General features: G+C 51.3%; 6 protein-coding genes across 6 annotated transcripts; 2 read left to right on the forward strand and 4 right to left on the reverse strand.

Annotated features, from left to right (window-relative positions):
* The first annotated feature begins 13384 nt into the window (after positions 1-13384).
* Positions 13385-21645, forward strand: AGMAT (agmatinase (putative)). The gene is made up of 7 exons (XM_054579632.1): positions 13385-13656; positions 14641-14843; positions 17061-17109; positions 18117-18312; positions 19030-19209; positions 20411-20495; positions 21235-21645. The coding sequence occupies exons 1-7, from the start codon at positions 13385-13387 to the stop codon at positions 21306-21308; spliced, it is 1059 nt and encodes a 352-aa protein (XP_054435607.1). The 3' UTR covers positions 21309-21645.
* A 458-nt stretch (positions 21646-22103) lies between these two features.
* On the reverse strand, positions 22104-45355 carry DNAJC16 (DnaJ heat shock protein family (Hsp40) member C16). The gene is made up of 15 exons (XM_054579705.1): positions 45242-45355; positions 43169-43353; positions 38679-38745; positions 36995-37334; positions 34796-34980; positions 32879-32983; positions 32015-32173; positions 30299-30429; positions 29284-29467; positions 28150-28332; positions 27924-28000; positions 26870-26950; positions 26684-26782; positions 25975-26145; positions 22104-25488 (listed from the first exon to the last, which is right to left on the reverse strand). The coding sequence occupies exons 2-15, from the start codon at positions 43333-43335 to the stop codon at positions 25089-25091; spliced, it is 2349 nt and encodes a 782-aa protein (XP_054435680.1). The 5' UTR covers positions 43336-43353; positions 45242-45355; the 3' UTR covers positions 22104-25088.
* Positions 45356-47139: 1784 nt separating this feature from the next.
* On the forward strand, positions 47140-62390 carry CASP9 (caspase 9). The gene is made up of 9 exons (XM_054579633.1): positions 47140-47304; positions 50140-50536; positions 52404-52438; positions 53373-53549; positions 53981-54070; positions 55261-55408; positions 59479-59658; positions 60257-60366; positions 61668-62390. Exons 1-9 carry the CDS (start codon positions 47173-47175, stop codon positions 61755-61757), a joined length of 1359 nt encoding a protein of 452 aa, XP_054435608.1. The 5' UTR covers positions 47140-47172; the 3' UTR covers positions 61758-62390.
* A 500-nt stretch (positions 62391-62890) lies between these two features.
* On the reverse strand, positions 62891-74896 carry LOC129075587 (chymotrypsin-like elastase family member 2A). The gene is made up of 8 exons (XM_054579634.1): positions 74831-74896; positions 74000-74088; positions 72501-72598; positions 71286-71414; positions 68895-69031; positions 66834-66979; positions 65737-65889; positions 62891-62933 (listed from the first exon to the last, which is right to left on the reverse strand). Exons 1-8 carry the CDS (start codon positions 74868-74870, stop codon positions 62916-62918), a joined length of 810 nt encoding a protein of 269 aa, XP_054435609.1. The 5' UTR covers positions 74871-74896; the 3' UTR covers positions 62891-62915.
* Positions 74897-82318: 7422 nt separating this feature from the next.
* CTRC (chymotrypsin C) lies at positions 82319-87891 on the reverse strand. Its single transcript, XM_054579706.1, has 8 exons — positions 87842-87891; positions 86629-86720; positions 86446-86543; positions 85546-85671; positions 84571-84707; positions 83658-83803; positions 83032-83184; positions 82319-82391 (listed from the first exon to the last, which is right to left on the reverse strand). Exons 1-8 carry the CDS (start codon positions 87879-87881, stop codon positions 82377-82379), a joined length of 807 nt encoding a protein of 268 aa, XP_054435681.1. The 5' UTR covers positions 87882-87891; the 3' UTR covers positions 82319-82376.
* A 5054-nt stretch (positions 87892-92945) lies between these two features.
* On the reverse strand, positions 92946-108478 carry EFHD2 (EF-hand domain family member D2). The gene is made up of 4 exons (XM_054579708.1): positions 108107-108478; positions 96565-96712; positions 95496-95630; positions 92946-94571 (listed from the first exon to the last, which is right to left on the reverse strand). The coding sequence occupies exons 1-4, from the start codon at positions 108415-108417 to the stop codon at positions 94440-94442; spliced, it is 726 nt and encodes a 241-aa protein (XP_054435683.1). The 5' UTR covers positions 108418-108478; the 3' UTR covers positions 92946-94439.
* Between the last annotated feature and the right edge of the window lie 278 nt (positions 108479-108756).

The following is a 108756-nucleotide window of genomic DNA, read 5'->3' on the forward strand; positions in this document are numbered from 1 at the left end:
TAACCTCTTTTCTCTTAGATTGTCAAAAAAAACCAAAACAAAAAACAAATTACAACAGCCAACACAACAATAGCTGCCCAGTGTGAATGACCTGTCTTGAAACATATATAGGTCATGCAATAGAGTTTCATCTTTCTGGTCAAGTTGCATAAGAAGGTTGCATCTGATTCACTAATTCTTGGTACCAGAAATCCTTATATACAAGTATAGTCACCTGATTTTTAAAAAGTCACTTTGGAGCAAAAAGCGTAGGTAATTCCTACTATTATTTTTTTTGTAAATCAGTTAGAATTATATCAATTTTTGTGAGATCAGCAAAAAATATATTTTTGCGCGTGCCACAGAACTTTAGTAGTTAATGTGTGCCACAAGATGAAAAGGTTGAAAATCGCTGCTCTATGACATAGACTTTGCACCTCTATTACTTGTGATCACAAATGGCTTGAGACATTTCCGGTACTTCATTCTAAGTCAGGGAACCTTGAGAGGACGCCTAGACAAGCAGGGATACCGAGATGAGTCCCATGTATTGATCATTGCTGTGTGTCAAGAACCTGTTGGAAATGATGGCCAACATTTACTGAGTGCTCACTTTGTGCCAGACACTCTCCTAAGCATTTTATGTGGCAATCATTTAATCCTCACAAAAATCCTATGAGGTATTATCTCTACTGTACAGATGAAGAAACTGAGGCATAGAGAGGGGTCAGTTACCTGCCGGAGGACACACAAGTAATTAATGGCAGTTCCAGGATTCAAACCAGGCAATCTGACCCGACTCTACAGTCTTAATCACTATGTTACACTGCTACATGTAAGGCCTCATTTTATCCTTCTAAAATACCTCAGTGAGAATAAAAAATAATAGTAATAATAAAAAAAAGACCTCAGCGATAGGAGCTATTAGTATACATCCCCATTTCACAGATAAGGGAACTGCATGTGGGGGTTTTAAACTTGCCCAAGTTCATAGAGCTAGTGAGTGGCAGATTCTCCAAACTGGAAGAAAGTTTGCGGATGAAAACATCTATTTCCAACCTTTAACTAGAGCACAAATGCACCGCTTGCACATAGCGTGTGGAAACACATTGCTGTGCTTCAGACTCTGCCTTCCATCACCATATGGTCACTACCAGCAGAGTTTCTGTTTACCTCTAGGTTCTTGTCTAACTCTTTTCTACCAGAAATAACAAATCAGTAAAGACATCTACCCTGATTCTAAAAACTCTTACAATGAGAAAGAACCAAGTTTCCCAAACACTGAGGTAATTATTGATATTTGTGGGAATCTTTTTTTGTGAGTTACTTTTTAAAAAAGTAAATTTAAAAGTAAAAAAAAAAATTTTGTGGGGATATTTGTGGGTTACTTTATTTAAAAAAGCATGAATATTCTTTAATATTTTTCCCCATCAGCCCTGGCTGGTGCGGTTCAGTGGGTTGAGCGCTGGCCTGTGAACCAAAAGGTCGCTGGTTCAATTCCCAGTCAGGGCACATGCCTGGGGTATGGGCCAGGTCCCCAGTAAGGGCGCATGAGAGGCAACCACACATTGATGTCTCTTTCTCTCTCTTTCTCCTTCCCTTCCCCTCTAAAAATAAATAAATAAAATCTTAAAAACAATATTTTCCCTCATCATCATCCATTGCTGGTTCCTCAGAGAAGCTTATCTCAGCTTATTGTTTCTGGCTTGACAACGGAGAGCAGATAGTGCTCCATTTTACTCATTTTACCTTAACACAAAAGCTCTTTTCATTCAGTTTCCTATTTCTTAGGCCGGGATCATGTGCATATGTATAATGCAATGCCTCCTCCCTTTCCTGCTTATCTTTCCCCAAACTGGATAGCCTTTCAGTCGCACTATATTCTAGGTCAACCCTTCCTCTTCATTTCCAATGTACCTTGTACTCACTGGGTTATCGAAACATTTCAGGTAATTATGCAGGGACTCAATTTTTTTTCCCTCATCATAATGAAACATTATTTGAGGACCTGCTGTACTTTGATTACCAGAGACAGCCCTGTGCAAAACTACAAAATAGGCCAAAGTTTACCCTTGGCAAGCTCAACTTTATACTCCTTTCTTGGCTCTGGAACTTTCTATTTGTTCTTTTTAGTTCTCATATGCTCCTACTTTCTTTCCTTGCCTTTTCAAAACCTGCTCTCAAGAAAGGATTTGGAGTAATTCACACTAAGGAACTAATGACTGCCGAAACTCAATATTATCTCTCTTAGGGTATTTGCATTTTAATAAGGGATAAAGGATTAGTCATCAGCTTTAGATTTCTAGGCTTATGGGAACTTGGTGGGGAAGTTAAGTTTTCCCAAGAACCTTCTGGATTGACACAAACCTAGTTCACCTACTCTGTTTGACATCTGAGCAGCAACTTTATGGATCTACCCTTGATATACAGCTGGCTCAGTACCCACCTTGGTAGTTAAATTGCTCTTTTCTATTCTTTCTCTTCAAGAAACTCCTGTTTTTTAATGAAAAACTGGAATGTCTTTCTTTTTGAACACCAGATCACAGTGGGTGGAATCTCAGTCCTGTCTGAGTACAGAGGCAGCTTTTAAGATGCAAAGTAGATAGAAAGCATTCTGAGAGCAGGCACCGCCAATGTCAAAATCATGACAGTATTGTGGGTGTGTTCAATATTAGCCACTTGGAACAACTTTGATCTACCCATCGTAATCAGCAAGAGAGCCCTTGCGGGCATAGACCATTTATTAATTTCTTCAACAATTAACACATACTGCACGCCAGACACTGTTCTAGGAACTAGTGGTGCAGCAGGGAGCAAGACCAAGTGCCATCCACATGGAGCTCATTACATTCTAACAGGGGTAGTAGACAAAGAACATACAAAATATGACATGTGTTGATAAGCGTCAAAGACCTCACTGTGGGGCGAGCAGGGGTGGGGCAGGGTGGGGCAGGGTGGGGTGGAGGGGTGGGGTTGGGGGAGGGCGGAGCAAGCAGCAGGTAGGGAGTGCTGGGAGGAGGCCAGGAAATTGGTGCCTGCAGTGGTCGCTGCTTTGCACAGGGTGGTCTGGGAAAATCGGTCTTATAAGGTGACATCTAAGCAGGTGAATGAAGTGATGGAGTGAGTCCTGTAGGCATCAAGAGAGAATACTCCGCACAGGTAACAATAGCAAGGGTGAAGACCTAAACGCGGAAGCATGCTTACCCTGTTCAAGAAACAACGTGAAAAATAGCGCTTCTGGAGATCAGCGAATGAGGAGAGTGGGTAAGAGCCCACAGCGCTAGGTTATGTATAAGGACCTTGGCTTTTCCTGACGGAAAAAGCCACAGGAGGGTGTTAGGCAGAAAAATGACATGATGTGACGTGCGTGTTAACAGATCGCTTTGGCTGACTTGCGGAGGGCGGCAAGAGTGCACTAGTTAGAAGATGATTGCAATAACGCAGTTGGAAGATGGGGGTGGGGGTGTGTGGCCTGGGAGGTGGTTGTGCCGTAGGGAGGAGCGGTCAGATTCTGAACTCATTTGAAGGGAGAGCCAATAGGACTTGCTGATGATGTATCGAACATGCGGCATGAAAGAAAGGAATCAAGGACGGCAACGAGGTAGAGGCGCTACTTTATACTCCTCTGTTTGCTGGAGGGAGATTGATGAGAATGAAAGATGGTCGCGCCGACGACCTCCTGGGAAGTTTTAGGAAAGGAGAGGCAGGCCATGCCAAGCCTCTCCTCGAATCCCATTCATACTCGCCGTTTCCTGGGCCCGGCCTGCCAGGCCTGTGCACAGCGGGGTCCTCACGCATCCTGGGGTGCACGCTGCCACCTAGATTTCATGCTGATTGACAGGCGGATGACTGGCTCTGGCCCTCGCTCACGAGAAGCTGAACTGGTTTTCTAAATTCACAATGGAAGTCCGACTCTAATAACTACTTCAGCAAGACAGTCTCCGGGCCTCCCCGGGAAAACTCCTCTTGCCCCAGATGTTGTTTCTCTTGAAGCCTGCGCTCAATACACCGCCCACCTCAATATCCTTAACATCCCCAATTTCCACCCCCTGTTTGTCACGACTCTTGCTGAACCAGTTGGTCAGAACTCCGTTCTGGATGGCAGATTGCAGCACGTCCTGAGTCTTATTCTCAGGAAATGCTCCGCACGACCAGACTAGCCTCACGAGCGCAATTAAGTGTATCGCCGGCGCAGAAAGGTCTCAACTACCCGTTTCGTCCCTCTCTGGTCACGCCTGCCAGACCAGGATTCCGTGCAATGCCTGGGCGGATTCTCCAAAAAACTACCCTCTCTGCCTGTCAGCGCCACAGCCGAGAAGCCTGTGGAAACGCGCCTGCGCCGCATCACGGGCCTGCAGCGTAATCTCCCAGAGGGCGTGGCGCCTGCTCACGTGACGCACGCTGGCCAAAGCCTGGGCTCCTGGTTGCTAGGCGACTCCAGCTTCTGTGGGGCTTCAGCTGTTCCTCTTCATCCCGGGAGGTAGCAGCGGGAACTTCAGACCCGGCTGGCACTACTTGACGTGCTAGTGCCCGCGAGGCCTTTTAGCGGCTGCGGTCTTCACACTGGCGGCCATCCCGATGGCGTCCCCTGTCCCCGCACTGTTGAACCTTCGAGGCTGGGGCCCGGGCGTCCTGGCATCCGCGGGCTCTTGTTCCTCCAGGACCAACTGGGCGACTGGGGTGCCTCAGGGCCACGCTGATTAGGCCGGGTCCACTCAATGAGCTTCCTGCCGTGGCCAGCGCATCTCGAGAGAACCGGCTCAGACCGTAGTTTGGCCAAAGGTGTGACTGAGGCAGTGGCTGGCTGAGAAACTGGTGCCTGGTGGAAATCCCAGGCGTGGCTTCCTGCAGCTTCCTTGCGACTTGCGTCAAGGTTTATTTAGGCTTGTCGCTTTGATCACAGAAGGGAAATGGTCAATAGGGGCTCTGTGCTCTATGTTTCTTTCCTGAATTGATTGTCTTGAATAATTGTAGGCTGAAGAACAGATTTAGATTTAAAAAAAAAAAAAAAGTAGCTATTCCCAGAAGTGAGGAGAGTCACATTTAAAAAAAAGAAGTTTATGTACTTGGCCCTGGCTGGTATGGCTCAGTGGATTGAGTGCTGGCCTGCGAGCCAAAGTGTCATTGGTTCGATTCCCAGTCAGAGCACATGCCTGAGTTGCGGGCCAGGTCCCCAGTAGGGGGTGTGCGAGAGGCAACCACACATTGCTGTTTCCCTCTCTTTCTCCCTCCCTTCCCCTCTCTTTAAATAAATAAAATTTTTTTAAAAAGTTTATGTACTTGACATTTTAAAAATAAAAAGGCCTTTGGGATTTCTAATAACGATGGCAATCTGTTTGCTGTTCAGTATTTTCAATCCAGAAATACTTGTGGTGTGCCTGAGACTTGTATGTAACTTAGAGAGCTTGATATTTCATGTGTACCTAATTTATATTTGGATTGGGTTTCTCATTTCATTCTAATCATGAATTTGTGAATAAGGCTGACAGATTTCACTACCCTTTTTGTCATGCATAAGGAAACATGATCAGAGAAATTACTTCCCAGACATCAGTGCTTCTCCATCTTGAATGTGTAAAGCAATCACTTGGGATCTTGTTAAAATGTGTGTTTTGAACCTTCAGGTCTGAGGACCTGAGAGTTTCTGCATGTCTAACAGCTGTTGGCCTCTGCATACATTGAATTGTTAGCAGTAGCCTATGTAATTGTTATTCCTAGTTAATGGCACAACTGCCTCCTTTCTGTATCTAGTTTTATTCCAAAACATCAATTTTTATTTATTGATTGATTGATTTTAGAGAGAGAAAGGAAAGGAGAGAGAGGGAAACATCAATTTGTTGTTTCACTTATTTATGCGTTCATCGGTTGATTCTGGTATATGCCCTGACCAGGCACATAAACCTAATTTCAAACCTAAAATCTTAGTGTATCCTGAGGATTCTCTAACCAACTGAGCTACCTGATCAGGGCACCAAGTAGCAATTTCTTAACATCTGCGAACTTTTAGTTATATGTGGAGGGAGAGCCATTGGGTGGAAATGATCAAAATTATATAGTCCACATACAATTTTCTATTCAGGACTCATTTTGGTTATTTTGTTAGTTTGATCATGTAAGAATTCACAATAGTTTAAATAACATACTTAAAAGTATCAAACTTTTTGTTGTTGAAAGGCTTTAACCAAGTAAAGAAGGTGAAATTTCCTCTGCATTGAAGGACATACTTAACTCAGAGGATCCATAGATCCAAAGTTGACTCCCGCTGACTCACCAAGCCTCTCCAATCATTTGACTCTTTTAAAAGTTTCCTCAGTGAGAACGCACCTCAAGCTCTGAACACAGAGAATAAGGCAGGGAAGACGCTCCAATTTATGCTATATTTACAGGAGAAGAAATGTTAAATGATGCAGGAAAAATTAGATACCTAAGAAGCCAGTAAGAGGATTTATAAAATTTATGGGCTTATCCGAATACTAGAAGAGGACCCTTTAATAGGTCTCCGCAGTTCTCTCTCTCTCCCTGTACAACTCTCCCCTCTCCGGTACCCTGTCTTATGAACTCTAGCGGCCTTTGTCTCCCTGGACTCTCAGCTCTGTCTCCTTCAATCAGGGACTCTACTGGGGTCTGCCTCTGTTTCCTTCCCTACACTGTAGCCTGGAACCTCAAGGCAGTAAACTGGGGCAATGCTAGGGTTCCCCTCCTTTGCTTTCCTTTCCTCAGGGATTACTGCCCTTGGTAGCTCGATGTCCACTGTATTGAAAACCCATTGTTTCATACTTTTTGTCCCTCTTTTGTCTGGTTTAAGTAGGAAAGTAAATCTGGTCCCTGTATTCCTGTCTTGACTTCTAGAAGTCAAAGTCTAAATATCATATCCACTTGGAACACTTACCGCTCAAAACGATTGAATTTTAAAACTCGTTAGGTTGCATGCTATCGAACTCAGGATTGAGATTCAATTTATTACAGAAGATAGCTATTATCTTGTCTTTATATTAATGCAGACTTCACCAATAGCCTGGCATTTGGCTGACGCTCAGCAAGGCTGGAGAGGATGAATAAACTATTTTGAGCAAACAGCTGTCGATCAGCTTATGGTGTCTTCTTCCAACATTTGTTGATGGGCTTTTGTAATTTTCTTCTTGTCTGCCAGCAGGAAATGAAAGCTAGGCAAAATGGAAATTTCTAAGACTTGTTATTCATGATTATAATTATCCACAAAAATGCACCCTTTAAAAACAGCTTATTTACAAGCACAAGGGAACTTTCGGGGATAATGGAAATGTTCTAAAACTGGGTTGTGGTGATACTTGCATCATCTTACAAAAATTATTGAATTGTACACCTAAAGGTAGGTAAATTTTGTGGTATTGAATATATAAATCACACCTAAGTAGAGCAGATTTTTAAAAAAAGCTTATTTTGAAGATTCCCAAGATATTTTAAGGTAAGAAAGGAAGTTGCCAACCACTTCATAGAAGCCAAACCCAGCTTTGATTTTTTTCAAAAAATGCATTGAAATATAAACCTGATTCGGTAGGTGTAGAGTCTATGGTGAACTTTCACTTTGTCCAACACATGTGTATTGCTTTTGTAATCAGAAAAAAGAAAGACCTTAAAAGGAAGATTAAACATGTTAAATTAAAAGAGAGAAAATAAAGGGTGATACCAAGAGAAAAAAAGGGTCTATTTGACCCATCCCCAAGGTAGTGGACAGAATGTTAGGTTAGACATCAGAAAGCCTGAATTCTAGCTCTGTTTGAACTCTGAACTCAGACAAATTATTTAGCTGCTGGCCACGGTTCCAGAAACCAGTTTTAAGTAATGAAGTGAACATTTGGAGCCTGGATCTGAAACTTAAGTGAAGCTCTGAAATAACTTTGCCAGCAACTATGGGGATGATGTCAATATGGGGGAACACTTTTCTCCTCCTGGCTACCCAATAAGTGGGGGACACTCCCTCTTTTGCAACCAGTCTGATGAAACCTTTGACAGGAAAACTATTTTTAATTCTGGATCCTGGAGAGGAAGTTGCTGTACAACGTACAGTGACATCACTGGCTTGGCACGTCAGCTTCCTTATCAGATAAAAATAATACGTATGTATTTATAATTGGAAGGACAAACGAGATATATTTTGTTGAACTCAGAAGGAAATTGGGATATAAAAGCAAGTCATAGTCAAACAACAAGTACTTTATTGTATCACTGATTTTGTTATACTACCTTGTAGCAGACCTGCTTTATTGATATGAGAAATCTGTCTACTTCAAACATTCATCCTTACCTTTCCAAACCTGTGGAAGGATGTTGAACTGCCGAGCATGAGTTGGCTCATAGATGGATTTGTCTCAACAGCATTTTCCCATGTGTCCCATGGCTTTGTGTCACTTTAGAACCTCAGTTTTAAGCTATGGTCCCTTTAGTCATCAATTATTGAATGTTCAGTTCTACTAATGACTTGAGTCAGATCTATTTACCCAGAGTATATAGTTTATAATTAATAATCAGCCCTTGCATTGCCCTAATGCCTCTGTCTCTAAGGACCAGGTTGAGGGTGTGCTTCCAGCTGTACATCATTAGCAGGAAGTCGGGAAAGGTTAGCCTGGACAGCCTCCACCCTGCCGATGAAGAGGAGCTGTTCAGAGGCTGCTGACTTCCTTAGAGAGGCAAAGAGGGTGCCGTCGAAAAGAAAGGCAGAGGGAATGGGCTGGGGCTTGCAAAAATTGGAAGATTTCTTCAAGGAAAAATTAAATGGTGCCAAGACTACATTAAGAGAGCCTACCTTATAATAAAATTGTTGAGGTCTCAGGGTGAAATCTGACTGACGAACCAGCCTACTCTGCACGTCTCCTGCTGGGTAATTGTGGGAGAGCCCTTGCATACTCCTGAATTCTTCTGTATTAGCTGATCAAGCAGACGTTTTCTGTGCCCTCTCCTGGCTTGACTTTGAAACTGCAGAACGTGACAGTCTTTAAACTTCACTGGGTGGGTCTTCTCTTAGGTCAATTCGAGTTCTGCCCTCCCTTTCTCATTTTGAACTTGAGAGAGACCAAGAGGGTCAATGATCTTGGTGTCTGAATAAAAGTGGTCAGATTTATCAGGCTTCAGGTGTCCGTGCGATAAGCCGAATAGAGAGTCTAAACCAACCAATCTCATGTTCAAATCGTGCATGTTCTTACCTTCTGTTATTGGGGATAACTCCGTGGGAGCGTGTAAAGTATTCCCTGAGGCGTTGCTGGGTGTGTAAGTTTATAGGTAAAAGAAGTGGGAGAGTGAAGATTTAGACAAGCTTTGATCAACTGCGGGGACAATTTTGTGGGGATCCTGCTGTGCACACACTCGTGATAAAAGTATTCTGAACACACTAAAAAATACCTGTATTCTTCTTTAGGGCCAAGGAACAAGGAAGGTAAAGGTACATGTCAGGTCTGGGGGCGGCTGGCGTTGCTGCACGATCATTCCTGAGCCTGTGCAAGCACGGACACGTTCAAAGTGCTGACTCCTCCTCTGGAACCCTTGCATCATGCACTAGGCCAGAGGGAATCCAGCAGACAGCAGAAACGTCGCGGTATTTTCCTCACACTCTTTGGCTCTCACAGTTTTTTGGCTGAAATAGTAATCTCCGCAGAGCTACTCTCCGCAGCTTCCAGAAGATCTGTTCAATCATTCACTTGCTCACCAAACATTTATTATTATTATTATTTTTTTAACAAGGCACTGCACTGAAAAGTCTGGCTCAAAGGATGAAGCAACTATTGGAACTTACAGTTAATTAGAATGGTGCTTTAGAGTCTTTATTCTGTTAGGGTACACAGAGAAAATGATACAGTTTGTATGTCCTACTGAGGTAAACCTGGGGGTGGGAATTTAGGGGCATTTGTATGTGTTTTGGTAAAAAATGGTTAATTCTATTTTCTACATATTGTATAATTATGATTTGAAACATAAAATGAAAGTATTAGAGACAGCATTAAATATTGAGCTTACACAAAATTTCTAAATAAAATATTTTCAAAATTTTAGCTTTCTTCAGTGAATGTAACTTCTTAATATGAGGTTTTATGCTTGAAATGGCTATATGTAGTAATGACCAGGACTTTTGAAGGAGGGTCGCTTCAAGCTCTTGACAGCCGTGAATGACTGGAAACTCAACTGGGTAATAACAATGTCAAAATTTTTAACATTAAGAAAATCACAGAAGTTAACATATTTGAAGAAATACCTTATTTTTTTTTCAGTAGCAATTGTACAATTGAAATAGCTTACGATAATTTATTCGATTTTGAATCCAATCCAAATCATGTCGAGTATTTGAAAATAACATCACTCTGATTTCAAACATGTTCCTTCAGCTTTGACATCCCCTTGGTACGTACTGCTTGTTCACTGTTTATGGCCAGCTGCACTCTGTTCTGATTGGCCAATGTCTGTGCCAGCTCAGGTGTTGAGTATTTTTAATATCCCCCTGCCCAGAAGTATTGTTAGAACAATCGCCCTGAAGTTAGCTTGGACGCCCCTTGGGCACCAGAAAAAAATGGGTGGGAACACCTGATAATTCGTGAAGGCAGAGTCGAGTCAGCCATCTGGGGCTGCCCCGGCCGGACCCCCCGCCCGCCTCCTCGCCCCTTCACTCTGCACCTTGAGAGGCCACTCTTCCTCCCTGGGCTCCTGGGACCCAACTCCTCCAGCAGGGCCCCAGGCCCTTGTCCGTGATGTGCAGTAGTGCGCTCGTTAGCTGGCCTCTGAGGTGGAGGTGCAGGTGGGGACACACGGCAAACAGAAAATGACACTGACCCTGCTGTGTACTCGTGGGGATCGCAGGGCAGGATGTCAGACTCTGCTGCACTGGGATCGCCCAGAGGCGACTGGCCCAGCTCGTGGCCCCCTCGGGCCACGGGATCTGTAAGCTGTGTCCCCCTTGTAACCCAGTTTGCACTACGCCAGTGTGCTATGACCACTGGTCAGGGCCCTCTGCAGTGGAGGAAATAAAACATACAGTGACAACCAAGAGCTACCTGCTATTTAACAATGTGTGCCTTACGGTGCTCTCCCACAGCAGCCCTCATTTAATCTTCCTAAGAACAACCAGGAAGCACTATTATCCCGTTTTACAGAATAGGCAGTAGGTTCGAAAGGGTGAGTCCACACTTTCCGGACAGGGTGCCTCAGGGACGTACGCGTTGGTGGGCTGAGTTCAACGATTAGGTATTGGAGTGACAGCTTGACTTGAAAGTTTTGGGGGACAATTTAAGTGGTAAATAATATAAAATATTTGTATGCTAAAATAGGTATGTGTTATGAAATTGATTGAAAACTTTCCACAAATTTGCAAGATCAAACATGAAACTTCGAAGAAACATTGTACTTTAACAGCAGGCATCTTTGAACCATGCAACACCCACCTCCCGTTCTAGATCTGTGCGAATGGGGAGGACTTCTCTCTTCTGCTATCAATGACTGAGATACACTGATTTAACCTTTCCTCCCTGATTTCAGATCCCATACTTATCCTAAGTAGGAAACTGTTAAGGGTTCAAGAGAGTTTCAGAGCGGTTCAGGGCTCAGCTGAACATTGGGCATGCGGTGCTGGGAGCTGAGGAGAGAGCCTTCCAGGCAGAGGGTGTGGCATGAGCAAAGTCAGGGGACAAGAGAGTGGGGCTGTGGAAGGTGAACAATGGCCGGAAGGACAAGAACCTGAAGATGCGTAATGGGAAATACGATTAGGAAGGCGGACTGGCTCCAGGAAATGGGATCTGGCAGAGAAGTCTATGTGATACTGGCAGTGGAGAGACCGAGCTAGAAAGCTGGAGGTGGGAAGGCCTGAACCGTGCGCAGCAGCAGAGGAGAGGAGGGGAGGGTTTGCACGCAGGGAGCCGTCAGGACTTACCGGAGGATGGGGCAGCGAGCAGGCGCCAAGACGGAAGTGGGCAGTCACTGGCGGAAGTTGACAGCCCACCTGAGGTGCTGTCAAAACATCCAGGTGGGGAGTGAGCAAATGGGCGACTGGAGTCCAGGGCTGAAGCTTGGGTTGTGAGTTATTTGCCTATAGGTGAAAACTGTCACCTTGAGGTCACATAGGTGTAAGGAGAGCAGGGGCACGCAGGGTCAGAGATGCCACCTGAGGAGTTTCACAGACAGGAGTGTTCAACAGTAGCAAATCATGGAGAGAAGTTGGAGTCATTGTCACTTAGTGCCTGGCACATGCATTAGGGCTAAATATTTATGAGAAGAATAAAAGAAAAACCAAGAGTAAGAAAATGATACATTCAGGACAAGCAACATGAAAGAAACAGTAGTAGAATCGGGGCACGGGGTGTTAAGAGAATAACCAAGAGATCATTGCATTTGTTCCAGTAAATCATTGCATTTGTTCCCGTAAATGTGGGGACCTACTTCCGACACAACCTCTTCCAACCCTGAATATCTGTTACTGACCATTAGGAAACTTTGCTCTGCCCTGCAGATTGGAGGCTGGGTGGGGTAGGATTTAGTGTGTAACTTTCCTGTAAAGGTTATGATTTAATGCACATTAGCGCTTTTCACATTCAATCTCAATCTCTAGAGATTAAAAAATATATAATATCACCAAGTGGCTCACATAACTTCATTACAAATCACTTCCTTTTCCCCATGAATCACTTCCTTTTTCCCATGTGGCTTTCCTCTCCTTAGAAATAAAGAGGACTGCAGACTAGTGGGCTTGCCTGTAATCCTTTTTTGTATTAAAAAACATATTTTATTTATACTTAGAGAGAAGGGAAAAGAGGGAGGAGGGAGAAGGGAAGAGAGGGAGGAGAAAGAGAAGGAGAGAAACATTGACGTGTGAGAGATACAGTGATCAGTTGCTACTTACAAGCCCCCAAATGGGGACCTGGCCCACAACCCAGGCATGGTCCCTGACTGGGATTTGAACCAGTGACCTGGTTTACAGGCCAGCACTAGCCCACTAAGTCACACCAGCCAGGGCCTAATTCCTTTTTAAAAAAGTTTATTTAGAAAGACTTGCAGCTTCCTGAGAATCCTACCTAGACATTTCTTGATGCATTATTTTTTTAAAAAATGCATTTCTAATTTCTCTCTTTTAGAGAAAGTTCTTTTCAAGTCTTTTGGGTTAAAAAAAATATGTCTCTGAATAGGAAAAGAAGCTGCCAAGGGCCTTGGGAGGTGCAGACACACCTGGACAGTTCGGGTAGGTGAGCAGGGAGCCCCTGGCCTGGCTTTTTACTGATCAAAGAAGCCAGAGGCCGAAGTCCAGACAGGGGTGTCGGGAGAGAACGGCCGGGTCCCTGGGCCCCTCCCCCGCCCCTGATCCACTGGGCGCCCCTGCCCTTTGAGCCCGGCGGCTCCGCTGGCAGCAGCAACCTGGCTGCTGTCGGGGACGAGCCAGGTCAGGCGGGTGGGCAGCATGCTGCGGCTGCTGGCGACCCGCTGCGCCCGGGGCCCGGGGGCCGGCGGGGCCGCGCGCCCTGCCGCGGGGCTCTCTGACCGCTGCCGCAGCCCCAGCCGCCAGGCCTCCGACACCCCCGGTAACCTGCCCCCCAACTCCGATGCCGTGGCCCGGCCGGTGGGCGTCTGTTCCATGATGCGGCTGCCGGTGCAGACCTCCCCTGAGGGGCTGGATGCCGCCTTCATCGGGGTGCCCCTGGACATTGGGACCTCCAACCGGCCCGGGGCCAGGTAAGGGCCCAAGGACTCAGGGACACGTGGCTGGAGAGCCTGAGGGCCACCGGGTACGGACGCCGCACAGGCGCCTCTGCTCACCCCGAGTCAGGTTGGAAGCTGGTTCCTGGCTCCAAAGTGCCCCTAATCCTTTGAGAACTGACTTCCCTTTTTTTTCACCAAGCAACGTGGAGGGCTCAACACGTGTGGCATCCACCGGTAAAGAAAGGGTTCGACGAGGGGAGCCTTTCCACTCCTGCTCCCTGGGGCCTTGCTGCTGGGGTGGAGGCTGGGGGGGGGGGGTCTCCCTAGCGTCCAGGGGCGGGGCACATTTGAGGACAGAAGAAGCTGGCTGCCCCTTCCCAAAGCTCCTAGATGTCACCTGCTTCAAGAATTGCTCAAATTAAGGCAATTTTCCTAAATTCAAGTCAGGGGAGTAAAACCCACTTTCCTAATTATTGAGCTTTCAGCTATTTCTGATGAAACTCAGCAACAATACATCTGACTACTGGTCTCAATGATAAATGGCATGATTTATTAAATGTCTACTAAGTGCAAGGCACTGTGTATAGAGAATCTTATTTCATTCTTACAACAATGGGGTAAGGTCAATATTAGTATCATTTTACAGATTAGGAAAGGGAGGCTCAGGGAGATTGAATTATCCAATACCATTTAGTAATTTCGTGATGGGTAGGCTCCTACATCTGTGCCTTGCGTCTCCAACATGTAACCCAGCACGGTGGTTCTGGACCAGGGTTATTTTGCCCCCAAGGGACATGTGGCAGTGTCTGGAGGCATTTTTGGTTGTTAGAATTTGGGGGGAGGGGGGCTGCTGGCATCTAGTGGGGAGAGGTCCGGATGCTGCTAGACATCCCACAATGCTCTAGTGGCCCCTATAACATCCAGCTCCCAGTGTCATCATTGCAGAGGCTGAGAAACCCCTACCCAGGCAAGGCCTCTAAGCCTTTAGGGATGCGCACAGGATGTATCTTCTTCCAGATTCGGACCCCGACGGATCCGGGAAGAATCAGTGATGCTTCGGACGGTCAACCCTAGCACAGGGGCGCTCCCCTTCCAGTCCCTCACGGTTGCAGACCTAGGCGACGTGAACATCAATCTTTACAACCTTCAGGACAGCTGCCGCCTAATTCAAGAGGCCTATCAGAAAATTGTAGCCGCGGGCTGTGTTCCTCTGACCTTGGGTAATGGCATCTGCAGGGGCAACCGCAGGTCGCTGAGCTCAGGGATTATTTACCATCGGTTGGCGTACAGCTACTTCTCCAGAGCAAGCCACTGTGAATGTGGAGACAGCAGGATAGAGAACATTATTTTTTTTTTCCTAATAGTTAATTTATTTTTTTAGAGAGAGGGTAAGGGAAGGAGAAAGAGAGGGAAAGAGACATCGATGTGCTGTGAGAGAAATATTGACCAGCTGCCCCTTGCACGTCCCCAACTGGGGACCTGGCCTACAACCCAGGCACGTGCCCTGACCAGGAATCAAATCAGTGACCTTTCGGTTTGCAGGCTGGCGCTCCATGCACTGAGTCATACCAGCCAGGACGAGAACATTATTAATTCATGTATTCTCACCCCTCAGGAGAAGATACTTAAATGCTCGGCTAGTATGACAGGCAGGGTTGGACTAGGAAGAGGCAAGTAAGGCATTCGCCTCTATGCAAAATTTAAGGGGTGCCATAAAGTGAACGGTAGGTATTACTGATCTCCCCCTTTTGCCTTGGGCTCCACTATGGCTCAGAACAACACAGTTACTGGTCCCATGTTTCTTTAAAATTTATCTTTAAAAATTTTTTTTACTTTGAGGGTATGTTTGCTAAAGCTGGGGACAGTGAACCAAGGAAGGGCTTAGCACAGAAAAAAAACAGCATGGGAGTGCCTAGGCGGGGCTGCTTTGGCTCACTGGGAAGTCAGAGGAACGGGCCTAGGTTCCGCTAGTTAGCTCCAGACGAGATGCCCCGCTGCCGGCTGCTCCGCTGGCTCCTTAGGGATTAGGAGACGCACCTCTGAGAGGCAAGGAGGATGTGGGCCTGCTTCCGAGAGGGAGGGCACGCCTGTCGTGGATTTTTTGCGTGACTTTTTTAAAAAGAGTATTTATCTTGATGGCTGATTTTTTTTGACATCCCTTACATTTTGCGTCCCCCACCTCACGCACTTCACCTTTGTCCCAGCCCTGGGCCCCTCGCCCGGAGAAGGCTGCCAACAGGGGCTCAGCGTGACTTTTGAACTCTTTCAAGGGCACTGTGTTAGTGACTTTGAGGGAACCACGTAGGGTGGTTTCCTCCTTTTCAGGGTCCGTGTCAGTGCTGCTTTCCCCTCCCCCTCCCCCACCCCACCCACTCTGACTGGGTCACAAATAGTTAAAATGGTAGAGACCTTTTTTCTAAATAGCACATTTATTTTTGCCAAAATAGAGAGCCTGGCTTGCAAAGCATAGCGGTTTCTGGATGGCCTGGTTTGAAATCTCAGCTCCACCTCCCACCTATTCATGCCTCATTTCCTCATCTGTAAAATGGGAATAATAGTAACAGCACCTACCACATTTGATTGTGTGAGGGACCTATAATGAAAATGCATACAGAAGGCCCAGCATTGCGCTTGGCTTATTTTGAGCGTCAATAAATGTTAGCTATTATTATAATAGTTAGGCATAGCAATACTTTGCTAGGTCTGTGCTGCTAAATACAGTAGCCACTAGCTGCACGTGGCTGTTTAAATTAAAATTAATAAAAAAAAATTTTTTTTAGATTTTATTTGTTTTCAGAGAGAGGGGAAGGGAAGGAGAAAGCGAGGGAGAGAAACACTGATGTGTAAAAGAAACATCAATCAGTTGCCTCTCGCATGCCCCTCAACTGGGAATCCAGCTCGCAACCCAGGCATATGCCTAACAGCGAACTGAGCCAGAGACATTTCGGTTTGCAGGTTGGCGCTCCACCTATGAAGCCACAACAGCCAGGGCTAAAATTAGTTTTAAATTAATTTAAATTATTATTTAAGTCATTATTAAGTTATGAATTTTATTGGTTTAAATAAAAGAAAAATTTCAGCTCCTCAGTTGCATGAGCCCCGTTTTAATAGCCACATATGATGAGAGGCCACCATGCTGGCCAGAGCATTTGTAGAATTATGTGCATCGCTGCAGAAAATTCTATCGGACAGAGCTGTTTTGGGCATTTTACCTGGAAGCCCTCATTTGTTTAATTTCTTCTTTTAAATGACAGTGTAATTCCAAACACCTAGTGTCCCTTTCCCCATTGAACAAAATCTTATTTTAGCTGGGGTTGTAGTTCTTTAGCCTCACAGAAAGCGGGGCAAATGGGTCAAATTGAAGACTGTTCTACGTCACACACAGCTGTCTCGTCTTATCCGTATTCCAGAGGTTTTCTTCTTATTTCTTTTTGCAGGTGGAGATCACACAATCACCTATCCTATATTGCAAGCCATGGCGAAGAAGTAAGTCCCAAATGTCTGGGCCCAAGCAAGGTTTCAAAACTTGGGAGCTTGGGAATAAGTTGTTTGTTGCTAGATGGCATCAGATGACCTCTGCTGGCTCAGACTACTGGGGGTGACAGGAACTTCCCAATCGAGTTGCTTCTGTGGACCAAAATTAAGGTCGGGCTCCAGGTGTCTCTGTCAGTCACCGGCTAGAAGACAAGACTATTATTAACACCCCAGGGCAGCCTCCCTTGCCCTAGGTCGGCTCCGGTATGCACGCTCAGCACTGGCCTCTGGGGGAAGATGAACCCCTGTGAAATACACAACCCCTGTTAACTTGTTTCTGTGTCGCTCAAAGGCAAAACCCAAAAACACACAGAGGCCCTGGCTTTCTGCTGCAAGGGCCCCTTTCCCAGAAAAGCTGGGAGCCGCTGGCTTTTACAGTAGCAGAAGTCTACCAGGGATAACTAACTTTGGCGAATTAGTTTGGGAGGGAGACAGATGGGCCAAGTTGGTGGCAGCTCCAGCATTTATAGATGAGAAGGATGTGTAGGTAGAATTCCAATCTGGGGCCGGTTGGTACAAAGCTGTGTTTGCCTCGCGTTGTTTTGGATTGTAGGTTTCTTTTGGTTGGCTAGCAGGGTTGATGGAGATTATGGCGAGAGAGCGCTAGGTGTCCAAGCTGCTTCTGGGTGCCACGGCTGGAGAAAGGGTGGCTTTGATTAGTTCAGCTGAGCTCACCCTTCGTTGTCACCCACCCAGCTCTCTCCATCTGGAAGAAGAAAATTCTGGGTGGTAGGTAGTGGGTGGCAGCTAAAGCACAGGCCTATTTTCAGCCTGACTTCTCTGAGTGTATTGCTCTGAGATGCTAAGTCTTTTGAAGACAGAGACCAGCAGGGCCTGTGACTGATGCCAGGTCTCCCCTCGTTGGCTATGAACTGTCATAAAGTTTCGGGGGCTTGGAGGGCGGCTGTGCTCAGCCCTTGTAAAGAGGCCCGGCCTCTGAGCCGCCCCGCTGTCCTCAGGCACGGCCCAGTGGGGCTGCTGCACGTGGATGCTCACATGGACACGGCTGACAAGGCCCTGGGAGAGAAGATCTATCACGGGTCGCCCTTCCGCCGGTGTGTGGACGAGGGACTTCTGGACTGTAAGCGCGTAGTACAGATTGGCATCAGGGGCTCTTCCATGACATTGGATCCCTGCAGATACAGCCGGAGCCAGGTAATAGACCGAACGCCCCTCCCTCTGTTTCCTGCCTGCAAAGTGCCTTCCTCTCCTTTGCTCACTCAGTGGCGGCTACGGATTCAACAGGGGCTTTAATAATCATGTTCAGGAATCGGGGGTGGGGGGGAGAAAGGCTGAGTTTGCACCCAGGGGGTCATGCGGAGCAGAGAGGAGCAAGGATGCTGGTTCATGAGGCCAGGAGGCCTCTCACTGCTGCGGTGGGGAGGCGAGCAGGAGCGAGCCAGCCCCTGGGTTGTCGCTGGCCAGGAAAAGAGCTGCGGGTCCACCCCCAAGGCAGGTGGCCGCCTTAGTTCTCACCTTCGCAACTGCTGAGCAGAGTGGCTCCCAGGTGAACACAGAAGGCAAGACCCAGCAGGGATGGCTCAAGGTCCCCTGCAAAGGCCAATCTTCTGGACAGGGCTGTTCACGAAGCGCTAGCACAAGCCGTCCTGAGCGTCTCTCTTGCTTGAACCACGCTTCTCTCTGATCCCGTCTCCAGAGGTCGGCTTTGACTTTCCCCTGCTTTACCCATCGTGGTCACTGTCCCTCCCTTCCTCACCTGTAAAATGGGGATGATAGTTCCCTCCTCATGAAGGTTTGGGGTCCAATGGGATGTGCGCAGAGCCTAGCATGGGGTCGGCACGTAGGAAATGCCCGGTAAATGCTGCCATGCAGGCGTCTTGACGGCCCGCTCTTGGACGGCTCCCTCCTCAGGGCTTCCGGGTGGTGCTGGCTGAAGACTGCTGGATGAAGTCGCTGGTTCCTCTGATGGCCGAGGTGAGGCAGCAGATGGGAGGCAAACCCATTTACATCACCTTTGATATTGATGGCTTGGATCCTGCCTATGCCCCAGGGACGGGGACACCTGAAATTGCTGGTCTCACCCCAAGTCAGGTAAGGAGGCTCCACCAGTGACCATACCTGGAGGGAGGGGGGAGGATTTTTAACTCCCTGTCTTCCTGGGCCTTGTGGCGAGTCTTCAGGAACCAGGATAGGATTCTACAGGCAGAGCATGTAGGCCTTTCCTGTTCTCATGGCCGCCGTCGGTGTGAATACTTACTGAGGACTGGGTGCTTTAGCCTTATCTGGGACATCATCGTCCTCCATCTGATCTTCCTGCTGCTGCTCCATCCACAGTTGGTTCATGGGGACAATACTGTAGTACCCCCTCTTAAGGACACTGATCTTTTGGGGGTTAAATTTGAAAAGTACGCACACTGGGATTAACCCGCTACCAAGGGAGTTTGCATTTTAGAAATACCCAAATAACCTCCTATTGGCTGTGCTGAGTGTAACATGGGGAGGCAGAATTGGAGTGTGGCTATGACGAGAAGGTAAGCGCCAGGAGGCTAGCGCCTCTGGTTCACTACCCAATGCTTGGAGCCCAGAATAGTGCCTGACCTAGAAACTGCAGGTGCTCGAAGATTGTTCATTGTGAAGAAATGAAGACTGCTTAAACGGCATGAATGATCTCATATCCTCTATGAAAGGATGGTCATAACTACTGCTTCCAAGCCATTTTCAGTTCCCATCAGAGGGCTTTCTAGAACACAATCCTCATCCCTCAGTTTGTCATCCTTCTGGGTGTTTCATCTGCCCAATGGAAACTCCTTGGGACAAAGCAGTTCTTACTCCCAGCCCCTCGCTTATCCTGTCCGCCGGCCACGCCCAGCTACGGGTGCCTCGATCATGGTGCCTTTTCCCTCTACCTGGGCTGTCCTTTCCCTGCTCATCTGCTTGGGCAATTTCTGGAGCTCAGTGTGTCCACCTTGGGGAGGACTTCCCCCGCCTCTGGGGGCCGTCACATGCTCCTATCCTGTTCTCCGCTTGCTTTTCTTGAAGTCCTCCATACACGACTTGGAAATGATTGGCTTGCTTTATCCCGTCACTGCACTGTGGAGCCCTTAGGAGCAGGGACTGTGCCTTGGTCATTTGTGATGCCTGCCAGTATGCCTGGCAGTCAGTGAATATTTACTGAGGGAAAGCCAAACAGTTCCAAGTCAAAAGGTGGGCACGTGTTGGGAGAAATCCACCGAGGCCGCTACCGGTTGCTTCTCACCGTTAATGATTACCGCTGTGGCTTGATTGCGGACAGGCTCTGGAGATCATTCGGGGTTGTCAAGGCCTGAACGTGGTGGGTTGTGACCTTGTGGAAGTTTCACCGCCATACGATCCTTTTGGTGAGTAAACAAGAAGCCTGTGACCCGCAGGCAGTGGCTAGTTTAAACTATATTAACCTAGTTAATAGGTAGCGGGTGGATGGGTCCTTCTGGGTAACTCGGAAACCTGAAGATGTCCTACAGTGAAGAAAATAAGCCTATTATCGCACGCCTTACAACCACAAGCTAATGAGCACTAACAAAACCCCGGGGAGGTCGCCAAGCACTGTTAGCCTGCCCACCAGTCAGCAAAAGAAACCAACCTGCAGTTTAGTGACAGCGTGGCTCTCTGCCATCGTCCTGCTATCTCGTGGAAAAGGGAATTCTCAAAGGATAAATAATATTTATTAACATTAATAAAATGGGGACTTAGATGACTTAGGAGAGATAAAGCAGATGCCACTCCAATAAACTTAATTTAGAAAACCTTACGGAGTTAGGCCTATTGGTCTCCCATCCTCTCTCAGAGGGTAGATAATAAATACAATACACACCATTATTCCAAGTTTCCTTGTGGGGGAAGTCTGTTTGCAGAGCAAACCAAGAAACTTCTGAGTCTTAACACGCTATTTCCAAACGAGTGATGGAGGAGAATACCAGGGAAAGCTTGTTCATAGGGGGCTGGCCGGCGCCAACAGGCGGGTGGGAGGGGCCCTGAGCAGGAAGACAAAGGGGAGGAGGCTGAGCGGTCCCAAGAGGCATGGCCAGGGCCGGGGGGTGGGGGTGTGCGGTCTTCACCTTGGGTTTTAATTCTTCGTAGGAAACACGGCCCTCCTGGCTGCTAACCTGCTGTTTGAGATGCTGTGTGTTCTCCCCAAAGTGACAGTTGTCTGAACCTTGTCCTCTTCAAGACATCATCACATCGCATCAGGGACAAATTCTCAAGAACTTATGAGCAAGCAGTCAGTTCTGAAGAGTTTATGCCAATAAAACTTTCTACTAAGGGTGTCATTGGTGGCTGTAAAATCAGGGTATAAAGTAAGAACTCTAATCTAAACAGCCAGTATTAAGGAGGAGTTTGAATTAACTTAAAAAACAGAGGCCACTTGTTCTGTGCTGATTTTTTCCTTTAACACAAGATGATGGAGGACAAAGGGGGAAGGGATGGAGAATTTAGTTCCAAGTTATCTTAAAATTGGAGGAATGAAATAAAATAAAGACTACGAAACAATACGGTATAAACCTTCCATATTTCTGTAGTATCTTCCTTTTAAATACAGCTCCTCCTCTGAGGAGCTTGGGGCCTGCAACTTGGTTTTAGGACCATCATGATCATAAACAAGAAATTGGAAAGAAACTAACATGCAGATCCTAATAAATTTCCCATTCGAAAGTCCAGGGCAGGCGGGGTGTGGGGGGTGGGGTGGGGGTTCTGATGGTTTTGGTGGTGCATGAAATGTCTTGTAAACCAGACACCACCAGCTGGTCTCCAAACAGCCCTTCGTGATACTTCCTTAAGCCTGTGTTGCATTATCTGCTCTTTTAGCAGATACAGCCTCTTGGGCAGTAGTTCCCAAAATCTGTAGTTAGGATGAGCTCATAAGCATGTGCTCAGTTACATGCAAATTCCGTTTTGCTGCTAATGTGTCCATGATCAAATCATCATCTCGTAATGCAGGAGCTACCCGTAATCATCACACATTAAAATAGTTTATTTCTGTTTCCAGTCAGTAATATTCTTAAAACAAAAATAACATCAGCTTTAGTACCTGGTCACAATACAAAACAAAGACAACATAAAAAAGACACCATTTGCCAAATAAGTTATTTGTTCCTAAGAGTATCAAAAGTGCAAAATATTCACTTTCTTTTCAGATCTGTCTCGAAAGTAGAATTATTCTCCTTGACAAACTGAACAGAGAGTCAGCAGCTGCCACGCTGCGTTTGTTTTCAAGGGACAATGGCAGGTATTTGGATGTGAGCAACATTTCATTTGACAACAAGTTTTGCATCACCTTTTAAAGAATTTTCCTTAAAAAAAAAAAGTTTGAGTGTTTGCTTCTAATCCCATTTCCCAAACAAAGCAAATCACTCAAAACATTCAGATCCCATTTCTCTTTATATCAGGAAAATATTTATGTACCAAATGAGGAGGAAATCAACCTGTTACTTGAAAAGCACAACCAAGTTTTCATGGTCAAGTGGTAGCAGCGAGACCATGGCACCCAGTGGAAGCCGGGGTGGCCTTGCTCACGGAAACGGCTTCATCAGGCGCCGTCCTCACGTCAGACTGTGCCACTGACAGCTTGGCAGTGAGAACGTCGTCTTTAAATGGGCACGTGTTCTACAAAGACTTTTAAGGCCATTTTTCAACCTCCTCTGCTAAACATGATGCATAGTCTCTATCAGCCAGAAAAACCTACCTCTAAAATCATCCATGTTGTCTTTTGAAGATACGTATTTGAAGACTAGGAAGTTAAAACCAAAACTGGGTCTGTGTGGTCACATACATCAGAAAGAGAAAGGGTGGCATTGGCTGAGCATGACAATGGCGCGTACATCTGACACAAAAGTAAACGAGTCCATGGAAACGACATTCAGGGGAAAAGGCCTGGGTGGTCAAGGGTAAAGTTCATTTTACAACGAGAGCTCCCCCGTCCTCTTGGCGGACCCTTTGCCCCCGAAGGGACCTGTAGAATGTTTGGGCTGAAGTATTTGCCAGGAAGGCTTTCAATCCTGCCATCGCTTCCCCTTCTTAGTACAAATGGAAGGTGCAGCTGTCTGCAGGTGCTTTTTATTTTAATGATAAAGTGTTTTTATATGAACAAATCTGGGGAGGCTTTGGTTTTCAGAAATTATGGTCAGGAATCCCATTAGTACCAGACATTAAAAATAAAAACCTACCATCAAACCAAAACATACTCATTTAAGCTACGTGGCCATGAAAAGATCCAGAAAATAATTTTGAGGACAGGTGCACCATGGAGCCAAATGAATTCCGTGATCATCTCTAACTGGGTCAGGTGCCATGAGATATGGCAATCAAGAGTGTCCACTTTAGAGGGTCATGGGGGAAAATGAAGCATGGCAGTGATTTATTTATTTATTTTTCCATAAAGCTATCGATTTCATGAAAACTACAGTAGTTCCTGGGCTCAAATAATTTACTACTTGTCACTGTAGCTCAGTAGTTAAGCTATTCAGGATCCAAATGGCTTAATTTAAAGCAGTTATGATTAAAGAAAATACTAACTTATTTTGTCCCATCAGTGATTTTGGCCCTTCACTTTACAAACTGCCTCTAAAAGGGCAACTTGTTTTGACATTTGAACAGACCACTCTTTGAGGCTGCCCAGACTCCACTGGTAGTTTTGCCCTGAATAGAAAAGGTAAGCTCTCTAACCGGCGGGAACGATCCAGCCGAGAGTCCTTGGTACCTTGCAGCTTGGCAAGCGGAGGCCAGGTCCGACCTTGTTACTGGGGAAGCAGCTCTAAGTCAAGGGTGAAACGATTAAGATGAGACATCAAAATATAGGCCAGAAGTTCAAAGTAAGCCTTCTGCAAAACAGGAGCCTAGAACACTCTTGGTTCACCTGTCACAAAAGAAGACTTGACGATACAGCATTTGGGGGGCAACAGTGTTCAAAATACAACCGAGAAACGTTAGGTTCCGTGATGCAAAGACACGTCTGGTATTTTACTAAAGGGACTCCACTCATGGGGGGTGTGGGCATAATGTGTCTTCAGTTTAACATCTACTGGCTTATAGCAGCTTATCTCTACGTCCAGAGAACAAGGTTAAAGTTATGGCTCCTAATATCCACACCCTAAAACTGACACAGGCAGAAAGGCATCTGAAAACATACACGTAAATGGCTCGAGTCATTACAGTACTTCTTGCCGTGCGGATCCCTCTGGGCTACATTTAGTGCTGGGGAGGTGGCTGATGGGGGGCTCACAGAGGGGTCGCTTCAGTCACTGCCCCGCCCTCCCTTCTCCTGCCTTGGGAAGAAAACCAAACTCGCATGCAGAACCCCCGCTCATCCCTATACTTTTAAAACCATGGCTGACAAGCTGCTGTAGGGGGATACCCCCAAAATATACTTTAGCCACTTACTACCGGGAAAACCGTTAAACGTAAGACTGCTCGGATCTAGGCCTCTTTCAAGACACAGGGCCTAGAAGCTGCTGCGGGCTGCCCCACTGTTCCAGCATGCACTCTGGCGGAAGCACAGCGGGGCCAGGAGGGGCGGGGAGGCGGGCAAACGGCCCGGCTGGCAACCAGCGCACCAGGCTCCTGAGGTTCCATCCCAGTACGGCTGCGGGGCGAGCGCCTGTGCTTCTCCCAGGGCACAGAGACACGACGGGGCAGGGTGCTGGGAGCGCGTGGCAGGGACCGTAAGGAAGAGGGAGTGAGCAGTCTGTTTTAAATAGTGCGGCATTCAGATGAAGAAAAAAAACCCAAAGGAAAATATTTTGATCTAGAGAATTCAACTTGTGGTGTTTTTCACTCCTAGGTTAGAACAGGACAAAAGGAAGATTCTCCTAGCCTTTGTTCTAGAAGAATAATCTAAAATCTATACTCTGTCCGTTGTGATAGTTTTGAGTCCTGAAAATACCTGTTCACAGGGACCTGTAAAAAGTCTGAAGAGTTCAAGTCTCTCTGAAATCCTCTCAGTCTAGCTCAGGCCAAGACGGGATATAGAACCTCTGCAAGGAGCCTTCCAACAGGCGTTCCATCCATAAGGACAGCTTGCTCAACTTCCCTTTGATGGGCCTGGACCCAAGGCCACTGGAAGATTTCCCTCGAGGTTCCCCCAGATGGAGGGAAGAGTCAAGGTCACCACACGCCCCCATGGCTTCCTCCTCTTCAACTGTTTTTTGGGGCTTGAAGAGGCAGAAGTATTTCTTGTGGCCATTCAGAGCCAGTACGTAACCAGTGTAGTCACGCTCCATGAAGTGCTTGTCGTACTGGTTTGGGATGGGGGATGCATCTTGAGCAAACTCTAACAAGTATTCGAGCCACTCTCTGTGTTTATCTAGACTCAGGAAGGAGAAGTGCAGGCAGCTGCTCCTGTGGAAGGAGGAGAAGGGGACTTAAGGTATCGCCCGACACACTTAGCCGCAGGGAGCAGTTCAGGGAACAGGCGGCCTTTGCGCCAGGTGGGGCCACAGCACAGAACCATGAAGGAGTTCTGTGGCAGCTGAGGGCTTCTACAGCAGCTATGACACTACACTCATCTGCTTTCCCGTCCCTTGCTGGGTGTCACTTCTGTCACTCTCAGTGCCTGGCTTCAGGAAAACACGCAAGAGTGAGAGAACAGTCAGGTTCCTGAAAGGGCTCAGGGAAGAACCAAAAGGACGTGCAATCAAGGGGACACACGGTCCCCCGGTGAGGGCTGAGATTTCTGGGTCGGCAAGGTCCCGGCCAGCGTCTCGCTGCCTGGATAAAGCTCCTCACAGCCGAACAGGAGAGGTGGCAAGCTTCCGCCAGTCCCCCCCTTCCCCGGTGTGCATGCTGCCTCCCCACCGTCCCCATCTCTCACACGCTCGCGCTCACCCCGTGAACGTGTAGACCTCCAAAGCGAATTTCTGGAGTAGGCTGGTCTTGGTGGCGTTGGACAGGATGAGGACCACGTTCATGTGGCCCGGCCTCAGGCGCACCAAGTTACTGGTATACGTCACATCTGTGAGTTCAGTGACCTCCACAAAGCCTTTTTTAGGGATCTTGCTGTGGAGAAATGCAGAGGATTTAAGATGTTATCAGGGTAGGGGATACCGCTACACTTTTAAAAGGGTCAAGTGGAAGAAAATGCTACGTTTTAACCAGATTAGTTATGTTACTGAATATTCTTGAGCCTGACACACTACTTGGAAATCCCAGGCCTATAAAAAGCCTCTCAGATGCTGCCACTCAGTTGGCATAGAAGAAACTCGAGGACAGGTAAGCCCCCGGCAGTCACTGCGGTGCACCACTTTCTGCTTCGGGCTTCTCGGGTACCCCTCTGACGTGCTTCTTTGTCTCCTGCCCTGAGTACTGAACCCGAGGCTCAGAAGCTGCTGATCCTGAGGAGGAGGCGGCTCGGGTCTGAATGCGGAGAGGGTCTCAGTAAACAGGAGGCAGCAGCGACTTGCCCTATTCCCGGCTCACACGGCGCGCGGGGACCTGGAGCTGTGTGTACCCCTTCTACGTGAGCGCTGCCCTGTGAGACCCCACGGGCTGAGGCCTGCCGCTCGGGGGAGGTGGGCTGGTGTTTTGTTAGAGAAACCTGCTGTTTTCTTTGGCGAAGCTGGGCTCCGTCTTCCCGGCCTTCTCCTGGGCTTCCTCTTTGCCTGGAGGGTTGGACTCTCGCTCATCATTTGAGTCACTGAAGTGGGAGAAAAGGAGTTTTACAAGAGAAGAGGATAAACAACCACGAGGCTTGGGGCTCTCTGGGAAGCCACGGAGGGTTTACCTGAAAGCCTGAACGATGACGGTGCCAAAGAGGATGAAGAGGGCGGAGAAGACCAGGGACAGGAGGGGCATCATTTCCCGCCTAAAACCAAGTTAACAAACTTACAAACTGCTCAGCTCTTTGTGGGTTGCTCTGACATATCAATGAATGATTTCTGGTTTCCTCTCTCTGACTCAAAAGAACAAAACCCAAACCAAAAAGCTTTCATAGCAATAAACACGTTCTAATTTCCTACAAACAGAGGTTTTTGTGGGGTGGGGTGGGGAAGCAGAGGTTTCCCCTTCACTGTTATCATTCACAGTGAAATTTTAAAAGTTTGACTTTGTGCCTCAGTGTCAGAGGTAAGAGATGAGCCTGGAAGAACATTCTGATGTTAAGGGTCGTCAGATGTTCTCAGGACAGGGGAATGCCATTACAAAGTCATGGAATGATTTCCTTTATTTTGACTTTTTCCCCCCCTGGAATAATCCAGACGTGGCTCAGAGGGGTGGAGTAGGGAGAAAACGTTGACCTTCTACAACCTTCTCTAGGACTGTTCTAAAACTGCATTCTCCCACGAACACTCGTCAGAGGCCTGCCATTTTGCAGGAGCTGTGCTGGGTGCTGGGAATCATGAACACGAAAGGGACGTGCTCCTGTCCTTCAGGAGCCCACAGCCTTACTGGGGTGGGAGGGGGCACCCCAGCCTTCTCGGGCCCATCCACTGATCGGTTTGTGCGCCGATACACTGGACCCCCCGTGTGTCAGGCACTGGGCTGGGCACCAGGGGGCGCCCTGGGGAAGAGCACAGTCCCAGGCTCTGTCGTCCAGCAGGGCAGCCGGGGTGATCCTTTCTTTCCCACCCAGTGGGAAGCAGTCGGCAAAAAAAAAAAAAAAAAAAAAAAAGGCACCGAAAGAAAGAAAAAGGGGAACAGTGTTGAAAATATGTAAACATCCTTCCACCTGCCTGGCTGAAGATACACTCATATCAAAGGACAGACTCTATTCAAAAGAAAAACAGTGGTCCTGCTATTAATGGAGCAAAAGAAATTCAATCTAGTAACAATATTCCTACCAGTTGCTGTGAAATACGCTATCCCAGCAGTCTGAGATGTAGTCAGCAGCAGAGTAAAGCCACCGAAGCAGAAAAATCTATTGAGAGAAAACGGATGGTGGTCAGACCCTGGGCCCTGGTCGGGGAAGTCCTCGCCTCCAACGCAGCACCATTGCTGAACCTCTGCTTGGGCCCGGGGAGCTCACCAGCCCTGCCCGGCGCCCACTCTCCTGGGCCCTGTGCTTACAGGGGCAAGTTCATCGGTCAAGTCGGGGAGCACAGCTTCTGAGGACAAGAGAGCCGGGTCTTTCCGCAGCTGGTCGAGATATCCCAGAAGGATGAACTTATCATTCTCGCTCCCTGTCCAGGGTTCCTCCAGGGTCTTATACACCACCCTGCCTGCTGTGTTGCGTCTTTCTAAGATGGACACCTGGGGGGAAAAAAAGAGAAAAACCATCAGAATTCTCTAAAGAATGCTAAGTTACTGTTTAGTTTTTTTTTTCAGAGAGGACAGAAAAAAGGGTCTAGTGAAGTCAGCAATAAATTCAAACACAAATACGGATGACCATAAAACATCTGCAGATTTAAATTTTTCTGACCAAAGAAACAATCGTGGACCTGGCTGGCATGGCTCAGTGGATTGAGTGCTGGCCTGAGAACTGAAAGGCTACCGGTTTGATTCCCAGTCAGGGCACACGCCTGGGTTGCAGGCCAGGTCCCTAATTGGGTGCGTGGGAGAGGCAACCAATCAATGTATCTCTCATACATCGACGTTTCTCTCCTTCTCTTTCTCTCTCCCTTCCCCTCTCTCTAAAAATAAATAAATAAAATCTTAAAAAAATAAACTATGGTGACGTTTCTGTTGATTTTCCGAAGGTTCTGTTAAAAATTAAAGCTTTTTCTTCTCAATAAACTTTGTTTGACAACCTCTGACTTAATTTTATAATAAAGGAACCCTTTGTTTTTTAGATTAGAAAGGACAGTGAAGAATCGAATGCTTCTGTAGAGAGTGATGACAAAGGAGGGGAAGGAAGGAGATCAATTAGATGCCCTACAAGTGGGGAAGGAGAATTTTGAAAGCATGCTGCTGGCAGCGTGATGAAGATTTTGGGGATTAGCTACTGCAAGACTAGACCTGTCGCGGGAAAAACTAGAGAAAAGGACTGACGGCCTTCAATCTTTACTCACAGGAAAAGTGCTTGCTGAAAATCAAAGAGGTGAAATCACCAGACCAAAGGACTATTTTAATAAGAGTAGGCCTTTGTAACAGGCTCAGAGTGTTCTGGACTTCTGGAATCTGTATTCAGAAGTCCTGAGGAAGGAGGAAACAGAACCGAGTGCCCTCGCTTGTGGAGAGGACAGGATGGAAACCGGGACTCACCGCCGACTTTCCCCGGAATGCCTCACCGTCCGGAAGGAGGGTGTCGGCAAACTCTGGCTGTCGGTTGCTGTAGATGTGCACAAACCGCACTGTGTCCTGTGTGTTTGCCAGGGCAAAGGACAGGAAGGCCTCAAAGGGTTTACTCGATTTGGTGGTCTCAGCAGTCAATAGAACCACACAGTACCTGCGCCACAACAGAAGACATTATAACCAATCCCCGAGGCCATGGCGAGAGCCTGTGATGGCAAGCATAGGTGAAGGGGCGGATGTGCTCCAGCGAACACGTTTGACCAGTGAAAACTGTATCTTCAAAATCTCCAGTGAGAGAGGACTTCCAAGTCACTCATGACCTGCTGCTTTTCCAGTCTGGTGACGTCTTCCCCAAACCAAGCGCTACCACACTTAGGAATTCCTTTTATGGCAGTGGCCACTGAATCCTTGACACAGAAGGGCCTTTCGGAAGCCATCTGGTCTAGTTCTTCCCCCACAGGTGGGGCTGGTCACACCTCCCTCGGCCCACAGGCCATTCTGCAGGGCTTCCTTGCAATGATTCCAAAGGAAAGTTTAGCTTGTCACTCATTCCGCCACTTTCCTGAGTGTTTCCTAAGCACCTCCTCGATGCCAGGTAAGACAGACTATGTGTGTGCCCTATTCAAGACCTGCAAAGACTCACCCAGAGTGGAATCCTCTAGAAGGAGCAGTAACTCTCTCATACTCCCTGCTTCTTTAAGGTAACCATTTCTCCCTGACACCTGGCTGAAGCCTTCTCATTCTTCAGGTCTCAGCTAAAGTGTTAGACCTGAGGGAGAGCCTCTTTGACCCTCAGGCCAGGCTGGCACAGCTGGTAATCTGGTTCTCAGGGACCCTGACCGAATATACTCCACGACTACAAGAGTCGTCAGTCAACACTGGTTACATAAAGAATAAATTCTGTCATAGGGTAGATGTTTAACTGCCTTGTGGTAAAGTGCGACATGGCCCCTCTATGGCAATGACAAGCAGAGCAAAGCCTTACTTCCTCTGGCGGTGGGACCGCTTCACGGGGCAGAGTTCATGGAAGAGCTTCTGGCTGGTGAGCCGGGCTGCTAACAGATACTTGTTTTGGGTGATGAAGTCATCAATGACCTGCTTCTTCATACCTCTGGCCTAAAAGAAAACCAAGAAACAGTTGATTTTTATTCTGCTTTCTTACTGCAAATGAGCTTTACTTTTCAGCTCTAAAAAATGTGGCTGCCTTGGCTGGTGTGGCTCAGTGGATTGAGCACCAGCCTGTGAACTGAAGGGTCGCCGGTTCGATTCCCAATCAGGGCACATGCCTGGGTTGCGGGCCAGGTCCTCAGTGAGGGGTATGTGAGAGGCAATTGCTCAATGTTGCTCTCCCTCTTTCTCCTTCCCTCCCTCTCTCTAAAAAATAAATAAAATCTTTAAAAAAACGTGGCTGACCCTGGCTATAGTAGTATAACAAAATAAGAAAGATCTGTCTGAGCAAGTAAACATGTGACCTACTTCAGGAATGCAGGGCTGAAAGCAATGCTGTGATCTTCTCAGGGCAAAGGGAAGGCAAGTGCTCTTTCCACTGGAGAACTTTGTATATTGTTTTATGCTGGCAGACTTCAAAAGCCAATCATTTTACATTTTTGGCAAATTTACTTCCATTTAAGATTTGTAGCAAACTGAACAATTAAACTCCAAAGTAACAAAGCTACTAAGTATAAAAGGCGGACCACAAAACTGTATGATGACCACTGTTATTAGTAGCTTCCACATTTTGAAGGACAGAAATTATACAGAGTGGGCAAAATTAGGTTTACAGTTGTGAGTACATGAAACACAGAGTTTGTTTGTATTATGTATTTTTCCGTAACAACTGTGAATCTTTTTCCCACTCTGTATACTGTAGGCTCTCTGACCACAACCTAGAAATCCATAAAAATGTAAACCAGAAAATCCCTGCATGCTGAGAAACACACTCTGAGTAATCTACTGAACCAAGAAAGTAGGTCAGATATTAGAAAATATTTTGAACTTGAATGATTAATGGAAATACTATTTATTAAAACTTTGAGATGCAGGTAAAATAGTCGTATTTAATTTTTGTGGTAAAATATATGTAACAGAAAACCTACCATTTTAAAAAAGATTTTATTTATTTTTACAGAGAGGGGAAGGGAGGGAAAAAGAGGAAGAGAAACACCAATGTGTGAGAAAAATATCAATCAGTTGCCTCTTGCATGCCCCCAACTGGGAATGTGGCCCCCAACCCAGGCACATGCCCCGACCGGGAATTGAACCAACAGCCTTTTGGCTCACGGGACAACACCCAACCCACTGAGCCACACAAGTCAGGGCTGACCCTTTTCAGGAGCGCAGCTCTGGGGCGGCGGCGCATTCGCATTGTCCTCCCGCCCCCGCCGCCGCCGCCGCGCCGCCGCCCACCTTCTGAGCCCTCTCACCTTCCCCAGCTGGCGCTGTGCTCTCCCCACACCAAGTCCCCTTTCCTTCCTCCCCAGCCCCTGGCAACCACCATTCTGCTTTCTGCCAAGATTACTTTTTACGCAAAAGAGTACCCAATGGGAAACAAGCTTGCTTTTAAATTTGTGCCTCTGAAGGAAGAAATGAAAAGCTAGTTTCTCCTCCTCACCTGCTTTGTTCAGTTTTGCTGTTTAGTATCTACATGAGGGCTCAAGATAAAATGTGAGGGCGATCTTGAAACCGACCGCCTCTGCCGTACCTGGATGACATCTGCAGGCTTGTTTACGTGCTCTTTAAAGACCAAGATGGTGGGAGTGTAGGTGTTGACGTTGTATTGTCGCGTCATCTCTTCTGTCCCTCTCAGACCGACATACACATATCCAAATGACAAATAGTCTTTGTATGCAAAAGCGGTCAACTGCGAGGGGGTAACAGAGAGGAAGGGATGAAATGAACAACACAGCATGTACACCGCAAGTCAGATGTGACTTGCTCGCATCCGAGGACAGAGACGAACACCAGCTTACTATATGGCCTCACGTGGGCTGTCGCACACTTGAGCCCTTGCAGCAGTTCTGTGGTGCTCCAGGCATGAAAACTGCACCAACAAAGCTAAACACAACTGATTCTTTTTTTCAGACAGAGCAAAACATTTGCCTTACTGAGATCTGCAGTGGGTGGGAGGCGTGGCGTGTTTGAGGAGCTACCCGCAACCCAATTCCGCGAGATGGCACCGACCATCTCATCTCACAGCGATAACCAGAGGTGCTGGACGTGCAGTGTCGTTCAGCGGGCAGGTCTGGAGTCAGACAGGCTCCAAGGGAATCGGTACTCCCCGCGCTGGAGGGAGACCTTGGTTTCGTTCATCACACAGCCACTCTACGCTTCAGTGTCTCGGGATGACGTCCGTATCACTGCTCTCTTCTGAACAGTTAATGCTATTGCGTGCGTGGGCAGCACTGGCGGACAAGCGTCAGCATCAGCAGTGCTCAGTGCGTGGGGCTTACAGAAGTGGCCTTTCAGCACTTCTCATGGGATAAGCTTTCATTCACAAAAAGGACAATCAGGCTACGAGTTCTTTCTGCCAAAACAGGAGAAAACGTTACCCCAGCAGATACAGTACCTTGTACAGCAGTGGTACAACAGGCATTTGGTCAAACAGGAGGACGTGCGGTTTATTCTCTTGCTGCCAGCCAGAGAGAAATCTTACATAATTTTTATTTGTAACCTTCAATTGAAAAGAAAATGTTAGTTTCAATATTTAATTTTCAACCATTGTATTATCATCCAGTCAGTAGATATTTAAATAAAATCAAATATGCATAAAATATTACTTTGTAAAAACTAAACAATGCCAACTAATCTTTTGTCTTCATTTGACTAAAACTTTTAAAAAGAACAGATTGTTAATTTCATATTTTCATGTGTTCCAACTCTTACAGACTTAAGTCATAATTTTTTCTAAAACAATTATGGACCGTATTATTAAAAAAAAATTGAGCTTTCAAAGTTGGCCTTGCTTACAGGCTGTACTTGTAAGTCTATTAATCTTAACCTATTAACTTTAATCTAATATGGAACATAATGCAACAATTGCTCTTTTAAAAAAGCTTAAATAAAAATAAGTGGGCCTACCTCACCTATACATTACATAATTTCATTTGCCATCTGAATTGCTACTTTTGTGTTTCCTGGTTTATGCCTTAAAATTATTCTACTGAGAGAGCAAACTAAAAGCATGTACAATTCAATTTTTATCTAGAAATTTTTTATTAATAGTTCAAAAAAGTATCTTCCCACTCTGCTTCCAGAATGAACTATATAAAACCTCAATCGGATCATTTCTCTCCGTTGCTCAATGGCTCCGCCACCTGCAGGCTGAGGCCCGAACTCCTTAAAGGGGCAGGAGGCCCTCTGAGGCCCTCAAGGTGAGATTCCTATGAATGGTCTAATCTCCCCCTCTCCCACCCACGAACGGTTACTTCATACAAAGCAGGCTGTTCCTGTCCACACCTCTGCCCGTCTGGGACTCATTCCCTACTTCTCCTCACCTGGTAAACTCAGTACAGGGATCACTTCTGCCAGGAAGCCTTTCCCAACTCTCCAGGATGGGCTCTTAACCTACCAGATGGAAGTAACCACCTGCTAGACTGCGAGCTCCTTGAAAATTGTCCTCAACACTTATCACAGTGCTAGAGGCCGAACAGATATTATATAAAGGTTTGAGGACCTACCAGGACAGCCTACCATGGTTTTAGGAGCCTACAATGCTCTCTGACAATTTCCTTTCACTGTAACTCCAACAAGCATTTCTTCCGGGGCTCACAGTCCTGGCAGGGCAGCCTATGGACAGCGCATGTGGAAACACGATGGAAATGCCTGCATGTTCCCTTTCCCTGGTGTTGTCAAAGGAATGGATCATTTAAAGCAAAACAAGAATCCTGTTCTAGTTCTTTTGATCCCTAACTTAAGAGACTGGGGGAAAAATGCTTCTTAAATATAAAAACCATAAACTAGTATGAACTCTGTGTGCCTGGCTTCTTGAAGCTCAGTCTTTTGTTTGTGAAATTTAACCATGCTGTTGCATCACTGTACATTGTGAAAGTTCCAAAAATAATATTTGTTTTCATGATCTGGTGTTTATCATAGATATGATCATTAAAGCCATAATCAAATATAGCTTAATTTGAATATTCTCATAAGAAAAGTACCTTCAAGTGAACAAGGTCAGGGGTCAGAAAGAAATCCTTTATCTTACGTTGTGGTCTAATTTTCTGCTTAGAAAGTAAGAGTCACTGTCATTTGAGGCTCAGATTCCTATGGCAGCGTAAATCTGCACAGTGATTATTAACAGGGAGCAACTCTTTCAGTCTCTCTGCCTGTTCAATTTTCAGTCTCTGCTGACAGACTTCGCTGAAATGCTTTGGTTTGAGTGATTACTTAATATGTGCCTTGCCCTGCTCGAAATGAGCACAGGTCGAGCGCCGGGCAGTCGGCAGCACCAGGCACCTCGCCAACCTCCTCTCAGCAAGGTACTTACTTTCTCCACCAAGTTCCCTGGAAGAAGACTCTCCACAAACTGTCGTAGGTTCTCACGGACAACTGCGTTGTGAAAGAAGGAGATTTTCCCGTTTATGATTCCTAGGATAGAGGGTGTGCTGTGTGCTCCGAGGTGATGGGCCAGGCGCCTCTCGTACCCAGCATGGACCACGCCGATTCCTACACCTGAAAAGTATGGAAGACCTACATGAAGACTTTTTAAAAAAATTTTTTAAAATTTTATTTATTTATTTTTAGAGAGAGGGGAAGTGAGGGAGAAAGAAAGGGAGAGAAACATCATGTGAGAGAGATACATGGATTGGTTGCCTCTCGCATGTCCCCAACTGGGGACCTGATCCACAATCCAGGCATGTGCTCTGACCGGGAATGAAACTGGCAACTTTTTGGTTTGCAGGTCAGCACTCAATCCACTGAGACACAAAAGCCAGGGCCTTTTTATGCCTCCTGAAGAAATGCCACTTAAGTGATTTTTTGGTGTGAAACTGAAATTCCGACCCACCGGGAGGGGCACCTGACGCTTGCCCATCTCCCTATTCCTACGGTCCCAGCTGAGGCCAGTGGTTGCTGCCTGGCCAGGGCTGGTAACCTCCTTGCCTCTATTCTCACCTGCCTTAGCCTGTCTTTCACGTAGCTTTAAGAGTTAGCTTTCTACAGTGTAGGCCTGATTAGGTCACTCCTCTGTGTAAAAGCTTTTCTTGGCTTTATTACATACGGTAACACAGAGGCCAGCTTCCTCAGCCTGGACTTAAGGCTGCTTACTACCTGGCCCCTGCTTCCTCCTCTCACCGTGGCTGCCGGCGCTTCTGAGAAGGCCGTCCCTGCCGGCACGGCTCCCTCCGCCTGTCGTCACTCACCCGTCTCCTGCCCGGCCAACCTCTAATCACCTGTCAAGACTTAGCTGGTAAGTAAAAAGTTAGTGCTTGATTGTCAGTGAGTTGGAGAAAGTAGACTGATACATTTAAGAAAGAAAGTTTAAAGGGGTTTATAAAATAGGCACGTTCAAAAATTTTACTTTGGTAAACCAGGAAACCTAGTAATCAGAAATTTTCTAAGGTTCATTTAGCAAGTGCCTTATAGCAGGCACTTAATGAAAATCTTCTCATTTAATATTCAATCTCTGGAAAGCATTTTGACAAATCTGAGTATCTGAGTGCTTCTGAACAACAGGTTGACGATTCCTGTTTCAGAACAAATGAACCAATGCTCGTCAGTGGTATGCTCTCTCCAGAGAAATACAGGCTGCTCAGACCCTGTGAGTTTGTTCCTTTTTAGTTATTCAAAAGCAGGTCTGCTAATGCCCAGAACACAAACACAAGCACACACATATTTCATTCAGTAGTTCCAACTTTCAGGAATTATTATAATAAATATCCTCTCTGGATCACCAAAATCCTCCTGGCACCAAGCGGTAGCTACAAACAAAGGAAAGGCTAAGCTGGGATTCAGAATGGTAACTCAGGATGGTAACGTTGTGGGCTGACTTGTGTCCTGCCAAGTCCTAACCCCCAGTGCCTCAGAATGTGGCTGTATTTGGAAATAGGGCCTTAAAGAAGTACTTAAGTTAACATGAAGTCATAAGGGTGGGCCCTAATCCCATAGGATTGGTGCCCTTGTAAGAAGAGTTTAGGACACAGAAAGAGACAGACACCAAACACATGCACACACAGAGCGATAACCACGTGAACACACAGGGAGAAGGCAGCCATCTGCAGGCCGAGGAGAGAACCCTGCAGGTACCTTGACCTTGGACTTCTAATCTCGAGAACTGTGAGAAAGTGCATTGCCGTTGTTGAGGTGTTTTTTGTTAGCACAGCCCTAGCAAACTAATACAGAGTGAAATCACAAACACCATGTGAATCATCTGGAACTACTACCAGCCCTGACATTAACTCTGGACGGCTGCTTTGCTCACCAATCATCTTAAGCTTCTCCACGTATTAAGATCCCAACTAGTTGTTAGGGGACCATAGAGATAAAGCTTCAAGTTAGTAATTCAAAATGGAAGTAGCTGATACACTTCCCCTCTCTGAAAATGTGTCCTGGGAAAACGCCAGACACCATGAACTTGTGAAGAGAAATCGCACTGTTCCTTCTCCCCAACATCCCACAAAATTCAAGATTTAAAAGTTACCTTTTAAGTTACCATTTAAACATCTTCCAGTGAATAAAATGATCTTACCCAGTCCTTCTAGTTCTTGAACTACTTCTTTCCAAACAGGTTCGATATGGATACAGCTAAAACACCAATCTGAGGTGATCTTAATGAGGTAAGGTCTCTTGAAGCTATCTGGAACCACTTCATTCACGTAATGTGAAAACTGCAATAAATATTTTTCATCAATAGAGTCCCGCCGCTCAGAATTAAATGGGAAGTGAAAAAAAGACTCATCAAAATAAAAATTTTCATGGAAATGGCGGAAGCGGTATTCTCGCTGCTGCTGCTGCTTCTGGTAGCCCTGGTTCTCTCCAGCATCTCCATAGTGATCGTAATTTGATCTCTTTTCTTCATTGGAAAGAATCTGAAAAGGAAGAAAAAACCAGAAATCTATAGAACAAAAAAAACCTTTACCTGAAGAACTTTTCCGTAAGCAGCTTAGAAGATATAGAAAGGAAATAAATGTAAAGGCGATATGATTGGATATTCTAATTAACATATCAGAAGATTCTTCTCTCAATAGAATCATTAAGTGTTTCAAGGCCAAAGTAGTTCAGTCACTTAAGTGCTCAGCTTGGATTTAAGGATTTTGAACTATCCTAATACTAATCATACCAGTAAAATGATAAAACCTAACACGGTGTTGCTCACCAGGGCTCGAGCACGAGAAAATTTACTGGGCCATGTCATTTAAGGTGGAATGATTCAAACCAAAATATGAAAAGCTGTGAATACCAAAAAGACCACAGAATTGAGTTCAGTGTCTTGCATGTTAGCTGACTTTGTTTTACTTAGAAGTAACTTTGAAGTCTAAAATTTGAGAACCTGTTTTAGGATGATGTGCCATTCAGCTAAGCACTGTCTGTTGAAGAGCATCACCCTGCCCACAGCAGGAAGTCAGGTACTTATCTTTTGTGTGTCTTCCAGACAAAACCACTTAAGCTGACATGTTAGAAAACTATCGAAAATCTTGTGGTTAAAAGTAGTTGGCCAAAAAGTTCATTTATTTTTTTCCCTTAATGATGGCTCTAGTAGTGTTTAGTTGTCTTTTACTTCATTCGAAACACTTTTGTTAGACTGTATTGTGACAGCCGTCATATCAGCGTGCATTGAAAAAAACTTAATCAAAATTGGTGAATTTTTGTGCAGCTATTTTAATACTGAAGATGGAAAAACATATACAATATTTTCAGCACATTATGCTTTATTATTTCAAAAAAGGTAAAAACGTAACTGAAAGACAAAATAAAAAAGGTTTGTGCAGTGTATGGCAAAGATGCTGTGACTGATCAAACATGTCAAAAGTGGTTTGCAAAGTTTCTTGGTCCTGTTGACATTTTGGCCAAATAATTGTTTGCTGTGAGTCTGTTTTAGGCACTGGAAGATGTTTAGCAGCACTCCTGGCCTCTACCCACTAGAAGCCAATAGTTGAAGTGAGCACATAATACAAGTTCTAAAAAGGAAATAAAGACATACCTTCAGGGTAATCTACAATTCCAATTAAAGTCTCTAAATAGGCCACTCTTTTAAAGAGCTGAAGTAGTCAGGCACTAGTTTCAACATACTGCTATGACCAAATATGGTCTCTACCATCATTTAGAAGCTGGGTCAAGGGCAAAGGGAACATGCCCTGCCCGAGAGGATTTTACGGAAATTTAGACACGTTTTATAAGTACTAACGGATGCATCCCGAATTCTGACACAATACCTCGTAAGCCTTGCTAATCTGAATGAACCTGTCTTCTGCTCCGGGATCTTTGTTTTTGTCAGGATGCCTGAAACACAAAAGGGCAGAAGTGAGAATGGATTTCATGTTTTACACCTGGTCAGTTAACATCCTTGCCCACACAGTTCACTACATCAGAGGCAAATGGAAGGCTATTTCGCTAGGACAGTTTCTTAAAAATAAATGGTAGAAGCGATTGGTTGCTTCACCTAACTATAAAAAACACACGCAACTTTAAAGCAGGTACTCTTTTCCAAAAGTATTTCAGCTGAGCACGTGTTCAAAGCCCAGCAGCAGACAGAGCGGCAGCATTTCACGAGGAAGGTGGGACATGAGAGCGCCCCGCACCGCTCCCAAACGTTGCCAAAGCGGGCTCCCAGCGGAAGGCACTTCTCCGTGGGAACCAACCTGTCTTCCCAGGAGGGAAGTGCTTCGCCCCAGGGTTAGAACAATGATATAAATTTCTTCTGTCGCACAGGACATAGCTTGAAGGATGCAACATGAATTTGTTTAGTAGCAACCATGTTTCAAATGGCGTCCTGCTGCTGCTGCTCAAATTAGAATGTTTTACTTTTCATTACTATGGTGATCCCATTCTACCTGTGATTGCTTTTTATCTATAAATGGATGATGATTTCAAGGCCATGTTTTAAGATGTGAGCAAAGTCCCCAATTTAAGCAAAGTGATTTCAACTAATAGAACAAGTATTTTCTATTGTACACAGCTGGCGCTTACTCATCCCACAGCCGCATATTATTCTGTCATCTGCTTGCGCTTATGCCAATTTCAGCTCTGGAGATTTTAAAGTCCTGGGAAGTGGGGGCTGGGTTTTACGTTCTCAGAACCCTCTAAGATCTAGATCAGTGATTGATTTTTCAGTGTTCATTTTATTGAGACTCTATTACAGACCTTATTCTTTATGTAATCAGTTCTGCTTACTTCTAGTAAACTTCCTCTAGCAAAGTCTCTGGAAAGAGAAAATTCACTAGGAAGCAAAGGACCACTAAAAACAGCACCAAGTACACCGAAATAAAAAAAAATTGACAACGTGATGAACATATTCTAGTAGGAGCATATTTGAATGAATTATACCACATATTCTGATTTCTGTAAAAAATAAAGAAACTTCAAGTTGTTGGTTATTGAATTTGGATATCATGGCTTAATATTTAATCCTTGTTATGAATATTAGTGGGAAAAAAACTCAGCTGGGTATAATGAAAACAGTATGACTTAAGGAAACAAGACGGTGGTTTCAAAGCATGTTTCTGGATGACAAGAAAAGCGCTTTAAATATTCAAACTCAGGCTGAAGGCTTGAGAAGATAAAAATTATGCCATCTCACCAACGAAGATTAACACACAGAACTCTGGGGTAGGGGGGAAGAGCCTGTAAAGAGAGTGAACCGAAGAGCGAGCTGAGAGGGCAGCTGGGTTACAACCACAGACCCTGCAACGGAGGAAACAGGCTCAAGAACTGGGGGGGACCACAGGGCAGTTTCAACTTATGAGGAATATTTTTCTAATCACAAGAAAACAACACAAAGTTGAAAACAGCTCAAAAGGGATAACTTCAGCTCTAAGTACTGTCTAATGCTGTTTTCAGTGCATATGCAACATTTTACAAACTGCAATAAATACACATCCTTTAAATTTGAGAGTGAAAAATATAGTGTACTGGGTATCTACTGGTGGTCTAGCTACCTCTAAGGGAATAAAAACAAAGGTAGAAAAAGTAACATAGGCCCTGGCTGGTTAGGTCAGTTGTTTAGAACATCATCCTGATACACAAAGGTTGCGGGTTTGATCCCTGGTCAGGGCACATACAAGAAGCAATCAATGAATGCATAAAAAAATGGAACAACAATTCAATGTTTCTCTTTCTCTCTCCCTTCCTCTCTCCTAAAATCAATAAATAAAATTTAAAAAGTAACTTATGTTGAATGTCGACTGTAATTAAAAAATTAAAAAACACAGAAAATAGTGAAAATAAACATAAGAAATTGTACTAGACAAATCAATTTACAGTTTTGGTGACTGACCATGTTATACCCATTTACTTCAAATCAAATTTTATGACACTTTTTTCTTGGAGCAGGAATTGTTAATTTTGCCAATGTAGATGACAAAAAAAAAGTATGTATGCTATAACTTAATTGTTGGGAGATGATGAACAGTTTTCCTGAGAGAGCAAGTAATTTTAAATGATTTCATCAAACAAGGGGCAAGGTCCTGAGAAGTCTAAGCAACACTATTAAGCAGTAAAACACGGTAGGGGAAGGCTGCAAATCCAGTTCGACAGTTAACTACTTCCCCGTTATAGTTCATTGTGAAAAGTCAAACTGGGAAACACTACTATTTTCAGTGCATATGAAACCATTACAAACGGAAACAAACTATTTCAGTGATAAAACACTGCCATTGCCGGAACAGCAGAAAATAACAGTACAGCGAAAATACAAAAGTAAAGTAAAATTGTAGACTTCACTAGATGATAGTCTATATATGGTGATGAAGTACTCCTGGAGAGAATCTAATCAAGGAAGAGACGCATAAGGCTTGTTTAATTAATATAACATCCTTTTCAGCTCTGGAAGACAGCAAAAGCAAAGCTGTACATTTTAATGGGTTCTACATACTGAAGCTATCATTTTTGCTTTTAAAATGTTGTCAAAGACTATATCCTGTCCAAAAGAATGTTACAACCATATTAGTTCATTGCAGATTTATAAATTTTGCTTTAAACATAAGCAGCAGGGGTCTGAAATGATGTAGAAAGCAACTTTGTGGTTAAGAGAGTCCCTGGAAACAGGCCACACATAACTAAAGACTGTGTTTTTAGTGACCAGTTCTGCATTCTTCATGATATCAGTCTGGTCTAAAACAGGGGTCCCAAGCCCTGGCTGGTGTCGCTCAGTGGACTGAGTGCCGGCCTGCGAACCAAAGAGTTGCTGGCTCAATTCCCAGTAGGCACATGCCTGGGTTGCAGGCCAGGTCCCCAGTAGGGGGCATGTAAGAGGCAACCACATATTGATGTTTCTCTTTCTCTTTCCCTTCCCCTCCCTCTAAAAATAAATAAATAAAAATCTCAAAACAGGGGCCCCAAACCTCCAATCCGAAGACCAGTACCGGTCCGGACCTGTTAGGAACGGGGCTGCACAGCAGGAGGTGAGCTTGAAGGTACTGAGCTTGAATCATCCCCAAACCAGCCCCACCAACCCCAGCCCATGGGAAAATGTCTTCCACAAAACCCGTCCCCGGTGCCAAAAAGGCTGGGAACCGCTCGTCTAAACTATCTACTCAGAACGTTGCATTTTAAACCTTTTACCTGTACTGCAACAAGTTTAAAACCAGGATACACGTGTCACAGAAGAATAATGGTGCCAGGCAGTCACACAGCCTGCAATGTCATCTGCATCAGCGATTTTCTAACTTCCTGCCCTAAACCCCAACCCACCCTTACTTCTGCCCAGATGGGCAAGCGATCAAAACACAAGGAAACAATAAACTACTGTAGGTGCAGAAGGTCAAACTATGGAAGCCAGAGGTAATACAGACTTAACAATCCATAAAACAGGGACAGCAATACCCACCCTCATAGTGTAATTGCATGGTTTAAATGAGATTTAAAAAAAAACAGAACCTGGCGCCCAGCGGGCAGGTGCTCAGTGATGGGTCCCATCCCGAAGCTTCCTTCCCTACTCATGACTGGTTCACACAGCTCACAGTCCTGGGTTCCTTCTCTCTTTTCCTCCTCCCACTGTTTCCCTCCAGCCATAAAATCCAACACTTCTACTGTGGCAAGTGCATAGCATTAGCGGAAGAAACTGACGCTGTCTGTCCAAAACAAGTGTTAAGTTTATTGCTATCCTGCTAAGTCATAAACACTTGTATATTCTCTAGCATATTACATATGCCAGATATATATGCATATGTATAATATGTGCTAGAGAATATACAAGCAAATAGCTGCAGGTATAATTCTGATTTTTCTGTAAAGTAATATACTCGATTCCTGAATATTCATTTAAAATTGACGGCAAAAAGCTCTTATTCTAAAATTTTTTTGATAGCTTAAAATTAATCTAGAAGATAGGACTGGGTAGTGCTTCCTTTGGCAATGAAACCCATAGAGAGCTACTTTATGAAAAACATCATGGGAAGGGTAGCTTATCCATTTTTGAGTACATATATATCTAAAAAATTAAAGTCTCCTCCTACTTTAACATTAAATATGCTAATGGTATCTCGGCAATTAAGGGGGTTTCAAAGTAACACAGGCTTCGGGTCACATCAGTAGAAATTACAGAATAACATAAACATTAGTTCTCCCAAATAAATATTTAAGACAGATGTATTATATATTTACTGAACACAGAAACAGAGACAAATAAAAGCTAATCATAACTTAGGCTTCATTTCCCTGCCAAAACTGCTTAGCTTATATTAAACTATTTCTTTGTTTCACCTACCATTCCCGGGCGAGCTTCTTATAAGCCTTTTTAATATCAGCCTGACTGGCTGTTCGGCTGACCCCTAGGACTCTGTATGGGTCAAAATCCAACGCAGACAGAATTTGCAGGATCAAAACCAGAACTATCAAGAACTGCCAGGAAATGCTCAACTTTTTCACTTCCATTTCTCTTCCTTTCCAGAGCTGAAATGATTGAAGAGGCAACAGGTTTCAGTGGTAGAACCCTGGACAGTCTTGCTTTTTAGGTAAAGGTATAAGATATAAAGATGAAAACCAAAACAAACAAAAGATACTTTGCAGAAAAAGTGTCAAGGTGTTTGACTATATTTTAAAAAATCAACAATCTCATTACTATTTATATCACAAATAAGAACTATGATAGATGAAAAGTGAGCAATAAGAATTAATAGCAATTCTCCAGAATCCTTGGATTAGAAAAGCTTTAGAAGCTGAATGACTGAAAATGAATGAGACGAAGAAATAATAAGTAAATGTGAAAAGACATACATAGGAAAATCAAAGTGACTACATCTCAAGTACACTGTTTCACTTATTCTGACAATCAACAGCAGTGTAAACTTAAAACACAAGGTTTAAGAATACCTCACTGAGTATAGGCTAAACAAGTTCATGAAACCATAAGATTTATCATGTCCAAAGTGTCACAAAATGAGACAGTTGTGAGGTTCTTGGGAGTTAAATAAGTACAAATACAAAAGTGAAATACTCTTAAAACTGCAATTATGACTTAATACGCCCCAATTCTATTTTCTCACCAAATCCTTTAGAACAGTGAAGCTGCTCTTTAGTTTGATCCTTAGCAATAGGGTCATTATAAATGAAGATCTTAGGAAATGCTCAACTTTTTCACTTCCATTTGAGAAAAAGTGTTCAGAAATAATTGGGTTTTCCACATGCAGTGGAATTAGTGACAAAGACAGTAGACCAGACATGGTCTTTAAATATTAAAGCTCCGTCTCTGGTTAAGTGTAGTGATTGAATTCATAGTGGGTTTTGGAAATAATACCGACTGGTTACTGAACAAGGTGGTGCTGTATCGCACAGAAATGTACACTCCAGGATTGTGCTCTTGGTGATATCATACAAAGTTTTTCCCAAAGGCTGTATTTATCTTGACTTCTCATAAAGTACTCAAATTGTAAGGTTCAAGGGTCTACTGTGACACCTTACTTAAGACGGTGGGCAAAAGCTGTACAACGGCCGTGAATTCTGACAGATGTCTAAATGCCGCCTGGGAGTCCTCACAAAATGGACCAACCCGACGGCCAACATTTAGGACTGCATGCACGCTCCATAAAATCCTCAAACCAGTTTCTTCCTTGTTCGGGTAACCTATAACCTATCCTGTCCTACAAAACACGCACAGCACTAAAAATCCGGGTGGGGAGATAGTTACTGGTTAAGCACGCGGACTCTGGAGTCAGACTGAGATGGGGATCCACCTTCCACCACTTTTAAATCCTCGGGCAAATTACTTAAACTTGTTAAGCCTCAGTGTCCTTATTAAAAAAAAATGGGGGTGAATAATACTATCTTGAAACGATCAACATAAGAGTTAAATGCTTGTAAAGTATTTACTGGGCACAGGATCAAGTTAGTAAGTGATACTTGTTATAATGATTTTCCTATCATGCTGTACAAACACTGAGTATTCAACTGTGTCAGTCGCTTTCCGTTAGAGGGTCCAAGTGGCGAGGCGCTGGGAAGTTCTTTTGCAGACCGCCTGACAGTGCCGGCCTCAGGGCAGAAAACCACCTGCCCAACAGGTAGGCTACCGCCCTTGGGTAACATCCCCTAAACCAGGCAGACGCTCCGAGAGACACATTCTAAGTCTGAGCACCGCCTCGAGCTCCCGTCGGAGGTCGCAACCCTCCAGGAGACGGTCGCCTCCACCGCTGCCCTCTGAGGGCCCTGGGGCGGGCCCTACCGGCTCCCGCTTCCCCCCAGGCCCAGCAGGGACCGGGAGCCAGAAGGAACCGAAGGGAGAGTCCCGAGGCTGCCCGGTCCCGCCGCGTCCGCGGCTCCGCGCGTCACGCGGGGAAGGAGTTACCGGGAAAGGGCACCGGCCTAAGCGGCTGCAGCGTCCGAGATCCAGTTAGTCCGCCGGCCGGGAGCCTCAGGTCCACACCAGCGCTCGCCGGGGCCTGGGGAGGGGAAGAAGGAGGGACTGCCTGAAGGGAGTCACGTGATACTTAAAGGCCCAGCGCAGAGGCGGCAAAGACTGAGCAGGTGGAGGACTTCTCGTTTGAGAGTGTGTTTTGACCCTTGCTACACACCGTCTGCGCGTGGACCTAACGCGGTTACCACGGGAACGAGGCGCGCTCTATGGCTGGATCAAAAAAGATAATCATTACCAAAGAGGTCAAGACGTGCCTCCTAGCGAGGCTAAGTCGCGGTGCAGGATGGGATGCCAAAAAGACCTCCCCGATCCAGGGAGGAGTTCCCAGTCCTACCAAGAGATGGCCCTGGTCTAGCAACAGTTGCTAGGGTGGGGAAGCAATCATTGGTCTCGGCTCTCTTTAAGCCTATTCATAGAATCCTAGAGCGTTAGAGTTGGAAGAGACCTCAGGGATCCTTTCTAGTCGAACTCTTCCATAGGCTGATGGGGAGACTGAAGCCCAGAGAGGAGCAGGGACTTTCCCAAGGCCTGGAACTCAGGACTCCTAAACCCATTTATTAAAAAGCGAACTCCACCTTACAATGTGCCAGTCCCTGCCCTTAGCACAGGAAAGGGATGTGCGTGTATGTGGTGATGGTTGTTGGGGAGGAGGAGAGGCACAGGTAAAGGAGGGAAACTTTCGCTGAGCCAACGCAATAGGTTCCTTAGAGATACAAAGATTTCATATCTCCCTGCTCCGTTTTTATTTATTTTTATCTCCTTTTATCACTATCTAACCTAGTACATCTTTTGCTTTATCATTTGTCTCCTTCTACTGGAATGTAAGCTCCCAACGGCAGGCTTTTGTCTGTTTTGTTTTTTTTTTCTTTCCACCTCTGTATTTTCGGTGCCAGCGCAGACCTTGGCACAAACAGGATCGCAATAAATATTTGTGAAGTAAATGAATGAATGGGGCTGAGGTTTTGCTGCTTAAGAATATGCTTTCTAAGGTGGACTCCCGGTTAAGAGTGTGGACTTTGAGTCAGATTCAAGTTTAAATCTTGCACGCCTGCCACTTACTACCTTTCATTTCCTTGAGCCCCAGCGTCCGCATATGTAAAGTAGGGGAAAGTACTTTCTTGGCACTACTGTAGTCAAGGATAAATGAAGTAATTGAATGTAAAGTGGATAGCTCAATGGCTAGGACTTAGCAAATGCTCAATAAACGGGAGCAATTACTTTTCAAATGTGGAAATAAGTCATACGAACGGGGGGTTCAGAAGGCTAGATTTCGGCCGTTTTTTTCCTTTGTGGTGGGAGGTTCTAGGGTGGGATAGAGGGAAGAGAGTAATGAAACACCATGTAAGGTGGGCTTGGTTGGAGGAGACCAAGTTTGGAACACTGCATGAAGGGCGGGTGGCAGATTTACGGTTTTAATGGGAGCAGGGGAGGGGGCTCAATGGGAGCCTTACGGGGAAGGGGCTTGAATGGGGTGGGGCAGACTGTGGCTCCAAGCTCGGTTGTCTCTTACTAGCAGTGAGACCCCGGCCCCCGGCCCCCCCGCCGCCCCCCGCGCCCGCTCCGTAAAAGCGAACTGTCCTGAATTTTGGGAGGGGGCAAGCAGCAGTTAACGCGGGACGTGTCTGGGGCGCGGCAGAACTGCGGGCGGGGTGTTGACGCGCTCTGTGCCCTGGGGGCGGTGCTTAGCGCAGAGGCTGAGTCTTCTGAACTGGAGGTGGCCTGGCCTAGGGGGCGAGGGAGATACCGGGGCGTGGTGCAACGCTGTGGCCCGCCCTTGGGCGGGTCCTGGGGAGCTGATAGGGCGTGGTAGCCGAGGCCCGGAAGTGGACGGGGACGGCCCGGGTCCCCGCCGCCTACCTGCCATGGATGAGGCTGACCGAAAGCTCTTGCGGCGGTGCCGGGTGCAGCTCGTCGGCGAGCTGCAGGTGGCCGATCTCTGGGACGCTCTGTTGAACCGCGAGCTCTTCACGCCGGACATGATCGAGGATATCCAGGTGCACCCCCGCCTCCTCCCAGCCTGCGCCCCGCTTCCCTTTCCGTGCGCAGACTTCTCTCACAGTTGGGGATGGCGAGGCCGCGCAGAGAGGGATGCTGGAGCCATAAAGTAACTTAATGGCCGAGCTCCCCCGGCCTTTAGGAAACCATTGTGTAGGAACCCCGTTTTTCCTCAAGGTGCCGAGCCCTCTAAATTGCCCAGCCGAACCAAGCAATCCTAGACACCGACTTGCTAAAGCGATTCCGTGCCCTGCACCATCAGCGTGCACTGTTAGCAGCTGCAGCGCTGTGCTTTTGCCAGGAAGCAGGCATGTTTGTTTTCTCCTTCTCTAGCATGAAGGTCCACGGCACCCACTTGGGTGACAGACTGCCTGGCACCCTGTCCTTGGGCGATCCACACCCTCTTTGAGCCAGTTTCCTGGGCTGTGAAATGGGGACAGCGGTAGCATTGCCCTGAGGGCTAACCGAGATACAGGATATGAAACAGTGGAGTGCCAGGCACAGAGGAAGGGCTCCTCTTTGGCCAGCCCTTCACGTGTTAAGTTTATGTTTTGTAAGGGGTTTTTGGAGATGAACCGCCTTATGCAGGTAACGGAGGGAAGAGTAGAATGAAACATTGACAATCCTCTTTAAAAGCACTTTGATGTCTTGGTCTTATTTGACCCTCGCCACAGGCCTGCATGATGGGTACAGGAGGGATTTGGGACCGTGAGGTGCAGCGGGTGTGCGTGGCTTCCTGAAGGCCCCCGGGCCAGGACCCTGTGGGCTACTTTCAGGCTGAGTGTGCAGTTCCTGCCTCATCCAGGAGCCTGGCCTGACCCAGTGGGAAGTCTTTAATAGAACAAGTGCCATTTGGAAAATTAGCAATGAATGATAATATTAAAAGAAGTCTTAGGAACACCAGCTATGTGGCCTGTACTGAGGAGTGGGAAGCCATATCCTTGCCTTTAGGTACATTCACAGGGGTCACCAACAGGAATGCCTGCGGAGCCCAGTGGGTGGGCACTGCAGTGGGTGGCCTCGGTCCTGCCCTCCAGCTCAGGCTGGGTGTGGTCACAGCCCGATGCTGGTCCAGTATTGCCAGATCTTCCATGCTGTTAAAAAGAAGCTGGGGATCTTGATTTTGATATCAAATGACCTGACTTTAAATATGAGCACAAATGCAGAATTTTTAAAGAATGCAGTGTGTATGGTGGGTGCCATTTCACCACACCTAGCCTGAGAAACACACAGGCTTTGGGGCCACGGGGAGGTGGGCCCTCGTCCTGGCTTTGTTATATATTTACAAGTTCCAGCACTTTTTGATGACTGTCTTTCCCTCTTCGGGGATAATTGTAACTTAAAGTTGTTGAGGGAGACTATGTGAAAGATGCATTTAACAAGTGTCTATCTTATTGTGAGTGTACAGTAACTCTTGAGAGAAATCGAAATACCACAGTTTACTTGCAGAAGTAAGCAGAGAGCAGTTTTGCTACTAAGAATTATCTTTTCAGTGATACTGTAGGTCCCTGCTGTTCAATATAGGAGCCATTAGCCACGTGTCACTATTTAACTGTAAATATGAAGTAATTAAAATTAAACAAAATAAAAAATTCAGCTCCCCAGTCGTAGGACCTAAGTGCACAGTAGCTGCATGTGGCTGACAGCTGCCGTATTGGACAGCTCAGAGAAAGGACAGTTCCATCTTCGTGGAAAGTTCCCTTGGACAATGCTGCTGCAGAACATTTGGGGACAGGGTGGTATCTTAACCCCTCCCTGAGGAACTTTCATAGTGCTGGGTCTTGAAGGACAACCAGCAGGTAACCAGTATCTTCTTCTTGCTCCCACCCTGCCTCCTATCTCAGTACCTGGCCTCCCCGTCCCCACATCTGCTGCTCTTGACCATTTTTCCATCTTCACAGTCCACCCAATCAGTCGCCAGGCCCTGTTGAGGCTCCCTCCTTATTTCTCTAGTCTGTCCTCTGGCTTCTCTCTCTTCCAGCGGCCCCATCTTTGCCGCCAACTGACCGGGCTGTGGCTCACTCCCTGCCTGGTCCACCCTGCCCCCCAGAGTGGTTTTTCTAAATGGCAGATTTGACTCTGTCATCCTCTTCTTAAAACTCCTCATTGGCTTCTCACAGCTTTCTTGGCATGACCACACAGATGCCTCGTTCCTCACTGCTATTCCCCACCCCAACTTACATTTCCCATTTCTCTGAATTCACTTTTTTTTTTAAGACAACACATCTTTATTCTCTTACATTCTAGAGGTCAAGAGCTGAAAGCGAGTCCTAAGAGATGAATACCATGGTGTCAGCGGGGCTGCTTCCGTCTGGAGGCTCAGCGGGGAACCCATTCCTTGCCTGCTGCAGCTTCTAGAGGCTGCCAGCATTCCTTGGCATGTGGCCACATCACTTCAGCCTCTGCTTTCCTCTTCACGCCTTGCTGTTCCCTTCTTAATGTTCCCTCGTGCCTCAGATATGACCCCTTGCTGGAAGTCTCTTTTACTGTACAGGACTGAGTTGTGCACCCCGTACCCTCCCAGTCCCATGTCCTTTACCTGCAATACATTTCTCCTTGCTGTGTCCTTGCTGACTTGTCTGTTTGCATTCCCCATGTGCCGTTTACTCCTTGAGGATTGAGATTGTTTGCTGCTGTATTTTTAGCACTTAGCACAGCACTGGGCACAGAGTAGATGCCTCCAAAGTACTGAATGAATAGATACGCAAAGGCAGGACCAGTTTTTACTCACATGCCTCATTGTTTAGATTTATGCTATCAGGGAAATAGGGGGACAAAGTGAGAGTCACAGGAAAGTGTGGGAGTAATAGTGCCATGTCTTTCTTTCCAAACAGAGGGCAGGCTCCGGGTCTCGGCGCGATCAGGCCAGGCAGCTGATCATAGATCTGGAGACCCGAGGAAGTCAGGCCCTTCCTTTGTTCATCTCCTGCTTAGAGGACACAGGCCAGAATAGCCTGGCTTCATTGCTGAGAACAAGTAGCCAAGCAGCAAAGCGGGGTCCGGAGGCCATCAAACCCCGGGACCTCATGCCTGTGGTGGTTGGACCAGTGGGCCTCAAAGCAGAGGAGCTGAGAGTGGTGAAGCAGGATCCACCAAAGCTGACCCCAAGCAAACTCACACCAGTCGTGCTGGGGCCAGAAGAGCTCTGTCCTGCCAAGCTCAGACCAGAGGTTCTCAGACCAGACATGCCCAGGCCAGTGGATGTTCCTTCTGGGGGATTCGGTGACGTCCGTGAGTACTGAGCGAGTGGCTGGGAGGTGGGTGTGACCATTGGTACAGCCAGGCAGGCTGAAATTCAGAATTTAATTTTGGTGCTGTTCTTCTGAGAACTCAGAGGGTATGGGTGGAATATTCTGGTAAGTCTTCAGAAGACTTAATCTTGGCAGCCCCTCCTCTGAAAAGCATGTATTCTTTTCTGAATGGATAATTTCAAATGACTTGTCTTCGGCCTCACAGATTCTTTCTTCAGTCTCACAGATTCTTTCTTCTGTTTGATCAAGTCTGATATTGATGTTCTCTCTTGCAATTTTTTTTTTCATTTTATTCATTGTGTTCTTCAGTGCCAGATTTTCTGTTTGTTTTTTCTTTTACTATTTCTAGCTCTCTGTTAAATTTCTCTGTTTGTGTGCTGTTTTCCTGATTTCATTGACTTGTCTTTCTGTGTTTCCTTGGAGCTAACTTGAGCTTCCTTTAAACAATGATTTTGAATTCTTTATTGGGCAAATCTCAGATTTTCATTTCTCAGGGGTTGGTTACTGGAAAATTATTTGGTCCTTCAGTGGTGTCATGGTTTCTTGATTTTTCATGTTCCTTGAAGTTTTGCGTTGCTGTCTTTGTGTTTGAAGAAATATCGCTTCCTCCAGTCTTTACTGACTGGCTTCTTTAAGGAATCTAATCTTGGACTTTTTTTTTTTTTTTGCATTAGCAGTGTGCTGGAACTTTTCAGTGGACTCTGAACTTCCACAAAGGCACGCTTGTCCATGGGTGATTGTCAACCTTGGTGTTCTTTGTGGGGAAAGGCAGTAGAAAATTCTTATTCTGCCATTTGGATAATGCTACTCTCTCACTTTGGGGATCATATTTGAGCATTTGAATAAATTCTTCAGTAGTCGAGAGTCGTTATATTTTGGGGGTGCAGTGGAATTTTGGAAGTGAGCAATAATTTCAGAATTAAGTCTGTGGACTAATAGAAGCCTTCAGGCTAGGGAAAACCTTTTTTAAAAAAAAACATAGGATGTGAATGCTTTCCTGGTGTGACTTTTAAACTGGCGAGAGAGTAGTTCCCAACAAGGGGTCCAGGTTTTGCTGTGAGCAATGAATATCACCATTGTTGGATCATGAATGTAGGTCCCAACATGTGCTAGAGGTAGCCCCTATTTTTTCTTTGCTTAAAAAGAAAAAGTATCCCATGACCCTATAGGCTGGTAGCTTGTTGCCTTTTAGCTAATGGAAATGAAAACTCTTCTGACATTGAAGGAATAAACGACCATTTTACTCATTTATTCATTTTGCAAAAATTTCCTGAGGACCTACTGTGTGCTGGGTCCCTGGGATTCCACAGAGTGGTGGTATCTACTCTCTGGGAGCTTCCCTTATTCTCTTTTGTTCTAGAATTTTATATAAACGGAATCTCCCCACATATACTTTTATGGCTGTTTTACCTCGGTGTGATGTTTTTGAGATTACCCACGGTGTGGCATGTATCAGTGGCTCCTTCCTGTGTAGGCTGTGTGGTGCTCCTTTGTCTGGTTTATCTGTTGACCTATCGACGGACAATTGCATTGTTTCTAGATTGGCCATTATGAGTAGGTCTTTGGTGAACATTGGTGGCCAAGGCTTTTTGTGTCCATTGCATTCATTTCTCTTGGGTATATGTACACCTTGGAAAGGAATTGGTGGTTGGAGGGAAGGTAGGCATTTAATTATTGGAAACTTCTAAATAGTTCTCCAAGGTGGCTGTGCCTCTTGACTCCCGCCCACCAGCAGTGTCTGAGGGCCCCCAAGTTTCCACTCCTACATGTCTGTGGGGCTGTCCTCAGAGTCCCTTGCCCCTCCTCTGTTGGACCCTGACATTCCCTCTTTGTCTCTCCCCCCGCAGGTGCTCAGGAGAGATTCAGGGGAAGCGCTGATCTGGTGAGCCTTCCTGGGATTTGGGGCCAGTGGCGTTGGCTTTGGTTCCTTCTACTCCTTGTGCCCCAGGTCCTTTCCTGCGGCTGTGTCAGGAGCCTGGGGAGCCCAGCCCAGCTGGGGAGAGGCTCCTGGTCCCAGGCCCCCTCCAGCTCCCTGACTCGGGCATAGCTCCTTCCGGAGCAGAGTGTCCAGCCCTGCTCTTCCCTCATCTGTGAAGTCGCATTATCCAGAGTCGGCTGTGGCCTTGCCCTGACCCCCAGTCCGAGTCACTGACTCTCATTCACAGCACTTACTGTGTGACTCCTGTGTGCCAGCCCCGGCCTCTGCTGGGGTGCCTGGGGTCAGACCACTTCTGTTTCTCGCCCTCATGGGGCCATCAGCCTAGCAGAGGCTAGTTCTAGAAAGAAATATAGAAATCTTCAATATAAATAGTGTGACGCACCATAAACAAAAAGAACAGGCTGCTGTGAGAGAGGATTATAAGGCACACATCGAGCCCGCGGCGGCGGGGAGTGGTATTGGTGCTCCAAGGTTGGGCCAGGGCACAGGCCTGCCCAGAGTCGCCCACACAGTTCTCGGGTGCTCCCCTGGACTGGGCGGGCTGTAAGGTCCTTTTGGGGCGAACGTCTGTGGGTGTCGTGTTTCTAAGCTAGCAGCTCCTATCCCTGAATGCTGTGATGGGAGCTAGTCGGCTCTCCTGAGCTTAGCTATCTGTACACCGCACGGCTCGCGCTCACCCCGGTCTGGTTGCAGCCTGCTGGCTTGTGCCCTGCAGTGCTGGGTGTAGACTCTGCTATTCCTTCAGAGGGAGGGCACACCCCATCTTTTGTGTCATCGCTCCAGACTGTCAAGCACACGAGTGAAAACCAGGGGGCCGCCTGCCCCCCTGAGGAATGCAGTGAGACGCTGGCTTACGTTGCTCGCTGTGCTTGGGCAGGCGTACGTCCTGAATGCAGACCCCTGTGGCCACTGCCTCATTATCAACAACGTGAACTTCTCCCCGACGTCGGAGCTCAGCACCCGCTCCGGCTCCAATGTCGACTGTGAGAAGTTGCAGAGGCGCTTCCACCTGCTGCACTTCACGGTGGAGGCGAAGTGCGACCTGACTGCCAAGGTACGGTCACCGTCCGTGCAGACAGACAGGGACCCTGAAGCAAGCGACTCCCCAGCACTAGCCCTTCAGTCAGTGGGACCATGAGAGACAGTACCGCTCCGTGGTTGCCGCGTTAAACTTCAGACTCAGGGAGACGTAGGTGGGGGACTGGCTCTCCCGGTACCTGCTGGGTGACCCCTGAGCCTCCGTCTCGTTGTCTGAACAGCCAGGACAGGACTCACCTCCTGGGTCATTGTGAGGGTTAAATGAACAGAGCCCAAGCACAGCACCCTTGCCCAAGAATGGTGGCTGTTGTGACTGTTAGTTAGGACCGTCATTACTTCAGTACTGGCGCTGGGAGCAGGGAAGGTGCTCCGCCCCATATGCAGGTGGGTCCAGGGTGGGGACCTGATCCGTCAGGGCTCTGGCTCACTGCTACCTTCTTTTCGTAGCAAATGATCCAGGCTCTGGTGGCGCTGTCGCGGCGGGACCACGGTGCCCTGGACTGCTGCGTGGTGGTCATCCTCTCTCATGGCTGTCAGGTGGGGGCGCTCAGCTTCCCGGGCAGGCACCTGGGAAAGGCTGTACAGACAGGCCGGGGGGCGGGGGGGAGCCCTGTCCCTTCCTGTGCCCCGGACACCCTTAGCTTTGTGGGAAGAGCCATGGGGCCCTGTCCGCCTCCCACTGTTTTCTTGGGAGCCATCTGGCCCTCTGAGGAGTTGCATTTTCCACTTGGGTGAAAAGGCACCTGGGAGAGGCAGGGAGGAGACAAGCCTTGCTCACAGCGCCTATCCCTGGATTTTGGTCACAGATGGCACAGCACACAAGAGCTCCCAGCTCCTCCCTCGGGCCAGCTAGGCATGGTCTGGGCCCTTTGTTGCTGGCTGGGAGTCAGGACACTGGGACCCACTCTGGGCTCGGCCACTAATGTGCTGAGTCATTGTGCTCAAGGCTCTTCCCCCTCCTGGGCCCCAGTTTTTTTTATCTTTTAAGTTGAGGGTTGGAAAGGTCAGAGGTTATAAGCTGGAGGCCTGTAGCCCCTCTCTGGGTTATATAGTGTTTTTTAATCTGATAGCTTTCACACCAAAATTAGGATTTCTAGCTTTTCTTGAAAAACCACAAAAGTCTGGCTTTACCAGGCCTGCATCCTCCCAGAGCGTGCTCTGTGGCCGGTAGGTGGGCAGGGGCTGCCCCCTAGGTTGTTCCCTTCCACTGTGGCCCCCGGAACAGCAGTGTGGGCATCACCTGGCAGCTGGTGACATGAAGACTCCCGCACCCCCACCCCCCGCACCTACACATAAAGCCTGAGAAGAATTGCTCTAGAGCGGTGCTTCCCAGCGTTCAGCTGCGTCAGAGGCACCTGAAGGACCCTGCTGCGGGTCTCCTCTATCAGGTTTCTGATCGAGGAGGTCTTGGGGGGCCCCCGGGATCTAGATGTCTTACAAGTCCCTGGTGATGCTAATGCTGCTGGCCTGTGGGGGCCACTGATTGAGAAGAAGCTAGCTGGCACTTTCCAGTGAGGCTTTCTCGGCCCCTTGTGAGTTTAGACCCTTGGAATGGACGCTGACCAGGGCCCATCCAGAGCCAGCCTGCTCTGTCTAGGTCAGCCTTGTGCCCCTGGCTGGGACCTCCTAACTTCTTGCCCTCCCCCACCACTCCCAGAGCCTCTGAATGGTGTGTTGGACTCCTCCCCAGCTCCTTGGTTTTGTAACCAGCATTCTTGGTCTTCCAGGCCAGCCACCTCCAGTTCCCGGGGGCCGTTTATGGCACAGATGGCTGTCCTGTGTCCATCGAGAAAATCGTGAACATCTTCAATGGCAACGGCTGCCCCAGCTTGAGAGGGAAGCCCAAGCTCTTTTTCATCCAGGCCTGTGGCGGAGGTAAGCTGGTCCTCGCCCCCGCAGAAGAACCGAGTGGGGAAGGAGCCGCTGCCCCCTGCTCCCTTCACATCGGCCCCTCACGATGTCCATGGGGTCTCTCCAGGCATCAGAGGGTCCCAAACATGGTCGCTGCTGTCTGAATGGCAGCACCTGCACCTGGCTGGAGTAGGCCTCAGCTTTGTCCAGCCTTTAGAGGTGAGAGCCTTGGTCTCATAGTGCAGTGGGATCAGAGGCCCACACAACTTTGGCAATTTCAACTCCAGAGACTTGACAACAATAAACCAAGTGGAGGAGAAAAGAAAAACTTTCTTTTCCTGGCCTCCATCCACTAGGCCTCCTTTCCACTACCCCAGGGAAAGGGAGGCCAGCTTTCTGGGAAAGTTACAGGTAGCCGGTCTTGTAGCCCTGGGCCCACCCCAACGTCCCCTCTCAATAGCACGGGGGAAGTGTGCCATGTCTTTGGACTCCTCAGGGGGACGTACAAGGCCCTCGGTGACCTGGCCCGGCCACTTTGCTTCCCTAAGCCTGGCACGCTGTGCCCGCCCCAGCACTGCTCAACCTTCCCAGGGTGTCACGGGCTCTGGCTTGCCCTTCAGCCTTTCCATGTGCCGTCCTCTGCCTTGTCCCCTGGCCACTCTTCATCACCCATCCTTCTGACTACCATTTACTGTCACCACCTCCAGGAAGTCTTCCCTAAACACCCGCTTCTGTGAGCAGTCAGGGTTAGCTGGCCCTCGTCCTCCTGCAGCTCCTGTCCTTTCCTGTCATAGCACCTTCCCAGGGTGCTGAGACAGCCTCCTTCCCTGGTCAGCCCTCCCGGGGCAGGGCCGGGCCGATCTGCCCTGCAGCCGCGTCCTGGCCTGGCACAAAGCTCACAGTTGCGTTGCATCTTATGTGGATTCTAGTTATTTGAATTTGAATTGGAAATAGAACCATATAAAAATATCTTTGAGTAAAATTTGAAATAATGTAAATTCCCACCATGAAAAAACTCAACCCCCTGGGAAGAGCAGGGTTCCAATGCTGGACGGCAGCTGCCTTCGGAGTCCTGGTCCCTGCGTAGCACACAGCAGGCTGTGTGACCTTGTGGTTAACGCTGCTGCCACACGGGGGCGGCCTGTCAGCTGAGAACAGAAATACAGAACGCTCCGTGATCTCTCAGTGTCTGGCGGGGTGTCCTGTTTACTTGTGTCAGAAAGTCTGTCCTGGATTTTGGTGACTCTTACATTGCTATTTTAAAGTTCACTGTTGTTACAATTTAAAAATCCTCTAACATCCTTCAGTGAGAGGCAGTGCGGGTGCCAGGGTGGAAAAACCTATGCCCAGGTAGGTCCCTTGGGTGTCGAATGTCAGTAAGCAGCATGAGGCAAGGTGACAGACAGCGTGGTGATGCACTTGGCCAAAGCTGCGCAGCCTCCATTGGGCCGAGCTGTTGACTTTGGGTGCCCTGTGTTCAGAATTGCAGAACTCAGGCTGGGAAGCAGCGGGAAGCTCCATATGCTGCGGTGGCCGTGAGTCGTGTGTGCAGGGGGACAGCATCCCTTCCTGCTGTGTGTTCACGCTTGTGGGGAAGTTAGTCCTGCCTAATGCTGGGGCGGGCCGGGGGAGGTGGTTTGAATTATCAAGGCTCTTTAAGAACAAGGCTGTGCATGAAGTGCATAACCTTGGAGCTAGGCCTTCCCATCGGATTTGTAGAATGAGGACGACACCTGAATGAACACAGTCTAGTGTCCTCTCTCTGACCCACTCTTTTTTTCCCCCTCGTCCCCTCTCAGGTCCTATTGTGTCCGCTCCGTTTTTCACGGGCAGCCCCTCTGCCCAGCCCGTCCCCTGAGGCCATTCCTAAGTCATGCCACTGAAATGCCCTATCCCCCAGCTGCACAGGCCGCCCAGGGGGACCCAGGGGCCGTCCCATGCTCACGTCTCAGGTCCCCTCCATTGTTCCACTGAAGCCATTCCCAGACGCCTAGGGCAGATTCCAGAATCTCAGCCAAGACAATAACCAGAAGCAGTGACCTCAGTAAGCAATGGCCCAGTGCTCACACATCTCAGGCCGCCTTGGCAGAAGCCCGGCCCCTGCACGGGGGTGTGGGACGCAAACAGACGACCAAGTTTCTAAGCTTCAGCTGTACAGGGGCAGAGGTCAGTGGATGTTGGTGTTATTATGGGGTTGCCACAGCCATCTCTGTCTCCCCTTTGTCTCCTGTGGATGGGACCCCGGCTTCCCTGGGTGAACTATGACCTCCCTCCCTCCTGGCTGTTTCCCACCGTAGATCCAGCCACGTGGACTGCCTGCTCTCCGGCCCAGGGGCCTGCCTGGCAGGTGCCATTTTTTTCCGACCAGGACTCTTTTCCCATCTCACATCAGAGGCTGGGACCCAGTCCCCAGTCCCGAGTCTCCCCCCACCCCAAGGAGCCCTCCGCACCACTCTACCTCTGCCTGTTTTTCCTGAAGTCTCCTTAGCTTTTCCTGAAGCTCTTCTTCCTGGCGTAGCCTGGGGTGCCCTGCAGGGGGGTCAGCTGCCCAGGAACTCATCCCAGGAGACCTCCTGCAGTGTCGCCACTCTGATGACTGGCTGAGCTGTGTGCGGCCTGAGCCCCGCCTTGACCCCTCTGTTGTCCAGCTGTCCGCCGCTTTGGAGGAGTTTGGATTTTAAAACTGAAAAGATAGAAAATATGACAACTTAAAATCATCCAGAATCCTGCGAGCCTGTCCTCACTCGGCCCAGGGGCTCAGTCTGCTTTTCTCATCTGACGTAATCCCTTAAGCACGTCCCCGTGTCTCCAAGGCCTTCATCATCGCTAGGTCAGGCGGTTTTCTAACCTTCTGTTTCAGGGCCACGCTCTCACTTACTAAACTGTTCCGAACATTGGCTGTTCGGGTGATACCCAATTTATGGCTCTCTTGACCACAAGGATATTTAAATAGAGGGCTTCTGGCTCCACATAAATTATTTCCCTAGGAAATGACGGGGTCAGAAGCTGAGAACATCTCCACGGCGCCTGTTATCTGTGAGTCGATGCCTTCTGTGATGACATGAAAGGATTGGAAATAGCTTCAGAAGTACGAAGGGTATCATAGAACAAAATAGAGGGAATGCGAGGGAGAGTAAGTTTGGAATGTACACACGCATCCTCTGAGGTCCTGCCTGCCTGTAGAGGGGCCTAAGGTAGAGCCATGCCAAAGATCCACCTGCTGCTCTTAAGACAGAAGCCAGGAATGGTGATCTTTCTCCCCTCGGTTGTCTTAACGGGCGCAGTGTGATATCATAGACAGTTTCTTCAGTGCTATTCCTACCAAAAAAAAAAAAAAGAAAGATGAGTTTCATATGCTGTTTAATTTTTTTAAAAAGATTTTATTTATTTTCAGAGAGAGGAGAAGGGAGGGAGAAAGAGAGGGAGAGAAACATCGATTGGTTGCTTTTTGCTCACTCCCAACTGGGGACCTGTTCTGCAACCCAGGCATGTGCCCTGACAGGGACTCAAACTGGCGACCTTTCAGTTTGCAGGCCGGTGCTCAGTCCCCTTAGCCACACCAGCCAGGGCTATATATGGTGTTTTTAAAAAATCTCTCCCTCTCTTTCTCCCTCCGTTCCTCTCTCTAAACATAAATAAATAAAATCTTTAAAAAAAATCCAAGTCTTAATACATGTTTGCAAAGTTTGGGCGTTTTTTAAGTTGAGATGGGAGCACCCCCTTGGATATCTGCCCATCTGTTGATGGACACGTGGGTGGTTTCCACCTTTTGCCTACGTGAATAATACTGCTGTGAACTTTTGTATACAAGCTTTTGTTTGCACACCTGTTTTCAATTCTTTTGGGTGTACACCTTGTAGCTTTTTATAGCTGTGTTTTAAGTTTATGCATCTTCCCACCCTTTGCCCCTCAATTTTACTTAATGAATGTGTAAAGCTTTTGTTGTAGAAAAAAGCAAAGCATCTATTTCAGTTTCCTGCTCCTGTTCGCCCTTCTCTCAGGGGAACCAGGCGGCCTTGGGGTGGGGGCAGGCTACATGGGGTGGGAGATCTGAGGTGGGCTTCAGTGACCAGTGGTATCTGTTTTTCTTACAGATCAGAAGGACCGTGGGTTTGAGGTGGTCTCTGCTTCCCCTGAGGACAGGGATACCGGCAGTAACCCGGAGCCAGACGCTGCCCCGTTCCTGGACAACCCAGGCAACTATGACCAGCCGGATGCCGTGTCGAGTTTGCCCACGCCAAGTGACATCTTTGTGTCTTACTCCACCTTCCCAGGTGAGCGCATCAGCCAGGGGGTCCCCCCACCTGTTTTAGAAGCAATTGTGTTGCGAGAGAGAACACTGGGGCGCAAGTCTTCATTCTGCCTCCGGCCGCCTCTGTGACCCTGAGCAAGTTCCTTCACCTCTCTGAGCTGGGGTCAAGGCCGGTGAGGCGCCTAGGATACTACATTTAAGGAGTAACGCACCTTTGAGCTTGCGTGCTTCCTCCTCTCCCTGGCCTTGCCTCAGTTTTCTCATCTTTCAAATGGGAATAATAACCATACCTCAGGGGTTGTCATGGGGCTTAACAAAGGTGGCTGGCACATCACTGAGCACGGTGCCTGGCACATAGCAGGTGGGACAGGTATTAGTGTCCCTCCCGGGAGTCACTTGGCTTCTCTGAGACTTGGTTTCCTTGTTGGAAAACTGGAATGGTAACCGACGCCGGAGGTGGTGTGAGGAGAAAGTGAGGTCACAGTGGGGCAGAGCGCAGCGACGTGGGCCACTCTCGCTGGAGGTGCGCATGCGCGGAGTCAGGAGGCCCCAGCCCCTGCCCGTCTGCTGCGTGGGGCGGGGCGGCTCTGCGGCGAAGTCCAGCCTTTCTCCTCCCGCAGGTTTTGTCTCCTGGAGGGATCGCAATAGGGGCTCTTGGTATGTCGAGACCCTGGATGGCGTTTTTGAGCAGTGGGCTCACTCTGAAGACCTGCAGAGCCTCCTGCTCAGGGTGAGCCCCACCTTCCGGGAAGGAGAGGGGCGGCTGCTGGGAGGGGCAGGTGGTGGGGGGAGCAGGTAGACCAAAGGTGAAAGATGGAGAAAGCCCATCCACGTCTGCATCTTGGCTTGCCGCGAGTCAGTGCTTTTGCGTCTCTAACGCGAGATGTTACCGCCTGCAGTGACATTTGCCCCTTATTCCAAGGGCCGCCATCCTCGGCTTCTTTGAGGTCCCCAGGCTGACACCTTCCCCACCCCCCATTGAGAGCCAGTCCGCAGCACCAGGGTTGGCTGGCTCGGTGGACAGAGCATTGCATTCCTGAAGGCAGGTCGTGGGGCTGTCCCTGTGTCTCTGTATCTTTTGCCCTACTGCGTAGTCATCTCTCTCTCTCTTTTTTTTTTTATCCCCACCCAAGGACATGCTTACTGATTTTAGAGAGAGGGGAAGGGAGGGAGAGATGGAGAGAAATATCGATGTGAAAAAGAAACATCAATTGGTCGCTTCTTGTCCATGCCCTGATAGGGGATCGAACCCTCAACCTAGGCATGTGCCCTAACTAGGAATTGAACCTGCGGCCTTTCGGTTTACGGGAGGACACTCCAACCAACTGAGCCATACCAGCCAGGGCTATGCTTGACCCTCAAGAACCGTGAATCCTCTTTAGGGTGTCCCCTTCTCAGGAGGCCCCCAGTGAGGGAACAGGGAAGGAGGGCCTGACAGGGCCCCAGCCTTGTGAGTGAAATCCTGCTCAGAGCTGCCGCTTCCCCCGAGGGTCCCAGAGCACCCGTTGGCCCCTCCTGCTCCGCTCAGGTATTTTTGTGCCTCAAGAAGGGGCTGGGGCCACTCCTTCTCTTCTGAGGAGGCTGTGGCTCTGTGCTTTGCTGAGCGGAATGGAGATGAGCAGCCAAGTGCAGGGCACCCACGTACCATGGCCCTGGGCAGGGGACAGCCGAGGCAGCCCGGGGCCCGTGGGCTCGGGGTCAGGGCTAGGCCGTGCCCTCGGCTCCTGGGCCCTGTCGCTTCTCCCAGCGTTTCTTCGAGCAAACCTTTCAGTCTGATTTGAGCTTTGTAAATTCTTGAATTTTGAAATTTTGAATTCTGAGTTTTCTAAACTTATGGTTGAGGTGCTTACTTTTTAAACCCCTGACCTGCCCCCCCCCCCGCCCCCCGCGCCAAGGAGGCGGCAGTTAGAGCCGTTTAAAAGCGCTTATTCAGGGCACATCCCCCCAGCTCCTCCTCGATTCCAGAGCCCAGAGGAATTCCTACTTCCATGGAGAGAACTCACAGACCTCCGTGTGGTTGTGTTTTCACAGGTCGCTCATGCTGTTTCAGAGAAAGGGATTTACAAACAGATCCCTGGCTGTTTTAATTTCCTCCGGAAAAAACTCTTCTTTAGAACTTAAAGAAGCCATGGCCCTTGACCCTGCTTTACCTTTGACCCCCAAACCTCCCTGCCCCATGTCGACTGAGACCTGGGCTCCCCTTCAGCTGCGGCTGCCACGGGTTGTGGCTGTCCCTGGTTGTAGCCCTTTGAGGGTCGGCTCCTCTCCACTGGCGGCAGAGCTCTCAGCAGCATCCAAACTGGGGACAAATGACTGATGACGGAGGAAGAGGAGTGGAGGGATACCGTGGACAATGTGCGGCTTTCACCGGTGGCTGGTTGCCTGGCTAGTGACCGCGTCTGTGATCCTTGTGTTTTCTCCGCAGCAGGGCTTCTCCGCCTCAGCATCACTGACATTGGGGGCCCCATAGTCTTTTGCCGGCAGTGGGTGTGTCCCGTGCAGGTGGGATGTTGAGCAGCATCCCTGGCCTCTACGCACGGGATGCCATTAGCCCCCCTCCCTGAATGGTGATGACCACAAATGGCTTCAGACACTGCTAAATGTCCCCTGGGGGCCCCCACCTGATAACCACTGGACTGTGGGAAGTTTTTAGCTAAGAATCAACCAACGTCTCTCTCACATCAGCAAGTCTAGGACTCCTGGAGCCTGAACAGCTGCCATCTGTGAATCTTAAGTAATGTCTTAAAAATTCCTTTTTCCTGTATTATACTATTCTTGAAAAAATAAATCTTAGGTGACTCTCTTTTGCCTGTTCCCCCCCTCATTTTGCTGCAAGCCTTTGTTCTTCCTTATAAAGGAGACTTCTGCTTTTTTTGAAACATTTCATTTGGTCCCCACTCCTGTCCCATCCCAGGAGGTGACTGAGGTGGGAACCACGTACTCTGAGAGGTCAAGTTGCTTGTCCGGGGAACACCATTAACCGGTGGGGAGACCTGCGTGGATCCTGGTCTTCTGAGTCCAGCCTGTGCCCCCAGGTGCCTTCCTGGCAGAAGGACCCTGCACTGCAGGGTGACCATGCTGTGGGACAGTGACATGTTGGGCTCCCCCAGAGAAGGCCCCAACCCTGAGGTCTCTGAAGCTGTCCTGACCCAGCCTCTTTCATGTTCTTAGAGCCCTGGGCATGTGGGTGGTTTGCTAATAAAACTCTCACCCAGAAGTGATTCACATAGTTGTCACTTTATTATTTTTCTTCTGTGACCTTCCCAGGTCTTCTGGTGGTTAGTTATTTGCCATCACCTGCGGGACACACACAAGAACTCAGCCAGGGTAACCGGCAGAGCGGGGCGCTGCGCGCTGCAGCGTCCTGGCTTTCTCCTTCCGGGCTCCGTGCTGCGCAGGTGAGCCGGAGGAGCGGAGGCTGTGACAGCTTCTCACCAGCCTGCTAGCGGAACTCCCACAAATTACATGTGTTACGGATTCCATGTGTTTCTCACAGGGGGCGGGCTCCAAAGTAGCAAACAAGTACCACTGCACAGAGCCGTTAGGACACCGTGGGTGGGGCTGTAAACCTGTTTTGAGAGGCTGTTGAACAGTTTTCTCTACAATGTTTTAACACACCAACTGTATGATCCACGGATACTTCTGGATCTCTTTAGCACGTAACCAGCGTGCAAGAATGGACGTCCCAGGGTGGCCATTGTGTAGAGTGAGAGCGGAAAATAGGAACCAGGTGGAAGCCTTGTTCAGTATGGAATATTACTGAGCAGTTCAAAAGAATGCCATAAGTATGTGTGCTCACATGTAACATGATATGGTGTTAAGTGAAAAAAACTATGTTGCAGGACAGTATAAAGAGTAAAATCCTATTTTTGGTTAGAAGACTCTGTATCTGTGTGTAATGAAGTCCAGAAGATGACAGTGTTAACAATGAGTATCTCTAGTGGGGATGGAATTGGAGATGTAAGACAAGGGGGGACCTGTACTTTTTTACTTGATATGCTCCTGTATTTAAATTTTTTTATGAAGAGTATATATGACTTTCTAAAGTAAAAATAAAGTGGTGACTGTTGAAAGTTCAAGTGTTGTTGTCATTCAACAAACATTTGTTGGAAAGATGAGTGCCCTTGGCCACCTGTCTCCTCCTGTCACTTGCCTGCTCTTGCCTTTTGATGGCAGCTTCCTGACCTTGTAACCTGTCTGGGTTTGTCTGGGCAGGTGCTCACAAGCGCCCTTGGGCCGAGCCACTGCAAGCTTCCACCAGCCGCTCCGCAGCTGCTGGGTGGGCAGCCTCCACCAGAGGACAGCTGGGTGCTCGGCTCTGCCAGCCCTGGAGCCCGGTGCCAGGCGCGTGCGCCTGCCGGGCTGTGGTCCCGCGAGCCCAGGGCCTCTGCGTAGCTGCCTCCGAAGGCTCCCTTTCCCTGCTGAGCCCCTCTGACATCGGGCCATGCTTTCTGCTGTGGCCTTCTCCGTTGTGCTTGAGGCTGTGGCTGGGAACAGCTGACGCTGGGGCACTTGCCCCTGGCCCCTGCTTGGGGCCCCCAAGGTGCTGCCAGGGCCAGCTGTGCGGTGACTCATGCAGCAGCTGGGGCTGGGAAAGGATCCTAGGGTTTGTCTGGGAAAATGCTCTAAGCATCCTTCCGTCCAGTCGGTCTTGGGCCAGGCTCCTTTGACATGCTGGTGACACCTTAGAAGCCAGGCTCAGATTTACCCTGCCAAAATGGGAGTTGTGGCTTCCCCACAACTTGCCAACAACAACAACAACAACAACAACAAAACCTTACAAATGAATAGCTACTCTCTTCTTGATTTTACATTTTTCTCCCATAAACTCTTCTGGAATCTCTGGTGCCTGTGACCACTTGTTGTCAAAGAAATGCAGGCAGGCAGACAAATGAGCGAGGAACGGCGGGTACTAACGGGAAACATGGAGGCAGCCACCTGCTTGTTTTGACAGTGCCCATTTGACAGTGTCGTTCTCCTCCTGTGACCACATGCTCATGGCTGTGGTTTTATATTTGATTTTATAAGAGTGTCAGTTGAACAGTTCTCTGAAAATTAAAATACGGAAGGCAGACACCAGCTTCTCTTGCTGAGGGGCTTTACTGCAAACATCCAACCCCCACTGGCTCTGGCTCCTAAACACACGGAGGAGTCCGGGTCTCGTTCAAGCCCCGTTTTACAGAAGAGCTAACAGGCGGCGGTGATGCCAGGAGGTGGGTAACAAGCGCCCCTGATCGGCAGCGTGTGTCTTCTTCCCTCCCCACTCCTCCCTGCCTCAGTTTCCCCACACCCCTCGCACCCCCCAGGCCCTCCTTCCTTTTCGTGGTGCTCGCTCCCTGTTGGGGCTGCTGAGAACTGCTGCTGGCTGTAACTGGGGCTTCTCCTAATGCTGGTGCCAGTTTTTAAAAAATGATTTTCATGGCTTTTATTATAAAAGCGTGTCCTTGGTTAAAACAGGAATTGAGCTGGTGTGGAAGCTTGCAATGTACTGGTTTTGAGCTCCCAGGAGACAACTCTCTGGGGACACATTCACAATAATAGTGGGGACCAACTCAGTCCCATTTGCCTGGTCTGTCCCAATCTAAAATGTCAAGTTTTGCATCCTAAGAAACCTTCCAGATCGGTGCAAACCAAGATGGTATCACCTACCATCTGCATGTGGGGATGCTTTTAGCAAGGGGTCTTTTGAGGAGATAGCTTCCAATAATTAAGGCTGTGCGGGTCTCAACCCATCAGGTTCTAGACTTTGCAGATAAATACGTTTTCAGCCTTGGAGGGCTGCGTCTGGGTTTTATACACAGATAAGCCAAAATAGAATGCCCTACTCATCCTAAGAAGCCCGCTCTCCGTGCCCGAGGGGCGTCCTTTGCTTGCAACCTCTTTGGACAAGGCCTCCCTCTCCGTGCTGTTTGACTCAACTTTACCCACACAGAAATGGTGGGGGCCTGTGAGCGTTGCCCAGGTCTGCAGCCACCTCTAGGGGCCCCTGGCTGGCTCTCAGGGGGAAGGAGAGGGTTCTCAACCCCAGGTGGTCATTGCCCTGGTGGGGCCAGGTCAGAAGGGCAAGGCCCATGGGGCCGACGGCATGGCCGGTTCTTACCGAGTTGATCCAGTTGATGTAGCTGGAGACCCGGGTGAAGACAGAGGGCTTGCGGTAGTAGTTGCAGCCGAGGGATGACCCGAAGCTGACCACGCCGTGCACTTCCCACTGGCCGTTAGCGTTCCGGCAGTTCAGCGGTCCTCCGGAGTCTCCCTGAGGAAGGCCAGAGCTCTGTCAGCAGGGGCCTGGGAGCTTCGGTGGGTGATGTGAGGGGGAGGGGCCGCCCACGAGAGCCCCGCGCTTCGCATGTGTGTGGTACGTTTATATTGTTCCACCACCTGTTGCCATGGTCTCTGTGGCCAGTCCCTGTGGCCACAGCGCAGGATGGCACCGTAATAACCAATAAGACCTAACATGGATTCTTTCTGTGTGCCTGGAACTGAGCGAAAGCACTTTCTATACCTTATCTCATTTAATCCTCACCGAAACCTAGGAGGTAAGTGTTGTGAGTGTCCCCAGTTCACTGAAGAGGAAGCACTGGAGCCCTTAGACTAGGTTGTGACTGGCCTGAGGATGTACAGGCAGCAAGTGAGGGAACCGAGACTGTGTCCCACAGTTAGAATGCCGTGCGCTCAACCACCCATGAAAAGAGACCTGCTGGGGCCGGTCTGCGTGGGGCAGAGAGTGTAGGGGCACAGTGTGATCATAAGGACACATGAGGCTTCACTCTGTCCTCACTCTATGATTGCTTTTGGTTAGGACACTGTCTCCAGGAAGGGGACACAATGTGCTGTTGATGGGATTAATTCAACAGATAAACTTGAAGTCACCTTAGAAAGGCCTTTACCCAGAGAATACATCCCCTTGGCTCTTTTCCTAAACAGAGGAAAGAGTAAGAGAGGTGATGGTAATGAGAGACCCAAATGAGACCCAAGGAAGGACTTCCCAGCAGTGAGGGGGTGGATACAATGAGGAACATCTCAAAACATCTTTTCTGGAGTCTACAAGGACAAAGGCCAGAGTCTTAAATGTCTGGAACTGTTTCCTGGGGCTTCTCCTAGCAGGTGGGAGGGTAGATTCTAGGAGCCCCCAGAGCCTCTCCCCACCCTCAGCCCCATTTCATTGTGGAGGGGTGGCTCCTGGCTTTCTGCACTCACATTGCAGCTGGAGATCACGCCATCACCCCCAGCACAGATCATACTGGTCTTCACGGAGCTGCCCCACCAGGCAGGGCTGGAGCATGTGGCATAGTCCACAACCAGCAGCCGGCCCTGCTGCAGGATGTCAGGAAGAGCTCCGCCGGCTGCATAAGATGAGAGAGAAGGTGTTACAGGGACAAAGGGACTCCTAAGAATACAGTAAGTAGTGGACACCTGCTAGGTTTTCTGCCCAGCCCTTTTTTCTAATCACTCTTACTTCCCATCCATCCATGGGTGCAATGGCAGCAGCCATGTTTGTTTATACCATGTCCTCACAGTTGATTGGTTCAGGGGTGAATAGCTAGCTGACTCAGCCTAAGCCAACGAGCCCCTTCCCTGGGAATCTGGGATTGGAACTAGGAAATCCCAGCCAGAGAGGATGTAAACCTGGGAGCTGCTGGCAGTGGCTGTCATTTTCTTCTAGGCAGAGAAGAATGAAGGAGATCTACCAAGAAAGAAATTTTGAGAAAGGGTTTCTGGAGCTTTTTAGTCTTCCAGCCCCTGATTCTATCCTGTTCCCGAAGGCTGGCTGTGTCTCTCCTCTTTGTTGAGACCAGCTAGCTTCATGGGTTTCTATCACTTACCTTAAATAAAACAGTGAACCTGCTGGCATTTGGGGCCCCAAGTTGGGAAAAATATTCTAACGTGGTAAAGGTAGAGCTTTCCTAATGGCCCTTAACGACACTGTTACCACCTCCTCCATCATTATTATCATTGCAACTTATGGCAAGAATTAATAGTATGATAATTCTTCACTGGTGCTCTATTAGGTGTTTCAAAACACGCTAAACCTCAAAGTAAATGTATATTCCTATAGGACAGGTGGCATTTTGAAGCTGAGAGAAGTTAAGCAACTTGCCCGAGACCACTTTAATTAATAAGTACCTGACACATATAATATTTTACAATGTATAAAGCATTGTCATATCTCTTTTGTCATCTCTTTTAATCTTGCCAACTGTATTTTCATTTGCCAGATGAGGACACTGAGGCTCCAAGGTAGCTTGCTTAACTTACATAGCTAACCAACTGGGACGGAAAGCCAAGCGTTTGCACTTTTCCCCGGCACTCACTGCCTCCAGTGAAATGCATCCTGCCCTGCTGTTTTCTGGGTAAGCAAACAAGAGGCTGTGCTTGTATCTTGATAACCATGAGATGCCTCCCCTGTTTTTCACTTCTGCTGAGTTTCCAGGTGTCCTTGTTTTTGCACATAAGCCAGTCAAGAGGGCAATACCGACTTATATGAGTGCATGTGTGTTGATGTGCCTCGGGAAAAATACAGCACTTATACCAATAGATGAATGTCATTATGAAAGGACCAGTCACCTGCGTGAGCCTTCCTAGAGTCTTCCAAACCTCTGATGATACTTCAGGGAAGGGCAGGTCCTCTGTTCCTTCTTGGTGGCCTACCGTCATTGGATTTCTGACCCTTAGGGTTTGTGTCAAGGGGAGACTCACAGGAGGCCAGATTCTGAGCAGTCAAATCAGGTGGCACACAGGACGGGTACGTTTTGAGGGGTAGAGAGGAGGGCCTGATAAGGGCCAGAGGGACATCTGTGGAACCCCAGGAGTCTGCAGTCACGGAGTGAATGCTGCTCTGGACTCTGGCCTTGGGCCATACAGAGGAACTTCTGTCATAGTGACAGTGACAACCACCACACAGCACCTACTATGTGCCAGGCGCTGGTCAAAGTGCTTCCTGTGGATTACCTCCTTCAATCCACTTCACAAGTCCCTGTGATGCAGGTGTTATTATTATTCCCATTTTATAGATGAGGAAACTGTGGCATTGAGAGGCTAAGTAATATATCCAAGGTCACAGCCAGTATGTGGAGGAGCTGGGATTCGAACCCAGGCAGTTTACCTATTATCAGTCTATGCTATCCTGTCTCTCCAAGGCAACCACCATTTCTTCCAGACACCCTGGGGTGATGAGTGGTGGGAGAGCCCCGGCTGGACAAGGGTGCCATTGCCTCCCTCCCGCCCTCCCCAGCCTTGGGGCTCCTGGCACCCACTTACTCTGCAGCCTTCCCCAGCCTGTGACATAGCAGGAGAAGTTGTTGGGTAGGATGCTGCCAGTGGGAGGGAGGCAGCCCAGCTGGATCTTGTCAGTCAGGGAGACGGGGCTGGCCAGTTTGAGCAGGGCAATGTCGTTCCTGGGTCGGTAAAGAGGCAGAGCGTAAAGAGAGGGTCCACTGTTCCCGTCCTGATTTCATTTCTGATCTAGCCCCCGTGGGAACCATTGAACCCTCTCCTTGGCCAGGCTGATTGTAAACCCTCCCTTTTGCCAGGGCTACGAGGGATTGGGGAGCAGCTGTGGTCAAACCCCAGGGCTGCGTTTTGTCCCTGGTGAAGCTTGCGGGCCTTCTGGAAGGTTTGGCAGAGCAAGCTCTCCGGGCAGCGATTCAGGAACGACACCTCAGGCTGCAGGAGGGCCGCGCATGTGCACACATTATGCAAATTTGAAGCCATGGCTGGGGTGCTTCTTTCTAGAGGCCCTTCTAGAAGAGCAGGCCTGCTCTTTTGGATTGGGAGAGGAGGGTGACAGCTGCCTCTGAGCTCTGGGGAGGGCGCGGAAGCGGGGAGGAGGGAAGTTAACTTCTGATCTCTAGTGGGCAGATGACGGCAAGATGGTAAGAGTGCACTGAGGGACTGCTAGGATCGGGCTCTCCGCCAAGTGCCTTGCGCCTCATTAAGTTCCTGCCCAGATCTGTTAACTTCAGGCAAATTCCTTCACTTCTCTAGGTCATAGTTCCCTTTTCTGTGAAATGGGAATAATAACAGGACCTCCCTGCTAGGGGGTTGTGGGGAATAAATAAGATAATACATGGGAAACCTTTGGTCCAAGGGAAGCACCACGTGCTAGTTGGTCTGATGGTGAGAACTAATGCCCGGGCTTGGCAGAGCTTATTGCGGAGGCATCCTGGACTGCAGGTTCCGGAGGGCAGGAGGCCCTGACTGTCCCCATGGAAGACCGCACTGGCTGGGCCCGGATGCCATTGGTCACAGGACTACCTACACTTTTGGGATTAGAAAGGGCAGCTCCCCCAGCTGCAATGAGCTGCTCAGGTTTAGGGGTTACCCTAAACTTCACAGGGCTGGGGACACAGTGTCTCACTCACTGCTGTTTCCCAGGTGCCTAGAACAGAGCCTGGCACATAGTAGGTGCTCAATAAATATTGATGGAATGAGGGTGCGAGGGAACCTACGGCTCTGAATTTTGTTTAGCACCACCTGGATCTCAGGACTAGTGATCACAGAAGAAGCCCGGTGGTCCAGCACATATTCTCTGGCCCTACTATGCGCCCTTGCCCACATTAGGGGCTGGAGATTCAGGGATGAATCAGGCACAGCCCAGACCTTGCAAAACTGTCTGGAAAGGGACTCATACATGAGCTAATCAGTGATGCGGCAAACTGTGTGTCCACTGGGCTGCTCCATGAGGGCAGGAGTGGGTGGGTGATTCTGTAGGGGACCTTTTCTCTCATCACTTCCTCCTCATCACCTTCTCCATGGAGCCTGAATCAGCCCCTCCCAGGCCCTTTCCTAAATGCTTTACATACCTAACCTCATTTAATCTTCACAGCAAGCCTGGAGGTAGGCACTGTTATTATCCTTATTTTACCAAAGAGAAAGCTGAGGAACTCAAGCAGCCATTATTCATATCTAAGCCATCAGCCTCCAGAAGTTCAGTTCCCAGCCACTACCCTTCTCTGCCTCACTTGTGTCCATGGGCTCCCTGGGAGCTGGTACGGCGACCTGTGCGTTTCCGTGTGCCCAGCACCCGGAGTCCAGTGCCCAGCCTGATATAGGGTACTGGTTGGGGGGCGGTGTCAGTCACGGCGTGGGGGGGGGGCATGGGATGGGATCTGAGCATCTGAGGGAGAGGTGGCATGGGGCTGCTGTCATTTTCCCGGAAGGGGGGGATAATCACCGGTGGGTTTGGAGAGCTCTGAGACCTTTGTCATCTTCCCATGTACCTTACCCCCAGGCTGTCCCTGCAGGATATCTGGGTATCTTTGAAAATGTAAAAGGCCTTGTTGGGAGGGGGAGGACAGCAGGAGGCACTGTGCCCTGCGCCACCAACAGCCAACAGTCGTGGGCCTGCGGACTCATGCTGCGTCCCCAGGGCCTGGCACGCAGTAGGCACATTGTCAGCGAGTGCCTGGGCTGGACAGGGGATCTGCGGGCCTAAATGGCAGGAGACCCGGGTGACCCTGACAGTCTTTGCCTGTCTCTTCCCCAGTTCGCACCCTCATCCCAGGCATCTTCAGGGCTGGCTCTCCTTCTAAGGGTCAGAGCTCCTTTCCCCTCCCTACAAAAGGAGCAAAGGAGGGGTGCCTTCTGTGAGACACCCTCTGTCCGAGCCCCTGCCAACCCCACCCCCAGGTGCACCCGGACAGAAGGTACCCGTTGGAGATCTTGTTGGGGTTCCAGCCCTCGTGCACCACAAGCTTGGAGACCTTGACTGCCAGTGAGCCGCGCTCTTCCGTGGAGAGGCTGTGCCGGCCCAGCACCACGCGGTAGGTCCTGGAGGAGCTGGGACAAAGGGAGTGGAGCAGAGAAGGTCAGCTCCTGGCTGTCTCGTCCTTTCTCCATGTATGGCCTCCTGAGACCCGGGGTTGAATAATGCTGGGATGGGCCCGAATATACCTCTACCTGGCACTTGGAAAATTTCCTTCCCTGGAGCAATAGGTTAGCTATAACATAATATGATGACTATATACTATACTAATGATAAACTATAAATACAAGTTATAAAAATGTCACCTCTATATTATTACGGGGGAAATGAGATAGGCACAGAGAACCCAGCAGTCATTTGCCCTCAAGGGCGTTTTTTAGATGAATCTCCCCACCTCTTCTTTTTTAGGTGGGGAAACTGAGGCTCCGAGAGGAGTAAATGGCCCAGAGTTTCACAGGGAGCTAGTGAGAATCCGGAACTAGAAGTCAGGATTCCTGACTCTCAGGCCTCTGTCATTCTACCACCTTAGGAAGTTAATAAATTAGGTGGGGAGAAGGGGCGCCTCCTGGTGACGAGAGGGGCACACTGACCAAGGGGAACTTCCCCCGAGCACCGACTGGGGCGAGAGAAGCAGAGGTCTCACGCAGGGAGAGGAAAAAGACAGGCAACAACGAAGGCCACAGCACATTTTCTTCCCCTGTGGGCCTTTACAGTGGTACAAACTCACTTTTTTTGAGCATTTGCTAAGCGCCAGGCCCTTTAAGACATCATTTCATTTAATCCACATTAAATTCTGTTATCTGCTTTTTTTGCAGGTGATGGTTTTGAGGCTTGGAGAAGTCATTCAAGCTGCTTCAGGGAACCCAGTTCCAGGCCTGGAGGCCACATCTAGTGTCCCAAGTGGGCAGGAAATGGGCCTCCCCCCGCCCCTCATTCCCGCTCGGTGCTTTGCACAAGGCACTCAGTCGTGTTGTCTATTGACCCATCAGTCACCCTGCAGACTGAATTCAAGGTCGAGGAAGGCTTGTTCTCTGGCCAGGCAAGTAGTTATTTGCAAGACTCCTTTACATGGGATGGTTCTGGACATTGGGCTCCCGCTCCCAGAGACGAATGCTGGCCGGTGGGCTGAGCGGGCTGGGTGCCTGGGGAACAGCACTTACCTGATGCAGTGGGCAGCTGTCAGGACCCAGTTTGTGGCCACCAGGGACCCTCCACAGGTGTGGCGCCACTGGCCATTGGAGTTGAACTGCAGGGAGACCTGGGAAGAAGCGCCGGCGCTCAGCGGCCCATCCCTGAGAGCAGGGCTGGGTGGGGTGATTACGGAGGCACTTGTCTCAGGTGCAAAACGGAGGGGGCACCATGGAACTCAGCCATCAGGATAAATAACATTTTAATGCAACATTAAAAAAATTAGCCCTGGCTAGTGTGGCTTGGTGGACTGAGTGCCGGCCTGCAAGCCAAAGGGTCACTGGTTCGATTCCCAATCAGGGCACATGCCTGGGTTGCAGGCCAAGTCCGCAGTAGGGGGCACAAGAGGCAATCACACATTGATGTTTCTCTCCCTCTCTTTCTTCTTCCCTTCCCCTCTCTCTAGGAATAAAATCTTTTAAAAAAATTAATACAAAAAATCCATGATGAACAAAATATCAAAAATTTAACTAAAGACACTTAAAAAAAAATAACTGCTGTGAACATCTTTCTGCAGTGTGATTTGTTGGGATTTTCCCTTTTATGGAAGCTATTTCCTTAAGGCATAGCCCTTAAGGCAATCTAATATGTCTAAAACCAAAATCTTGATTTCCCCCCTACACATGCTCTTTTCTCAGGCTTCTTCCTCTCACTAAATGGCAACCCCACTTTACCAGCTGCTCAGCCCGGACCCCTTGGTGCTATCCTTGGCGCCGTTCCTCCTCTCAGATCCCTCGCTCAACTCCACCAGCAACTCCGCCAGCTGCTTCCAGCGTCCGAGAGAGGAGGCTACCCCTCGGCCTGCCTCCACGGTCCCATTTGCTCTCCCTGCTCTCCCCCGGGCTCGTCCCTCACCCCAGGTTTTCTCCACACGGCGGCCAGAACGATCCTTTCTAAAGGGGAGTCTGATTACATTTGTCCTGTGTGCAGACCCTCCAGGGGCCCCCCGTTCTACACAGTGCAGAGCCCCAAACTGTACGATGGCCCACGAGGCTCTGCCTGAGCACCTGGCCGCGTCAGCTGCCGCTCCCCTCTGCCCCTGCCACTCCAACCCCCCCGGGAGGTGCTGCAAACTCTCCAAGCTCACTTCCTCCTCAGGGCCTTTGCACTGGCTCTTCCTCCTGCCTGGAATATCCTTCTTCCAGCCATTAACATAGTTCCCTCCTTCACTTCCTGCAGGGGCGTGGTCAAGGTTACCTTCTCCGAGAGGCCTTCTATGACCACCACGCATGTCCACACACACACACATACACAAACACATGTGTATGGGTAGTACGGCGGGATGGCTCCTTATTGCAGCAGGAGAAGCACCTCTTTCTCTACCTTCCAAGGCTGACCAAGGCCACAGAAATGTATTTTATTGGTGAATTTTCCCACTGTGCCCGTGCAATAGCCCTCATGGCAGAGGGCAAAGGAGGGTGACGTGGGGTGGTGGGGGCAGGGAGGGAAGGAGTGAGTGCGGGCGACTCACCTGCCAGGGCCAGCTGTTGGGCCTCACATCTTCACCTCCAACAACCCTGGACAGGTTGGGCAGGTAAGTGGGGAGCCCGCAGCTGAGAGCTGCGAAGAGAGAACGGGATGTGAGTCCACGTGACCGTGACCCAAACAGTGTACCGCACTTCCTGCGTTCCTGCTGGGGGGCTCAAATGTTGGAAGGATTTTAGTTTCGGGTAATAGCTGATAAGCTTGGTAATCGATGTCTGCCAAAAGCTATTGTTTCAGGAATGGAAGGCAGGACCCTCCTTGGCTCCAGGAGACCACAAACAGTTCCACCTTTGTGCCTCTGGAGGTCTCAAGCAATTAAGATGGCATCTGAGCCATTGTAATCCGGGGTGAGATGCCCACCGCTCAGGGCGAGAATGCCGCAGTTTTTTTTTAAATCCAACTAACTTTTCCCTGAATTCCAAACCCTTTACCTGTACTTTGTTCTTCTTATAAAAAGGGCCATCTTAAAATGGAATTTAAGATGGTCTGTTAGGGCACAAACCCACTGTCTTCTCACCTTGCTGGCCGTCCGAATAAAACGCCCGTAAAGATTCAACCCCTGTCTCTGCTCATTAGTTCTGGTAGGTGACAGGCAGCCTGAATGCCGGCTTTTCCGGTTTCATTCCCAAATTCCAACGAGAAAATCCTTGTTCTAGCAGGATCCCAAGAGGTCATAGAGTCCTGCCCTTTGCTCCACTCCTTTGGAGTGTCACTCTAGCTTTCTGATGACCAGAGCACTGAGTTCAACAAGGGCAGGGACGTCCCATCCCTAGTCCCACCAGGGAACTGGAAAGTGCCTCTGGGTGACAGGGCTTACCTCCAGCCACCAATGCAGACAGGAGTAGGACCCTGATCATGGTGTGTCTGTGGCAGTCTTGGAATTGTGGACTTGGCTGAGGCCCTGGTTTTATGAGTAGGCTTATCGGCCAGAGATATACTGAGTGCACAAGGTGGGGATTTTCTCAAAGCCCATTGGAAAATAGGGTCTGTGTTCAAATATTTTTTTTTCCATTTTCTCCCACCTGTCACACTGGAAGGACATGGAAAAAGACGCCAAAGGTGGATATTCAACAAGGGCCTCTTTTAAGAGATTATTATGTTATGTGCTGAGGAGGAAGAAAAATATAGGTTGTTGGTCCCTGGAGTTGTGTTTTCACAGAGAACAGCTGGCATGCTGAACAAAGAGCGTTCTAGCCGGTGGTTCTCATTGGGGCTGGCATTGCCCTCCCCCAGGGGACATTTGCCAACGTCTAGAGACCTTTTTGGTGTCATGGCTGGGGGTGGGGCACTATTGGCATCCGACGGGTGGAGGCTGGATGAGCTGCTAAACATCCAACCGTGCACGGGACGGCCCATCACAGGACTGGTCTCCTGGCCAACGTCAAGGGCGCCGAGGCTGATGAGTCCTGTCCCAGGCCACAGCTTGCTGTGTGTGACCTTGGATGAATCGTGTAAACTTCTTGGCCCAGGGCCTGCCCATCTGTGAAACAAGGAGAGAAAAGTGGGCCCAGCCTGTTATGCAACCTCGTGGAGAGAATTTGGAAAACGCAGGGGTCACACGTACAGAGGAGAAGCACCAGACTGAGCCACACCAAAGGGGTCTGGCTGCCCCAGAAGTGGGGTGACTGAGAAAGTGCTGGCAGAGGAGGGCTTTGTTGGCATGGATCAAGGTGTGTTTTATTGCATATCCCAAGCCAACCGCAGCTTGCTCTCCTCCAATAATGTCATCTTCCAAATGGGGTTCAAAGCAGGAGCCTCCAAGAGATGGGGGCTGGTCCCGAACATCACATGTATGTCAGGAGCATTCCCACATTTTATCTAATCTGAGTTGCACAAAATCTCACAAGAGGATCCCTTCTTTCAGGCGAGGAAACGGAGGGTCAGAGGTAAAGTGACTTGGCCAAGATCACAGAGCTTCTAAGACAGAATGGGAATTCCAGCTTAAGTTGTTCTGATTTCAAAGCCCCTTTGTTTAACGGCGTTACGAATCTCCTAGCACTGCAATAAGCCCCTCATTTTGGGTGGGGGAAGGGCGGACAAAGTGAGCAGGCTTTCCTCACTCTGCCTTACCTTCCCTCTCCTTGCTTGCGGCCAGGGGACCGTGCCAAGCAGGCCAGGCTCCGGTGAGACAGCCCAGCTCAGCGACCACAGGCAGTGCCCCTGGCCCCAGCCAGAAAGGCAGAGGAGAAAGGGACTTCAACTCTTACGACCTGGGTTCAAGTCCTCACTCAGTCAGATTTGAACAGTGTGTGTTCGACAAGTTACTTAGCTTCTGGACCTGCGTTCCTTAGGTAACGACCCAGGCCTGGACTGCAGGATTGTCGTAAGGGCGGGTATGGGCGGGCATGGGCGCGAAAGCACTGTGCGCTCGCCCAGGGAGCCTGTGAAGGTGAGCGAGGCCGGGGTGCAGGGCCCACGGGGCTGGCCGTCCGAACACCTGGGATCCAGTCCCTGCTCTGCCCCGAGTTCCCCACGAGTGTTTGGACTAGTGTTTATCATCTGTAGCAGCCACTACAACAACAAATATTTCTGAAGTTTCCTATTTTATCTTGAAAGTTAATGTGAATTTGGCATTCTGCTTCGTGTAGCGGTGTTTGTTTTAATATAAAAATACGGTTTGTCCTGTGTGAGGTTGCTGAACAAACACCGGTTGGCACGTGCCGTGGGCTTGCTGTGTGACCTTGGGCGAGTCACACAGGCTCTCTGGCCTGGGGTCGCCCATCTAGAAAACAGAGAGAAGGACATATGCCCAGTTTGCTTCACCATATTGCTTTGAGAAGTTGAAAGTGACAGAAAACTTCGTCAAACAGGCTTAAGCCATAGAGCCATTGATTGGCTCTATGCAGGGCTAGCTTGAGGCACGGCTGGGTCCAGGGCTCTGGTGATGCCCCCAGGACTCAGCTTCCCTCTATTTTGGGTTCTCCCTTCTGCTGCGAAGGTCTATTCTCGGCTCCATTGAGTGGCCTGAAGCAGCAGGTTGTCCCTTCCATGGGAACAAGATGGCTATAGGGTCTCTGACCCAGGGCTTTTCAACTGCAGCGCTATCGACATTTTGATGATAATTCTTTACAATGAGGCCTGTCCTCCATGTTGCAGGAGGTTTGGCAGCACCCCTGGCTCCCCACCCATTACATGCCAGTAGCCCCTTTTCTCTGCCCCCAACTCATGACAACCAGAAATTTCTCTATACATTGCCAGCTATGCCCTGGGCAGCAAAATCACCCCTTCTACCCTCCCTCCCCCTCTTGCTGTTGTAGCCTTATACCCTGTTTCCCTCAAACCCAGCAGGGAGAGAGAGCCTTTTAGGGTTCAGAAGCCCCTCAGCTCTGATTGGACCCACCTTAGGTCACATGCCCATCCTTGAGCCTATTGTTGCGGTGGGGCAGGGGATGCCATGTTAGTTGGCCAGGCCTGGAGCACAACTTCCGCTCCTCTATCGAGAACCTGAGGCTCCCATCCAGACCACGGGGTAGCAGAAGTGGGGGAGGGGAGGTACAGAAAGAAAAACCCCGGGTTCTAGAGAGGGAATGGAGACCAGGGAGAAAGAGTGCAAATAGCCACTCCAGCTCACTTCCCCCTCCGGTGCTCGGTTCCCCATTTGTATGTTGTTGGACACGGCAGTCGAGTTCTAAACCGGGCTGGGTCCGTGAGACCGCAGTGGGGACTGAGGGAGGTGTAGCTGTGAACTCAGGCGGGTTTGACTCATTTAGAAAGGTTCCTCTGAGAAGCCATATATGGCTCAGTGGCTGGAGCTTGGGTTTCTACCCTGTGCTTCTGTACTGACCCTGTGGTTTGGGTCCTTGCTACTCAGGCCAGTCTGGACCCGCAGCCGCAGCCGCACAACGTAGGAGGCGGTGAGAAATGCAGACTCTCTCACCCAGATGGGCTGAGTCAGCCTCTGCAGGTTAAGGAGATGCACAGGTCGTTCTTCTGTACATGGGAATTTGGGGAGAACAGGGCTAGGGCATGGTTCCTCTCCCTCCTCAGTTTCTTCATCTAGGCGATAGAAACAGGAAGCTTTCCACCTCTCTCTCAGCTTTGTGGGTAAAATTAAGCAGTGTATTCACTTCAAACACTGAGGTTAGCAACACAGTGTTCACTCTTAAATCCTTAGAAGGCAGGCCTCAGATTATCAGAATAGCACAGAACTCTTCATATGTTTCCATCAAATAATCCTAGCAAACTTTTCCTGTGAAGGACCAGATAGTAAATATTTTAGCTTGCAGGCCATATGGTCTCGGTTGCAACTAGTCAGCTCTGCAAAAGCGGCCATCTGGGCATAGCTGGTTTCCAATAAAACTTTATTTACAAAACAGACTTGGTTTGCAGGCTTCAGTTTGCAGTAGAGCAACGAGCTGAGGTCTAGCATGAAGCAGTCACCACAACAGCAAATGTCTCTGAAGTCTCATTCTTAAAACTTGATCTGAAATTTGCAGCTCACTTCATAGCGTGGCTGGGTTTATTTTAATGTAAACTGTTTTTCTTCCAATGTGACCTTCATGGAGAATTGATGCTTTGGAAGATGCTCCTTCTTTATTCCCTGTCTTTACTGCCCCCTACCCCCGTCCCACGGCCAGGAGGACCTTTGCAGACACCTGCCCCAGACTTGCAAGAGGGAGCGTCAGGGAACTGGCCCTCAAGGCCTGCTGGGAACGAGGCTCTCTCTCCTAAGGAACAAAGGGAGGGAAGGATTGGCTAATAGGAGTCCAGGTGTGAGATCAGTAGCAGTAATGACTCCTATCATGAGCCCCCATGATTTCATTGGCTCCCAATGGGAAGGGAGGGCAGGTGCCCGTTTTACAGATGAGGAAACCGAGGTTCTGAGAAGTGCTGTGACTCAGGCACTGTCGCTGCCTGTTGGTGGCGGAGTTCCATGCGCCCCTCCTGTTGTTTAGGATACTGATTTGCGCCTGAGATAATGCAGGTCTCCAGCACGGGGCCGGATTCTTTACCCCTCCCTCTATCCACGCCCTTTGCCATTAACTTGCGCAGTGTCTTCCCGGGAGGCAGACAAGAGGCAGGTGGAGCTGAGACCCAGACTTGATCAGCCAACCCCCAAGCCCTGAGACATATGAGGGATGCCAGAGAAAATGAGCAGGGCCACCCAGCTGACCCCGGATGTGTGCGTAATAGAGCCTGTCATTGGATGCCACCGAGGGTTTGCGGTTGGCTGTTACGCAGCATTATTAATTACGCCAGCAGTGGCTGGTACAGTGTGTGCAAGCCCTCTGTGAACATCTGTGAGCAATAAGTCTCCTCCCGGGTTCTGTCTGTCTGAGCTCATTGCCAGCTTTGCTCAGGCTTGTCGGCACACCCACAGCCTGCATTCGCCACCCCCCATCCCACCCTCTGGCAGGGCCACGAGAGGACTTCAGTGTAGGGGCGGGGGTCCTTAAGATTTGGGGGCTAATGGCAGAATGACATGGTGGTAGCCACACAGGCTCTGGAGTCAGACTGCCTGGGTTTAAGGCCTGGTGCCCCCTTCCTGGCTGTGTGATCTTGGGCAAGTTTTTAGCCCTCTCGGAGCCTCAGTTTCCTTGTCTGTAAAGGGGGATAATAATCAGGGCTGCCATGATTATCTGACGAAACAGTGCATGTGAAGTCCTTGGATGGTGCCTGGCACGTAGTCACCTAGTGCTCAATACGTGCTAGCCACGCGTCAGGCACACGATGGCGTTCTAGCGGGCCACTGGCACGGGGCGCTCCGAAGGTGGAGGTGGGAGGGTCAGTGCCCACGTGCCCGCTTTCCCTCGCTTCCAACCGCTGCTCTGTGACCTCCTGGGCAAAGTGCACAAATCCTTGCTGTCACCCCAGCCAGATCCCGGGAAGTCCTCCCTGACCCCGCCCTTCCTTCTCTCCTCCGGCCCCACAGTGTCCTCTAGATTTTGCCAGAAGAAAGGACTAATGATGTTTTTATTTCCTTTTGCTGCTTTAATAACTTACCATGAATGCGGTGGCTTGGAACACAGAAATTTGTCCTCTTATGGCTCTGGAGGTCAGAAGGCCACAGCTCATCTCACTGGACTAAACCAGGGCTGGAACTTGCTGGAGGCTCTAGAGGCTCCTTCCCTTGCCTTTCCCCACTTTGAGACGCCAGCTGCCTTACTTGGCTTGTGACCCCTTCCTCCCTCTACAAAGCCGGCAGGGTAACATCTTCAAACCCCCTCTGACCCCAACCCCCTGCCTCCGCCCTCACTTCTCCCTCCGATTCTGCGCCTCCCGCCTCCTTCTTATAAGGACGCTTGTGATTTCATTGGGCCCACCTGATAATTCAGGCTCATCTCCCCATCCCACGATCCTTAAATTGATTGCATCTGCAAAACCCTTTTTGTGACATAAGGTAGGTAATGGATGGACAGGTTCTGGGGACTAGGGCGTGGACCCCTTTGGAGGGCTGTTAGCCTGTCTGCCTCAGCGAGACATTGACGCTTGGACACAGCCGTGGATCTTGCCCCTGAATCTGAGGATTTTATGTTCTTGTCAAACAAACAGCATCATGACTCGCGCTTCAATCTTTATTAGGTGATCGATGTAGTTTGCTCATTCAATCGCATTCCCAAAAGTTTATGTAGATTTGGGACCAAGCGGCTCTTGTTTAACACCACACATATGCCTCTTAAATAAGTACTGAACTAGTCCCCAACTCCTGAGTCCCCTCTCTCCTTCCGGTGACTGCCTTGGTCAGGGCTGCATACATTTTGGCCTAGAGCCAGGGGTGTCCAACCCACGGCCCACGGGCCGCACGTGGCCCAGGATGGCTATAAATGTGGCCCGACACAGAATTGTAAATGTACTTAAAACCTTATATTTTGCACATCAGTTTTCGTTAGTGTTTGTATATTTAATGTGTGGCTCAAGACAACTCTTCTTCCAGTGTGACCAGAGGCGCCAAAAAGGTTGGACACCCCCTGCTAGGCCGTTGCGGCTGGGCTTCCTGCCTCCCCCTGCTCGCCCGCTCCAAGTCACTCCCCATACAGCTGTCAGATAAATATTTCAATGCGTACATGTGACCACAGTGGTCACCTCTCTGCCTAAAACCCTCTATGGCTCCCTATGGCCCTCCAAATAAAGTCCCGACACCCCGTAACATGGCTGAAAGCCCTTTGCTAACGCTCGAGCCACACCTCTTGCCCCTCCCTCCTAGGGTGACCAACCGTCCCAATGTGCCAGTCCTGGTTTTAGCTCTTGAAAGCCTCATGTCCCAGAGAAGTCTCAGGACCAGGACAATCGGTCATGCCCTCCCTGCCCCGTGCCTTCTGCCCCAGCAACGGCAGCTGCTTGGAATTGTCGTTCTTGTTGAATGAGGAAAGCCTTCCCTGGGAAGGAAGTGCCCTGGCATAGTAAGGTATGAGAGGTATGTCCTGGTCCCCACCTCCAGGAGCCAAAGTCTGGTGGGGAAAAAGGACAACTCAGGCACCAAGCGGAGGGCAGCGGTAGCCTCTCCAAGGAGTTGAGAGGCTGGAGTTCGGCTGCTGGGGCAGGGGGTGGGCACATTCTCAGGGGCGTGCGGTCAGGAGCCGGGGCCCCGCATAGACTGCCCCCCACCGGACACTGGATCGTTCCCTCTTTTGGCTCCAGCCGCCCTCCAGGGGACCTCAGGAGGGTTCCCATCCCTGAGTCTGCATGGCTCTGCTCCTGTGACCTGGCCCAGCTCCTTCTTCCCTCTGGGCTTCCATTTCCCGGCCTGTCCAATACAGCGAAAGCTTTCCCAGCTCTGCCCCGCTGTGACCATGTGTGGAAACTGTTGTTTTTCTCAAACCTGCTCCCCCTGAGGGCTGGGCTGCGGTCTCGTCTTCCTCCTGTGCCCTCACTGTGCCCAGCACGGGGCTGGCGTGAGGCCAGGGCTCACGAACTACTTCCCCGCCATAGCGAACCCAGGCTGCCAGCAGCCATGGGGTCTGCTCTGGGGTGGGGGTCTGTTAGGGAGCATCCTCCTCAGGGAGCTGGTAGTTGTCCCTGAGCAGCGGTATCCTTCCTTCTGTGGCCCAAGGACCCACCTGACCCCTCTGTGGAGGCAGGACCAAGAAGAGGATGACATGATCAGGGCCACAACATTTCGTAGCTGTGAGGTATTGGGGACAAGTGTCTGGTGTGTCCTTAGCTCCTATCCCCCCAGGCACAAGGGGGCTTCCTGGGGTCCCCCTGTACTAGTGCCCCCAGGAACAGACTCGTGGGGGTGGGGGTAAAGGTGTGGAGGTGGGGGTGCAGGCGTGTCTCTCTTTGCCATCCTGATATGGAAAGGGGCCGCCCCTAGAGAGCCCGGGCAGTGTGGGGGAGGCGCAAATCAAGAATGCAGGCGGCTTAAGGGGGAACGAGGTTTATTGTGGATGCAGAGGTTTGCTGCCGTGGCTCCCACAGATGAATCACAGCTGCATTTTCTGCAAGAGCAAAGAACAGGGTGAGTGCGTGTGCGCGCCCACATGCCTGGGTGCCCTTCGGGGGCTCTGCGGGGAGAGTAGGGAGACAGGGGCGCCGTGGGCAGCCCTGGGACTTCCTGGGCCAGCCTCGCCTCCGCCTAAGGGCTCTGTGGCCGCTCGGCACTTCAGACTCCTGCGCAAAAGGGCTCAGGACACATCCGCCCCCGGTGTGAAAGCCCCCAGGCTGAGTGACCCTCTGCCCCCGCTACCTTCAAGCTATATATGCATGGCCAGCCGCACCGCCCCTGCCCCTGCGCTGAGCCCTGCTCTCCCGGGCTGCGTTTCCCTTTTGTGGGGACTGGTGGGGTGCCTGGGGTCGGGACAGAAGTTATTTGCTGAACCCAATGGACAAACGGGTGGAGAAGGTAACGACTGTGTTCTTCCCTGTCTGTACCTGCCTCAAGGCTGCATCCAGCAAGCACTTGATACTTCTTGATTGAGTGAGCAAGTGAATGGATGGATATGTGAACAAGGACACGAATGAACGCATGACGGAACCAGTGAATGAATGAGTGAATGAATGAATGAGTGAGTGAGGAATGGGCGAGTGAGGGTGAGGGGTGGCAGGTGCAGGGAGGAGGGCTGGGAGGCAGGCACCCACCTCGTTGATCCAGTCGATGTAGGCGGACACGCGGGTGTAGACAGCGGGCTTCTTGCGCATGTTGCAGCTCAGCCCGGAGCCAAAGCTCACGATGCCGCGGACCTCCCAGGAGCCGTTCTCAGCCTGGCAGTTCAGTGGGCCGCCGGAGTCCCCCTGCACCAGACCAGTGGGGTCAGTCCCCAGGCCTCCCACAGAGGCAGGCTTGGGGAGCAAGGGCGGGCCAGGGTGGGGGCTGTGGGCTCCTCTCAGCTTTGGTACCCCCTGTTTTAGCCTCAGCCTGTCCATGGTGTGGGAGGCAGGGAAGAGGTGGTTTGGGGCTGCCTTGGCCTCATTCTGGGAGGTCCTGGGTGTCAAACTAGCTCTCGATGTGCTGTGTGACCTTGGATGATGGCAACCCTCGCTGTGCCTGTTTCCTCAGCTGTTCAGGTTGGGGGGGAGGTAGGAAGGAAGGCGGAGGGGGAGACATGTTTCCTCTAAGCCTCCTGTGCCCACTCAGAGCTCAGTCTCTTCCTAGGGAAAGGGTTTGCTCACGTGGCCTCCCTACACCACACCCTCCTTTGCCCTCCCCACTGCCCCCTTCCCCTTGGCCGCCTGGAGAGGGAGGGGCGCAGGGCCTGGACACTCACGTTGCAGGCTGAGGTGACGCCGTCGCCCCCAGCGCACACCATGGTGTCCCTCACCATGTTGCCCCACCAGTCTTTCTGGGTGCAGGTGGCATGGTCCACCACGGGCTGCAGGCCCTGTTGCAGCTCCTCAGCTATGGGGCCGTTGGCTGGGGAGAGAGCGGGCAGGTGAGTGGGGAGGCAGCCTGGGACGCCAGGGCCCTCGGGGGCAGAGGGGTGAGGGCGGCTGGGACGGGACCCCAGCACGTTTGGGTGGACTTCATGGGAACCACACATATGCCCTTAATGGAGGGGCCCTGAGCCAGTGGTCCCAGATGGTCTGGGTCTGAGACCCCTCCGGGTGGGGAAGGGAGAGCAGGCTGGAGGCAGAACGAACCATAGAAACCCCTGTGAGGTGATTTCTCTTTAATTGGAATTCTGAGGTTTCAATTGTCCTTCGTTTCCTTGTAGGGCTTGGACTTGAGTGTTGTACAGTAAAAGGCCTTTCTCACTCCAAGACTTTCCAAGTATTAATCTGCATTTTCCTCTAAGTCTTCCATAGGTTTGTTTTTTTGCATGTAACCTTTTAATTTGGCTGGAATTTATCGGGTGTATGGTATACCATAACATCTAATCCCCCGCCCCCAAACGGTTTAATAGGCACTTATCTGACACTTACATGTGCCAAGCCTTGTTTTAAGCATGTGACAAATCCTAATCCTTTTAATCCTTATAGCATCCCTTCTTCTGCACTTGTTAGAGTGTCTCTTACATGGTATGTGCTTAATAAAAATTAGCTGTTTTTATTACAAAGTTAAGAAAATCTGAAGCTGTTGAGGTAAAGAGGAAAAGCGATGGGCAAATGTGGGTGGTGTGCTTGTTGTGGGAGCCACTTCCTCCAGGAAGGCTCCTGGGACTTGCCAGGGGCAGTACTCACTCCGGAGGCGGCCCCAGCCGGTGACGTAGCAGGGGTAGTCCTGAGGCATCACGGAGCCCGCCTCCGGCAGGCAGGCCAGCTGGATGGTGTCACTCAGCTCCACGGATTCCGCCAGCTTGATGAGGGCAATGTCATTGCTGGAATTCAAGGGAAAGGTCTGAATGAGCAGGACGCCTTGCCCCCCAGCCAAGGCTAAGGGGCCCAGGCTGTGACCAGGGGTCCTCCCTAAACATCTGACTGCCAGCTCCTCACTGGCTGACAGAGACGTCGGAGGACAGGCGGCCCACCTTCTAACACCATCACCCGCCCCTGTAGATACAGCTTCTCCCAACTTTCATGAAGTCTTCACATCATGAAAGCTTAACGGAGGGGAGACGGGAGCGGAAGCAGTTCAGACCACCGCAGGTAAGGTACCAACCACAAATTAAGCAAAGATAGGTTGGAAATTACAATGATAAAAGGGAGACACTGGTGGGTGCAGTATTTTGATGCCTTCATGCTACCAGGATGAAAGCTGGCAACAGTAGCAGACCTGGCTTGATTCCTAGTTCTGACACATGTGACCTGGGACAGAGTCCTTAACCTCTCTGAGTCTCAGTCCCTTGTCTGGGGCTGTTGTGAGCATGAAATAAGAGATGGCATATAGCGTGCATATCACAACGCGTAGGCCCTCCCTAAAGGGGCGTCCTGGCTCAGTTGCTGCCTGAGGGACTCCAGGCAAGACGCTGCGGGGACCGCGGGGCTTTTATTCCCTGTGCGCCTTCTGAGGGCCCCTGGCTGATGAGGGAGATGGGAGGGCTGTCTGTCTCCACTCAGCGTTTTGCCACTTTGCATGAAGGGGTCATCGGCTGGCTGTGCAGGGTGAAGGACGGGGTCCTGGGACAGGGTGGGCGCAGGCGCTGCATCTCTGGCCCGAGGACCTCTCCTCCTTCTGCGCTGCCGCCAGCGGCCTGAGACAGTCATCCGGGCACTCACCGCACCAGGAAGGAGTTCCACTTTTCATGGACAAAGATGGTGTCCACGTCCACGTAGTGGGAGCCTTCCTCGTCGTCCACCGCCAGGTTGTACTTCCCCAGGGCCACACGGTAGGTCCGGGCGTTGCTGAACAGAGGAAGGGGACTGGGTCAGGGGGGCGCCTGCTAGCAGCAGGTGGGGGGAGAGGACTCGGAGCCTCGGTGACTCAGCTCTGTGGCCCAGTGTCCATCCCCGCTGACGCTTCCCAGGGTTCAGGGTAAGGACTCTGGTCAAGCCCACTTCGACTCCTCGGTGGGCAGCCTCGGGCCTCAGTGTCCTCATCTGTAAGGTGGAGCCAGTATTGGAACTCCCCTTCCAGGACTGCTGTGAGCACGGATTGCTCCTCGCCTGCCTGGTCTCGCCTGCAGGCCGCTCTCACTCTCCTTCCTGCTCGCGCCTCACACACTCTGTTCCCTCCCGCGGCCCTTGCGCTGCCGTTCCGGCATCTGCAGTGCCCTCCCCCAGGACCGAGAGTTCTACCCTCACTTCCTTCGGGTCTTTGCTTCAAGTGTCTCCTTTGCAGAGAGATCTCTCCTGGCCGCCTCATTGAAAATAGAACCCCTCGTACTTTTTATTCTCTTCCAGCCTTTTTTCTTCACTGCCGTTTGATATGTTATATATTGTATTTGCTCGTTTAATGGTCTGTTGCTCTGTCTTTGGCTAGAATACAAGCTTGCTGAGAGCACAGACTCCGCCCTCACCCCGTGTTCCCTGGCACATAGCGGGTGCACAGTAAATACTGCTGAACGGAGGAATGAAAATGGAGTTACAGCTGTAAGTAGCTTATTTAGCCCAGGGTGCAGTAGGCGCTCAGTACAAGCAGCTCATCAGGCTCCCGATCTGGGCGTCATCCCTGTTCACCTGATGCAGTGGGCAGCCGTGAGGACGAAGTTGTTGGCGATCAGGGTGCCACCGCACGTATGCCTCCACGTGTCATCCTTGAGGTACTGGAGGGAGATCTGGAGGAGAGGCCGCGTGTCAGCCCACAGGGAGCCTCTCCCCAGCGCCCCGCCCCCCCGCCCCCACCTCGGCAGCAGCACTCACCTGCCAGGGCCAGCTGTGGGGACGGGCATCGTCTCCTCCCACCACCCGGGCCGCGAGGTTGGGCAGGAAGGTGGGGACCCCGCAGCTGGAGGCTGAGGGGGACAGGGGAGGAAGAGCACAGGTGAGGGGGCTGGCATCCCACTGGGGCAGGGGCAGGAGGAACTTTGGGGCAGGTATGGGTTCAGATTTTACTGCATGACTTTGGGGGAGCCACTTAGTTCTCCGGGCCTCAGCTTCCCTTTCTGTGAGATGGGAAGAATAATACAACCGGGTGTGCTTTTCCCCGAGAACGAAATCGGACAACGCCAACAGAGCTTTCAGTGACAGGCTGGGCACAGAGGGACTCTGCTTCGGACACGGAAGGAAGAAGAGGTGGCTGGCGCATGGGTGAGCGCCCAGAGGCACCCATGTCCTTCATCCTTACTTGCTGCCCCTTTTTAGGCCGCAGCATAATGGGGGTGTGCGAGCAAAGGGTTCGTGGAGTTCCAGACTGTGAGAGCTGGGAGCTGTGTGGAGCAGTCAAGGGCGTGCGCTCTATAGTGAGACAGCCCCAGACTCAAATTCTGGCTCCACCACTGGGATCTCTGGCAGGATGTGGAGCCTCATCAAGCCTCAGTGCCCTCATCTGTAGAGAGGCGGCAGTAGTCGACCCTGCCTCGCAAGGTAGTTGTGAGGGTCAAATGAGCTCCTGTGTGTACAGGGCTTAGCACAGTGCCTGGTGCATAGTAAACAGGCAATAAACAGGAGCTGCTATTATTATTATTACTGCAGTGGTTGTTGTTAGCTAGAAGGGCTCTTAATCAAGTGTTCTCCTCTGCCAAAACAGCCGGTGAGATTTAGAGAGCCGGAGACTTGTCCAGGTCCTGCGGAGAGTGAGTGACATTCAAGCCAGGTTTGTCGATTCCTAATCTGGGAGAAGGTCACCAGCACAGGGGAGCAAAGAATCCCCAAGGGAGAGGGGCCGATGCCGGGAAGGGCAAGCCCCAACTGTCCCTGGGAGGGGGCGTGGGCCTGGGCTCGCCACGCCTCATCCCTAATGCTCACCCTGGGAGGTCAGATCATCAGGTCTGTTTTGCAGATACGGAAGCAAGGGGCTCATCTCACACAGCTGGTTGGCAGTATCTGAACCCACGTGGGACCCCAAAGCTCCTTTCCTGGGAGGCCAGCCCAAGCCCACAGCCTGTGGGCTGCAGCTCCCCGACCCACAGCTTACCGCAGGCCAGGAGCGCGGCGAGGACAGTGATGGCCAACATGCTGTGCGTGTTCAGGACCAAGTGGCCGTCGAGGCCGGTGAGACACTCTTATAAACAGGAGTGGGGTGACCTCACCCCACCCCACCCCACCCGGTCAAGGCTGAGCCACCCCTTGGGAAGAAACCTGTTCTTACAAGGCCCTTTCCCTGACCTTGGGTGGTTACTGTTTAATTTGGGAGGGAGATAGGGCTGGCTCGAGACGTGGATTTCCCCAGATAACCCGAGGCCGAGCAGATTCTGAGGTGTACGGGTTTGGGGGCCCCCACCACTCTGCTTGCAATATATTCTTCACTTTCCCTAATTCATTCGTTTAGTTATTATTTACTGGGCACCAGTGATGTGCCAGGCATTGTGCTTCATGCTCCTTGCATGCACTTAATTCTCCCAACAACATGAAGTAGACGCTGCCATCCGTTTGTTAAAGCCGAGGCAGCTGAGGCTCTGTGGTCAGGGACCGTCCACAGTCACATGGCTGGGCAACAACAGCACCAGGATTGGAAGTCAGTGCATCTAACACCAGCCTGGGGCTTCAAACTGCTGCAATACCCCGGTTCCTTCTGTCTTTATAGCTTCATCTCTTTTTATTTCTCCTCTCTTCATTGTTTTCTCTCTTTTTCCTTCCCCGTCATTCAACTAGTACTGTCTGGGCGTGGGGCATGTCTGTCTCCAGCACCTGCTTCCCAGGCTGTGGATAGAGGCTGAGGCGTGGGCGCCCCTCCAAGGTGTCTGGTTGGCCAGATTTCAGCTTGGTCTTCTCCCTGCACGGCCCCTCAGGCTCCCCATCTCTAAACTGGGCAAATCGGACCAGACACACTCTTAGGCTCCTTTCGGTCCTAAGGTTCCATGACTTGAACACCAAGGTTGAATGGCGCATCTGGGTTTATGGTACTTGATGTGGGTCCTAGCACTGTGTGCCCAGAGGTTCTATCTGGAGCCCCAGAAGCTTGGGGTCAGTCTGTCCCTTGGGGCACCTGGTTAATCCACGTGCCCCGAGGCATGACTTTAGCCTGGTGGGTTAGATTCTTCCCTTCCTCCTCTTTCTGTTCATCCGTGTACTCCTCAGAAGTTGCCTTCTGAGCTGGGCATGCTGGGCACCTTAGGAATCATTTCCCAGAAAAGAAATTCAGAATGCCAAGCATCCTATTGTTAATGGTAGTTATCTGGGGTTAGAGAAGATTCTAACTTACATATTTTATACATTAAATCTTTTTTTTAAATCACGCATTACTTGGATAATAAAAATTAATCAAGTTTTCCTTTGTCCTTCTTTCAATATAAAAGTCAGTCAACTTTCATAAAGGTAAAAGTCGTTGAGATGGGAGTGTGCGGGAGTGGGAGGGTGTGCGTCGGGGTCCGACCTGCTGTCGTGGCCTCAGGGCCCAGGCCTGGGGGGGCCTGTGGGGGGCAGCCTCAGGCCGTGACAACTTTCTGTTGTGTTCTAGAGGCTGGTCCTGACAGACGGTCTGTGGCTCCTGCCTGAGGCACCTCGGACTCAAAGCTGTTGGTTGCCAAACTCTGCAAAGGGCCACCAGGGCCTGGGGACTGACATCGTCAACAGAGATACGGACTGAGCCAGGTAACAGATAAGACTCCAGGTTTCTGTCTCAGTCAGTGACTTGGTGGATGACCCCCGACCTTGGGCAACCTCTCTTGGTCCCAGTTTCTCTTGAACAACCTGGGAAAACGATGAACCGGGGCTTCCCTGTATAGGAGTCTGCTGATTTACACTCAGAGGGATACACCAGTTTCCTAGTGCCCATTGCAGCCACGTGAACATGTCCACAGATACACAAGAGTGCAGGCAGACAGACACACACACACACCTACAGATCCACAGACATGCACACCCCAGTGTCACACACAGAAAGCATCCAGGTATACACGACTCCTGCAGAGCCACGGGCCGCTGGCCGAAGCACGTCCCCCAGTACGCGGTTAGGCAGCATGGTCCCAGAGAGTCGTTCATCGTTCCCTTCTTGGAACTCTCGTAGTGGGAAGAAGGTTGATGGCGGCTCTGGAAGGCGCAGACAGCATCTGCTTCAGGGGGGCTTCCTTCTTCTGAGACACGGAGCAGGTGGGGCGCTTTGTGTAAGGCAGCACCAGCAGCGACGGTCCCTGGAGAAAACCGAGGTCACCTCACTCTGCTTCCGGTGCGAAGGCTGGGTGTTGAGTGCCTTGCCTGGCGTTGGACCGTACACCCGAAGGAGGAAAACCCAGAGCCGTTGCTTCCTAGCTGTGTGACGTTTTGCTAGAGACTTAGCCTCTCTGTGTTTTCACACCCTCGTCTATAAAATGCGGGTGAAAAAATGGTACCTGCCTCATAGGAGTGGCCGACATGTGGCAAGCACTGCGTAAGATTATTATTGTTGTCATCTGGTTCTTATGAGAAAGCTGGAGCCTGGGCTCTCACTGGGCTCTTTTTGATCAAAGAAAGGTTGTGGGCCCTTTCCTTGATCAAAAAAGATTAAAAATTATGTTTTATGACTGCATGGATATAAAGACTAATATAACCAGTGTAAGCTATATTCACTTTGTTCCTGCTGATTTGAAAAGAAACCAAACATTTTTGTGGGCCCTACAGGTATCGTGGGCTCCAGGCATGGTGTCCACCATACGGATGGACAGTCAGTGGCTGTGGCTGGTCCTCACATCAGGTTACGCGCGGCTGAGAGAGACCTGGGGGATGTTTGTCGGATCATCGGGAGCACCTTCCTGGGCCCTGGCGGTACCTTTAGCGGTGCCCTGGGGCAGCTGGGTAGAAAACTGGGTTTTTACAAGAGGCAGCAACTGGGCAGAGGTGGGAGCTGCCCCTGGGTGAGCATCAGCACCCCCTGCCCCGCCCGGTGCAGGGAGCAGTGGGCCCGAGGACGTCCTCACTGTGGGGCTCAAACTGCCGAAGCCATAATGGTGACGCGTGGCTGGCTGAGCTGATTGCCTGGCTATGGTGCCCGAGACTGAAGCAGCAGCCCCAGCAGGGAAGGCTGGTGTGTATCTTCAGAGGGGAGCGGTGGGGGAGGGGACTTCCTGTAATTGGAGGGGTTGGGCTTGGCTTGAGTACTTGAAGATGCGACGCTTGTTTGGCTGGACTGGGAAGCACGGACATGCCACATATACAGAGGCCGTCCATCCATCCATTCATTCATTCACTCACTTACTCCTCCCACGTTTGCTGAGCACCTCCTCTGTGTGGGGCCTGTGCTGGAGCCGGGACTGCAGAGACACTGACACCCTGTTCGCTCCCTGGAGCTCCCTGCTGGGCAGGGTGGTGAGCATGCTTTGGAGCGTCTCTGAACAAGGAGAAGTTAGGCTGAGGGGGTGCGGGCTGGAAAGGATTCCTTGTCTACCCATTCCAGAATGGACCGAGGGCTTGAGAGGGTGAGGAGGCCAACATCCCATGCCCATTCCGCCGAACCTTGTGTTTTCCAGGGCTGGAGAGGGGCCTTCGAGGACCTGGGACCTCGAAGTCCCCCAGCTGCTCATGGTCAGGCTGCCATGTAGAAAGAACCTTGGTGACTTGGTGGAGGCTGGGCTCAGGGGACGGACAACCTCCGAGAAGCAATGCCAAGGCTGCGGGGGGTGGGGACAGTGAGGGCCTGAAAAACAGCAGGTGCCACTGTCCGGGGCCCCTATCTGCTAATTGCTGGGGAAGGACTCTCAGGTGGCAGCTGTTACATCTCAGGTGACGTCTGCCAAAGGGGGCTGGGCTGGGGGCTGGCAGGTTTTCCATAAAACCAGATGGAGGTAGTAGGGGTTCAGAGACGGCGTGGGAGCTGAGTGAGGGGTTTGGAGGCCAGGACTCAATGTCGGGGGTGGCGGGAGGCTTACTGAGAAGAGCGGACGGGGTGAGGGTTTTAAGGAGCTGTCTCCCTTCTCACTCTTGGTTTCTGAATCACTTTGGGCCTCTTCATTCTTCAACCCGTGGCCCCTGCCCTGCCTGGGACCTTGTGCGGACCAGGCCTAGAGCCCTCTCCCAGCTGAGGCCTGCTGGTCGGGGGCCCCAGCATGGGGCAGCTGGCCTGTCTCTCACATGCCGGGGGCTCTGGGCCCACGGGCATCGCCGGCGGGCTGGGCGGGGTGTGCGCAGCTTGAATGAATTCAATCCCTTCACTGTCGGGATCCTCTGTCTGACACGCTAGGAACCCAATGTTCTCGGAGGGCCATTGAAAGGCAGTGCTTAAACTAACATTCAGCGTTAATGGTGGTGGCATCAGGTGGCATGTGGGCGTGGCATTCCCCAGGAAATCCACTTCAAGGACGCAGCGGTCCCCAGGCCAACTCGTCCTGTCACAATCTGGAAGAGACTTCAGCCTAGGCAGAGGACTTCCTGGCTTCTGCAGTACCACCCACGTCCACCTGGGGGCAGTAACGCCCACCCTAAGCCCATATTCCAGGGCCCCAACGTTGCACCTGGGAGAGAAGGTGCTCCACCTGGAAACCACAGGGCTGGGAAGGCCTTGGGGACCTAGCCCATCCTCGCCTCGAACAGGTCGGGAGACAGACCTAGTGAGAGAGCGACCTGTTCAAAGCCACACAGGGAGTACCCTGGCTCGCTCTTCATCACGCCGCCGCAGCCGCCTGTGTGGTGGCGGTGACTTGGGGTACCTTTCTGTGTGTGGGTCTTGCGTGGGTGGGGGCTCCGGAGTACATTGATGCAGAACACACATGGTCTCGGTGCCCCTTCCGGCAACCGCGCTGTGCACAGCCGCCCCATGGACACACACGTCCCCTCTGAACTGGCTGGGGGCGGGGCTGAGCTTCAGGGGCCCCGGCCCGTGTGCCTCTGGGAGACTTTCTGGGTCTCCTTGTTCTTACCCGGGAAAGAAACAGCACCCCTGTCAGGGACCAGTTGTGAGGATGAAACGAATTAATGTAAATAAAGAGCTTAGACTAGGGCCTGGTAATAGTGGGTGGACACCAAACTCGACCTCTCCCATTAGGAAGAGTCCCTTCTTCTGGCTTCTGAGACGACACGACACGGGAGCCTCCTGAGCAAGGGCTGCCCTCGCACCCAGGGGACCTCAGTCTGTTCCCCCTCTGCACCAACCGACAAGAACCACACACACCTAAGAATATAGAATGTTTATCTTATTTTAGTTAAAAAAAATAATCGTACCACCAAATGAAGAAGTAGCTTTTTGGGGGAGGAGGGGAGTGAGAAGAGAGGAAGAAAAAAAAAAGCAATAAGCCAAAAAAAGAACTCTTTATATTCATCTGTATAAACGCATGGCTAAGGCAAACGCAATCCAGGGCCAAGGCTGCTGCACGGGGGTCAGTACCTCCTAATCTCTGCAGATTCTAAGGCCAAGAAAATAAACCTCTGCAAGTCCAATGGGAGTCTCATGGACTCTTGGGGCATTTTACTAAAATAAAGTTATCGAGTTTAAAAAGCAGTGACGCTGTCACGACACACTGGAAGTTGCATAACTGTGGCCTCGATGGCCACTGTTTGGACTGCATGATGGGTAGTTTCACGACACAACAACAGACACACAGACACGCACACACGTGAGCAAGCACATGGGAGCTGTGCAGGACCCGGCCGGTGGCACAGGGAGGGCTGGGGTCCCCATGCTTCCTCGGGGGGTGGGTGTGACGGGATAGGTCCCGTCGCTGGTGACAAGGCGATTAATGTCACTCTGGGGAAGGATAGTGTGAAAGGGTGGAGGGAGGTCCCCTGGTCCCCACTGCTTGGTCCACGCAAGCTTCTTAAAGCACTTCTTGGGCGCCTCCTGGAGAATGGAGACCGTGCCGGTCTCCGTCCCTGGGAGGGGCCAACCCCTCCTCCCCACGCTGCTCTCTGCAGAGCCCCTGGGACCCTCAGGTTGTCCCTGGGGAACTAGGGAGCGGTGTTTCTGCCCCCAGAGCCTTCCCTGCCCATGACCCAAAGCTTGGCTGGGAAAGTGTGGGCTCGTGAGGTAGATTGACACAGCTGTCCCTTCACCCTGCCTGGCTGGGTCCCAGGGGCTCGGGTCCCTTCATAAAAATAGAAGCCTCTCCCCGGCCCCTCGACTCCAGCAGGGAGGGACGGGGCTGGGGAACAGGTGCGGGGGTGGAGCTCCCTCGTGCCTCCGATCTGCTCCTTAGGTCCCACTCTACGGAGCCAGCCGCAGTTCGTGCCATCTGCCACTCCCCCAGCCTAGGAAGGGGCTGAGGGCCTCTGGGTGGGGGAGGGGTGACAGGGAGAGGCATGAGGAAGAGAGGGGGCGCGTGGTGGGCAGGCTCACGGGCAGAGCAGCGCGGGAGCAGGCAGGGGACAGCCAGGGGTGCGAGAGGGACTCAGGGACGCCAGGGAGCTCTGGGCCAGGCAGGGAGCCAGCGCTGGGGTCACAGCCTCAGGAGCAGCGGTGGGGGCAGGGAGAGGCCAGGCCACCTCTGTGAGACCCCTCGACTGGCTGCAATCACAGACGTTTGTAGGGCTTTTCAGCATGGTCCCTTCAGACAGAGCCGAGGACTCAGGCTGGGCCTCCAGTTTGCCCGCCCTCACCCACCCGCGCCGGCTGGACTGGGCTCCGGGCCTGGGCCTGGGCCTGGGCCAGGCGGTCGGGCCGCAGCCCCTCGCTACTTGAAGGTGGACTGCAGCTCCTTGAAGGCTGCCTTCCGCTGCTTCATCTCCTCTGCCTGCTTCTTCCTCTCCTCCTGCTCCGCCTTGATTTCCTCTTCGAAGCGGCTGGACACGTTGATGGCCTGGACCTAGGGTGGCGGGAAGGTGGCTCAGGGCTGGAGGGGCCCTCCCAGCAAGGCCTACACCTCTCCCTCTCACTCACTCCAACCTTGGTCCGGGCTCCACCCCTAGAGCCTCAGTGTCTCCATTTGGAGCCCAATGCGCTGTAACTCTTGACCTCAGGGATTCGTTGAAAGAGATAACACACGTCCAGTGGCTGCTGCATAGCACAGCCCTGTAATGTGGGAACTTCTGATGTTGCATCCTTAACTTGTTTCCTGTCCAGGGGGGCCAGGCTGCACCCTGGTCCCACTGACGAACCCTGAAACATCCCCTCAACCCTAGGAGCCCGAAGAAGGTGGGACGTGGCCTTTGGAAGGAATGTTCTTCGCTAACAAAGGAAGAGGGAGAAAGAAGAAAAGGTGGGTACCCTGGAACCCTAGGAGGGCAGGACCCAGGCTCCACACTGTCCCCTCCACCTAAGCGTGTGCTGAAAGGGGAGGGTGCTGTACATGCAGGTGGCCACTAGGAGGCGCCACACTTCAGGCTGGGGAGGGCGCGGGTTGTGTCTCCAAGAGGCCCCAAGAACCACCGCGTTTCTGGGCTGGCTCTGCTATTTCTGGGTGTACGCTTTAAGGCCTAGTCTTTTGAATTAGTGGCCCTTTTCAAGAGCACACACCCTTTATACACCCCAGGGGAAGGGAGGGCAACGGGTGACCAGAAAGGATCACAGACTGGATGGGAAGAGGCGGAAGCCAAGGAGCACCATGGGCCTTGCCCAGCCCAGCCTGGGCATCAGCCCCCCACCTCCTGTCTGCAGCCTCAGCGGGGGCAGCAAGGGTTGGTGCTGACCTTCGCGCTACCCAGGCTCCTGTGATACCCCCACCGTTCCCATCCTTGAGCCAGGGCCAGGGAACTCTGCCCTGGGCTGTGCACATCCTCCTATTCCTCACCTTGGCTTCAAAGAAGCTCTTGGCCCCCTTGACGCCCTCGGTGGAGACGTCGATCTCGGAGAGCCGGGCCAGCACGTGCAGCCCGCTGTCCTCCTGCAGCTCCCCGGCCGCCGCCTTGCGGAAAATCAGGAGGAACTGCAGCCGGGAGAAAAAGAGGGGGTGTCAGGGTGAGAGGGAACAGCCCGCGTCCCTGGCTGCACCCAGACCCAGCCCGGCCTCCTTGGGGAAAAAGGAGGTGTTGCCCACAGGCCAGAGATTGGGTTCTCCTTCCCCTCTTTGGGCTCGGTCTTCCCATCTGTACAACGGGAGACTAGGGGACCCATCTCCTGCCCTCCCAGGGTCTGGGGCTACGGCAAGCCTGCTTGGTCCACACTCAACTCCCATCAAGGGTCTTGATGACACGGCCTCGATTTATCTCATTCTCCAAACTAATTCACTCTAAATTCCATTAACTGAGTCTTAAGGTACAGGATTGTGCCCGTTTTACAGAATGAGGAAGGTTCAGGGGTAAGAACATCCTACACTGGCTCTCAGCACCAGAAAACGACGGAAGGATCTGAACCCTTGTTTTGACTCCAAACCCTTCTGCTGCGGTGCCCGCACCCTTCTCCTGCCTGGCCTCCTCTGCGCTTCCTGCCAGTTCTCTCCGGAGGGGCCGCCCCTGGCATTTAACCCCACGCCGCCTGGGGCCGGTCCTGCTGAGAGCCTGCTTCTTCCTCCGCATAGCAGGCTTGCCCATGGACCTGTCTCAGAGCGGGGACTGAGTGAGGCCCGAGGGCGAAGTCCCCCAGTGCTCAGCTCCTCTGGAACCCACAGTGCATTTCACTCCATCCGCCTGTCCCCCTCTCCTCGTGAGCCCCAGCATCGTGTCATTTCCCTCTGGCTTCTCCCACTCTGCACCTCAGGACCCTTGGAGCACAGTGCCTTCCACTGCACTGCCAGCGCCCACCCAGGGTCCACGGCCTGGCAGTGGCAGATCGGAGTCACTGCATGAAGCCATTCTCACTTAAGGACAATTCCCCGTGTTCAAGGCCAATGTTGCCCAATGATAAAGGAGGGTTAGCCTCACCTCCCGGAAGCTGAGCTTGCTGTCGAAGTCCTCGTCCACCTCCTTGATCATGTTTTTCAGGCCCAGGTGGGTCTGAGGGGCTCCGAGTTTCTCCATCATGAGCTTTAGTTCCATCAGGTCAATGAAGCCGTCCCGGCCAGCGTCGTACCTGCGGGCACAAGGAGGGAGGCCTAAGGACATCCTGGCACCTCATATTGGACTAGTCGGAGTGGTCACAAGCCAGAGTACAAGGGTTCAAAGGGCACCTCCCACCAACATGTCACCCTAGCACATCTGAAAGGGACCTCAGCCCAGGCGGAGTCCCGATCTGTGGCCCAACTACTGCTTGGTTACCTCTGGTGCTGGGGAACTCACCACATGGCCTGGTAGCCTCCTACGTGCTAACAGCACTGCTGCAAAGGAAGCTGAAACCATAGCCTCCCTGTAGTGAATGTGACAGGGACAAGCTGAGAGGAAAAAAAACTCAAAAACCACAGGGGTACGGATTGGGAAGGTGGGCTCTGACGTCAGCACCCACTGACCACCTCCAGGGACATCGCTGCCCCCCATTGGGAGGGAGGCAGAAGGTACCACGTGTCACAGAGCAGGGCCCAGCGGTCACAGGAGGGAGGGCCGCTCTTAGCTTTCCCGAAGGCGGCTGGGGCGTGTTGAGGGAGCTTGCTGTGCAGAGGGGATAAAGCTGGTGGCTGCAAAGGCCTGGGACAGCAATGGGGCGGTGACAGTGTCTCTGCCCCTGCGCATTGCAGGTTTCTTTCTTTCTACCGCCAACAGCCTGGCAGAGACAGGGATGGGCTGGGGGTGGACTCCACACATCTCTCTCAAAGACCTCCCCGAGGTAAGGGCTCGGCCAGAGCTGGCCTCCCGACCCTGACCCCCGGCCGGGCCCTCGCATCGGGCTAAGCAGACACCTGCCTGCCGGCCTCCTGGTGGGCTTGCGTGTGGTCTCAAGGCTGCACAACCGGGCCTTCCGAGCCTGAAGAAAGCTCGTGCAGTCCCCGAGGCCTCACGCTGGCTGGGTGAGGGCAATGGGACAGGGGCTGAGTTCCAGACACCTATGCCCTGGAGACCAGAGTTCTCCAGGAAACACACATCTCACTCCCCTGCCCTTCCTGTCATACATGAGCTTTGCATGACTGGATATCTAACAGCAACCACTTTTGGATGTCTGTCCTCATGCCAGGACTTTACATACTTTATCTTACTAAACCTCACAATAACCTTACTTTATAATGGAGGCTCAGAGAAGCTCAGTGACCTGCTCAAGGTCCCACAGCAGTAGAGGATGGAGCTGGGCCTTGCCACCCCCCATCTGTCGGGCTCATAAGCCTGCCCATTTGCTCTGTGCCCAGCGCCACCCCCCTGCCCCAGGCCCTGGGGCTGCCAGCAGAACGGAGACGGCTGCCTGGAGCACTGAGCGGAGCATTTGTGCAAGGGGTATAAATAGTTCATGGGCAAGTGAGTCAGTGGCTGGAGATGATGCAGTCACTGGGAACCCTGCAGGGAGCACAGGATCCCGCAGCCTTCTTCCCTACCACGTGAGAGGGCTGGAGGGGGAGCCTGCGGGCCAGCGGTCCCTGTGGGCAGTGGCCATAGCTGGACTGGAAGCTGATGGAGGGGAATGTGGTAGGGGGTTGTGGGACCCCAGAGGGTCAGGCCAGCCTTGATCCCGTGGTCCAGGCTCCACTTAGAGCAGGGGAAGCCCTGTGTGGGGCAGGGCAGGGCCCCTCCTTTCACCTCTGGGGCCTGCCTGCCAGTTGGTGAGGGGCCGGGGCCGGGGGCTGCTGCCTGGTCCGTAGCAACAGGTCTTGGCGCACCCCCGTGGAGAGCAGCCTGGCGAGGGAGTCCGTCTTTCTGGGGACAGACACAGGGACTCCCATCCTCAGTGCCCCTCGGGAAAACAGAGTGTCTTCCACTTCTGAACTTGGGTTCCAGTGAAGGTCAGCAACGACATGCCAGGGCTGGAGCAGGTGACCTGGGTCCCAGTCGCCTGTGCAATTTGAGCGTCCAGCCAAGGCTGAGACCCCCCTGGCATGAAGGTGACAGTCACAGGACCCAGTTCATACATGCCAAGCACTTAGCACAGCACTGGGCACAGGGAGCTGGCTCCAGAAATGGCGGCTGCCAGCACTATAATGATATGCAGTTAACTTTCTCAAGCTCCTGCTACGTGCTAGGCATTTTCTCCTTACGACCCTTGCACTCAGCAATCCTGGGAGGTCAGTAGCATGTCTGCATGTGACTGACGAGGGAACGAGGCTTGCAGAGAGGGCACTAGCCCCGTAACCAGCGGGCCAGGGATCCGGACGCCCATCCCTACTATTCCCACACTCCACTCTCTCCGCCGCCCCACCCTCCTCTCCTGAGCTCAGCTTTATTTACTGCTCAAGTGGCTGGGTTTCCTCCCGCAGCCCAGGGTGGCTCAGTTTCAGAGGAAGTGCAGATAAAATGTCCAAACTTGGACGAAAAGTTGGGCTCTGGATTTCTTGATCTCTGGCAGCTCCAGGGCCTGGCTGGGCCGTGGCCTAAGCCGCGGCTTGAACCGCTGCCTGCCTCAATCAAGGGATGATCAATTACTGGGTCTGAGCTCCATCCTGGGCCGGCTCCAGCCCCCAGGGGGGCAATGCGGGGCAGGCCGCAGTGCCAGGGGATCAATAGCCAAGGTGCGGGGGCGATGGAAGAAGTCAGGGAGAGGCCAGGTGCTGGGCTGGGAATTCGGCCCCAGAGCTGACACTGGAGAAGGCTGTTCCCTCGAGACAACCCCTCCCCCGCCCCCCACTATGTGCCAGGGGCTCTGATGGGGGCGGGCTCCGGACCACAGGGCCAGCCAAGTCCTGGGGATAACCTGAAGGTGTAACCTTTGAAGTTTGTGATGACATCAATTCTGTTGAGACTGGCCTGGGTCGGAGCCTCAGATCTGCCACCTGCTGGTTGGGTGTGACCCTGGTCCAATGACCTGCCCCCACAAACCTCAATTTTCCCATGTACATCATGGATGTCAAAGGACCCAGGTCAGGATCAAGGATTAATAGAGATCCTTAGCATGGTCCTGGCCCACAGTAAGCACTTAACACGTACTACCTATAGTAATAGAAGTAAATGTTGTTACTTTCTCCACCTCTGGCATTAAAGATTAGATGAGGTTAGCTATAAAATGCCTAGCACACAGGAGGTGCTTAAAAGCTGCTAATTTCATTATCAGTAACAGCGGCTATTGAGAACTTTTTGTGTGCCGGATACTACTAAGTCCTTTGCACATAACAGTGACAACAGTAATAAAAAATACACCAGTTTCTCTCCTGGTCACCAGTCCTGAGGGCGCATGGCTGAGCCCACATGATTGCTATAGTCTGGCCGGGAGGCAGGGAGTGGCCCAGACCACCCAGGGGTCCCTCCAGCACCTCGCCCTCCTCTGAAGGTCCCACTACTTCCCCTATTAGGCCTGATTCAGAGGCCCTGCCACTTGTGGGGGGTGGGGAAAGATGGCAGGACAGAGCCTTTCACTCTCTTGCTGGGCAGAGGGAGAGAGAAGCCTTGGCCCCAGGTTACTCTCCTGTCTTTCCCAGCAAGCAGGGAAGTGACAAAGTGGCAGGCTGCCCCTGTGTCACCAGCAGGTGGATGCCTGGTAACACAGGGGAGTGACGCTGGGGAACAGGCATATTCCAGCCTGGGGAGACCCCCCTCCATCCGCCCTCTCCCTGAGCTGGAACTGAGGCGGCAGGTGGCTCAGAGGATCCCGGGGAAGAGTTGGCACGTGAAAGCTGCCCGGACAGCCTGGTCTATCTCCTTCAAGCTATGTGGGCACACTGGGGCCCAGAGCGGGCAGCCACCAGCTCATGGTCACACTGTCGGCAGACCACAAGATTCCGACATCTTTCCGCGCTGCCTCTTCTTCTGGGTCCCATGGAGGGTCCCGAATTCTCAAACTCGCAGGGCAGGGGAGGCCAGGCTGAGAGCCTGGCTTGGGGCCTGCCTGGGAGCTCAGCGCTTTTCTCCAGCACCTGGCCCGGTGCCCACATTCCTACCCGCCTCCCCCTGAATAGTTCTCAACAGGGAGGGCTCGGCAGCTGCCGCCCCGGATGCTGGCAACAAAATCCACTCCGCCCTGCCCTGCCCCCCCCCCCCCCCCCCCGCCCCATCCGTCCTTGAAAGTGGAGCAGCCGGCCGCCACCCAGGCAGGCTTTGCTCTTTGGGAAAAGCAGGTCCCCCCAGCTGGCAGCTCCTCCTCCCACTGGCTTTGATAACCAGGAGCCATGGGGGCGGCAGTGGCTGGCTCCTACAGTGGCCAGGACTGTCCCCATTTCATAAGAATATTATTAGTGCCTACTCTTTGCTGAGCACTTACTAAGTGTCCGGCACTGGGCAAGTGCTTCACATCAGATCCTCATAAGAATTCTGTGACGTGGGAATAAACACCCCCATAACACAGACAAGGAGGCTGAGGCTCAGGGAGGAAGGGACTTGGCCGAGGCCACGGTTGGCAAGGACATAGCTGGGATCCGATCCCAGGCGGACGCGAACGTACACTTTTAACTACTATGCTCTGCCCAGATGCCCACAGACCCTGCGCAGGGAACCTCGGCTGGGCAGGGGGACTACTGGAGGCTACCTTATTTAGCCATTCGTGAGGGTCAGATTCCAAATGCAGTTTCCTGCTTGGTGTCTTAAATACTGCTGAGGATGGGGAGCTCACTGCTCCCCTCAGGCAGCCCATTTTGGCTTCGGAACTGTCCAGTAGGAAGCGGATCCTCATACACGACCCTCCCCACCTGCCAGCTGCGCCCGCAGCCTGCTGGCGGAATGCGGAGTTGTCACCGCGGCCGCACACGGGAGTCCTGTTCTCTCCCTCTGATTCCCTTCCTAGGCCTTTGTTGATGGCCTCTGCCCACGGGAGTCCCCAGGAGGACAGGCAGCTGGAGATGTGGAACTTAGGGACCAAGGGGCCCCCCAGGCCCACCTGGCTTTGGTCTCGGCATTCACAGACCTTGGTCCTCCCCCATTCTGTCTGGGGGGGGGGGGAGGTCAGGAGCTCCTAGGCCTCTACACTTTGTCCTGTGGAATGGGAAGGCGGGTCCCTTGGGGCAGGAATGTTCTGGAAGACAGAATTCTGGCCTTGCTAGCTGTTACAGCCAGCATGGCTCTGCCTGCCGCCCCCATGCAGGTAGATGCCCACGTGCTGGGCGATGACTGCCCAGCAGTGCCCACTCCCAGCCCCCCACGGCCCCCCGCTTCCGGCACGGCTGCCTGACTCACGGGGGAAAGCCCAGCTGCTCACCACTTCCTCTCGTCCTATCTGCAGAGTCTGCACCGCAACCTGCCGCCCTCTGTCAGCCAAGGGTGTGCGTGGCACGCACGCAAGTGTTGCTCTCGGGATCAAATAGGAGACCCCCAGGCTGATGGCAATGCGCTGGGGAGGGGGCTGTCAGGGCTTGGGGACATCCCGAGGCGGGGTTCAACCACTTCACTCAGGCCCAGAAGGGACAACTACCTCTACTCCTAGCGTCCACAGTGGGCTTCCCGCCAGCTCGCCCTGCCCTGCTTCCATCCCTGCCTGCCCTTGACCATGTACGTGCACGCCCGGTGGACCCCCTGAAGCCGCAGATTCTGATCCGCTCAGGCTGGGGCAGAGCATCTGCATTTCTACCAGCTCCCGGGTGACACAGATGCTGCTCTATTGGGGTCCCCTGGGAGCAAGGGACTTGGAGTCAGACAGACCCAATTTCAAATCCTGTCTCAGCTCTTTAGGAGCTGTGTGGCTTGGGACAAGTCATGTAAAGCTCCTGAGACCCAGGCTACTTATCTGTGAAATGGGTGATGATAATCTAACAGAATGCTAAGAAACGGTTCAACAGATAAAAGCGCCTGGAACGGAGTGGCCCTTTTAATGAGAGGAAGGTCGAGTGTGAGGAGGGCTGGAGCTGGGCCCCCCGCACTGGCCAGGGATGCGGGGGCTGGGCTGCCCGCTGGCTGCGCCTTCCTGGCACGGAACCCTCACTTCTCGTCAGTCCTTGAAAAGCAGAAGTCAGCCTGCTCGGCAGCCTGCGGGGACTCCGTGGCTGGAGGGTGTGGGGCTGTCCCTGCTGAGGTGGCAGGGACTCCTGCCTCTGGCTGGGTTGGGCTCCTTTCACAGAAAAGGCCTTTGACCTGCCCCGAGGCAGCCGGCAGGGCCTGCCTGCCTACAGCTGAAGCCAGGCCTTAGCCCTCAGGGCAGGGAGGAGGCAGTGGGCATGCAAACCAAGGGGGAACCAAAAGCCCCGGGGGCGAGGCAGGGAGAAAGGTGACTCAGAATCAGAGGGAAGGAGGAAGAGCAGAGGGCGAGCTGGAAACCTTCCCTCCTCTGACAGCCAAGCTCTGGCTGCTGCGGCCCCCCAACCTCTGCAAGGCTTCTGTCTGCCCCCCCTACACCCCGCCCAATAAACACAGCCCTCACCGGGCCTCTGGAGCTCCCTGCAGACAGACCTGGTTCTAACCCTGACTTCCTTGAGCCTCAGTTTCCTTATCTGGCAAATGGGGGTGATAGGACTCAGCTTGCCGGGCGGGTGAGAGGTCAATTCAGTTTCTGCAATAACACGCAGAGGCTCCCTCGGGAGCACCTGGGCCTGGGGCCTCCACTGAACAGGGGGCATCATGGGCCTGGGGCAGTCCCTCCAGGTAGAAGCAGAGACATGGAGCCCCCCATCTCAAGCCCTGGGGGCCTGTCCTCTGTCCTCCAGAAGCCCCCATCCATGGCACCCTCCAGGACTTCAAGCTTCGAGGGCAGGGACTTTCTTCTTCTCTTAGTTTCCTGGGCCTTGCGCGCAGCAGGAACTAACAAAACAGCTGTTGGACGAATGAACTAAGGAGCGGACCTGAGGTTTTCCAGAATCATCACCTACAGACCAGGTCCAGGGGTGGACTCCACAAAGCTCAGGACTAATCGCACCGACTCCTCAGAACTTTGCTTGGTAGGTTCTGCAGCCCCTGGGGAGAAGCCTGCGCCCTGCTCAGCGTCACCCAACTGGGCGGTGGCCACTGGGTGCTGGGGCCCTGCTTGAGTGTCCCCCCAGAGCTGCTCTCTGCTCTTCCCTCTTTTCGGCCTCCTGCCTTGCATGTAATTAAGTGATGATGAACTCCTTTTCCCATTTTTGTTACATATCAAAGCCTACGTAGCTGTTGATCAGAGCGTCTGCTCAGCAGGAGAAAACGCTCTCAGGTTGGGTTCCTGACACTCGCCCACAGCAAGAGGGTCGCTGCAGGCCAGCGGCTCCGTGGGCGGTACGTGGAGGTAGCCAGTGGGTCCCGCGGCGCTACCTTGGTGACAGCCCAGACAACCACCGCTGCTAGGGCTGGGGATGATGGTGACGGGACCTTCGTGAGCACTGACTTTGTGCCAGGCAGTGGGCTCAGTACGACGGAACAGCCCTGAGTGCAGATGCCGTTGTTCTCCCTGCCCCAGGGTGGGCAGCTGAGGCTCGGAAAGGCTGCAGTGTCCTGCCCCAGGCCCCAGCGCTGCGATTCAGACCCAGGGTCGCAGGGTCCAAAGGCCCTGCTCTTAACCACTACACCACTCTGCCTTCTGGGAGCAGTGGGCGTGTGAGCAGGTGAAGAGGAGGAGGGCAGGGCGGGAAAGGAAGAGGCGTCCAAAAAAGGAGAGGGAAGCCTGCCTCTCTGACGCAAGGGGTCATGGGATGAAGTGGCTGGGGACGAGGCTGGGCGGCCGGGAACTAGGGCATCGTCCTCAGATTGCACAGCAGGTTCAGAATTACACGTCTGCCTTCGTCTCCGGCAGGGCTTGGCTTACAAAACCCTGCCGAGTCCCACGCAGGCGAGGGCCAGCCCAGGGGGGCCCCCTGAAGCTCTCTGGGGCTACATCATCCCCCCGGTCTGGAGGGATCCGGAGACAGCCCTGATGGACGGGCAGAGAGGTAGGGTGAGGGCGGATCAGAGGTGGCGGGCGCAGCCCGAGGTTGCACGAGGAGGGAGGACTGTCCAGGCCCCACTGACAGGGCGTGTCCATGGGCTAGCACCTTGTGTCACCTAGCTCCGAGCTTCACCGCCAGACGTGGGGACCACTATCCCCGCTGGCCAGACAAGGATGCTCTGGTTCAGTCGCTAAGAACCTCTCTGTGATCCCAAGCAAATCACTATACCCTCTGGGTCTCAGTTTCCTCTTCTGTAAAATGGGGAGAAGGTCTGTCCCACTGGACCCTGCACGGCTGGGGCATGAAGCCAGTGATGGTGGCGGAGAGCCCGTCTTTCATGAGCCCCCTTTTCTCTCCCCCACCTCCCTCCTCAGGAAGCACCTGCTGATGAAGATGGAACAAACAGACCGGAAGCCCCTGGAAGGCAGTCTTGCTGCCGGGAAGGGTTCAGGGCCCCTCAGAAATAAGGTCGCTGCCAAATGACCTTTGGGAATCATCAGATAGAGCCTGCTCCTCTCACAGATGGGGAGACTGAGGTGCAGGGAGGGCGGGCAGCCTAGCTAACTCAGGGGCAGAGCCAGGGCACATGCCCGGGCTCCGGGCCTCCAAGGGAAGGCCAGCTCCCAGCTCCCTCTGACCTCCCTTCTCCTGCCCTGGACTCTGGCGGACGGCTTCCCCAGAGGGCCGGCTCCGTCCTCCCTGCCACAGGAGCCAGAGGTGGAAGTCTCAGCAGAGCCCGGGCTGTCATCCTCAGATCGGGACCCGCTTGGATCTGGGGCTGCAGCCCCACTTAGGCAGCAGAAGCCAAACTGGGGTTTTGCCCTCCAGGAGAGCCTGGCTGTTGGCTGTTCACAGGCGGCCTCGGCAGGGCTGGGCTTGGCTGGCACAGTGAAGCCTTGTTTCCTTGAATACAAAATCTGCAGCTCTCCATTCAAGCCAGGTCCCCCGCCCCCCGCGGGCAGCACTTCCTTCCCTAGAAGTCCAGCTCCCTGGCCCCTTCCTGCCCCCTCGCCCCTCCCAACGCCCCAGAGGCAAGCAGGAGCTGTGCCAAGAGGGGGCTTTCGAGGGTTCGGGTCCCCCAGGTCTTCATCAAAGTACTCCTCGCCAAACTACCACGGCAAACAGCCTCTGTAAAAGGTGAGTTTGTCTTGCAAAGGCAGCTTGGAGACTCCCCCCCACCCCAGCCACATGCCCCTTGCAGACTAGCTGCAGCCTCCCAGGTCCCTTCTCTGCGGGGTATCTAGGCTCTCCCAAACAGCTGGGGTTTTTTTTTGTTTGTTTGTTTTTGTTTTTGGAAGGGGGCAGGGATGCTGTGGAAGCCTATGAGGAGAGCTCTAGGGGAAAGGAGCGGGCTGGCGGTGAGTGGGTCCCCAGAGCAGAAAATCACTCATGAGCGTGGAAGGGGGTGCTGGAGGCGTGTGTTTTCCCACGTGGTAGCAGGTGGCTGCGATGGGGAAGCAGAAAGAGCATGGGTGTTGGAGTCACAGACTGGGGTTCGGATCACAGCAGGTTACTTCTGTGCCCCGACCCCCGAGCCGCGCCACAAGAATGCTGATGCCCTGTGCTGGGGTTGCTGGGAGGGGTCTGCAAGCTCCTTAGTGCCTTGCTACTATCGACACAGGGATCTTGGCTGCAATAACTAAGCTCGCGGCTCTACCAGGAAGTTCTAGGCGAGGAAGTTACACCCACCCTAAACTCAAAGAACTTTCAGTCTATTCCTGCCAGGATTTTGGAAATCTTCATCTCCTGGAAATCCTGGAAATTTCCTCCTTGGAAGCCTGCTCTCCTGACTGTGCCAGCCTCCGGCTGGGAAGAAACTTCGGAAGAGCTCCCGATAGGACCCTGCATTCAAAGAGGCAGCCTCCACGCCCTGGGACTTGCCTGCAGAGGCCCAGAGGGGAGTCAAGGGCTGGTTTTCCCCAGGTTGGCCCCTGGAAAAGTATGGGCGCTCAGCCATCCAGGTCTGGGAACCAGAAACCTCTTCCCCTGCTCGCTGGGGCCAAATGCAGAAGCAGCAGCTGCAGCAAGTGCGAGAAATGGGAAGAGCCTTTCTCAAGCTCTGGGGTTGCAAAACACCACCTTCCTGGGCCTCCCGGCTGGACAGCCAGCTGCCTTGGGTGCAGACACACTCCCCCGCCTGCTCCGCCTCCCCCTCGGCAGGTGGGCCCATAGGCCCGGCACCCCACCCCTCCGCTTAGGGCTGTTTGTCTCAGGCAGAGAGACCTGACTCCTCCACCCTAGACTCAGCTCCAGGACAGTTCCCCTTCCTCCCAGACACATTCCAGACCAGTATTCCTGGGCTGTGTCCCCTCCAGAAGCCAAGGGTGGGGCAACAGGCAATAGGAAGTGGGAAGGATTCAAAGGTGGGAGGGCTGTGTACCTCCACCCCGCCCCCCCAACCACCCTGCCCCAGCAAGGCTGGAGGGGAGCAGGGCTGACCCTCTCTATCCCAACTGGGATAGACCCAGGGATGGACCAGAGGGGACCTGTAGCTTTTTCTCCCTAGTCCCCCAACAGAGATATTAAGGGTGCTGGGGGTGGGGGCAGGGCTGAATCCCACCCACCTGGGGGTGCCTTGTCCAATTTGCCCAGAACCCAGGGTGTGGAATTGTATGGAGTCAAGTGTAGGGATGAGAGCAACTGGGAAGCTGGGAAAGTGTAAGGCACCTGGGACCCTGTGTGGGGACAGAAGGGGCACACAGTAGCAGGAGGGGCACTGGCGAGGGAGTGAGGAGAGGAAGCAGGGGGCAGTGACGGCAAAGCCGCTGGGTGGGGGGTGAGGGCAAGAGGAGGGAGGGGCAGTGTATGCGAGGTGATTAAACCCTTAAGGGGCATATGCGGGGGTGGCAGGGGCGTCCAGGCAAGGTTGCCCATGCCAGCAAGTGGCGAGGGGGGGGGGAGCAGGGACTGAGGGGTCCTTTCCTAGGAAGACCAGCTGGGGATGAAGGCTGGGGTCCCAGCTAACAGTAAGTAGCGGGGGGCCGGGGTGGGAGTGGCTGAAGGGTTTCAGACGGTAGTTTGCTACCAGATGCCGAGTAACCGCACGGGATGAGGGGGAGGGGGGTCTGAGGCAGGTAGAGGAAATGAAGAGACCCCAAGGAAAGGAATGCGTGTGGCACGGGGTGCAGGAAATGGTCACCTTCGCTGAGGCGCTGCGGGGTGGCTGTGGCCAGCGTGGGTTGGCTTGGGGGTTGGAAGGGAGGCCACGGGAGTCCCCAGTCTCGTTGTGTGGTGGCAGCGGGAGGAGTGTCACTAACAGGGCAGGGTCCTAGGCCAGCGACCCGGAGTGTGCAGACCCAGGTATGTGGTGGTACCGGGGGTTCGCCGGGAGTCGTGATTATCTAGGGAGCCGCGGGTCCCCGACTCCGTGTGCGTGCGTGTGTGGTGCCTGGGGGGCGGCGTCGCCTCGCGAAAGGGTCGCGTGCCAGGGGCCGGGATCCCCAGACCCGTATCCGCCAAGTGGGGCGGAGGGCTCCGCAGCTCATGATTATCTGAAAGGGGCCGCAGGGTCCCCACCTCTGGTGGTTCTGGGGAGCTAGGTTGGCGGCAGGGGTCCCGGGGCGTCTCGGGGTCGGCGGGTCGGGGGGTCGGGGCCCGAGGCCGGCTGGGGGTGGGTTGGGGGGCCGGGTCGGGCGGGCACTCACTGCTTGAACATCTTCTCCATGTCCTTGATCTGCTTCCTGGAGAACTCCTTGAACTCGGTGTAGGGGTTGAAGACGCGGCGGCTGGGCGACTGGGGCTCGCCGATGCCCTGGTTGAGGTCGGCGCGCCGCAGTAGCTTGGCGCTCAGCTCGTCGTCCGCGCTGCCCAGCGCGTCGGCCGCCTCGTCCTGCGCCCCGGACGCCGCCGCCGCCGCCGCCCCGTTCAGGCCGGGCTGCTCTGGGGCCTCGCCGCCGCCCTCGCCTTCCATCTGTAGCCGCCGGCTCAGCTTGCTGGCCAGCTCGTCCGTGGCCATGGTGGCCCGCGCGGTGCTCGCCTCGGCCCGGCCCCTGTCGCCGCGCGCCCGCACCGCCTCTGGCCGCGCTCTTCCTGTTCCTGACACTCCCCGCGCCAGGCACCGCCCCCGAAGGTGGGACTTACGCCCCTCGGGGCCCGCCCGCTCCCCGCCCCCGCTCCCGGCCCTGCGCTGCGCGCGGGCTTGGTGTCATTCGCTGGGCCCCCAGTGTGCTGGTGGCGCAGTGTGCTGGTGACGCCAAGCCCGCCATCCTCTACTCTGTGAGACTGGGGGTTTCCGTAAAAAATCCATCCCCATCTCCATTCCCAATGCGCCAGCTGAGCGGGAGCGGTCGGGCTG

The sequence above is a fragment of the Pteronotus mesoamericanus genome, unplaced genomic scaffold, assembly GCF_021234165.1.
Source record: "Pteronotus mesoamericanus isolate MK-2021 breed Mesoamerican mustached bat unplaced genomic scaffold, CSHL_Meso_final contig_557, whole genome shotgun sequence".
NCBI lineage: Eukaryota > Metazoa > Chordata > Mammalia > Chiroptera > Mormoopidae > Pteronotus > Pteronotus mesoamericanus.

Excerpts from the sequence above, each read along its gene's own strand:
- CTRC (XM_054579706.1), bottom strand. The coding sequence starts at position 87,881 with ATGTTGGCCATCACTGTCCTCGCCGCGCTCCTGGCCTGCG. Across the intron at positions 86,721-87,841 it reads CGCCGCGCTCCTGGCCTGCG|CCTCCAGCTGCGGGGTCCCC; the intron begins GTAAGCTGTGGG and ends TGTCCCCCTCAG. Across the intron at positions 84,708-85,545 it reads TGGAACTCCTTCCTGGTGCG|CAATGACATTGCCCTCATCA; the intron begins GTGAGTGCCCGG and ends CTTGAATTCCAG.
- DNAJC16 (XM_054579705.1), bottom strand. The coding sequence starts at position 43,335 with ATGGAAGTGAAAAAGTTGAGCATTTCCTGGCAGTTCTTGATAGTTCTG. Across the intron at positions 26,951-27,923 it reads AGCGTATTTCACAGCAACTG|GCGGGAAATGATGCCCCTCC; the intron begins GTAGGAATATTG and ends ACTTGGTTTTAG. Across the intron at positions 25,489-25,974 it reads GAGGTCTACACGTTCACGGG|GAGCAGCTGCCTGCACTTCT; the intron begins GTGAGCGCGAGC and ends CTCCTTCCACAG.
- LOC129075587 (XM_054579634.1), bottom strand. The coding sequence starts at position 74,870 with ATGATCAGGGTCCTACTCCTGTCTGCATTGGTGGCTGGAG. Across the intron at positions 72,599-73,999 it reads CCAACAGCTGGCCCTGGCAG|GTCTCCCTGCAGTTCAACTC; the intron begins GTGAGTCGCCCG and ends GCTTCTTCCCAG. Across the intron at positions 69,032-71,285 it reads CCCAACAAGATCTCCAACGG|GAACGACATTGCCCTGCTCA; the intron begins GTACCTTCTGTC and ends TTACCGACCCAG.
- AGMAT (XM_054579632.1), top strand. The coding sequence starts at position 13,385 with ATGCTGCGGCTGCTGGCGACCCGCTGCGCCCGGGGCCCGGGGGCCGGC. Across the intron at positions 14,844-17,060 it reads CTGTGTTCCTCTGACCTTGG|GTGGAGATCACACAATCACC; the intron begins GTAATGGCATCT and ends TTCTTTTTGCAG. Across the intron at positions 17,110-18,116 it reads TTGCAAGCCATGGCGAAGAA|GCACGGCCCAGTGGGGCTGC; the intron begins GTAAGTCCCAAA and ends CGCTGTCCTCAG.
- CASP9 (XM_054579633.1), top strand. The coding sequence starts at position 47,173 with ATGGATGAGGCTGACCGAAAGCTCTTGCGGCGGTGCCGGGTGCAGCTC. Across the intron at positions 50,537-52,403 it reads TGGGGGATTCGGTGACGTCC|GTGCTCAGGAGAGATTCAGG; the intron begins GTGAGTACTGAG and ends CTCCCCCCGCAG. Across the intron at positions 55,409-59,478 it reads CATCCAGGCCTGTGGCGGAG|ATCAGAAGGACCGTGGGTTT; the intron begins GTAAGCTGGTCC and ends TTTTTCTTACAG.
- EFHD2 (XM_054579708.1), bottom strand. The coding sequence starts at position 108,417 with ATGGCCACGGACGAGCTGGCCAGCAAGCTGAGCCGGCGGCTACAGATG. Across the intron at positions 96,713-108,106 it reads ATGGAGAAGATGTTCAAGCA|GTACGACGCTGGCCGGGACG; the intron begins GTGAGTGCCCGC and ends TTGTGCCCGCAG. Across the intron at positions 94,572-95,495 it reads AGAGCTTCTTTGAAGCCAAG|GTCCAGGCCATCAACGTGTC; the intron begins GTGAGGAATAGG and ends CCGCCACCCTAG.